We start from the raw sequence: 110,188 nt of genomic DNA, 5'->3' as shown, positions 1-110,188 counted from the left end.
ATATCTGAAGTTTAATGTATGAACAAAGCAGGTAAACATCTCGTCTGTGGAAAATTCCACAAAAAAACTATTACCTGGGCAAAGACAGCAGGATTCAAACAAATAAAACTATATACTTACCCAAGGGTCAATGAGTAATCCTGTTCATGTCTAGTGGGAATTCATATGAAATCTCAAAATGAGGGAGCTATTAAATTATAAGTGACTGTCCTCGATGGCTGTGGTAGTGAAATAGATTTTGAGGTTGTGATTGATTCCAAGATGTTGTGCCCAGATCTAGAAGCTGAAAACAGAACAGTTGATGGTAGACCTGATAATACAGCCAAGTCTGCAGTCCCACAGTACAGCATTGATGACTGACCAGCCAGTCCAACTCCCCAATTAAACCAGAAAGGCTAATACGGTTACCAAGGGCTGGGATTTTTCCCATTTGACTTCACATAGGCTGGTTAGAATGGTTTTGGATGCAGAATCAAAAGTTTTACCAGTGCAAATTAAATTTGCAATTTGGGTGGCACAGTGGTTAACACTGCTGCGTCGAGCGCCAGGGACCCAGGTTCAATTCCAGCCTTGGGTCACTGTCTGTGAGGAATTTGCACGTTCTCCCTGTATCTGCGTGGGTTTCCTCTGGGTGCTCTGGTTTCCTCACACAGTCCAAACTTGTATAAGTTAGATGGATTGGCCACGGTCAATTGCCCCTTAGTGTCAGTGGGACTAGCTAGGATAAATGCATGGGGATAGGGCCTGGATGGGATTGTGGTCGGTGCAGACTCGATGGGCCAAATAGCCTCCCTCTGCACTGCAGGATTCTGTGATTCTAAACCAACGTGATTTTAGCTGATTAAACACACACTTGGGAATACACAAGCCAGAACAGTCAGCCTGTGTCTTGAGCTCTTTTGTCCTTAGTGTGCCCTATTGGGAGAAAGTTTACATTCTTTTTGGCAAACAGAAATCCTACAGATCCCACAGCACTATTCAAAACAGAAGGAGTTTTGACAAACACCTACACCTCAAATATCATCACAGAACCAGAACTAGTCATTTTTCATTTACTGTCTGTGGGACTCAAGTCAATGATGACTACACTTTGAAAGTAATCCATTTTCTGTGTAGCACTTTGGGACAGTCTGAAGAAAGGCACTACACTAATTCAGTCGTTTTCAAACAAAAAAAACTGAGTGATGGGTTTAACATGCATGACAAAGCACTCGAATGGTGGCAGAAAACAAAGTGGAACTCTGGAAATGAAGATCCAACAAACATTTGAATACATTTTTACATTTTGTACAGTTTATTTGAGAGGTGACAAATCATTGAGAACACTTTCCTAATGCGAGTGTACACAATATTCAAAATGTCTGATAATCTCAGGCAAATACCAAACTCAACTATAAAACAAAATCAGCAAAAAAACTGTCAGAAAGGTTTTTCAGATTTACTTCATTTAGGACTGTAGGCAAAATAAAATGTCTGAACCGTACTCCCAATGAGGGACCAGAATAACCCAGCGAGAGCTTTTCTTCCCCCTTACTGCAGATAGCAACAGAGTTTAGATGTGTCCTGCCCCTCACCCCTAACAATGGAGGAGACAGTTTGGATACAGGTTAATTAACATGCGGCAAAAAGTACCTATCTCACTATAGTGGATTATGCACCAATCAGGAAGCAAGCGGTTTGCACCAATCACGAATCAGCCTTTAAGCGGTTCTCCAGACCAACTTTCTTTAGAGATCTCAAACTTGCAGGTTTGCGAACTTCAGGAAAAGTAGAGGTTGGAAACATGATGGGAAAGCGGTGTCTCACACTAGTGTATGCATGCGGAATTCTCCCCTTTATACGTGGAGGTGTGTACTCCTACATAAATCAGCCCATGATGTGGAGATGCCGGCGTTGGACTGGGATGGGCACAATAAGAAGTCTCACACAGCACCAGGTTAAAGTCCAACAGGTTTATTTGGTAGCACAAGCTTTCAGAACGCTGCCCCTTCATCAGGTGAGCGCTGCTCCTTCATCAGACTCACCTGATGAAGGAGTGGCGCTCCGAAAGCTCGTGCTACCAAATAAACCTGTTGGACTTTAACCTGGTGCTGTGAGACTTCTTATTAAATGAGCCGTCACTGATTCTGTAAACATCCAGCTCCAGCTGCCGAGGTTGGATGCCCCTATACTGTGAACACTTTTCAGCAGTATGACGAGAAAAATTGCAAACCCTTCAAAATCTATTTTAATCGGAAATCTTTTAACTGTGAGAGAGAGCAGAATACGCACCGTCGCGCCATGCTTCCAGGCTTTTAAAAACTTCAATTCAAATTATAAAATGGATAACTGTCCTTTATAATAAAATAAATATTTTGAACACTTGAAACACAGTTTGCAGAGGTCACTTGGCTCAAGTATCAAGTTACGCGCCAGAACACAAAACAGCCAGCCAGGTTTACACTTCATTCGAGCAATCCTCACTCAAGCCACTAGATGGAGCATCATCAGAAGAGAAATGTCCTCCAGATGAGAAATGGGACATGAATCCACTCCCCAAAGTCTTCTGTTAGCTGATGACACAGTTCAACCAGCGCAGTGCCACCATCCTCGCTGAAAGGCAAGATATTCGGGTACAGAATGTCCTACATAGAAGGAGGACAAAGCAAATAAGTAAACAGCCTATCTTGGAACTTATTTTTCAAAAATAAATATAGATAAATAGAAGTTTTGGTTGGCAGGGCAGAGCTTGAATATTGCTAAAAAGAGACAGATTGCTGAAGCTTTCCATCAGGACAAATGCAAGAACGCCAAATTTCAAACAATTACACTTTATACCATAGGAGAAAAAGGATGCTGATTGGTTGGCAAATCAGCTTTGATTAGTCAAGGTGTTATCAATTTAATATAATCAGTCAAGCTCGTAATGTGTCTCATTTACACCTCATAGAATAGAATCCCAACAGTGCAGAAGGAGGTCATTCAGCCCATCGAGCCAACACCCACCACAATCCTCACTCCCGTAACCCCACATATTTACCCTGCTAATCCTCCTAACACTAGGATCAATTTAGCTTGGCCAATCAACCTAACCCGCACATCTTTGGACTGTGGGAGGAAACCGGAGCACCCGGAGGAAACCCACGCAGACACGGGGAGAATGTGCAAACTCCACACAGACAGTGACCTGATGCCGGAATCGAACAGGGGTCCCTGGCGCCGTGAGGCAACAGTGCTAACCACTGTGCTACTCGCTAGAAGTGATGTTCATTCATACACAGGACTGCTCCGAAAACAAAAGGCACATGTTCAGTGCTTGCACCTTTTCTTGAAATGCGGAGGCGCTTGGGAAGCTAACTGTTCCCCGTTTCCCCTTGGGAACGCCTCAGCCAGAGTGAACTTGCCAACCAATCAGCATCCTTTTCTCCTGTACTTCAAACTCGTTTGAGATTTGGCAGTCTTGTGTTTGGCCTGTCAAACATCTTGTGTATTTCTGTGAGGCATTTTTTATTCTGCCTTGTATGTGTGGATGAAATGGATCCAGTTATGGTGTGAACCAACTTGCAGCACTTCAGACCAGTTGGTAGGAACATGGAGTGCAGAGGATATTGGGACAAAGGGAGAAGAATTCTGACCAAAGGCATTGACAGCTGAGGCTTATATGAAACTTTAAAAAAGACTGAGGAAAGAAACGCACACAAACACCTCACAGGGGCAGTGGCTCTCCACCAGAACCCTGTCTATAGAAAATGACAGTAAGAGTTTTAACAACACATCAGAAAATGGCCTCTCGGGGATATCTGAATGGCTTCCTTCCAGCCTTTACCAAGATACAATAATCACATCCATTGCTGGTGGGTAGCTGGGGAAACCTCCCGCTGAGAACAGGAAATACAGTAACCAGGTACAGGTTGTCTTTGCATGGTCAGGTTAGGATTGATGACCCAAACAGATGACTCGATTTAAGATATTACCTTATACACGGAGAGAAGGGGTAATGAAGCCACAGCCCTCAAGGGTATCACTGCTGCAGCCAGGAAGGGTGACTTGGTCAGTCACTCAAAGTTGCACAGGAGAATTTGTTCAGCGGACTGACTACCTGGGAACGAATTTCCACACGAGTCTTACTGAGCAACTGGTTTTGTATACCATTGTTTAGTGGGTTCATAAAGATTCTGCCAATGAAGTGGAAATTATATCCAAAGTAATTTCATGTCATTGATATTTATTACAGGTTCCGGATCTTTGAGGGAAGTGAACCCACCTGTTTAAGAGTCTTACAGTCCTGATGAGTGCAAGACAAAAAGCTTCAGTAGCATGTTTCCTTTTTCAGCAATATAAATATAAGTTTAGAATCTCCTAGAAATTCTCACTACATTCATCCCGAGATATTTTATATCGCATTCTAAGCTGTTGTATGAAGATAGCAGTTTGCGTAATACCTTGATTCATTTGTTAAACTCGATTAAGTTTGGTGGCAATCAGAACTCGGACTGTTTGGTCAAATGCAGTGCAGACACAAAGACCCTGCTTATCCGGACTCCAGTCAAGGCTGCCTATAGGCTGGGTGGAGACGGTCACGTTTTGGAGCAGTATGACTGTGCCTGCGACTCCCATGTCTGTGTTCTCAGAGTCCTTCTTCGAGCGCTGGGCAGGATATTCGCTGGGAAACACACAAGGAGAGCAATGCATCAATTCAGCAGATATTCAGTTTCAACCACATCATTCAGCTTCTGTCTAAGAAACAAAGGAATCATGAGATGATACAGCATAGAAGGCCATTCAGCCCATTGTGCTGGTGCCAGCTCTTTAAAGGAATTTTCCAATTGTCCAACTCCACTGCCTTTCAGCTGAATATTCTTTCAAAATGTAGCATTTCAATAAATGGTGCTTTGTAAAACTTCTTTCTTTCACACCTTGGAGTGATTCTCATTTATGAGTTCGATGGGTTCTTTTTGTTAACAATCCTTTTGAGCAACTGTTCAAAAAGTTAAAAACCTTCCAAACAGAACTCAATGGGAAAGACAGAGACAACAATAAATAAGGTTAAATTCTCTGCATCGCTCATATAAATAATAATTACCAAGGTATCTGCTAGGAAATTCCAATGCAAATTTAGCTTAAATATAAAAGCAAAAACCAACGTCAACCCATCCCACAAATTGTGCTCAAACTCTTTCCTCAGAAACTTCTGGAAATCCGATTATACAAAATAAGAAACTAGAAATTGTTCTAAGATATCAACATGTATCAGAGCTCAGCTTTGTTCTTGCCACTTAGGCTATTGTTGCACCCGTTAAACATAAAATGACCATCGAACATATTACAGGTTCGTAGAATCATAGAATCCCTACATTGCAGAAGGAGGCCATATGGCCCAACCAGTCTGTGTCAACTCTCTGATAGAACATTTACCCAGGCCCTTTCCTTTCCCTCACCCTATCCCCATAGCCCCACCCAGGCCAAAGCTGGCCCACTAGCCTATTTAAGTTATTTGAATCCAGAAATTCAGCCGAGTTCAAATATGTTGAACACTAAGGGGTTTTGAAGACATGGGACCCCCGCCTGTACTGACACGGAGAGGTTTGCTGGCGGGGGGAGATGTGGAAATCAGCATCGCGGTCTGACAAACATTCAAAAATACAAAATAATAAAATTCTTTTTGACAACTTGCTTTTATTCTCTTCCATTCATCTGAAGGCTCCATAATATACATTATTATCCAGTTCCCTGGCCTCTTGCGTTAACAGAAGCCAGGAACAAAGTGCCTCAGGTTTGAGCTCAAAGTTACCTACAATTCACACGCATTTAAGCACCTTACTGTGTGTAGAAGGTTACTCACTATTTCCAAAGGTGCAGATTACCAGACCCTCCCGCTGTCATGAAGATGTCTCTGTTTTGTGGTAAGTGACGAACCTGCCAGATGGTTGACTTATACACCTGGGAAAAGCAGCAGACACACAAATGCACTATGTTTATATAAAAAAAACCTCAGGAGAGTGAGAGAGACAGAGTAACACCACCTGCCCTGCCTATCAACAGCAACAACCAGAGATCTGACTCACACACTTCATTGAAAGTAATTAACAGCTCTCTAAATGCTATCTTTGCGACAGTCCACAAGCCTTGCATTTCACCACAGCAGTGGACAGCTGACACCAGCATCACATACTGGCCACAGGCTGAGCTACTGTGGCAAATTCACGGGACTATTTTAACTGGGAGCGGATGATTGACAGGTGGGTGAGCAAGAGTGAAAGTTGCCCAAGGCCATCATTATGAGCCCCACTCAATGTTAACTCACAGGTCTCATGTGCGTCAGGTTGGCACGCTGCCCGATTTTGGAGCAGGGATTCTCGAGGGACTTTAGAAGCTTACAGAAAACATAAATAAAGCTCTTGAAGGGGAGGCGGGGGAGCTGCGATCACTGATCAGCTTCTGCAGCACAGAAGAAGTCTACTGGCCGATTGTTTTTGTACAGGTTTTTTGAAAGGCTCAAATTTGTCCCCCCTCTCTCTGCTCTGATGAAAATATTCTCCTTTCCAAGTATTTATCCAATTCCCTTTTGAAAGTTAGTATTAAAACTGCTTCTGCCATCCTTTCAAACAATGCATTCCAGATCGCAGCAGCTGGGTAAAAAACAAACTCGTCTAATATTTCCCCAACACGCAATAAATAAGAATGTGGCATCAAGACTGAGTGCCGGAGAGTGGGAGAAAGTGACCACCCTGACATCTCGTGTACCTGTCCTGGTCAGAAGTCTTTGGATGGGTGATTGACACAGAGTAAACTACGAGCCCTTAGAAATAAAGTCGGGCAGCCGCCTTCTTCAGACTGGAGGTGGATGAGTGAAGATGGAGGAAGATCGAGGGAAGAGTTCATGAACACTTCGACTAGAGACCAGAAGTGTTGCCACCACAGACTGAGATCAACACGCACTCGACCATCGGTTCATCCTCTGGGATAAGTGTTCCGCTCCCAGCTGTCACAAGTTGCACACTTTTCCTGTATATCTAACGAATGCATCAGGCCTAAACTTCTGCTTTGTAATAAACTACCTTAAAATTACTTACGAGTGCTCGATTGCCTATCTTAGGTACCTGTGGCTCCTGAATCTTACAATCTGGCCAAACCGACCCTGCTACAAAGAGGAACTGAGCCACAAGCTGCTCACAGCTTCACAGTTTCTAGTGGAAACAGTGGGATCAAGGGAAGCACGAGATGCTTCCATGACTTGAGTAGAGCAGTCAGAGTGAACGCAGTTCTTCCTTTCACAATAATAGCTAAAGGCTCTTCTCACCATTGCCAGAACCCTGAACATGCTCATATCCTTCTCCATTAGTCACAACTGGACACTGTAATAACCGCCCGCCTAAACACACACACACCTCTTGCTGGTTATGCTCACAGCTGCCTGTAACCGCATCTTGTTTCCACATGGTAGCAAGAGCTGCACAGGGAATACCACTGATAACATCTTCCATATCATAAACCCCAGCCACATTCTCTCCATTGAAGAGCTCCCCATTTTCCTGGCAATTGGTTTCTTCTAACTCTCAGTACCTACACAGACAGCTGCTGGTGAAAACCTCCGCCATGCCTCTGATAACCCCCCCAGACTCAAGTACTCCAACATTCTCCTGGCCAGCCTTCTACCTTGCCTACCCTCTGAAAATTTCAACTTATCCAAACCTCGAGTCCTCCCTCACACTATTCACCCATTAGCATCTTATCGAATGTAACCACACAAAAAGAACTTTCCCTCATGAGCATTTAGCCCTCTGCAGTCAAAGGAACAACTGCTTGAGGTCCCAAATATATCTGGGGCTCGTCTCCTCCCTCTGTGACTGGACCCTGAACTTCCTAACTCACAGACCTCAATCAGTAAGGATAGGCAACAACACCTCCTCCACAATCATCCTCAACACCGGTGCCCCACAAGGCTGTGTCCTCAGCCCCCTACTATACCCCTTATACACCTATGACTGTGCAGCCAAATTCCCCTCCAACCAGATTTTCAAGTTTGCTGATGACACCACCGTAGTGGGTCAGATCTCAAACAATGACGAGACAGAGTACAGGAATGAGATAGAGAATCTGGTGAACTGGTGCAGCAACAATAATCTCTCCCTCAATGTCAACAAAACGAAGGAGATAGTCATCGACTTTAGGAAACATAAAGGAGAACATGCCCCGTCTACATCAACAGGGACGAAGTAGAAATGGTTGAGAGCTTCAGATTTCTAGGTGTCCAGATCACCAACAACCTGTCCTGGTCCCCCCATGCCAACACTGTAGTTAAGAAAGCCCACCAACGCCTCTACTTTCTCAGGAGGCTAAGGAAATTTGGCATGTCCACTATGACTCTCACCAACTTTTCCAAATGCACCATAGAAAGCATTTTTTCTGGTTGTATCACAGCTTGGTATGGCTCCTGTTCTGCCCATGACCGCAAGGAACTACAAAGGGTCATGAATGAAGCCCTGTCCATCGCACAAACCAGCCTCCCATCCATTGACTCTGTCTACGCTTCTTGCTGCCTCAGGAAAAGCAGTCAGCATAATCAAGAACCCCACGAACCCCGGACATTCTCTCTTCCACCTTCTTCCATCAGGAAAAAGATATAAAGGTCTGAGGTCACGTACCAACCGACTCAAGAACAGCTTCTTCCCTGCTGCTGTCAGACTTTTGAATGGACCTACCTCATATTAGGTTGATCTTTCTCTACACCCTATCTATCAGTGTAACACTACATTCTGCACCATCTTCTTTCCTTTTCTATGAACGGTTTGTCTGTATAGCGCGCAAGAAACAATCATTTTCACTGTGTACGAATATGTGTGTCATTAAATAAATCAAAATCAAGTCAAATATCTGGTTATTCGGCTGGGAGTGAGGCGGAAGATGCTCACCGCATAAGACTCTGCATTGTAAATTTTCCAGAACTGAATCATCTGCTTTCAGCTCACGTTGCTCATTCCTGCAACCTTTCCAAATCTGTGCCATTTCACTTTGCTTTAAAAACTTGAGAGTCCTACAAATTCCAAATCCTCTCCGTGAAGGAAAAAAACCAATAATGATTTCACACTATGCACGAGTCACCGGCTGACAGGGCAGCAGCAAGAATGCTGCACTGGGAATGATTGCTGTTTGAAACATTATTTTAATTTTTTGATTAGTGAAGCTGTGCTATGATTTAGTTGCACTCAGCCCAGAATTTCCCCAGAGCATTGATGTTGAGGACCATTTAGGAAAGATTACATCCTTCCATTAACTCAGATTTGTCTGGCACTGAGTATTTGAGATAATGCTTACTGTTCGGCTGCTGTGAATCAACTGGAATGTTATGATATTTTCTGTTAGTCAGTAATGGTAAGTGGACATCTGATATACTATTTGGACAGTTTAAATGGCTGCGCTGAAGGGGCAATTTTACACAATGATACTTGTGGTAAGGAGTAGATTTCAGGTTAGTTCCTTCAATAAGTGCTACTTGTGATGTGGCTGGAGTCTGAATGCACTGCCTGACAGAGCGGTGGAGGCAGGTTCAATCGCAGCTTTCGAAAACGTATTAGATAATTCCCGAAGAGAAAAGAAATTGCCAGGCTAGAGGGAAAAAGGCAGGAGAGTGGAACAACCTTTTGGGGCTAATGGGATCAAGGGATTGGGGGGGGGGGGGGGGGGGGGAAGAGAGAGAGAGAGAGAGAGAGAGAAGGTGGAACCAGGATATTGAATTTGATGATCAGCCATGATCAAAATGAATGATGGAGCAGGCAGAAAGGGCCGAATGGCCTCCTCTTGCTTCTAGTTTCTATGCTCAAAGGCCAGCATTAACATGACTGACTGAACGGCCTCCTCCTATGCTGGAACCATTGTATGATTCTATATTTGATTAGTCTGTTATGTGGCAACCTGTGACATTTGGTTATGAAAGAGTCAAATCAAACCCGGCTCGGTGGCACAGTGGTTAGCACTGCTGCCTCACAGCATCAGGGACCCAGGTTCGATTCCCAGCTTGGGTGACTGTCTGGGTGGAGTCTGCCCGTTCTCCCCGTGTCTGCTTGGGTTTCCTCCGGGTGCTCCGGTTTCCTCCCACTGGTTAGGTACATTGGCCATGCTAAATTCTCCCTCAGAGTACCTGAACAGGTGCCGGAGTGTGAAGACTAGGGGATTTTCACAGTAACTTCATTGCAGTGTTAATGTGACTAATAAATAAACTTTAAAATATATATATATATAAAAAGGTAAGAGTGCAGCCTCTATACAGGTGGGACACCACAACTGCTGCAGTGTGGAGGGCTATGGACAAAACATTCAGGTGGGATTGGGCTGGTTGGTTCGTTTTGCAATTGGCACGAACACAATAGGCCACGTGGCCTCATTCTGCACCGTAAACTTTCTATGAGGCATCATTCTGTATCAATCCTTATAAACCAAGGGAACTCTGCCTCCTCAGAATTAAATACCTTTTCACTGACTGAAGCAAAACCCTTTGTCGGGTGCTGGGTCCTCATGTCAAACACGTGAAACTTTCCCTCCAAGGAGGTGGCCACCAGTTTATTCATGTTGATATCCTTTCTGTCAAACTCAACACAACAAACCTGCAAAAACAAGAACGGTCCCACAAATACAACATGTTTAGCTGTCAATGCCGAGAACGTTTCATTTCTTGAAAGAAAGGAAATGTTATTATAAAAAGAAACCCAAGAAATATTTTGGTTCAATACATTGGATGTGTGGAAAATGTAAATGTAGAATTCATGAAAAATGTTACTTTTTTTTCTTGATCAAACTGTTTTTTGTTATTTAATACCAAGTAATTGTAAGAATGTAAAACAATGGCAGGACAGGCTGGCATTGTTGTTTAAAGCCAAAGGCACAACCCCTTCAAAGCTGACAGCCATCCACACTCATGGCCCATCTTCCTGCCTTCACTCAAGAGTGGCTTAAAACAAGTGTCATTCTGGACAAATTTGAACGAAAACCAGGTGTTCCGTGATTTTCAAATCAGCACACACTGGCTGGAACTTTCCGGCTGTTCCTGCAGGGAGGATCTTCCCCATCGTGTGTGTGTGTGTGTGTGTGTGTGTGTCCCCTCGTCTCTCTCCCCCTCCACCCCCCCCCCCCCGGAAAACTCAGTGACAGCAGTGTGACCGGATGATCGGCCAATGGTGGGCTTCCTCCACCGCCATAAAACACAGCGCGGGGAGTTGGAAAGTCCCACCCCACACTGCACACTGCAATGAAGTTACTGTGAGAGATCAGAGGAAGGGTGCATGAGGTGGATTTTACAAGGGAGTTGGTTGGCGCCACATCAAGGTGAAATCTGGCTGCCCTGAGCAATAATACTCCATAGAATTATAGAATCCTACAGTGCAGAAGGAGGCCATTCGGCCCATCAAGTCTGCACCAAACACAACCGCACCCAGGCCCTATCCCCATAACCCCATTTACCCTAGCCAGTCCCCCTGACACTAAGGGGCAATTTTAGCATGGCCAATCCACTTAACCTGCACATCTTTGGAGCGTGGGAGGAAACCGGAGCACCCGGAGGAAACCCACGCAGACATGGGGAGAACATGCAGACTCCACACAGACAGTGACCCAAGTTGGGAATTGAACCCGGGTCCCTGGCGCTGTGAGGCAGCAGTGCTAACCACTGTGCCGCCTCTATGAGCGGTCTTAATTACTGCAGTGTGGGACTGCTGCCCTTCAAAACAGCAGAGCCCGCCCTGGCAACTCTAGAGTCCCATCGGCACCTGAAGAGAGTTGTGGTCAAAACTGGGACGACAAGCATCTCTCATGAAGAAGTGAAATGTCCCCCAGACTCAGGTAAGTCTCTGGGGGTGGTGGGGGGGGGGGGGGGGGGGGGGGGGGGCTGTTAGGAGACTCCAGTGAGGGCTTGGGGAGGGGGAGAGTTAAAGGGGCTGGCAGGGGAGGGAGGGGGAGTTAAAGGGGCCAGGGGTAAGGAGAGGTGGGACTCACCCGGCTGAATGGTCAGCAGCCCCATAGGGAGAGGTGAGGAAGATGGAGATGGCTTCACATTGGAGGCACTGTCAAAAATCTTTGGAGGGCTGAATAAAAATGAAGACCTGAAGCAGTAAGGGCTGTCAGTGTGAAGGGGGGAAAACCCTGCCCAATAATGTACAAAAGCCTGTGTTCTGAAAAAGGGTAATTTTTGTTAACTCCTTCTCTCTCCACAGACGCTGTTAGACCTGCTGAATTTTCCCAATGGCCCTCTGACGTCCCACCATGAGGCCATCATCATTGCGATTCTGGGCTCCTGACACAACCTTTCTGCAGGATTCTCACTGAGCACAATTAAGAGCTAATTGCCCCGTTAAATGCCATGATTGGCTCTCTAGAGTCAGATGGGCAGGCAGCTGCTGCCCTCAGGGAGTTCACCTCCTCGAAAACCTCCAGACATCAGGGAACAGCCCCAACACACCTTGGTTCAGGCCCCCACACCTCCTCCAAATCTCCATGGGACCAGAAGGATTCTACCTAGTTTGCAGCATGTCATGAAGTTAGGGGTTATTGCGACACTTTCTCCTAAAACCACTTTCTGAATATTCACAGCAGAAACGGCCCTCCAGCAATAAATACAGTCTCTCCAATTTTTCTGCCCTTCAACTTGTTAATAGGTAAGTAAGGAAAGGGACTCAGGAAGAAAAACTAATTTTCTGTATCTCCCAGAGTACTATTTACATCCAAGGAGAAAGTGGAGGCACTAATGGATTTCCTTGTGGTTAGTGAGCAGTGGCCCTAATAGAAACTGACACATCACTGCAAGACAAGAGAAAGAATTGCAAGGCAGAGAGGCTGAAAAAACAGAAAACACAAAGAGGGAAAAAAGTTTATTTTAAAAAGCAGTTACTATAAAATAGCGAACTGCAGATCCTTTGATGCAACACTGTTCGCTATTGTGTCATGATTTTTACATTCTGCCATGCAATTATCTTGTCACAACCAGCAGGGGGGCTTCTGGGTTTTGCACCCGGGTTAAAATCTGCTTTATTCCTTACCCCATTCCTGATGTTTTTTTCCCAGCGAAGCGACATAGTTCTCAGATCAAATAGTTTGATATCACCATTATCATATCCAGCGCACACACAGCGCTCCTGACAGCTGTACGCATGACCTATCCATGAAGGCATCACCGAAGGAGAGAATTCAGGAAAAAGAACAAAGTCAACTGAAGCCAGGAGTTCAGAACAAGAGAAATCTGAAATAATATCGATGTTCTAGAGCTTTGTTGCATATTGAGTCAAGTTAAACACACGATTAGTCAAGCTGTAGAAAATTTATGGAGAAAAACTCTCTTGTTCTATGTGCCCAAACATCGCCTACAAACAACATCTATTATTAAAAGTCAGGAAAAAAAAACTATAGTCAAATTCTGAAACTGAAGGCCATCTGATATATCAAAACATCTTCAGTTCAAATAATCTTATGCTTATTATGTCCATTATGGTCAAATTTGACCCACTCGCAGGGCAATATGTATTTTAAAATAAAGAATAATGTTGTAAAACATCAATGCACATTCAACTCCTCCCCAAGTTCTCTTGCGAAGTTATTAATCATTACGGATTATTTCAATATAGAATTATATTTAAGACATACCAAATGTTACAGACCAACAATCCCGCCTTGTATCTCCATCTGCGGGCTGCATGTTTGCCACTGGAGTGTCTTTTTGCCTTGGGTCCCAGACTTTTACCATTCCTTTCAAAAGCACAAAACACAATCTACATTCACTAATTTGCATGAGGTAATGCTCACACACAGAGGGAATTTTCCCCTCTGGCTCGCCACAGGAATCGCAGCAGGCAGGGGGCCAGGCCATGTAAAGGTCTATTGGCCTCAGGCGGGATTTTCCGGTTTTGGGGTGAGCGCAGCGGAAAATCCCGCCCAAAGAGAGTCAATTTCATTTACAGTGAGTAATTGGCACATAAAGCAAACCTTGACATTGTCAGCAACTTTCAACAAGACAAATCCAAGCAATCAAGTTTAATCCACCCCTCATTGACATCGGCATCTGATTTTGTTCTACAAAATGTAACATCAGCAAATTATCCTGAAAAAGCACAATTTATTATTTTGTTTCAAGTGGGTTCTTTAAGAATAGATCTACAATGTTAGCAAGTTGCTGAGAAGTCTACTTTAAAGGTGTATATCACGCCAGGCTTCTTACATGGCCCATTCATGCAACTAAAAAGCAGAGAGAATCTAACGCTAAAGGCTCCAGTAAGAAAGCTACACCCTGTGTCATGAGCAGTGCCACCAATTTGAAAAGGCAAAACCACTTGAGTATTTTCTGTGGCCCCAAAAATGGTACTTTTTTTTTTAAGTGGGCATTTCTTTTCTGAGGAAAGAGATGCTTCTCTACCTCCTTTTCTCTCTCTGTCAAGACTCTCTGGCCTCCCCGCAGGTTCTCTCTCAGGCGGGAGGCAGCGGCCCACTATTGTCGCTATCGATGGGATGTCCCACTGACTTCACCCCACGCTGCCGGGGAACCCGTGACAGGGCTGAGCTGTCGGAGAAACCAGAAGATCCCACCAGCTTGAACAGAGAGAGAATTCCAGCCTTTGTACCTGAATAAACCGGGGTATGATTCCACAGATACTCAGTGTGATGCTAGATGTTAGTCGGTATGGACTTGATGGGCAGAATGGCCTCCTTCTGCACTGGAGTGATTGTATAGACCCCGGATGTTAGCAATTTATTCAAGCATGGAGAACACCATGCCTAATTTGTTCTGACACCAATCCAACATTTGCACTTTTCAGCAAGGATTATGGATGATATTTAAAAACAGAAACCTAGGTTATTCTTACTTTTGCAGCCCAAGAACATGGAAGACCAAACTGTGACCACACAATTAACACCTGGACAGGAGAACAACATCTAGAACCTTCTGGTCAGTCACTGAGCACTGCACCTGGCTGTATCTTTATCCATTAGGAAAAACAGGGTGGTCACCAAGCTTCACTGATGTAATCACACTTGAACTGAATGGCTTGCCGGGTCATATCAGAGAGCAGTGAAGAATCACAGAATCCCCACAGTGCAGCAGGAGGCCATTTGGCCCATCGCGTCTGCACTGACCACAATCCCACCCAGGCCCTATTCCCATAACCCATAATTGACTAGGTCAATTTAGCATGGCCAATCAACCTAACCCATACATCTTTGGACTGTGGGAGGAAACCGAAGCACCCGGAGGAAACCCACGCAGACACGGGGAGAACGTGCAAACTCCACACAGACAGTGATCCGAGGCCAGAATTGAACCTGACCCTGGCGCTGGGAGGCAGCAGTGCTAACCACTGTGCCACCATGCCGCCACACATTGTCACCCACATTGCTGTGGGTCTCTAGTCACGCATTGTCCAGACTAAGGATATTATTAAACTAGAAAGAGTGCAGAAGAGATTTACTAGGATGCTACCGGGACTTGATGGTTTGAGTTATAAGGAGAGTCTGGATGGACTGGGACTTTTTCCCCTGGAACGTAGGAGGCTGAGGAGTGATCTTATAGAGGTCTTTAAAATAATGAGGGGTATAGATCAGCTAGATAGTCAATATCTTTTCCCAAAGGTAGGGGAGTCTAAAACTAGAGGGCATAGGTTTAAGGTGAGAGGGGAGAGATACAAAAGGATCCAGAGGGGCAATTTTTTCACACAGAGGGTGGTGAGTGTTTGGAACAAGCTGCCAGAGGTAGTAGTAGAGGCGGGTACAATTTTGTCTTTTAAAAACGCTTAAGACAGTTACATGGGTAAGATGGGTATTGAGGGATATGGGCCAAATGCAGGCAATTGGGACTAACTTAGTGGTTAAAAAAAGGGGCGGAATGGACAAGTTGGGCCAAGGGGCCTGTTTCCATGCACTAAACCTCTATGACTCTATGACCAGGTAAGAACATATTTCCTTGCTGAAAGGAGATTAGTGAGCCAGAGTGGGTTTGTGTGATAATTTCATGGACTAGTTTGCAGCTCCAGATTTTAATAATTGAGTTTAAATTCCACCAGATGCTGTGAGCCCATGTTTCCAGAACATCAGCCTAGCCCTCTGGATTACTAGTCCAGTCATGATGTGGAGATGCCGGCGTTGGACTGGGGTAAACACAGTAAGAGTTTTAACAACACCAGGTTAAAGTCCAACAGGTTTATTTGGTAGCAAATACCATTAGCTTTCGGAGCGCTGCTCCTTCGTCACCAGCTCTGCCGCCAGCTCTCTCCAGATAGTTCTGTAACCATTGGCACCTTTTCCTTTCTTTTACTTTAAAATTTACTTTATTAGTGTCACAAGTAGCCTTACATTAACACTGCAATGAAGTCACTGTGAAAATCTGCTCTACAACTGAAAATATTCTCTCCACAAACGATACACATTGAGAAAGCTCAAGTAAATCATGATTTACTGAAATCCTAGTGATACTTTAAGGGGAAAAATATGCAGAGCTATGGGGAATTTGGATCACCTGTATGTGTGGAGTTTGCACATTCCCCCCATGTCTGTATGGGTTTCCTCCAGGTGCTCTGGTTTCCACCCACAGTCCAAAGATGTGCGGGTTAGGTTGATTGGCCATGCTAAATTGCCCCTTAGGGTCAGGGGGACTAACAGTGTAAATATGTGGGGTGACAGGTATAGGGCCTGGGTGGGATTGTGGTCAGCGCAGACTCGATGGGCCGAGTGGGCTCCTTCTGCACTGTAGGAATTCTATAAGTGGCACTGACGTGAACAGTTCCTTTAAAGAGCTGGCAAAGACGCAATAGGCCGAATAACCTCCTTCTGTAATGTATCATTCTGTGATTTCAAGATAATAATTAAGAAATTTCTAAATGTTCAGACACCACTGGAGGAAAGCTCCAGGGTTTAGCAGTGAACACACACATATCAGTATATTTCATCATTGCAGCATTTAAACAGACTCTAGAGAACAGGTTAAGGGTCACAAGAGAGGAATAATTTGAATGAAATTTACCATCTCTGCTGCCAGTAACCACTTCTGGGGCTCCTTCCCCAATGCCCAGGCCTCCGACACCATCAATGCTGTTTATGATCTCCTTGTGTGCTTTCACTGAATACACTGGCACCTCCGGTGCCTCCAGATTCCTGGGTAAAGGAAATGAGAAAGGTGAGGAAAACTCGAAAAAACCCCAGAACAAACCTGGCAGAGAATGCAAGTGACTGTGAAACTACTCGTAACATCACGAAAATAGGAGGGGCCATTTCACAAAAATTTGTTGGTGTTTCTTTTTAAAATGCACTGTCAGGGGCAATTTCAGATAGGCTGGCATAGGAAGGTAGGACATTGGTTCAGATTGAAAAGGTAAGTTTTCATCACAGTCCTGGTACATGATGGTGGAAAATTGCTGTTGTGCCCACTTCTTTGCAGCTGACTCTGAGCAGGTTTATTTTATTCATTCATGGGACATGGGCATCACTGGCTGGCCAGCATTTATTGCCCATCCCTAAGTTACCCTTCTTCAGAGGGCAGTTGAAAGTCAATCACATTGTTGCTGCTCTGGAGTCACATGTAGAACCACAGAATCTCTACAGTGCAGAAGGGGGCCATTCGGCCCATCGGGTCTACACCAATAGCAGCCAACCAAGGACCTATCCCCACAATCCCACACATTTACCCTGCTAGTCCCGCTGACACTAAGGTGCAATTTAGCATGGCCAATCAACCTAACCTGCACACCTGGAGGAAACCCACACAGACATGGGGAAAACGTGCAGACTCCACACAGACAGTGACTCAAGCCGGGAATTGAACCCAGGTCCCTGGCATTGTGAGGCAACAGTGCTAACCACTGTGCTGCCCTAGGCCAGACCAGGTAAGGACAACAGATTTCCTTCCCTAAAGCACATTAGTGAACCAGTTGCAACAATCGACAATGGTTTCATGGTCATCAGTAGATTCTTAATTCAGGATATTTTTTATTGAATTCAAATTCCACCATCTGCCGTGGCGAGATTTGAACCCGGGTCCCCAGAACATTAGCTGTGTTTCTGGATTAATAGTCCAGCAATAATACCACCAGACCATCGCTTCCCCCTATAAGTCGATAGCCTCCGCTGTTTAACCTGCTGTGGCTTGCAGAAAACAAAGAGGGGAAGACAAGTGAAAAATATTATCTTAAGCCCGCCACATTTCCTGCTCTTACAGGCTCCCTAAAATACCGTCCTATCTGTATCATTTCCTGCAGCCTCACGACTCTTTGACAATTGTGTTTTTTCAACTCTGGTCTCTTGCTTATCTCACATATCCGTCTTTTTAATTTTTACTCCATTCTTAAAGTTACAAAGCCAATGCTCAGAGTGGACCGGGCAAATCCAAATCCATCTCCTTGCTTGCTCCAAAAACTAATTTCAAATGGAATCCGATTCAAGATTCCCACAAGAGAGACAAACAAGATCTAAGCTGACAAGATAACGCATTGCACCCCATCTTGGGCTTGATCTGATGTTTGACCTTGGCCATAAGAACAGATAGTACACTTGATCTTAGCCAAAAGGCCATTCCTTCAGCCGGTGCACCTTAGGGTCTGACCTCGGCAAACCTCGCCCTCTCCTCCTTACAAACACTCTTGAAAAAAAATCTTTATCTTTGGCCAGACCTTCAATCTCCTCTCCAACTATTTAATTTTTTGACTAGTGTCAATTAAGTGCTCCTGTGAAGCACAGAGAGGTTTCGCGGTGTTAAAATGTGAGAACAATTGCATGTACATAATATCTTTAATACAGCAAAATGACTCAAAGAGCCTGTCATTTCTCTACCCCGTCTAATCCTTAAACACCATGATCAATTACCCCTGAACTTTCTAATTTCAGGGGAAATACAAGACAGTTTTATGTAACCTGCCCTCATTGTTTAACCCACTAATCCTTGGTATTGTTCAGGCAAATATTTTCAAACTGTAAAGGCCTCAGAATCGTACATAACAGGAGAGTAGTGGGGATGGAGGGGAAGAAAACACAATTTTTGGAACAAAAAATTCAATTTTTGTTTAAACTTTGAGGATCATCATAGCCTAATGCTAAATATTGATCAGTCTATCCAACACCTTCATGTTCCATGCCCTATGAGGGTGGGTGTGACCATGGACATCCACAATTATGTTTGCCAAAGTATTGCAGTAATAATAACAGAAAGTGCTGGAAAAACTCAGCAGGTCCGGCACCATCTGTGGAGAGAGAAACAGAGTTAGCGTTTAGAGTCCAATATGACTCTTCAGAGCCGGTTTCAAAGGCGGGACTCAAAACGTTAACTCAGTTTCTCTGTCCACAGATTCTGCCCAGACCTGCTGGCTGTTCCAGCACTTTCTGCTTCTATTTCAGATCTCCAGTATCCACAGTAGTTTGCTTTTATTTTAAAGTACTGCCATGGCTTGCCATTGTGCTTCCGATCAGCCCATATGTAACTGAAATCAGTTGCCAGATAAAAATTAACACCCGTGTGTGGAATTTTGTGCTATCATTACAAAATTCCACCGAGCACAACCCTCTCCACCAAAGTAACATTGCATGAGGTATTAGAAAATATTATGGCCTGTGGTAATAAAATGTATACTAGGCCATCCATAATTTATTAAACAGGAATTGTCAGCTTAATTCACCAAGAACTGTGACAGTTGCAGAAAACCAAAACTTACAAAAGTTTTTTATTTCGGTGTGTTGAAGTCATTGGCTAGGCCAGCATTTATTGCCCATTCCTAATTGCCCTCGAGAAGGTGGTTGTGAGCCACCTTCTTGAACCACTGCAGTCCATGTGGTGAAGGTACGCTCACAGAGCCATTAGGGGGACTTCCAAGACATACAATTTGCCTGTTTACGCCTGGAATGATTACAGTGAAAGGATTTTCTTCCTCGATTGACTACAAAAGCTGAAAAAATTCCACCCTTTGGCAATATGTTCAGCAATCACCTTTAATCAGAAAATTTAGATGCCACATAAATGCTGCCAAAGTGACCTGAGAGATTGCCATAGCAGGTTTCAAAATGACCATCCTTCTCAAGGTGTTATTTACTCAACAATCTTTCATTCTCGTCACAGCTCCAAATGTACAACAGTGGCTTCGCGAGGTTTTGAATACGTACCAAATGTGCAGATTTCCATCAAAGTCACCAGTTGATAGATACCGCTGTTGCAAAGAGGTGGCTCCAAAGGTGCCGCATTTAAAAGGTTTCGATTTTTCAATCTGAAAAGATTTATTTTTCAAGTTTTGAAAATGAGGATTAAGTGGCTCAGCAAGCAGTACATTCAATTCTGAATTCTAATGCAGGTCATCGTGAGAGCAGAATAAAGTTGTTGAAGAGACTTTGATTATATTTAGTCTCCCAGCACATTATCAATGAGTAAGGCAGACAGCAAGGTAAATTTGCTGTCACCTTACCACTGTGAGCAAAGAAACAAACTCTTACAAGGAAAGCTTTGCCTAACTCAGCCATAGACACCTCTTGGTATAATACCAACAATGTTCAAGCAGTTAGCTGGCTACACACCAGATGTCCTGCAGCAGTACAGGTGGTAACCTTTGTGTTTTGGCAACCTTCAACGCAGCAGCACTTTGCCAATTCTGCTCCACGTCCCTACACTGCCACTCACACATCCAGAAGGGGAGGTTGGTGACCCTCTCCTAGGTCTTGGACGCCATCATAAGCAGAAGGATTTGTCTTTCAGCTCCTGCCTACCTCTCGTTGGAACCTCTGTGATTGACCAAACAATGACACTGACCAGCAGACATCAGTTCGCATCCTACCACCTTCTGACAAATTATACTGATGCTTTAACATGTTTCTCCTATTTACACAGAGCTGTGCTGTATCCAATCACAATGTAATATGGCCAAATTATGCTGTTCCATCACAGATTCAATTTCTGGTCTGAGAATAGAATCATTGACACTGAAACACCCATGTTATGATTTGAAATACATATTAAAGTAATATTAATTACTTCCACTTGTGAGGGAGTCTAAAACAAGAGGGCGATAAATATATGATCACCAGTCAATCCAATTGGGGAATTCAGGAGAAACCTCTTTATCCCCAGAGTGATGGGAATGTGGAACTCGTTACCGCAGGGAGTGGCTGAAGTGAATAGCGTAGTTGCATTCAAGGAGAAGCACACGAAAAGAAAAAAGAAGTGACCACCAGAAGTGCTTTAAAGTTACTGAAGCGCTGTTCTGAATTGTAGTGACTGTTGTAATGTAGGAAACACAGCAGCCAATTTATACTCAACAAACCCCTGCTCGTCCTCAGAATATTGCCATGGAATTTTTTACACCCACCCAAGCAGCCTTGATTTAATATTGCATCAGAAAGACTGCACATTCAATAGTGCAGCGCTCTCTCAGTACTGCATAGGAAGATCAGCTTTGATTTCTGTGCTCAAGCCCGAGAGTGGGTATTAAACCCCAGCACCTTGTGATTCAGAGGGGAGTGTGCGACCAACTGAGCCACATGAGGGAGAACGTAAATGGAAGGATGTTGATGGGTGAGACAATATAGGATGGGAGGACTATTTAAGATTATCAATTGGGCTCGCCTTGTGGTACTGGAAGCTACATGTATTAATGCACAGAGCCTGGTCTGTGCAGAAAGAATATGTACACACTTTAGTTGAAACAGGTGCAAACAAAATAAGCCAAAATAATTGGTTCATTCCTTATTGCAACTGAGTAGCTCTTTCGGGTACCAACATAATAAACGAACTCAAACTAACTTAGGGACAAAGTAAAAGGGACAGCTCCCCAAAAGGAAGGGGGGAACAGCCCGAACCAAAAACAAAGTCGAAAGGAAACTTAAAACGTCAAACCAAAAGGTGATTATCGGGGTCGATAATACACCCCAGCCCCTGCGGTGCCCAGCGGTCGCGGAAGGCGTCAACCGCGCCCGTGGACACCGCATGCTCCCTCTCCAGAGACACCAGGCTGCGAATGTAGCCGCGGTAGAGGGGCAGACAATCGGGATGGACGGCCCCGTCGATCGCCCGCTGCCTGGACCTATTGATGGCAAGTCTCGCTAGGCCCAGGAGCAGGTTCACGAGGAGGTCGGCATCCCGACCCTCTCCGCACCAGGTGCCCGTAGATCAGGAGCGTGGGACTGAAGTGCAAACAAAACATCAATAAGAGGTGTTTGAGGAAACCAAAAAGGGTGTGCAGCCTAAAACACAGAACGTAGACATGATCCACGGACTCCACGTGGCCACAGAAAGGGCAGTGCAACTGAGTAGCTCTTTCGGCACCAATCAAGTAAACGAACTCAAATTAACTTAGGGACAAAGTAAAAGGGGCGGCTCCCCAAAAGGAAGGGGGGAACAGCCCGAACCAAAATCAAAGTCGAAAGGAAACTTAAAACGTCAAACCAAAAGGTGATTATCGGGGTCGATAATACACCCCAGCCCCTGCGGCGCCCAGCGGTCGCGGAAGGTGTCAACCGCGCCCGTGGACACCGCATGCTCCCTCTCCAGAGACACCTGGCCGCGAATGTAGCCGCGGTAGAGGGGCAGACAGTCGGGATGGACGGCCCCGTCGATCGCCCGCTGCCTGGACCTATTGATGGCGCGTCTCGCCAGGCCCAGGAGCAGGTTCACGAGGAGGTCGGCATCCCGACCCGCCCCTCTCCGCACCAGGTGCCCGTAGATCAGGAGCGTGGGACTGAAGTGCAAACAAAACATCAATAAGAGGTGTTTGAGGAAACCAAAAAGGGTGTGCAGCCTAAAACACAGAACGTAGACATGATCCACGGACTCCACGAGGCCACAGAAAGGGCAGTGCAACTGAGTACAGATGCCTGGTTTAAATTTTCAAACAATGCTTGGCAGTTAACTGTTAGTCACCATTAACTATGGTAATGCATCCACCAATCAGAGTCCACTTGCTGACCAATCAGCAAACCACTTCTCAGTATAAAGTTGTTGTTTCCCGAGATTGGTAATCTTGATGTGGAGATGTCAGCGTTGGACTGGGGTGGGAACAGTAAGAAGTCTCACAATACCAAGTCCAACAGGCTTATTTGTAATCACAAGCTTTCGGAGAGCTGTTCCTTCACCTGGTGCTGTGAGACTTTGTATTGGTATTCTTGTGATTGTCCTGGTGAGTGCAATATGAAAAGTTTCAACAAAATGTCTTAATTTCAGCAACAATCAAATTCTGTATTACCAAAAGACTTCTTGTGGTCCATGTGCGAGGCCACCCAGATCCCTCTATACCACCAAGTGCTGCAATCTCTCTCTTCATTTAAATGTTTGGGTTGGGCTGAATGGCCTGTTTCTGTACTTTGAATGCAATCTAATGAAAAATACTTGTTCCTGTAATGCAACAGAACAGGGCATTCAGCCCATCATGACTGTGCCAGCTCCTTTGCTAAAACAAGAACAATCCAACTAGAATCGTTGGAGCACAGAAGGAGGCCAGTCAGCCCATCATGTACGTGCTGGCTCCTTGCAAGTACAGCTTACCTAGTCCCACAACACTACAAATTTATTTTCAGGTAATTATCCAATTCCTCTTTGAGAGCCACAATTGAAGCTGCCCCTGCCACACTCAGGCTGTGCATTGCAGATCCTAACCACTCACTAATCCCCTACTCTAAGTGATTTGTACTGCCCACTTTTTCAGATAAGCAGCAGCTGGGTGAACATGTAAACATTAAAAAATAACTCAAAGAGAAATGTATCTGCTCTTATTTGTTGTGAAAAGCGGCCGGAAAGAAAGTTTGTCCCAAGTTAGCCCCGGTCGCTATGGCAACCCCGGGGCCTAGGCCTGGGCCTCTCCTGGCCGATCACCGACCTCCTTGATCAGCGTCAGCTCGCCGTGCGACACCTCGTAGATCTGCAGCACGCCGGTGCCGCGGGCGAAGTTGCCCATGCAGACGAACTTGGCACTGCACGGGATCCATTTGCAGTCGAACAAGGTGTAGTTGAGGGATTTCTGGATGTGGCTGATGATCTGCGGCTTCTCCAGCGCCGAACTCATAGTGTCCCCTCCCCCACCGCCCCGACAGCCCTGCGCATGTGCGGCCGGCCCGGCCCTCGCCAGCTCGGCCCTGGCCAGCTCTGCCGCATGTGCAGCCAGCCCGGCCCTGACCAGCTCTGCGCATGTGCAGCCAGCCCTGCCCTGGTCAGCTCTGCGCATGTGCATTCTGCACGGCCCCTGACAGCTCTGCGCATGTGCCCCCAGCCCGATTCCGACCAGCGCGACTTGCTCAGACAGCTGTGCGCATGTGCGGCCAAACTGGCAAGTTGTGCCACACCACGTGGCGAAGACCATTCAGCCCAGCTGCTCCATACTGTCACCACACCAGCCACCTCCCAGCAGATGGGTTTTTAACAACAATCCATCCTCATCTTCACGACCATCATTTTCATTATCACTTTTCAATAGGTCTGGCCCTTTATTCCAAATTTATTCGTTAAATGTATTTAAGTGTCTGCAGCTGTCATTCATAGAAATCATAGAAAACCTACAGTGCAGAAGGAGGCCATTCGGCCCATCGAGTCTGCACCGACCACAATCCCACCCAGGCCCTACCCCCACATATTTACCCGCTAATCCCTCTAATCTACACATCCCAGGACTCTAAGGGGCATTTTTTAACCTGGCCAATCAACCTAACCCGCACATCTTTGGACTGTGGGAGGAAACCGGAGCACCCGGAGGAAACCCACGCAGACACGAGGAGAATGTGCAAACTCCACACAGACAGTGACCCGAGCCGGGAATCGAACCTGGGACCCTGGAGCTGTGAAGCAGCAGTGCTAACCACTGTGCTACCGTGCCACCCAATCGTTGCTGAGAGGAAGCTTTTCACCCGAGTTGTCTCAGGCAGGTTCGAACCAAGGGCCCTCGATTTTACTGGCACGCCCATCCCGAGACTCGCAGGACGGCGTTCTCCGTTGGCCTTCAGGATGGCATGGTGGCGCAGTGCCTCACAGCATTCGATTCCCGGCTCGGGTCACTGTATGCAGAATTTGCACATTCTCCGTGTGTCTGCGTGGGTTTCTTCCGGGCGCTCCGGTTTCCTCCCACAGTCCAAAAGATATAGAAATATAGACACCCTGCAGTGTAGAAGGAAGCCATTCGGCCTATCGAGTCTGCACCAACAACAATTGCACCCATAATCCCACATGTTTGCCCCATTAATCCCTCAAGCCAAAGCATCCCAGGACACTAAGGGGTATTCTGTACAGGTTAGGTGCCAATGCACCAAACCTGTACATCTTTGGACTATGGGAAGAAACTGGAGCACCCGGAGGAAACCCATGTTGACACGGGGAGAACGTGCAAACTCCACACAGATGGTGACCCAAGCCAGGAATCGAACCCAGGTCCCTGGTGCTATGAGGCAGCAGTGCCTCATAGCACCAGGAGGAGGATGACCTCACGGGGCCTGGAGGTCTGGAGTGCATCTACTTCAATGCAAGGAGCGTAGCAGGTAAGACAGACGAACTTAGGGCCTTAATGCTTACGAGGAATTTGGATGTGGTTGCGGTGACAGAGACTTGGTTGAAAGAGGGACAGGACTGGCAACTGAATATTCTGGCGTACAAGTGTTTTAGGCGAGACAGAGGAGGGGCCAAAAGAGGTGGGGGAGTAGCAGTATTAGTTGGAGAGCATATTACAGCGGTGCAGAGGGAGAACAATTCAGAGGGGTCGTGTAACGAGTCACTGTGGGTGGAGCTCAGAAACAGGAAGGGCGCAGTCACTATGTTGGGGGTATACTACAGGCCCCCCAACAGCCCAAGGGAAATGGAAGAATGGATATGTCAGGAGATAATGGATAGGTGCAGGAAAAATAGGGTTGTTGTAGTGGGAGACTTCAATTTCCCTGGTATAGACTGGAAATCGCGTAGGGCTGGGAGTCTGAATGGGGAGGAATTTGTAAAATGCGTACAGGAAGGTTCTTTGGAACAATATGTAGATAGCCCAACTAGAGAGGGGGCTACACTGGACCTAGTACTGGGGAATGAGCCCAGTCAGGTCTTCAAAGTTTCGGTAGGGGAACATGTGGCAAATAGTGACCAAAATTCTGTTAGCTTTAGGATAGTGATGGAAAGGATGAGTGGTGTCCCAAGGGTAAGGTGTTGGATTGGGGGAAGGCTGACATTAGTGGGATTAGGAAGAAATTGGCAGCTGTTGATTGGGAGAGGCTGTTTGAGGGTAAATCCACATCTGGCATGTGGGAGTCTTTTAAGGAACAGTTGTTAGGGCTGCAGGATAGGCATGTGCCTGTAAAAAAGAAGGATCGGAAGAGTAGGATTTGAGAACCGTGGATAACCAGGGAAATTGAGGGATTGGTCAAAAAGAAAAGAGAGGCATACGTTAGGTCCAGGCAGCTAAAAACGGAGGGAGCTCTGGAGGAATACAAAGAAAGTAGGAAAGAACTCAAACGAGGAATTAGAAGGGCAAAAAGGGGTCACAAAATGCCCTTGGCAGACAGGATTAAGGAGAATCCCAAGGCATTTTATTCATACGTTAGGAACAAAAGGGTTGTCAGGGAAAAAATTGGACCTGTCAGGGAAAAAAATCGGACCTCTCAGGGACAAAAGTGGGGAATTATGCTTAGAGCCCAAAGAAGTAAGAGAGATCCTAAATGAATACTTTGCGTCGGTATTCACAAAGGAGAGGGATGTGTTGATTGGGAGTGTCTCGGAGGGGAGTATTGACCCGTTAGAGAAAATCTCCATTACAAGGGAGGAAGTGTTAGGTTTTTTAGGGAATATAAAGACTGACAAATCCCCAGGGCCTGATGGAATCTATCCAAGGCTGCTCAGGGAGACGAGAGATGAAATCGCTGGGCCTCTGACGCAAATCTTTGTCTCGTCACTGGACACAGGTGAGGTCCCAGAGGATTGGAGGATAGCTAATGTGGTCCCGTTGTTTAAGAAGGGTAGGAAGGATAACCCAGGAAATTATAGGCCGGTGAGCTTGGCGTCCGTGGTAGGGAAGTTGTTGGAGAGGATTCTTAGAGATAGGATGTATGCGCATTTAGAAAGGAATAAACTCATTAACGACAGTCAGCATGGTTTTGTGAGAGGGAGGTCATGCCTCACTAACCTGGTGGAGTTTTTTGAAGAAGTGACTAGAATGGTTGATGAGGGAAGGGCCGTGGATGTCGTCTATATGGACTTTAGTAAAGCGTTTGACAAAGTCCCTCATGGTAGGTTGGTGCAAAAGGTTGGATCTCATGGGATAAAGGGGGAGGTGGCGAGATGGGTGGAGAACTGGCTTGGTCACAGAAGACAGAGGGTGGTAGTGGAAGGGTCTTTTCCCGGCTGGATGCCTGTGACTAGTGGTGTTCCGCAGGGCTCTGTATTGGGACCTCTGCTGTTTGTGATTTATATAAACGATTTGGAAGAAGGTGTAACTGGAGTGATCAGTAAGTTTGCAGACGACACGAAAATGGCTGGACTTGCAGATAGTGAGGATCATTGTCAGAAGCTGCAGAAGGATATAGATAGGCTGGAAATTTGGGCAAAGAAATGGCAGATGGAGTTCAATCCAGATAAATGCGAAGTGATGCATTTTGGTAGAACTAACGTAGGGGGGAGCTATACGATAAATGGCAGAACCATGAAGGGTGTAGGTACGCAGAGGGACCTGGGTGTGCAAGTCCACAGATCCTTGAAGATGATGTCACAGGTGGAGAAGGTAGTGAATAAGGCATATGGCATGTTTGCCTTTATAGGACGGGACACAGAGTATAAAAGTTGGGGTCTGATGTTGCAGTTGTATAGAACGTTGGTTCGGCCGCATTTGGAATACTGTGCCCAGTTCTGGTCGCCACACTACCAGAAGGACGTGGAGGCTTTAGAGAGAGTGCAGAGGAGGTTTACCAGGATGTTGCCTGGTATGGAAGGGCTTAGTTATGAGGAGAGATTGGGTAAACTGGGGTTGTTCTCACTGGAAAGATGGAGGATGAGGGGTGACCTAATAGAGGTGTATAAAATTATGAAAGGCATAGATAGGGTGAACGGTGGGAAGCTTTTTCCCAGGTCGGTGGTGACGTTCACGAGGGGTCATAGGTTCAAGGTGAGGGGGGGGAGGTTTAACACGGATATCAGAAGGACGTATTTTACACAGAGGGTGGTGGGGGCCTGGAATGCGCTGCCGGGCAAGGTGGTGTAGGCGGACACACTGGGAACGTTTAAGACTTATCTAGATAGCCACATGAACGGAGTGGGAATGGAGGGATACAAAAGAATGGTCTAGTTTGGACCAGGGAGCGGCACGGGCTTGGAGGGCCGAAGGGCCTGTTCCTGTGCTGTATTGTTCTTTGTTCTAACCACTGTGCCATCGCGCTGCACAGACGTGTGGGTTAGGTGCATTGGCCATGCTAATAAAGTTTCCCTCAGTGTACCCGAGTGTGGCGACTCGGGGATTTTCACAGTAACTTCATTGAAGTGTTAATGTAAGCCTACTTGTGACACTAATAAATAAACTCTTTTCTTATTCATTCATAGGATGTGGGTATCGCTGGCTGGACCAGCATTTATTGCCCATCCCTTGAGCATGTGGTGGTGTGGTACCTTGTTGAACTGCTGCAGTTCATGTGGACACCCACAGTGCTGTTTACGAAGGGAGTTCCACAATTTTATCATCATCATATCATAGAATCTCTGCAGGGCAGAAGCAGGTCATTTGGCCCCTCATGTCTGCACTGACTCTGCCAGAGCATCCCACCCAGACCCTATCCCCGTTGTACCCACATATTTACCCCGTTAATCCACCTAAGCTACACATCTTGGGACACTAAGGGGTCATTAGCATAGTTAATTCACCTAACCCGCACATCTTTGGACTGTGGGAGGAAACCGGATCACCCTGAGGAAACCCACGCAGACAAGGGGAGAATGTGCAAACTCCACACAGACAGTCACCTAAGGCCGGAATTGAACCCGGGTCCCTGGCACTGTGTGGCAGCAGTGCTAACCACTGTGCCACCCATCAAGCTTGTTGAGTGTTGTTCGAGCTGTGCTCATCCAGGCAAGTGGAGAATATTCCATCACATTGCTGATTTATGCCTTCTAAGTGGTAAACAGGCTTTGGGGAGTCAGGGAGTAGTTACTCACTGCAGAACTCCCAGCCTCTGACCAGCTCTTGTAGCTACAGTATTCATATGGCTGGTTCAGTTCAGTTTCTGGTCAAATGTAAGCCCCAGAATGTTGGTAGTAGGGGATTCAGTAATGGTAATGCCTTGAATATCAAGGGGAGATGGTTAGATCCTGATTATAACCATGATACCATAGCACCCCTAAAGTGCAGAAGGAGACCATTCAGCCTATCAGGTGTGCTCCGAATCTCCAAAAGAGCATCTTACCCAAGCCCAACAACCCACCTCCCCACCCTATACCCGTAACCCCGTGCATTTGCCAAGGCTAATGCATCTAACCTACATATCTTTGGACATTAAGGGGCAATTTAGCATAGCCAATCCACCTAACCTGTAAATTCCATTGGAGATGTTCATGCCTGGTTTGGAGAGTATTAGTTAGGAGGAGAGATTGGAAAAACTTGGTTTGTTTTCAGTTGAACGTCAGAAGCTGAGCAACAACCTGACAGAAGTTTATAAAATAATGAGAAGCATGGATAGAATAAATAGTCAGAGTCTTTTTTCCAGAGTAGAAATGTCAATTACGAGAGGGCATAGGTTTAAAGTAAAAAGGGGAAAGTGTAAAGGAGGTGTGAAAGGCAGGTTTTTTTATACAGAGGGTGGTAAATGCCTGGAATGCACTGCCAGAGGAAGTGGTAGAAGCAGACATGATAGCAATGATTAAGAGGCATCTTGACAGATACATGAATAGGCAGGGAATAGAGGGATACAGACCACATAGAGGCAAAAGGTCTTTAGTTTAGAAAGGTATCATGTGTCGGCGCAGGCTTGGTGGGCCGAAGGGCCTGTTCCTGTACTGTACTGTTCTTTGTTACTAATGTTACTTGCCACTTATCAGCCCAAGCCTGGATATTGTCCCAGGCATTGCTGCATATGGACATGGACGGCTTCAGTATCTGAGGAATCACGAATGATACTGGACATTGTGCAATCATCAGTAAGTATCCCCACTTCTGAGCTTGTGATGGAAGGAAGGCCATTGATGAAAGAGCTTAAGATGGTTGGACCTCGGACATTACCCTGAGGAACTTCTGAAGCAATGTCCCAGGACTGAGATGATTAACTTCCAACAAAAACAACTACTTTCTTTTCTGCTAGTATGACACCAACCAGCAGTGAGTTTTCTTCTGATTCCCAATGACTTCAGTTCCGCTGGAGATCTGAAATAAACAAGAAAGTGTTGGAAAACCTCAGCAGGGAGGTTATGGGCTAATGGCAGCACGTTGGCACAGTGGTTAGCGCTGCTGCCTGAGAGCGCCAGGGATCCAAATTCAATTCCCGGCTTGGGTCACTGACTGTGTGGAGTTTGCACATTCTCCCCGTGTCTATGTGGGTTTCCTGCCAGTTGCTCCAGTTTCCTCCCACAGTCCAAAATACATGCTGGTTAAGTGCATCGGCCTTGCTAATGGTATTATCACTTGATTATTAATCCAGAAACTCAGTTACTTTTCTGGGCATCTAGGTCCAAATCCTGCTATAGTAGGTGGTGGAATTTGAATTCAATAACAAATATCTGGAATTAAAAATCTACTGATGAAACCATTGTTCATTATTGGAAAAATCCATCTGGTTCACTAATGTCCTTTAGGGAAAGAAATCTGTTGTCCTTATCTGGTCTGGCCTACATATGACTCCAGAGCCACAGCAAAGTGGTTGACTTTCAACTGCCCCTTCAAGGGTAAGTAGGGATGGGCAATAAATGCTGGCCAGCCAGCAACACCCATGTCCCACATATGAATAAAAAAGATCTGGCAGCATCTGTGAAGAAAGAAACATTGTTAATGTTTTGAGTTCAACATAATTCTTCTTCGGAACTAGATCTGCAGAAGAACCATATCGAACACTAAAAGTTAATCCTGTTGGTTGTTACCTTGGTGCTTGTGGGAGCTTGCCATGCCCAAATTTAATGCCACATTCCCTACATTACAACCGTGGCTGCATTTCATAGCGTCATAGAAGTTTACAGCATGGAAACAGGCCCTTTGACCTAACTTGTCCATGCCGCACAGTTTTACCAGTAAAAAGTACTGGTAAAATTTCAAAAAGTACTTCATTGGCTATAACAGACATTGGGAATTCATGGGGATTGAAAGGCAATATATATATATGTTTAATTTTAATTCGTGGGACATGGGCGTCGCTGGCCCGCATTTATTGCCCATCCCTAGTTGCCCTTGGAGGGCAGTTGAGAGTCAACCGCATTGCTGTGGTCTGGAGTCACATGTAGACCAGACCAGGTAAGGATGGCAGTTTTCCTTCCCTAAAGGATGTTAGTGAACCAGACGGATTTTTCCGACAATCGGTAATGGTTTCATGGTCATCAGTATGTTCTTAATTATAGATATTTTTTATATGATATAGCGGCACAGTGGTTAGCACTGCTGCTAACCATAGGAAACAGAGGGTGGTGGTTGATAGTAAATATTCATCATGGAGTGCGGTTACAAGTGGTGTACCTCAAGGATCTGTTTTGGGGCCACTGCTGTTTGTAATATTTATTAATGATCTGGATGAGGGTATAGTTGGGTGGATTAGCAAATTTGCTGATGACACCAAAGTCGGTGGTGTGGTAGACAGTGAGGAAGGGTGTCGTAGTTTGCAGGAAGACTTAGACAGGTTGCAAAGTTGGGCCGAGAGGTGGCGGATGGAGTTTAATGCGGAGAAGTGTGAGGTAATTCACTTTGGTAGGAATAACAGATGTGTTGAGTATAGGGCTAACGGGAGGACTTTGAATAGTGTGGAGGAGCAGAGGGATCTAGGTGTATGTGTGCATAGATCCCTGAAAGTTGGGAATCAAGTAGATAAGGTTGTTAAGAAGGCATATGGTGTCTTGGCGTTTATTGGTAGGGGGATTGAATTTAGGAGTCGTAGCGTTATGTTGCAACTGTACACAACTCTGGTGCGGCCGCACTTGGAGTACTGTGTGCAGTTCTGGTCCCCACATTACAGGAAGGATGTGGAGGCTTTGGAGAGGGTGCAGAGGAGGTTTACCAGGATGTTGCCTGGTATGGAGGGGAGATCCTATGAGGAGAGGCTGAGGGATTTGGGATTGTTTTCGCTGGAAAGGCGGCGGCTAAGAGGGGATCTTATTGAAACATATAAGATGATTAGAGGTTTAGATAGGGTGGATAGTGATAGCCTTTTTCCTCTGATGGAGAAATCCAGCACGAGGGGGCATGGCTTTAAATTGAGGGGGGGTAGTTATAGAACCGATGTCAGGGGTAGGTTCTTTACCCAGAGGGTGGTGAGGGATTGGAATGCCCTGCCAGCATCAGTAGTAAATGCGCCTAGTTTGGGGGCGTTTAAGAGATCCGTAGATAGGTTCATGGACGAAAAGAAATTGGTTTAGGTTGGAGGGTCACAGTTTTTTTTTTAACTGGTCGGTGCAACATCGTGGGCCGAAGGGCCTGTTCTGCGCTGTAATGTTCTATGTTCTATGTTCACAGCGCCAAGGACCCGGGTTCGATTCCCAGCTCAGATCACTATTTGTGTGGAGTCTGCATGTTCTCCCCGTGTCTGCGTGGGTTCCTCCGGGTGTTCCGGTTTCCTCCCACAGTCCGAAAGCTGTGCTGGTTAGGCAAATTGGCCATGCTAAATTCTCCCTCAGTGTACCCGAACAGGTGCCAGAGTGTGGAGACGAGGGGATTTTCACAGTAACTTCATTGCAGTGTTAATGTAAGCCTATTTGTGACTCATAAATAACCTTTACCTTTTTTCCGAGAGCTGAAACTAGGAATTGAAGCTGCTGCAAGGGGCGGTGTGCAGTGCGCATGTCAGCAAGGGTCCTGGCGAGCCCGCCGACGTCGCGGTGAATAGGGTCTATCTCTGGCAATGGGGAGGGAATCAGGCGAGTGGCGCGGGCAGCCCCGCGGGAGGGGAATCAGGCGAGTGGCGCGGGCAGCCCTGTGGGGGGTCTTTTCGGAGTGGCTGTCATGGCGGCGGCGGCGAGGGAGATGGAGACGGGCCCGGAGTCCCAGCCGGAGCCTGAGGTCTTCAGCGTGCCCAAGAAGCGGGCCAAGCGGAAGCTGGAGGCCGGAGCGGGGAGCATGGAGACGGAGCGGCCCCGGAAAAGGCCCGAGTTCCCCGCCGTGTCCGGGCAGCAGCTCCTGGTGAGGGAAACGTGGAGCCGCCCCGACCCCCCATGGCCACAATATACCCCCTTCCCCTCCTCACCACCCACCCCCCCCCCCCCCGGGACCCCCCTTGTCTCCCACCCCCCCTCCGATCAGGTGCTGGGAACTGGGGTCTCCTGTATAAGAAGGGATAGACTGATTGTAGACCGATTAGCCTGAGCTCAGCGTGGGCAAATGATCACTGAATTGTTACAGTACAGAAGGGGGTTGATCAGCTCATTGCATTTGCACCGACTCTCAACGATTTTTCAGTTTATTAGTGTCACAAGCAGGCTTACATTAACACTGCAATGAAGTTATTGTGAAAACCCCCCCAGTCGCCACACTCCGGTGGCTGTTCGGGTAACACTGAGGGAGAATTTAGCACGGCCAATGCATCCAACCAGCACATCTTTTGGACTGTGGGAGGAAACCGGAGCACCCGGAGGAAACCCACGCAGACACAGGGAGAACGTGCAGACTCTGCACAGACAGTGACCCAAGCTGGGAATAGAACCTGCAAAGGCAATGGGCCTTGATGACATTCTGGCAATAGTACTGAAGACTTGTGCTCCAGAACTTTCTGCTCTCCTAGCCAAGCTCTTCCTGTACAGTTACAACACTGGCATCTACCCAACAATGTGGAAAATTGCCCAGGTATGTCCTGTACACACAAAGCAGGACAAATCCAACCCGGCCAATTACTGCCCAGTCTATTCTCGATCAGCAGTAAAGTGATGGGAAGTCTCATCAACAGCACTATCAAGCGGCAGTTACTCAGCAATAACACCCTCACTGATGTTCAGTTTCCGTTTCACCAGGGGTCACTCAGCTCCTGACCTCATTACAGTGACAAAAGAGCTGAAATCCAGAGGTGAGGTGAGAGTGACTGCCCTTGACATCAAGGCAGCATTAGACCAAGTATGACATCAAGGAGCCCTGACAAACATGGACTCAGTGGGAATGAGGGGGAAAACTCTGCTGATTGGAGTCATACCTGGCACAAAGGAAGATGGTTGTGGTGGTTGGAGTTCAATCATCAAGTCAGGAGTGTGATGGAATACTACCCACTTGCCTGGATGGGTGCAGCTCCAACAACACTGAAGAAGCTTGACACAATCCAGGACAAAACAGTCCACAAGCATTCAATCCCTCCACCACTGCTGAACAGTGACAGCAGTGTGTACCATCTATAAGATGCTCTGCAGGAATTCATCAAGGTTCCTTAGGCTGCACCTTCCAAACCCATGACCACTACCACCTAGAAGGACAAGACCAACAGATGCCTGGGAACACCACCTGGAGTTTTCCCTCCAAGCCACTCGCCCTGACATGGAAATATATCGGCCGTTCCTTCACTGTCGCTGGGTCAAAATCCTGGAACTCCCTCCCTAACAGCACTCTTATGTACCTACACCTCAGGGAGTGCAACAGTTCAAGAAGGCAGCTCACCACCACCTTCTGAAGGGTAACTAGGGATGGGCAATAAATGCTGGCCTGGCCAATGACATCCACATCTTGTAAAATGACCAAAACGAAATCAGGAAAAAGATTCTAATACAGACCCCTGGGGAACATCACTACAAACCTTCGTCTAGCCAAAATATATTCATTGACCATTGCTGTCTGCTTTTTACTATTCATCCAATTTTATTACCATGTCCCTTTTATTTCCTGAGATATTGGGAAAAGATTCAGCGAGATGGTACAGATCATCAATTAGTGTGTTCTGGATTAATCAACAACAGTCAGCATGGAACAAAATGTTACCGATACCGAGAATACAAAATAAATATTCCTTCACAGTCGCTGGGTCAAAATCCTGGAATTCCCTCCCTAACAGCATTGTGAGTCAACCCACAGCACGTGGACTGCAGCGATTCAAGAAGGCAGCTCACCACCACCTTCTCAAGGGCAACTGGGGCGGCACAGTGGTTAGCACTGCAGCCTCACAGCGCCAAGGACCCTGGTTCGGTTCCCAGCTTGGGTCACTGTCTGTGCGGAGTCTGCGCGTTCTCCCCGTGTCTGTGTGGGTTTCCTCCGGGTGCTCCGATTTCCACCCACAGTCCGAAAGACGTGCTGGTTAGGTGCATTGGCTGTGCTAAATTCTCCATTGGTGTACCCGAACAGGCACCAGAGTATGGTGTCTAGGGGATTTTCACAGTAACTTCATTGCAGTGTTAATATAAGTCTACTTGAGACACTAATAAATAAACTTTAAACTAAGGATGGGGCAATAAATGCTGGTCTAGCCAGTGACGCCCATGTCCCATGAATGAATTTTTTTAAAAACAAGGCGTTGGAAACATTCAGCAGGTCTGGCAGCACCTGTGGAGAGAGGAGCAGGGTCGACGTTTCAGATTCGCGACTTTTGCAATATTATTTTTGCTCCGATTTCTACTGGCCTTAAAGAGAGATGATGGAAGCAGCAGGTGAGAGAGAGCAAGAAAGCTTCTGAATGGAAAGGCAGGCTGGGAGCAGTTGTTTGTTTTAATCAGTGTAATTCTTCCCCTTTTTCTCCTCATCCCTTCTCGAGGTCATTGTTCGATGTGACATTAATCCTGTGTGGTGTCCATTTTTCCTTTAGGATGGGAAGCATGAATTTCGCATTGTAGCTGTACCCGCACATAGATATACACCACTGAAAGAAAACTGGTTAAAAATCTTTACCCCGATTGTTGAACACTTGCAGCTGCAAGTGAGATTTAACCTGAAAACTAGGAATGTTGAAATCAAGGTAATTATACTCAGCAATGAAGTTACAAAATTAAATAAAACGTATTTAAAGATGTGACCAGCAATATCGGGTGCTGTTTTAGTTCGGGTATCGTTCGTAGGGGAGGAGGGAGAATTGTCACTTTTTTTTCTTCTGTGTGGAACAGGCTACACCACGTTTACAATGGCAGATTATCCAAAAGAGAATCATCAAACTGTTACAGCACTGGGAGTGGGGCAAGGAGAGTCAGAGCCAGCACAGATGTAATTCGGCCCATTACATCAGTGCTGGTTCTCTAAGAGCAGCTCACCTCATCCCACTCCCCCACCTTTTTCCCCTGGGACCCTCTGAATCTTCTCTCCTCAAGTAATTATCCAATTCTCTTGTAGAAGCCACCATTGCACCTCCAGACAGTGCATTCCACATCCCAACAACTCACTGCTTTGCTTTCTAACCCAGAAAACATAATCTTGTATCACAATTTCTCAGTTAATATGGAATTATCTCTATAAATGCACTAGTTCTGTCATATTGCAGTTAATTTTAGCTTTTAAGAACAAAAATGTTCTTAAATCTGTTTTTAATTGATCTTAGACACAATCAAAATCATCTTGTGGTTTAATAAGTCATACAATGCAGCCAGATTTTTGAGTTCACTCTTGTGTTACAGGCTCAAGTCTGATTCGTTGATGTTTTTTGGCCAGAGGTGTATAATAACTTTTTAAGTGGATGTTGAGAGAGACTAAATTTGTACCTTTTACGAAAGAAAAATATTGCAGATGCTGGGAATCTGAAATTAAAATCAGACAAAGCTGGAAATATTCAGCAGGTCAGGCAGCGCCTGTGAAGAGAGACATTTCGGGTCAATGCCAGTTCCGACAAATGAAATTTTAACTCTTTTGTTTTCTCGCCAAATGCTGTTGGACCTACTGAGTATTTTCAACATTTTTTGGTTCTGGTGTAAACGTTGTTCTATAAATGCTGGTGTTTTGGCAGTTTTGTATCATAGAATCCCTACGGTGCAGAAGGAGGCCCATTGAGCTTGCACCAACAACAATCCCACGCAGACCATATCCTTGTAGCCATATATATTTACCCTGCTAATCCCCCTGACACTAACGGGCAAGTTAGCATGGACAATCCACCTAACCCGCACATCTTTGGACTGCAGGAGGAAACCGGAGCAACCGGAGGAAACCCATGCAGACACTGGGAGGATGTGCAAACTCCACACAGAGTGACCCAAGCCAGGAATTGAACCCAGGTCCCTGGCGCTGTGAGGCAGCAGTGCTAACCACTGTGCCACCATGCTACCCCAAGTTGAAATTTGTAGTTTAATGAAAGTTGAGTGCTTGACTCCTGTTGCTGTTTTGTAAAGTATTTCTGCAATTCCTTGCTAGACTTGTAAAGACACACATGATATAAGCTCACTTACAAAGGCTGAAGACTTTGTAAAGGCCTTTGTTCTTGGATTCCAAGTGGAGGTAAGTAAATGCCTTTTAATTCAGAATGGGTATTTGCCAAGTGTCTACTTGCATTGTTTGCATGGTATTTCAACGTGTAGTACAGTTAACTAGTCAATTGGTTAGAATGGGATTGGATGCAAGAACAGCTTCTTCCCTGCTGCCATCAGACTTTTGAATGGACCCACCTCGCATTAAGTTGATCTTTCTCCACACCCTAGCTGTGACTGTAGCACTACATTCTGCACCCTCTCCTTTCCCTCTCTATGTACAGCATGCTTTGTCTGTATAGCGCGCAAGAAACAACACTTTTCACTGTGTGCCAATACATGTGACAATAAATCAACTCAAGTTGTCCGGTCACAACATTGATTCTCAATGGTCATCGCCTTTGACAATATCCAGAGGGAGGCATTTCTGAAACTAGTATCATTGCCAGTGTTCCTCGTTTGCCGGACAAAAGTAACTGTCACTCAAATACTGTTCAAAGGATTCCATCCCATCCCCGCCTTGGGAAAAATGTGCATTCTAAGTGCCAGAGTTACTCGAGGAAAGTAATTTTATCTAACTTATCCAAGGTTGCCAATATGGTTCAGCTTATTTTACCAGCTCATGTGAGTGAGAATCAAACCAAATTTTGTTCTAGCAATTTTCAGAAAATGAACAGCTTTGAATTTAGTTTTTAGTCATTCATGGGACATGGGCGTCACTGGCTGGCCAGCATTTATTGCCATCCCTTGTTGCCCTTGGAGGGTAGTTGAGAGTCAACCACATTGCTGTGGCTCTGGAGTCACATGTAGGCCAGACAAGTAAGGACGGCAGATTTCCTTCCCTAAAGGACATAAGTGAACCAGATGGGTTTTCCAACAATCAACAATGGTTTCATGGTCATCAGTAGATTCTTAATTCCAGATTTTTTTTATTGAATTCAAATTCCACCATCTGCCGTGGCGGGATTCAAGCCCGGGTCCCCTGAATATTAGCTGAGTTTCTGGATTAATAGTCTAGCGATAATACCACTAGGCTCTCACCTCCCCACTATGGTGGAATAATTTCTGAGCTTAGAGCATATTGTACCCCTTGAAGGATCTTTTTTACTGAGATGTGAGAGCGGAAATATTCTGCTACTCGCGGTTTGTGAAATTTGACCTTGGATGCTGAGATGGATTATGATGTGCTCTGCTAATTGATATACTGTAGTATACTGTGTAGACCAACCACAGCAACTCTGGGTTTAGTATTAATAAGTAATGTGTATACGTATTGAAAGCAGAAGGGAACAAAGATTTGTGAAGACCTAAGTATCCAAACGAAGGAGTGCCAAAAATACAGTGTGACCTCTTTATCTGCAAAGTAGAACTCTAATGGGAATGGTGTACAGAATACAAAATGGGTTCATATTTATTCCAGCTCCGGTGTGTGCTATCTGTTGCTATAAAGAAATGTTAACATTAGATATGAGTTGTTAAATGAAAAGTTTGTTGCATTTTACTGCATCTTTGAAGTCCCAAAACATTCCGTATAGACTGAATTACTTTTAAAGTAAATCTGGCCACGTTTTGTAGATCATAAGATCTCTCAAACACACAAGATTTTTTTTGGTGATAGGGTTTTTTGTGAGCATGTTGATTGATTGACACATTGAATCTCTTCCAATAAAGAACAAAGAAAATTACAGCACAGGAACAGGCCCTTCGGCCCTCCAAGCCTGCACCGACCATGCTGCCCGACTTAACTAAAACCCCCTACGCTTCCGGGAACCATATCCCTCTATTCCCATCTCATTCATGTACCTGTCAAGACGCCCCTTAAAAGTCACTACCGTATCCGCTTCCACTACCTCCCCCGGCAACGCGTTCCAGGCACCCACCACTCTCTGTGTAAAAGGTCTGCCTCGTACATCTCTTTTAAACCTTGCCCCTCGCACCTTAAACCTGTGCCCCCCTAGTAATTGACTCCTCCACCCTGGGGACAAAGCTTCTGACTATCCACTCTGTCCATGCCTCTCATAATCTTGTAGATTTCTATCAGGTCTCCCCTCAACCCCCGTCGCTCCAGTGAGAACAAACCAAGTTTCTCCAACCTCTCCTCATAGCTAATGCCCTCCATACCAGGCAACATCCTGGTAAATCTTTCCTGTACCCTCTCCAAAGCCTCCACATCCTTCTGGTAGTGTGGCAACCAGAATTGAACACTATATTCCAAATGCGGCCTCACTAAGGTTCTATAAAGCGTCAACACGACTTGCCAATTTTTAAACTCAATACCCCGGCCGGTGAAGGCAAGCATGCCGTATGCCTTCTTGACTACCTTCTCCACCTGCATTGCCACTTTCAGTGACCTGTGTACCTGTACACCCAGATCTCTTTGCCTATCAATACTCTTGAGGGTTCTGCTATTTACTGTATATTTCCTATCTGTATTAGACCTTCCAAAATGCATTACCTCACATTTGTCCGGATTAAACTCCATCTGCCATCTTTCCGCCCAAGTCTCCAACTGATCTATATCCTGCTGTATCCTCTGATGGTCCTCATCGCTATCCGCAAATCCACCAACCTTTGTGTCGTTCGCAAACTTACTAATCAATCCAGTTACATTTTCCTCCAAATCATTTTTATATATATTACAAACAGCAAACCTTTGGATCGTGCCATGGAATCTTCAACTGTAACTTCATAGAATCCCTACAATACAGAAGGAGGCCATTCAGCCCATTGAGTCTGCACTGACCACGATCCCCTGACACTAAAGGGCAATTTAGCATGGCCAATCAACCTAACCCGCACATCTTTGGACTGTGGGAGGAAACCGGAGCACCCGGAGGAAACCCACGCAGACACGGGGAGAACGTGCAGACTCTGCACAGATAGTGACCCCAGGCTGGAATTGGACCCAGGTCCTTGGCGCTGTGAGGTAGCAGTGCTAACCACTGTGCCACCCCAGCTTGTGCCAGTAGAATAAGCAAATGGTATCTCAGTTTAGTATCTTATCCAAGTGATTCAATCTTAAACATTGCAGGTTTTTTGTCTTTATTGTTCACTGCGTATAATTTGCTGCTTTCTGATCCTCTTTGATTTGATTTTATCTGTTATATAGGATGCCTTAGCATTAATTCGGCTGGATGACCTGTTCCTAGAAACGTTTGACATTACGGATGGTGAGTTGATTGTAAGTGCTTGTTTTGACTGCAATATGGCGGCACAGTGGTTAGCACTGCTGCCTCACAGCGCCAGGGACCCTGGTTCAATTCCCAGCTTGGGTCTGCATGGGTTTCTCCGGTTTCCTCCCACAGTCCGAAAGACGTGCTGGTTAAGGTGCATTAGCCATGCTAAATTCTCCCTCGGTGTACCCGAACAGGCGCCCGAGTGTGGCGACTAGAGGATTTTCACAGTAACTTCATTGCAGTGTTAATGTAAGCCGACTTGTGACACGAATAAATAAACTTTAAAATTGGAGGTGTTGCAAAATGGTGCAGATTAACAAGTGAGTGACTTTTGTTCGAGTTGAAGATGGGAAGCCAGCAACACGAGTCTGGAAGTGACAGAGGGTTTTAGCAGGTGTTCAGCTAGAGAATGGCGATGTTGGAGGTGGACATTCTTCGTGATAGATTAAGATATAGGATTGGGAAGCTCCAGCTCATTGTCAAATAGGAATCGACTATTTTCAATAACATTTTATCTTTCTTTAAAGGTGCTCAGTTTCCACTGGTTATACATTAGATCTGAAAGTGCAAAATGAGAAATGGTAATGCAGACTCCATTCTTTCCTCTAGTGAAACCATTGAAAGGTGATCATCTATCCAGAGCAATAGGAAGAATAGCTGGCAAAGGAGGAAAAACTAAATTCACAATAGAAAACGTAACAAAAACAAGAATAGTTCTCGCCGACTCGTAAGTACATGATGGTTTGTGGGTTCTGTTTTATCTTTCCATTTTCTCCACGCAGAATCAGCATTAAAATCTAAGGTAGCAAATAATCCCACTCCCCTCCTGAAATATCTTTGCTGGTGAAACCTGGGTCCGTGGCGCTGTGAGGCAGCAGTGCTAACCACTGTGCCGCATCCTCGTATCCCAAATCCTCCACAGCCATACATTCCATCCCCGCTCCATTACCTCTAACTTCTAGCGCCAGCACTGTTTCCACCACCCTCCTCCCTTTCCCGCATTCCTTCAATATTTTCCTTCACTCCCCACTGGCAGGGGGTCTTTAGCCATCCGGGAATTGCACCGCCCTCACTCATATCCTGCACCTCTCTCCTTCTTTAAGCCCCTTCACTAACCTACTTCCTTGAGCAAGTTCTCAGTCATGAATATTGACTTGGCTGGAACTCATTCCTCCTGCCTTTTAGATGATGATGATGATCCACTTGTTCAAGATGCGTTACAAGTAATTCCGGGTTTTCACCTCCCTGTCGGAGAGCATCTAAGCTTCGTAATCTGCATTTCCCCTGTCCCTTTAGTCAGGTTAGGCTTACTGGTCAAAATACCAGGATGCAATCGCATCATGATGAAGCTAATTAAATTCCGTCTTGCACCTTGCTGAATATATGAGAATTCTTCAAAAGCTAATACCAACAAAAAGTATCACTTGCTTTGTGAGGTGTTGTGCTGTGATGTGATGTACACAGAGGTCAGTGCCCTAATTTCCTAAATACAGTAAACTTGTTATCCTACATTGTACAAACCAGAATTCTCGAGAATTTCAATCGTCACTTTACCAAACAGAAGCAATTGAACAAAGAACAATACAGCACAGGAACAGGCCCTTCGGCCCTCCAAGCCCGCGCCGCTCCCCGGTCCAGGATTGAATCCTGAATCCAGGATCCCCGCCCAATTTTCCAGCCTATCTACATACCAATATCCTATCCACCGAGCTGTCCCTCACAGCTACGATGCTTTGTTCATTACAACCTATTAACTTACCCCCACCCCCCCATTCCAGACCATGTGATCTCCAGGGAGAGGCGAAAACCCAGAGTGAAAAACCCCAGGGCCAATATGGGGAAAAAAAATCTGGGAAATTCCTCTCCGACCCCCTGAGGCGATCGAAACGAGTCCAGGAGATCACAATGGCCCCGATCGGAAAATGCTTCCCAACCCTAGTCATTTCCACTTCCACGAACACCATATGAATTCCCTGCCCCCGAGACAGGTTCCCAACTATCCGCAGTCTCGCTCTGTACTGGCACCAGCAAGATGATCATAGAATGAAGCCTTGAAACGAGAAACCAGGAACAATTAGCCCGCGCCGCTCCCTGGTCCAAACTAGACCACTCTTTTGTATCCCTCCATTCCCACTCCGTTCATATAGCTGTCTAGATAAGTCTTAAACGTTCCCAATGTGTCCGCCTCCACCACCTTGCCCGGCAACACATTCCAGGCCCCCACGACCCTCTGTGTGAAATATGTCCTTCTGATATCTGTGTTAAACCTCCCCCCCTTCACCTTGAACCTATGACCCCTCGTGAACGTCACCACCGACCCGGGGAAAAGCTTCCCACCGTTCACCCTATCTATGCCTTTCATAATTTTATACACCTCTATTAAGTCTCCCCTCATCCTCCGTCTTTCCAAGGAGAACAACCCCAGTTTCCCCAATCTCTCCTCATAACCAAGCCCCTCCATACCAGGCAACATCCTGGTAAACCTCCTCTGTACTCTCTCCAAAGCCTCCACGTCCTTCTGGTAGTGTGGCGACCAGAACTGGACACAGTATTCCAAATGCGGCCGAACCAACGTTCTATACATCTGCAACATCAGACCCCAACTTTTATACTCTATGCCCCGTCCTATAAAGGCAAGCATGCCATATGCCTTCTTCACCACCTTCTCCACCTGTGACGTCACCTTCAAAGATCTGTGGACTTGCACACCCAGGTCCCTCTGCATCTCTACACCCTTTATGGTTCTTCCATTTATCGTGTAGCTCCTCCCTACATTATTCCCACCAAAATGCATCACTTCGCATTTATCAGGATTGAACTCCATCTGCCATTTCCTTGCCCAAATTTCCAGCCTATCTATATCCTTCTGTAGCCTCTGACAATGTTCCTCACTATCTGCAAGTCCTGCCAGTTTTGTGTCGTCCGCAAACTTACTGATCACCCCAGTTACTCCTTCTTCCAGATCATTTATATAAATCACAAACAGCAGAGGTCCCAATACAGAGCCCTGCGGTACACCACTAGTCACAGGCCTCCAGCCGGAAAAAGACCCTTCCACTACCACCCTCTGTCTTCTATGACCAAGCCAGTTCTCCACCCATCTAGCCACCTCCCCCTTTATCCCATGGGATCCAACCTTTTTCACTAGCCTACCATGAGGGACTTTGTCAAACGCTTTACTAAAGTCCATATAGACAACATCCACGGCCCTTCCTTCGTCAACCATTTTGGTCACTTCTTCAAAAAACACCACCAGGTTCGTGAGGCATGACCTCCCTCTCACAAAACCATGTTGACTATCGTTAATGAGTTTATTCCTTTCTAAATGCGCATACATCCTATCTTTAAGAATCTTCTCCAACAACTTCCCCACCACGGACGTCAAGCTCACCGGCCTATAATTACCCGGGTTATCCTTCCTACCCTTCTTAAATAACGGGACCACATTGGCTATCCTCCAATCCTCTGGGACCTCACCTGTGTCCAGTGACGAGACAAAGATTTGCGTCAGAGGCCCAACGATTTCACCTCTCGTCTCCCTGAGCAGCCTTGGATAGATTCCATCAGGCCCTGGGGATTTGTCAGTCTTTATATTCTCTAACAAACCTAACACTTCCTCCTTTGTAATGGAGATTTTCTCCAACGGTTCAACACTCCCCTCCGAGACACTCCCAGTCAACACATCCCTCTCCTTAGTGAATACCGACGCAAAGTATTCATTTAGGATCTCCCCTACCTCTTTGGGCTCCAAGCATAAGTCCCCACTTTTGTCCCTGAGAGGTCCGATTTTTTCCCTAACAACCCTTTTGTTCCTAATTGCGCAAATATCTAGAATCCATACCTGCATACAATATAATTTATACTTTGTTTTAATGTCCAGTTGAAGATTAGAAGTGAAAAGAGTACTGTTCTTTATGCACTGTGTTCCGCCAGTAAATGGAACTCCATCAACCGGCACCCCAATTCCTTGTGTTTGATGGATGATGAAGGTTTTCCTGTATGGGTTGTAACCTTTTTAAAACCTCCACTTATTCAATGTGCAAAAAGCTAATGTTTCCCAAAGCTACTTTTACTTTGCTGTTTTTCACATTTTTTACAAAATTTGGTTTTACCAAAAATTCAAAGTTTCTCTAAAATTGGACATTGAATATCCAAGTTGGACATAATGAGGAGCAGTATTAACCTGTATTGCATCAATGGGGTGACACGGTGGTTAGCACTGCTGCCTCACAGCGCCAGGGACCCGGGTTCGATTCCGGCCTCTGTTCACTGTCTGTGTGGAGTCTGCACATTCTCCCCGTGTCTGCGTGGGTTTCCTCCCACAGTCCAAAGATGTGTGGTTTAGGTTGATTGGCCATGTTAAATTGACCCTAGTGTCGGGGATTGGCAGGGTAAATATTGGGGTTACGGGAATAGGGCCTGGGTGGGATTGTGGTCAGTGCAGACTTGATGGGCCGAATGGCCTCCTTCTGCACTGTAGGGATCCTATGATATAAAAGCTACAAAGAAATGTAGATGCCCAGTGAAGCTGATTTGAGGCAGTGTCACTGAGAAAGGTGAGCCGAGTTGTTTGTAATATCCACTTGCACAGAATACAGCGGTTTCTTAGATATATACTTGAATAGCTTCTATCTAGTCCTTCAGTAATATTCCACATTTCAATATTCCATATTTCTCCCTGAAGACTCTTTGCACAAGATGTCTATCTTGTACCATATCACAGCAATCATGACCTTTTGTGCAACTTGATGCAGTTTTTCTTTTGAACCTGTTTGACAAGTACTAAATAAGGCTGCATACACTCTTGATGTATTGAACATTAGCTGGCTTCCGAGAAGTACGATGCGGATGCAGAATCGTATGTGCAAGAGTTCAGTATTTGTACAATTTAGTGAATTATCCTTTATTTTAAATAGGAAAATCCACATCCTTGGATCTTTTCAGAACATTAAGATGGCTCGGACAGCAATCTGCAACCTCATTCTAGGTACGATCGTGATTTTGTTGGGACTCTTGTGTGTGTGAACTAACAAAATATTGAATGCAAGGAGTTCCTTTAACCATCCAGATAGGACATGACTGAAATAGAGCTGCTTTAAAACAATTTGAAAAAATTGTTTACTTCCCAATTAATTGTGATGTACCATACACAAGATTTATTTCTAAGTGGCCTGCCTTTTTTTATTTTGCATTAATTGTCTTTTTATTGGGGTGGGGTATGTTAGCTTTTAAGAGGAAGCTCTCTACTGAAGCAGAACAGACCTCTTAGTTACTGGGTAATTGCAATACCGGAAAACTGCTCCTGTTTCTCAGAAGCTTCTGACACCTTTCCAAACCAAGCTGGTTATTTAATAAGGTGAATAAACAATTCTGTTGCCATGGGATTGGCTTGGTGCCTGGAGTGAGTGGATGGTATTTGATGTTGCTTTTCAGTAGTTATGTTTAAACTCTTTAACTAGTGGATATAGAAAAATGAGCAGATATGAACATTATGCATCAGGTTAATTAATGAGCTGAAATTGGGATGGCAAAAACAGCATAATCTTCCATGGTATTTGGAATATTGTTATTTGACTGGCACTGATAGGATCAGCAAATTGTCCTTGGCAATGTCCCATTTTGCTCTCCAGAGAATAGGGACACAGGACTCAGCCATTCAGTCCCTTGAGCCTTTGATATTCATAAGAGCAGGAGGCCATTTAGTCCCTTGAACCTGCCATTGTGATCAGTGACCTAATTCTGCTGTTACCTCACGTACCTCAATACCTTTAAATAACAAAAATCCATCAGTCACAGTTTGAAAAAAAAACAAGATGTGTTCCAACTAATACAATTTTCATAAAGTTTGTGAAGTGTAACAGTACAATCTCAAATGGAAAATAAGTCAGCACTATTAATTCATCAGCCTAAGCTGAACTAGAACTGTGCCCAAAATTTTCAATGAGAAGTGCTGGAAACATGTGAATCTGACCTCCCCCCCTCAAGACTCTGTTGTCTTTCCTGTGTTATTCCAATAAAGCTCTACATGGTTTAAGGTAGAGTGTCCTTTTTCTGCTGGTGATTCTGCACTACTTTGGTTTGAACATGTTTTTGTAACTTATGAAGTTGTGGCCCTTTACAATAGTGCTTGGCTTTTGGGGTGATTGTCACTGGGGAAAAGTGAAGGTTTTTTTTATTGTACTTTAACCTAATTTCCCCACAACCTCCTGGCCTTGTTTATACCCAACGGTTTTGCTATAGAGCGGTACATGGGTATTCACCTGGTTTTTGTAATTGGTGTGCCTGTTAATTCTCCCTCTCTTCCAACCTTGTGGGTCACAATTGATGGCCTTACCCTGGGTTTATTGGCATCAACCGCTCCATAAGCAATCTTTGTCCTACTTTAACGTGTATAAAACTGAAGTTGAACCAGTTTCACTCCTGGCTTTAGTCAGGATTTGATTCAGTTCAATGAAACTTCCTTGCATAATCTAAACACCACCATGCACCAACCCACTTTAATGAGTTAGGTCATTTAGAGCTCCTTTGTTGCCATCCTAAATCAGTGTAGAAGCTCTTCTGAAAACCAGTTTGTCTCTGGGTTGTGATTTTATCACTGCTCAGTGATTAATAGAAATACTGATTTTATCTGAGAAAATGTTGGAGAGAAAAGAACTGACATTTCAAGACCCTTTGTCAAAGCTTTGAGATTTTCCAGTGTTTTCTCTTTTGGTTTCAGATTCCAGCATCCGCAGTAATTTGCTTTTTCCCTGATTTTCTCTAACCTTTCTAATTTCTGTTACAGGGAGCCCTCCATCTAAAGTTTACGGCAATATCCGAGCGGTCGCCAGCAGGGCAGCAGAGCGTTTCTGATTCTGCAGTGAATTCACTGCTTTCAGTTTGCACAATACAAGTAACTATGGCTTGGGAGTATAGACTGGTCTCTGATGGCAGATTAAATTGCCCTAGTGTTTTTAATGTCAGACAAGTTATTTTCTTCAATTAGCCTAATGCACTGGCATTTACAAATGAACAAAATCTATATTAACCATTTCATGAAATATGGGACTGAACCAAAATAAATTATGAAGTGTTCTATATATATCCTGCATGGCTTGTTTTCAGTTACTAGGACTATAACATTTCTGTTGCCTATTTCATATCCAAACTTTCATTTATATAATGCCATCACAAGTTTTTTGGAACAAAATGTGACAACTGAGAGATTAGGGCAAATTGTTCAAGGGGACAGTCATCAGGATCTGATGGACGTGGCTGCAGTGGTAGTGGACCGGTTTATAACTTGCTAAATTCCAGGAGGGTACCAGAAGATTAGCTGCTTTCCAATGTGACTTGTTCAAAAAGGCAGGGAACTATAGGCCAGTTAGTTCAACATTTATTGGCAAGGAAATCATTTAGAAAAGCTGATCAAACTTAGCCAACATAGTTTTATAAAAGGTAAATCACGTTTGACACTTGCTCATTCTTTGAGAATATAACGGAGAGAAGATGTAGTGTACTGCACAAGAGGCTGGTGCATAAAGTAAAGCCTGTGGAATTGGAGGAAGTGTTGGCATAGATTGAAACTGGCTGTCAAATCAAAGGATCCATTTATCCCAATTCTGTTTTCTGAATGGAAAGGTGCAACTCATGGAGTACACAAGGATCAATTTTTGGACCGTAATTATTCACTATTTACATTAATGACCTGGAGGAAGGAACAGAAGATTTCCAAATTTGCTGATTAGAGATAGGTGGATATTTTTTACCCCATTTGTGGGACATGGGCGCTACTGACTGGTTAGCACTTATTGCCAAACCCAAGTTGCTATTAATTCCAGATATTTTATTTAATTCAAATTCCACCACCTGTTGTGGCAGGATTTGAACCTGGGTCCCAGAACATTTGTGGATGAATAGTCCAGTGATAATAACACTATCTTCATCTTAAGGGGAGGTGATGGCCTATTGTGATTCTGCAACAGGATAAATTGGGTGAAAATCTCAGGAGGAGGAACCAAAAGGCTGATTATCCAGATGGAGACAGACCATAGGTGAAAGAGGGTTCTAGACCAGAGAATCCCACCCTAGATCTACTAAAAAGACCAACTGATTTTCCTGAAAGGAAGATATTCAGACAAAGAAGTTTCAAATATTTTATTTTCAATTTACTTACAGTATGAAGGTTCCAATAATCCCACAGCATATGATGCAACATGCAGAGAAGAAAACTCAACATTCAACATTAACTGTTTTCCCCCCTACACAAACTAAAAACATTCCCATGTAGTAAGGAAAAGATGTATGCACTATCTTGGACTGCAGTCAAATTATGCACGAGCAAAGGGAAAAGAGCATTCCCTACATGACTAACAAATACTTATGTACAAATAAATTCACAAAAGACTAGATTCCCCTTGAAACATAGCACATGGCAGTTGACACTGGAGCAGATACTACTGGCTGTAGTTACAAGCCATGCACTGATCCAGAGGAAGAGAGTGTACAGTTAGTGGAGTTCTTTTTCTTCAACATTTACCAACATTTGGCAATTTTTATATGAACATTGCAATTTATGTAAACGAGGAACATTTCAATCTACATGCAAAAAGTTTATCATGCAAGGACACTAAGCACCTGGATCTCTCTCACACAAAGTCAGAGCCCACCAGTGTGCAGCACTTAGCTGAAGGAACAGCAATGGGAGAGAGGTGCTTGAACAATTTGATCTTAGCACATAAAGCAGTCTAGCCTGCCCCCTTTCCCATCTTATTAAATGAAGAGACTGGATTAATTATAGAAACAATTCTTGGTGTAAATTTTCTTTACTTCCTTTATAACCTACCCTACCTCCACTAGAAAGCAAATGGATCACAATATTTTTAAGAGGGAGAGGAATTCTAAATGCAGCTTACTAATTGCTTTGCACATGTACAAAACTGCAACTGGATGAGGAAGAATTATTTCAAACTTTTTTTAAAAATTACAACTCCACATTCTGGATGTAACAAAAAAAAGGATAACCAGGAGGTATAACTAACTTTGAATATAAAGTTTTCTCCTGAACAAAAGACCACATTAACAGATGTGGTTTTCCATTTCCTGTCCAAACAGTGAAATGAACTGCATCTTTTTAAAGATGGTCTGAGTAACTGGAGATTTATGCTGTTCTCAAACAAAGCTGGGTCTCCCTGCAAAGTCCATGTGCAGTTTAATCCAATGTGACTGCAAAAAATCAATGACTTCTGGATAACATTGCCTTTAAATTGGTAATCCCTCACCAAGTTACCATGATAATATACAAAAAGATGTGCCACCTAATCATCCTGCCATTTATACTTGGAAGTTTCTTGGCATCTACATTATGCTGGAGTATTACTGAAAAAGGAACTAGCTGAAGAGACACAGTCCCTAACAAGGAACTCATAAAACATGGAACATTCATTAACACAAAATGTAAATAATTGTGACCAGAAGCAAAAATGTTTACATTAAAATTGTCAACATACCAAAACAAGAACAGTGTCATTAAACCCTGTTCACATGAAAGAACTATTTTTCAACAGTTTTTAATTTATTACCAGACATGAAATACATATAATGGGAAACCAAATAAAAACACATTGATAATTTTATGACAAAAGTATTTTAAAATGGTTTACGTAATCCATGCTTGGCACTTTGTAGACTACTTTTTATTTTTAAATCAAGTCTCTGCATCAAGTTTATTAAAGCCCAACCTACTACTTTTACATTTACAAAGCTATAGATATACTTCCTTGTTATAAAAGATGAGAATGAAATAAATAAGAATCCAGCCCCTTCCCCTTCTCCACCACACTGAGATGCTCCTTTTCAGCTGTCCTTCAGATTTTAAAGTGCTACACTGGGTTATTGAGAGAATTGAAGTTCAATAACACTTAGTTGGCTTCATATAGGCTCATGTTGGAAAAAGTGGCTTCACAGAGAAAATACTTCCATTAAATACACAGAAAGCATTGCTGGACATCTTGAGCAGATCTTCAGAAATGGAGAAGAAAGCAGAAGTGTTGGGTAGGGCCTTGAAAGAGGTCACACATCGACCACCATCTTTTTGTGGATGTCTAGGCCTCCTACAACCTGGATCAGAAAGCACAAGTGGTTAAGTATTTGCCTCCGTCACTGAAATGCACACAGTTGCAACCTTGTAATATATTGAATAACATGGGGAAAGGTTCTTAAAATCATCTATTTTACACACACACAAATAGTTTCAATAAAAAAGTTAAGAATCAGAAAATACAAGCATGAAGATACAAAAGTCGTCCCTTCCAGATTGACATATTTGGCTTAAACATATCTGCACACCTCCAATAGAAATTGTCGATACAGAATCGAAGATCTAGCATTTTCAGATTTTATTTGACGTCAGGCTGGAATAAAGTTCTTTTCTCAGTTTTGAAACTCTAGTCTGTTATTTTACATCCACATAACTTTGAAACAAAAACATGCATCTTATTGCCATCCATCATCTTTTCCTCAACTCCACTGCTTTGCTTGGATTTCCAAGCGAAATGAGCCTCTGCAGTCCCAGCATTGATATTCAAGACAAACACTTAGATTTTATGCAAGCATAAATACCAGCAATCTGAATGCAACAAATCAGGTGGAAGCAACTGTCAGAACACAGCGGTTACCATTAAAAGCACCAGGAACTCCCTGGTGGCTAGTATAGAAAGATGCAGTCCATCTGTGCTGAGCTGGCGAATCACAGCCAAGGCAGCAGTTGGAGCTGTTGGGTCGAGAGGAAATATAGTCACAGTTTTTACTTCCAAAGACACCTGCTGGAACGTGCATATTTTGGAAGGGGGAGAACAGGATTAGACTCCGGTGTAGCCCTTCAAATAACTGATAGCTTCACAAATAAAAGATAGCAAACCTCCTCAGCATCCTTTCATTCTTGGTCTACACATCCACCATAGGATGTGCTACGGGGGAAACCATGACTGACATAAAAACTGCACCAGAATATTGCTTGCAAGTGCTGTCACACATGATCTGCTGTTGTGTCATGAAGAGTGCACCATTACATTTTTTTTACACCAATGCAGAATTAAAAAGGCTACCAATTCTAAAATTTTTGATTTGATTTATTGTCACATGTATTAACATAGTGAAAAGTATTGTTTCTTGCACGCTATACAAAGCATACTGTTCATAGAGAAGGAAACGAGAGTGCATCCATACCCAATAAATAATTCGCCCATTTTCATTCCACAAAAATAGGTGCATACCAGAGAATAAATTTAGTAGGGGGAAGCCACTGTTTCACATCCATAGCACAGCTGCTAACGGTGTAGACCTATTCTACAGTTACATTTGGACAGTAATATTCAATAAATACGTGCAGGCTTCTCCAAATGACAACTACTCGGTCCTCATTTACATATGCTTCAATGCCAATTGATGCAGAGAATACTCTGGTGCTGCACATACTCCATGCCAACAAACTGAAGGACAGAAAAGGTTTCTCAGTGGCAGTCATCCCTGGAGTTCACATCACCCTGAAGAATCTATTTCAGTCAATGAGTAATGCTGGCGGTGTGGTGGGTGCCACACCGGGGAGTTCCTAGACACTAATGAATCTTCAGAAAGATACAAAGAACAGGACAGCACAGGAACAGGCCCTTCGGCCCACCAAGTCTGTCTCGACACAGGTGCCTCTCTAATATTTTCTTGCCTCTACATGATCCCTCTGTTCCCTGCCTATTCATGTATCTTTCCAGATGCCTCTTGAACATTCTTATAGAATCTGCTTCCACCACCTCCTCCGGCAGCGCATTCCAGGCATTCGCTGTGTGAAAAACTTGCCCCTTACATCTCTCTTAAACTTTCCCCCTCTCACTTTCAACCTATGCCAAGTAATTGACCCTTTGACCCTGGGAAAAAGACTTCACTCCATCCAAGCCTGTCATAATCTTGTAAACCTCTTTCCCAGCTGGTTTGATGCTTACCAGGTCTCTTTCCGGATTGGGAGTTAAAACTCTCACCTCACTGTTTATCAGGTCCCCCCCCCCCCCCCCCCCCACATCCTCCGACGCTCCAATGAAAACAATCCAAGTTTGTTCAACCTTTCTTCATAGTCCATATCCTCCAAACCAGGCAACATCCTGGTAAATCTCTTCTGCACCCTTTCCAATGCATCAACATCCTTCTGGGGTAGTGTGGCGACCAGAATTGTACACAATATTCCAAATGCGATCTAACCGAAGTCTTGTACAGTTGCAACATTGAGGTGTAGCTGAATCTTTCTCTTTTATTGTGTGTATATCATGCTTTAACAGTGTAGGCAGAGCACTGTGAACAATAAATGCTCCCAAAGGGAAATGGATTGTCGCACTTTACAGCTGTGCTGGAGAATTAAGCCAAGTGGAAATAAATTTACCAAGAGATAAGCAAAATCTCCCCAGCAAATAGCTATAGAAACATGGAATATAAGAGCAGGAGGCCGCCACTTGGCCCTTTGAGCCTGCTCCGCCATGCATCACCATCATGGCTGATCATCCAACTCAATAGCCTAATCCTACTTTTTCCCCCATAACCTTTGATCCCATTCGCCCCAAGTGCTATATCCAGCCGCCTCTTGAATACATTCAATGTTTTGGCATCAACTGCTTCCTGTGGTAATGAATTCCACAGGCTCACCACTCTTTGGGTGAAGAAATGTCTCCTCACCTCCGTCCTAAATGTTCTACTCCGAATCCTCAGACTGTGACCCCTGGTTCTGGACTCCCACCATCGGGAACAGCCTCCCGGCATCTACCCTGCCTAGTACTATTAGAATTTTATAAGTCTTTCTGAGATTCCCCCCTCTTCGTCTGAACTCCAGCAAAAACAATCCTAACCTTGATACAGCTTGACAGATCACAGTTTGACAGATCAGGCAAACAAATTCAAAATTATAACCAAAGCAACCAATTAGCCAATAAATTTCAATGCTTTCATTCAGAGCAGAAAGTTCAATATTAATAAAGCTCTTTCCTAATATCTGTTTCTCACATTACAAAAAATTCAATAAAAGCATGTCTATTTAATGTTCAATGTTAAAAACTTCAGTTTATAGGAACTTAGGAGCAAGAGTAGGCCCATCAAGCCTGCTACATCAGTCAATTAGATCATGGCTGATCATCTACCCCAACACTGCTATCTCTATACCCTCAATGTCATTAGTCTCTAGAAATCTATTGATTTCAGTGTTTGACATGCTCAATATTTAATTTTCCACAGCCCTCAGAGTGAAGAAATTCCTCCTTATCTCAGTCCTAAATAGCTTGCCCCTTATTCGGAGACCACGTACCCCCTGGTTCCAGACTCACCAGCCAGTGGAAACATCCTTCCTGCATCTACCCTGTCGCATCCTGTAAAAATGTTGTAAGTTTCAATGAGATCACCTCTCATTCTTCTAAACTCTACAGAATACAGACTCACTTTCCTCAATCCCTCTTCATATAACAATCCGATCCCAGAAATTAGTCTGGTGAATCTGCATGGCAAGTATATCCTTCCTTGGATATGGAGACCAAAACTGTGCAGTCTCCCCAAAGCTATACAATTGCAGCAGAACATTTTTTTATTCCTTTTTCTCAGGTCCTCGTGCAAAGGAGGCCAATGTACCATTTGCCTTCCCAATTGCTTGCTGCACCTGTGTGCTGGTTTTTAGTGACTCACGAACATGGACATCCGGGTGCCTTTGGACATCCACAGTTCCAATCATCTCACCATTTAAGAAATAACCTTTGGTTTTTTTTCTACCAAAGTGGATAACTTCACACCTAATCACATATATTCCATCTGCCATGCTCTTGCCCATTCACATAGCCTGTCCAAGTATCCTTGAAGCCTCCTTGTTTCTAGCTCACAACTTATATTACCACAGCAAATTTGGAAATATTACATTTGGTCCCCACATCCAAATCATTGATAGGTTTGAAACAGCTGTGGCCCCAGTACTGATCCTTGCAGTACCCCACTAGTAGCAGCCTGCCATCCTGAGAATGACCCGACTATTCTTCCTCCGTTTTCTGTCCATCAACCAATTCTCAATCTCAATTCTCAAGAAGTATATTACCCCCAATCCTATGCGCTCTAGTTTTACTAACCTCCTGTGTGACATGTTATAAAAGGCCTTCTGAAAATCTAAATGTACCACATCCACTGGTTCTACTTTATCTATGTAACTTTATCTTAGTAACTTCCTCAGAAAACTCCCATCAGGTTTCTCAATTTTCATAAACCAATGTTGGCTCTGCCCAATCATATTATTTGCCAAATATCCAGTTATCACATACTTTATAATAAATTTCATTTTCCCTCAATAATAAATCATATCATTTTCATTTCAAACTAATAGGTGTTTAGTTCTCAGTTCTCTCTCTCCCTTCTTAAATAGTGGGGTTACATCTATTACTTCAAAAACCAAAAGAGAAAATGCTGGAAAATCTCAGCAGGTCTGGTAGCATCTGTAAGGAGAGAAAAGAGCTGACTTTGAGTCCAGGTGAACCTTTGTCAAGCGTCATCTGGACTCGAAACGTCAGCTCTTTTCTCTCCTTACAGATGCTACCAGACCTGCTGAGATTTTCCAGTGTTTTCTCTTTTGGTTTCAGATTCCAGCATCCGCAGCAATTTGCTTTGATCTATTATTTCAATCTGCAGGAACCTTTCCAGAATGAATAGCATTTTGAAAGATAATCACCAATGCATCCACTGTCTCTACAGCCACTTCATCATCCTATAGTTCATCAGGTGCAAGGGATATATCAATCTTCCCTCCAATTAATTTTTTGGGTATTACTTCTTTATTATTAATACTAATTTTTTTCAATTCCTTATTTCCACTAGCCCCACGATTGCTTTGTCTTTCTGTACCTTCCACCATGAAGCCAGACGCAAAGTAATTGCTCAGTTTCGTCTTTTCCTGAATGGTTTACCCAGTTTGTACATAGATTGAAGTCACTCACTGTGACTGTGTTTCCTATGTTACATGCAACTCTAGTTTCCTGACTTACAGTGTGTCCAATGTTATAATGTTATAAGCACAGCTGGTGGGCTTTAAACAACCCCCATCAATGTTAGCTGCCCCTTGCTATTTCGTACCTCCATCCAAACTGATTCTACATCTTGATCCTTCAATTTAAAATCCTCTCTCAGGGTTCTTTTTGCTAAACATGCATGGAAGACAGATTTAAAACTTAGTAATGTTGTGTCCTAGTACAAGGTGTGATGTTAGTGTCTCGTTAAGAATTTTTTTTTAAAAATCATGATCTCTGCAGCTCAGCGCCTTAAGTGATGTCATTGGTGGGAGGAGATAGAAAAAAAACTGGAGCTCAGGTGACAAGGGTCGTTTTTAGTTTTGTTTTGGCTGCAGTGTTAGAAGCATAGCTGAAAGTCTCTCTCTGTTTTTATTTTTAATGTTTTACTAGTTAACTGAAAGCACATCTTGTTTGCCATCCTGCAGTGAAGAATCTATGTTTTGGGGAGCTGGAGACTATAAGCTGCTCTTGGTTTTCAAGATCATTTGAAATCAGCATTTAACCCAGGGAACTGGATTCTAGTGTTAAGTGAGCTATAGCCTGTGCAGTGATAAACCTGAGTTTTGTTTATTGGATTTTGATTTTAATTGGAACACATTAGAGATATTCATTAAGAGTTATACATTATTGCAGTTTTGTTTCTTGTTTTTAATTGATAAAGTTCTTACTAATTTTCTTACTATACATGTTAACTATATTCCTAAATAAACTCTGACAAAAACTCCCTACTGGGTCATTTGAATCACACCTGAAGTGAAACATCTAATGCTTATCCTAGCCAAATTCAAAATGCAAAACTTGAGTCAGGCAGGCTTCATAAAACACTTTGCGTTTTCTGACCTGAACCATAAAGGCAAGAGTCAGAAGTTAAGAAAATTTAACTGCATTTACTTACTGCACAGAACTCTTCAAAGGATATTCTTCCATCTCCATCTTTATCTGCATTAATTATGGTTTTGTCTACAATTTGCTGTAGCTGAGTGTCTTTTAGATTGTTCCCCACCATCATCTTCAACACCTGGAAAAGCTCCCCGTTAGAGATGTACCCATCCTTATCCATGTCATAGATGCGGAAAGCAACTGATTAAAAAAAAGGAAAAGTTTAGACAACTGTTGCAGTCAAAACACCCATAAAACACCGAACAATACTGGTTTCATGCTACTCCAAATACCTTCCTGATGTTTTCAGTGCACAAGTAAAACTAACTTAAAATGATGTTTTGACAGATGTTAATGAATTACTGGTAGGGAAAGTACAGCTTATGACCGATTAATAAGAATGGAAAATTCAGGATGCCTTTAAAAATATTCAGTATTAATCCTGTACTGATTGGAAACATTACATACCGACAACGTAAAAACATATGAAATCGGAGCAGAAGCAGGCCATTCAGCCCATGGAGCCTGCTCCGCTATTCAATAAGATCATGGCTGATCTGCTCGTGTTGAGCTCCACATTCCCCCTCTACCCCTGATAACCTTTGATTCCTTTGTCCAACAAAAATCCATCTACCTCTGCCTTAAAAATATTCAATGACCTCGCTTCCACTGCCTTCGGAGGCAGAGAATTCCAAAGTCGCACAACCCTCAGAAAAAAATTCTCCTAATCTCTGTCCTATGAGGGTGACTTTAATTTTAAACAGTGCCCCCCCCCCCCCCCCCCCCAAGCTCTGGACTCACCCACAAGAGGAAGCATCTTTTCCACATCCACCTTGTCAATACCATTCAGGATCTTATATAATTGTGTCGTCATCTTTCACTCTAAGCTCCAGTAAAAATAAGCCCAGCCTTTCCAACCTATCCTCAAGACAACCTGTTCATTCCAGTTATCAATATATCAAGACTTCCTTGAACCGCCTCCAATGCATTTACACCCTTACTTAAATAAGGAGACCAAAACTACACACAGTAGGGCGGCACAGTGATTAGCACTGCTGCCTCACAGCTCCAGGGACCTGGGTTCAATTCCCGGCTTGGGTCACTGTCTGTGCGGAGTCTGCACGTTCTCCCAGTGTCTTCCGGGTGCTCCGGTTTCCTCCCACAGTCCAAAAGACGTGCTGGTTAGATGCATTGACCATTCTAACTTCTCATTCAGTACCCAAACAGGCGCTGGAATGTGGTGACTAGGGGATTTTCACAGTAAGTTCATTGCAGCGTTAATGTAAACCTTCTTGTGACTAATAAATAAAACTTTTAACTTTAACTTTATTTAGATGAGTTCTCACCAATATCCTGTATAACTGAAGCACAACATCCTTACTTTTATGTTCAATTCCTCTTGTGATAAAGGAGAGCATTAAATTAGCCTTCTTGATTACATGCTGCACCGGTATACTAACTTTGGGATTCAGGCACGAGAACGCCTTAATCCCCCTGCACCCCAGCATTCAGCAGTCACCTTATATTCAACAACAGTGCCTGTAACCCAAGGTGCTTCACTGGAGCATTATCAAACAAACTCTGATAGAGCCATGCAAGGAGATATTAGATCAGATGAACAAAAGCTTTGTCACAGGGGTGGCTTTTAAAAAGCGTCTTAAAGGAGGAAAGCGAGGCAGAGGAGCCTGGGGTAGGAATTCCAAAGCTTGATGCTCAGGTAACTAAAGGTGAACTTGGTCACAACTTTAAAAATAATGTCAATTGATTACGAGGAATGAAAAACTTGCTTTGCTTAAAAACTCAATTATTCTCACTCGTGCAACTCTCACCTGGACCACCAGATCCACAGCTAAACTAACAATCCCAGCCCTACTTCACAAAAGCACATATCAGCCAATCTCATGGAAAGCTGCATTTGTGGAGGAAATGGAGGTCCCATGCTACTAAAGTCTCAAATAATAAACATGGCAGGGGAACATGCATTGTACTAATAATGTAATAAAATGCAGGATGTGTATTAAAGTTTGTATTAGATATTGTTTTAGTTTTTGCCACAGATCAGAAAAGAAAGGACTTGCATTAATATTTCACCTTTCCATACTCTATAAAGTCTCTAACCACAATAAGCTAAAGTATGGAGGCGCTGTTATGGTTCAAGAAACAAAAGCAGCAATGAAAACAATTAGTTGATTGTGTTTTTTAAAGTGATATTGGCTGAGGGACAAATGTTGTCCAGGAGAACTCCTCTGCTCTCTTTCAAATAGTGCCATGGATCCTTTATGTCCACTTGAGGGAGCATCTGAAAGGTGACACCTCCAATAATGCAGCACTCCCTCAGTACTGGACAAGTGCCAGTCTAGACTGCATTTCCACATCTCTGGAGTGGGACCCATGACCTGACTTAGAGGAAAGACACGCCCCACTGAATAAAGATCATTCGACACCAATGGTTCAAAATAAAACTAAATGCAGCAGTTTTCTTCTACGGTTTACAAACTTTCTATAGGTAAGTACACAAATATTCCAGTATTCTCTAATACTAGAACAAGAAAGGAAATGTATTAATCACTGCTAGAAAATTCAAATATACTGAAATTATACTTACATCGCAATTTCTGTTCTTTGTCACCTTTAACGCTAAATTGGGAGACCCCTTCAATAAACTCTGCAAAAAATTATTACATAACAGAGCTGGTTGATGCTGTAAAATAGCCGCTCACTTAAAATGGTTAGATTATTTTATATAAAATATAATGAAATACATAATTCAACAAACTTTTAACAAAAACATTTTTTTTATAAATTCATGGTTATTGCAAAAATATCTAAATGGAGGGAAGACTTCAGAGCAGCATAATATTGTATCAGTTTTAACCCTTCACAATGCCACCAGGTTTAAGAAAAACTTCCTCCTCTCCTGGTGAGGTGCTTGTGTTTACCACTCATACCAGACTGGTTCTGAAAAAGAAACATCTCGTAAAACTACTCAGTGAAAAACAAATGCTGCATTAACCCCAAACTGAGCATGCATGACAAATCCACGCAAAAATACTTCTGCTCAACCATTTATCTGATTTTCCTCACTTGTTCATTTTGACTTTAATTTTACTTTGATTAATGTACTGGGGATTTCAAATGAGTACACTATCACTTACCTTCATCTGTCTTAATTGCTTATTGACCATTTTGCAGGCGGAAGCAAATCTTTTTAAGTTAGGGGATAGAGGGTGGTTTCTCTCCCTTAACTAACTCAACTGGCCGGAACATTGGCAATTAAAACAGCATATATTCTAAAGACTGACCTATTTTAATGTACAAAAACTTGCCCAAACCCAGAAAGATTGCGGTCAATTAAAATATTTATCTGAAGTCCCTACTGCTCTGTCGCTGGAGAATTCTCAGTGCAACCCAGGATTAAAAATAGTAAGTGATAGCCATTCCCTATGTTTGAGTGACCAACCACTACTCTTAAAGTCCTATTATCTTCTCACTGTAACGCACAATTACTTTAAACTAAGCACAGCTCCCAGGTCTTATATGAGAAATTCCATTTAAGGTTCCCTTTGTTTTCACAAACTGTAGGCTGGGTAATGTGCATTCCCAGCCCCTGGTGATTCCTGTGGCCAAGCAGTTCTGTAGCAGTCCTTCGACAGATTTGAACATGCACACCCTGCTGTTCCCAAGCTGTTCCTACCCACGCAGGAACATTCCCAGATATCAAAACTATGCTGCAGTGAAAGTGACTCTCACTTTAGACAGTCTGAGGTTTTATAAAACAATTAATTTTGCTGCTGACAAATAAATCTTTGGCAAGAGAATGATTGCCTTCTACTTGAGTGGGAAAAGCCATTTATTCCTGCTGTCCCGCCCTTAACTACAAAAAAGAAACAATGACTGGTGCAGACAAATGAGACCCAGAAATTATTAGGGTCATTTAATCACACTTTTCACAAAATAGTGCAGACACAAGATTGGAAATGTTTAGAATTCTAACACCTGCACATTCTATGCTGCTTACAGTGTAATATAAAGTCTAATTCACAAGTTAATCATATTAGTTCATTACTACGCATTGTGGTACAGATATTGTGCTGTCCTCAACTCACAATACAACTTCTGGAATAATCTTGCAGATAAACAAGAACTGAATGTGCTGCTCTGTGGAGTCACAATTTAAAAGAACAAGCCACACAAGTATTACTGTTCATAGAATCCCAGTAAGAAGTTTAACAACACCAGGTTAAAGTCCAACAGGTTTATTTGGTAGCAAAAGCCACACAAGCTTTCGAAGCTCTTTCGATAGCCAAGTTCCGCACACACAAGGACGGCCTCAACCGGGATATTGGGTTCATGTCACACTATTTGTAACTCCCACAGTTGCGTGGACCTGCAGAGTTTCACTGGCTGTCTTGTCTGGAGACAATACACATCTTTTTAGCCTGTCTTGATGCTCTCTCCACTCCCATTGTTTTGTTTCTTAAAGACTGGATTAGTTGTAAGTATTCGCATTCCAACCATTATTCATGTAAATTGAGTCTGTGTCTTTATAAGCTCTGTTTGTGAACAGAATTCCCACTCACCTGAAGAAGGGGCTTAGAGCTTCGAAAGCTTGTGTGGCTTTTGCTACCAAATAAACCTGTTGGACTTTAACCTGGTGTTGTTAAATTTCTTACTGTGTTTACCCCAGTCCAACGCCGGCATCTCCACATCATAGAATCCCTACAGTGCAGGAGGCCATTCGGCCCATTGAGCCTGCACCCAGGCCCACCCTCACCCTATCCCCTAACTCCACACATTTACCATGCTAATCCCCTCTAACCTACGCATGTTTATACATTAAGGGACAATTCAGCATGGCAAATTCACCTAGTCTGCACATCTTTGGACTTGGTATATCAAATCATTTTCAAACACTATACGTACATGCTTAATTTTTCTCCAATTAAATCCACTGGGTCTCTTTTTGGAAGAGGCTTTGAAATTTAGGGATCAATTTTATCTAACTCTCAGTCAAGATCCTTAAATGATTCAAAGCATTATCTTTCAGCTTGAATTACTGAAGTAATGTATCACCACCCCAACTAGGAATTTCAGAAAACATGAACGCAACAAAATTTGTGGTATTTTGGTTCCTATACAAAAAAGGAAATGACGGAATTGTTACAGCAGAGGAGCCATTCAGCCCATTGTGCCTGTACCAGCTCTCCAAATTAGCATTTTATCTAGTTCCAATCTCCTGCCTTATCCCTGTATTCCTGCAGATTGTTTCTTCAAATAATTTACTCCCTCTTGTATGCTTTGATTAAATCTGCATCCACCAAACTCCCAGTTATGAACAGCAAGGGTCCCAATACCAGCCCCTGGGGAACTCCATTACAACGTTTCTTCCAGCCTGAAAAATATCCATTAACCATTACTCTGTTTCCTATCACTCAGCCAATTTTGTATCCATGTTGCTACTGCCCCTTTTATTCCATAAGCTATAACCTTTCTTTTGGTAAGTCTGTTGTACAAATGCCTTTTGGAAGGTTATGTATACCACGTCAACAGTATTGTAGTCATCAACCCTCAGTTATCTCTCTGAAAAACTCCAGTAACTTGGTTAGACTTGACGTTCCCTTAAGAAATCCATCCTGGCTCTCCATAATGAACCTGCATTTGTCCATGCGACTATATGTCCTGTCCTGAATTATAGTTTCTAGAGATTTTCCCACCACTGAAGTTAAGCTGACTGGTCTGCAGTTATTGGGCTTATCCTTGCAACAATTTTTGAACAAGGGTATAATGTTTGTAACTCTCCAGTCCTCTGGCACCACCTTTTGAAGTTTAACAACACCAGGTTAAAGTCCAACAGGTTTATTTGGTAGCAAAAGCCACACAAGCTTTCGGAGCTCCAAGCCCCTTCTTCAGGTGAGTGGGAATTCTGTTCACAAACGGGGCATATAAAGACACAGACTCAATTTACATGAATAATAGAACATAGAACATAGAACATTACAGCGCAGAACAGGCCCTTCGGCCCACGATGTTGCACCGACCAGTTAAAAAAAAAACTGTGACCCTCCAACCTAAACCAATTTCTTTTCGTCCATGAACCTATCTACGGATCTCTTAAACGCCCCCAAACTAGGCGCATTTACTACTGATGCTGGCAGGGCATTCCAATCCCTCACCACCCTCTGGGTAAAGAACCTACCCCTGACATCGGTTCTATAACTACCCCCCCTCAATTTAAAGCCATGCCCCCTCGTGCTGGATTTCTCCATCAGAGGAAAAAGGCTATCACTATCCACCCTATCTAAACCTCTAATCATCTTATATGTTTCAATAAGATCCCCTCTTAGCCGCCGCCTTTCCAGCGAAAACAATCCCAAATCCCTCAGCCTCTCCTCATAGGATCTCCCCTCCATACCAGGCAACATCCTGGTAAACCTCCTCTGCACCCTCTCCAAAGCCTCCACATCCTTCCTGTAATGTGGGGACCAGAACTGCACACAGTACTCCAAGTGCGGCCGCACCAGAGTTGTGTACAGTTGCAACATAACGCTACGACTCCTAAATTCAATCCCCCTACCAATAAACGCCAAGACACCATATGCCTTCTTAACAACCTTATCTACTTGATTCCCAACTTTCAGGGATCTATGCACACATACACCTAGATCCCTCTGCTCCTCCACACTATTCAAAGTCCTCCCGTTAGCCCTATACTCAACACATCTGTTATTCCTACCAAAGTGAATTACCTCACACTTCTCAGCCAGTGGGGGTTTGCCTGGACCTGCAGAGTTTCACTGGCTGTCTTGTCTGGAGACAATACACATCTTTTTAGCCTGTCTTGATGCTCTCTCCACTCACGTTGTTTGTTTCTTAAAGACTTGATTAGCTGTAAGTATTCTCATTCCAACCATTATTCATGTAAATTGAGTCTGTGTCTTTATATGCCCTGTTTGTGAACAGAATTCCCACTCACCTGAAGAAGTGGCTTGGAGCTCCAAAAGCTTGTGTGGGTTTTGCTACCAAATAAACCTGTTGGGCTTTAACCTGGTGTTGTTAAACTTCTTACTGTGTTTACCCCAGTCCAACGCTGGCATCTCCACATCATGACTACCACCTTTTGAGTCAAAGGAAGACTGAAAAATAATGACCAGTGCCTTTGCGACTTTCACACTCACTTCCCTCAGTATCCTTGGATACAGCTCAACCAGTCCTGGTGCCTTGTCCACTTTGAATACAGCCAGTCTATCTATGCCTCCTCTTGATCAATTTTAAATCCTTCTTGTGACCGAATTTCCTTCTTTCACCAAGACCTGGATAGGACATTCTTCCTTGATGGAGAGAGGCGCAAGTTTCATTTAATACCTCCGCTTTGCCCTCTGCCTCCATGTATAAATCCCCTTTTAGGTTCCCAATCAGTCCTACTGCTCCTTTTACCTGCCTTTTACTATTTATATGCCTAAGCAATGTGCTGGCATTGCTTGTGGTGTTATTCAATTCTTTCATGTACATACAAGTCGTACTTGTAGAAACCTACGCTACCTGTTATCTGTTGAAATATCTAAGTGAATACAAAGATCAGAAAGCTTGTCGTTTACATAATTCTGGTTCCCTAAACACCATGGCTATTATACACAAAATACTAACTAGGATCCGGGATTCTATAAAATAATCTATTACTATAGTGAACTGTTACCTTTTAGATTAGGGAAAGGAACATATACAGCTCTAAGTAACTGCATAAAGGATAGACACCTCGAACAAATCCTGATGTTTGGTGGAAACACAGCATTTATCAAAGAATGAGTCAGAATATCCCACAGCCAACATATACGAAAGCTCAGCACATGATTAACTACACTAACTGACACACTCATAATGGGCAAACATTGTACATGCTCTTTATGGCTAAAATTCATATCACACAACTAAAATATTTCTTCTCTTGAGCACGTTTAAAACAAGTCTAGAAACTACTTTCTCCCAAACCACTTTTTTCCTGTGCTTACATCTGAGGTTCATGAATACGAAGGAGCAATTAAATTCCCCACCGTTTTTTTATACAGCTGAAACAGGACACTATTTATCAGTTTCAGGCCTCAAAAGCTTAATCATCCGCGGCAGCCAGTCTGCAGAGGCCAATGATTATCTGAAAATGGGTAACAGCCAACTAGTAGACAAATCAAAATATTTAAACAGGTAATACTGGGAAAGTTAAAGTGTAGATTGCAGTGAAAGAAACGGCAATAGAGAATGATGGGGTAAAATATTTAAACATTGACTTGCATAAAATGGTTAGCAGTATTACTTTAATTTTGGTGTTTTAAATAACTGTATTTAGTGAAATTATGTACAAGTTGAAAACAAAAAGAGGTTCAAGCTAAAGAGAATTTGCCTTGAATCCAACTGTCCCAAGGGTCAGATCAGCAGCAGCTGCTTCAAACAAAGCCATCAAGTTTCAAAAAAGACCATCAAGCCGTTATTGCCAACTGCACCCAGGTGATTTTCATCCAGAGCACTATCAACACAACAGGTCCAAACCTGTGGCTGGAGTGCAAGCAGCCTGGAGAGAACTAACCTTCCCTCTTGTGTGTGCTGGATATGTTATTTTGCTTAATTCCTACTGTAGTATGGAACTCAAGAACTTATATCCAACAGCCTCACCTTTCGAAAGACAAACCCTCACCTTTCACTCCCTCAAAAGCATTTATTTCAATGACATTTCATTCATCAAAAATTAGGACTCCCAATGTAATGCCAATTGCATCTAAAATTCCAAAATAAACATTGTCGGATTATATGGTTAATCATTCTAAACTATAGACGGTTTCACGTAAATAAAACGTCGCACTGAAGGCATGCTATCCCTTGTTGTGCGTCAAGCTCTGATTATTGAGAGTTATTTTTATAACAATGAGGTGGAGCTGCACATTACCTTCAACTGAATCCTATTCAAGGTCTCAGGGAATTACAGCAAAAGACTTCATATGACCAGATGGGAGATGAAATCAGCTTAAGGCTGATGCAACCTGGTAGCACTTTCCAGTCTCATCTCAATTTACACAGAAACTAGTTCTCAGAATACAATCAATTCATTAATTTGACATAATTTATTACCGGGAAAAAATGAATTACCCATGGAGTTCAATTTAAGCAAAGGGGCCTGTTTCCCTTAAAAAGTGCGAAATTAAGGACTTCTGAACAAAAGCGCCTACACCTACGCTGAAGTTACATATTAAATCTTATAAAAACAGAAGACATCTTTGCTCCTTTAAATCTAGGAAACCATAGGGAAGGTACAAGATTAGGATCACTGCACATGTTAAATTATTCACACAGTAAGACAAAAAAATTAGTACAGGTCTGCATGCAAGTTTGTCCTATCCGATAATAATGTGAATCAATTTCTGATATGAATAAAACCGTTCTTAGGCAAGTTAGATTGATCTCCAAACTTAACAGCAGATATAGTACAAAGTGCAGGCTGAAATGTAGACTTCTAATTTCATAAATGCTTTCAAAGCTAACTCATCTCACTTCCAATATGATCTACTTTACCCAGATTTGCCTGTTCAAATAAATCTTTAAAGGTTAGGTTAAAAAAAAAATCAGTGCCACTGGTTTATCTGACAAGGGAAAACAGAGATCTGCATGCCTTTTTACATGTACACAATTTAAAATTCATTTTAAAAAAAATGAAAACTGCACTTGAAATAACAATTGCAATGTTTACATTTCACCCATCTGAAGAGAACAAAGTTAACTGAGCATGTTCTCCAACTAAACATTACCATTTTCTTACCCAGAAATTCTATCCCCCAATAATTAAAAAAAGAGAAAATTGGAAATTTCTTTTCAATATATTAAATAGTTCTAATCTTCAGTTATTTAATTTGATTTTTAGAGTATTTAAATGCAGTAACTGTTCATCTCAAAAGATTAATATCACATATCTACAAGTTGAAGCAGTTTAAATTTGTTTTTACATTTTTTAAGCTTTTCTAAACAGTATTTAGTTTTGTGCTTCAGTTTAGAACGAGATGCTAGATTACAAAATGTAGCAAAATGAAAGAATTCAATCAAATTCACATCACAATTCGTAGAGTTCACTTAAAATTTAGCAGTTCAACTGTACAAAACAGATGCACAGACTGCATCTTCACTTTTAAAAGATTTCAGTGCTAAAATTTACTGGCATATTATACAGAGATCTAAAATTCATCTCCTGACTGCATCGGATTTTAAATAATGAAAATCCAAAAAGCCCACCCATCCAGATGTTCTACTTGGTGCAACTGGAATAGGTAATGACATCTTAATATTGTCCCAAATCTATTATTCCTCTAAGAACTAAATTTAAAAATCCATGCGTATCGATCTACGTAACACTTAATAATTAAATGATTTCACTCAAGCTACATAAAGATGGCTTTTGATTTAGTGACACATTTGATGAACTTATCGAAAGTCTACTGAACTCTATGGAGCTATGGGGAACTGCATTAACTATTTACATCCCGAAACTACTTTGAGTTACAACACAATAAAGATAAGCTTGAATACTGGACACAAGATTCAAAACACTGCTTACATCGTGAAGAATTAAACTTGGGGAATAATCATTTCTTATGATTCATTCACGATGCCCCAAAATGGAACACCTTTCTTCAATCGTTTTTGGTGAGTTTAAATTTGAAATTTCTAGTCTTTGAAGGTCCACATCTTATGCATTCCTAACCTGATCTCTAAAATATGAATCATAATATATATTATATATATATATTATATATGATGTTATCTATAAACAAATCTTCATGCAGAAAACTATAAAGACAAAATTGTCTGGCAAAACCTAAGAAATAACATTAAACGGTGTAATAAATGTTTTTTTTTAAACATACATCCAATTTCGTAGGCATAGTTGCAACAATCAATTTCTTTTTAAAAAACCCAGAAAAGCCTACTCCAAGCTATTTATTTTTAATAAAATAGAACAATCTTGATCAAAATTTGCATTCATACTTGATTGCTAAAAGGCACCTTACCTTTAAAGTCAACTTCACCATTTCCATCGGTGTCAAATATATCTATAACTCGTTGCACTAGCGGGTTCTGTTGCAACTCAGGCAGGGACATAAATTCTTCTACACTCAGTGAACCAGAATTGTCCAAATCCAGTTTCTTAAATCGTTTTCCTAGCCGTTTAATTTCATCGGCATCAACTGAAAAAGTAAAATTGGTGAATCAGTGTTTTAGGTTTACACAACATTATCACCTCCATAAGCACTGGGCTAAAGAAAGAAAACTCCAGTAGTTTAGCAAAGCTACAAGATGGACAGAGGTTCATACTCCCGGTGTGGTGTTCCCTCCCCATGCCAACCTCAGAACAATAATTCAAGAGTGCAGCAGCTCTTGAGCAGGGTGCTCACTCACCAAGGATCTTGCCTGTTCTGGCCTTAGCCATCTTGATCAAATCTCTGCTGGTGCAATGCCGACAGCAAACCTAGACAACACATTGGTGACAAACTCTTAAGCTTCAGTGGATTGTCACATGATCCAACTGCCACACAGATTAATCAAATCCCTGTCCTATCCAAGAGTTAGGGAGTCAGGCTTTAGTATATTTGAGCAGACAAACACAAAAAGCCTATTAATCTTTACCCTGCATAACTTCACTTCACAATAGGTGGAGATTAGGACATTTCTTTGTTTAATGATTGAATGGTCTTGGTGATTCCCAAGTAAACACTTAACCAATACAGCTTGATTTTTTACACTCCTATTTCCATGTAATATCACAGAACAGTTTGACATTGCACAGGGCTGTAGATTTGAACTGCATAGTGAATAAAACAACATCCAAAGCTAAATGTGAAAAATGAGACAATGGACCGATCAAATAAAACATTTTGGAATAGCATCAGGCCCTTGGATATTTGGCACCAGTCATAGATAAATCCGTAACCTAAAAACTTTCCTTTTATGGAAAAGGGAAACAGTCTTGTTTGAAAAAGAGGAAGTAAGCAACCAGGGAGATCGCAATCAATACAAGGATGCATACCTTATAAATTAGTTTAACACTTGGGAGATCAAAACAGATTATGCAGTTACCCTCATGTTCCTTTTTTCCTATCCTTTAATGTATTCTCTTGCACTTTTTCATTGAGATATCAAAAAATGATTTCACTAAAATTTCTATAAATAGCTGTTCAAAATGAATGGAAGTAGAAGCAGGGTTAGCAGGACTCAATCCTAATCTCTCCACACTTCACAAATGGCATAGAAGGATTATATTCAGAATTTCTAAGCTCGTTCAATATAAAATTATGTGGAATGGCAAAGCATCTAGTGGACCCAATCATTCAAATGGATACAGCAAGGCTCAGCAGTTAGGCAAATTTGTGCTACATTTATATAAATGACATACCTTGCTTAAGCACCATCAACTTGAATCATAAAAGCATATAAATAGAAGGAATGCAACATGATGGGAAAGCATTTGCAAACCATTCTGGACTTCATTTTAAAATCAAAGAGTGAGATCACTTAATTTATTAGACAATCAATATTAGTCTCAGCACCCACAGATCAAGATGGAGTGCAGACCATACAGAGATGAAATTTACATCAAGTAGGGTTACAATCACGAGGCTGGAAAGAATACACCAAAATATTCTCACTAACGATAAACCATTCTCAAGCAAAAACAAAGGGAGTGGTTGATAAAGTTAGTAAATTTAACTAAACTTGAAAACCAGTCAGTTATCATTCTTGTGAAGAATCAACATCTTTTAACACTGTTCAGAAGAAACTTCCTACAAAAGTAGACGGAATCTCAAAGCCCTTTCAAAAATTAATATTTCAGCACTGGATGGTTAACAAGAGTTAATGACTTCTGGAATGAGATTCTCAAGAGCTCAAAAACTCATTTATACAGGATTAAAATAGGTAACTCTTTACTGATTAACTACCAGTACATAAAACAAAAACAGAATAGGTCTTCCCCAATTTAAAACTAAATTCTGTATTTAATCTGCCGTAAACTTTATAAAATAAAAACTAGCTACAACAGAGGATCCTGAAGGAAGAAACAGGGCCTCACACTAAACTGCCAATTTCGGTATTTGTTCGGTATTAGACAAATTTTAGACATTATGGATGGCAAATATAACATCCCTTTGCGAAAAAGAGAGGATAAAACAGCACTTTACATAGCTAGTCTTCTCTCAGTTGTTTGAATTATCAGTACATAATATGGTATGAAATTCCGATGCATTTGGAGAATCCAGAGTTAGAGCCAGATTTCTAAAAGCCAGCTCGTACTCAACTGACCTTATGGAATCCTTTGAACAAAGAAAATGTTGTAGGAATGGTTTATGTGGATTGTTAGATGCATTTACTAAGAGACTAATGACAACGGTAATGGTACAGGGAATTAATAATATGGTCATGCACAGAAAAAATGTTTAGAGGACAGAGTGAGAAAGGTAGGAATAAATTTCACAGACTAGAACAATATGGTGAGTAATGTTCCACAGAAGTCTATGTTGGAGCTGCTCGTGTTTTTTTGATTTGTAATCGAGGGAACATTGACATTTGCTAATTATATTTAGAAAACAATTTGCTCGCTAATCAACTGCTCCAGGTGCCCATAGATTACAAGTTCCTGCAAAATGTCCATTTTTTGTTTTAGTATTGCATCTCCTAATTAAACTCTGTTGCATTGTTATTTTCCTAGTTTGAGTGATTTTAGTCTGCCAATACCAAAAAGAGCATACTTGCAATGCTACTCTGTGATTAGCCACTTCAAGATGCTCAATATACTTGCCAATATTTCTCTTCAAATTTCCTACTGGGAGGACAAGCCTTCCAAAACATAAAACTGAATCATTTAAATTAAGCTGGAACAGAATTTGCAAAGAAAACTTCACTTCACTATCCTGTGAGCCCAAACACAAATGCTGACAGCTACTTCACCACAGATACTGTTTTCGTCACGTCTGATGTTGACTTGACCCAAGTGAGACGTGCAACACTTTCAGCAAGTCACTGGGTATCCTCCTGACCTGAATTCCCCCCCCCCCACAATCAGAAAGGCTGAGGCCAATTCAAAACCCTCAGAGTCCGAAATACGGAGGAGCAGGAAAGTTTGGACGGGATCTTCCTGATCAGTACGTACTATTTTCCCCACAAACATCAGGGGAGCGCTTGCAAATTTAAATTAAAATTTAATTTCATGCTCATCCAATTAATCCAACCCAGTTAAAATGTTGAAATAAAACACATCACTGATTTCAGTTCCAGGAACTACACATACAAATTACAAGTGAAAATTATAAACAGAGTTGTTGCTGCAACATAAGCAATGCAGCAATTTGCATCTTGTCCTCCCAGGATATCAGTCAATTACAATGAGAAAGGAGACACGGACCCATCTGGAAAATGAACAGCAATTGCATTGTAATTTATGTTAGGAGATTTGCACTTCCCAAAGTGACATCTGCTGCAATAAATTATTGGACAATTGCAACTATTAGTGTTATAAAATGAAGAATTTTAAATACAAAATATTACTGAAGGTCTGGACATTGAAGTGATGAAGCAGTCCTGGTGTCAGGTTAGAAATTTAATAGTAATCCTCACCTCGCACTCTAGGAAAAACCGACATTTTTGACTCAAGTTGTACTAATTTCCTATGCAATATAGATTAATTGAAGTATAACCATTTACTTCATCAGATAAGTCTTGGCTGCAGGCCCAGCAATCAAAGTTCCTTCAACATGTATAAATAAATTGGCATTATAAGGAAAGGCCATTATAGTTTTTTCCACAGATTCCGTACAGTCCCCCACCACTCACAACAGGGAGGCTCAGGTGAAGATGCTCAAGTTTCCTGCTATAATCTGATTCCTACTATAAAGCCTGAAGTTTATTTGTCCTCTCCCTATCTAGGATGACTATAATGAGGCTCCTCCAATTTCCAAACACTTCATTAGGAGCTGTATGTCTGGTATTAATACAAAAATCAATTAAATTTGTTCTATTCAATGTTGTGAAAACCTAGATGCAGAATCCATACTTTTTAGTTTTAAGAACGGGATTTTTTTAGAGAAATGGAAACACTTGGTTAAGAAACGGGTATGCATCTCAAGTGAATGCAAATCAAACTAGCTTGGCTTAATTAGAGTTAAAAGATAACTTGTGTTTATCTTTCAAGATGTGGAGATGTCGGCGTTGGACTGGGGTAAACACAGTAAGAAGTCTAACAACACCAGGTTAAAGTCCAACAGGTTTATTTGGTAGCAAAAGTGGCTTTTGCTACCAAATAAACCTGTTGGACTTTAACCTGGTGTTGTTAGACTTCTTACTTTATCTTACAAGGTCAGAGTTAGAAGTGTGTTATGGGACTTACCTTCTGGTGGAACAGGGGTGGGAACTCGAGTCCTGACAGGCCCTGGGAGTTTTGCATATGCGCCTTTCGGCTAAGATCACGTGCCAGATCATGGAAAAGGTGATTTGATTGAAACATATAAAGATTCTAAGGGAGCCTGGCAGGGTCGTTGCTGAGAGTATGTTACTCCTCATGGGGAATCTAAAACTACAAGGTGCAATGTAAAAACGAGGGGTCTCCATTCAAGATGGAGATGAGGAATTTCTTCCCTCAGTCGTTAATTTTTGGAACACTTCAAATATTCAAGGTGGAATTTGACAGATGTTTTATTTACAAAGGAGTCAGATTTTTGGGGTTGGACAGAAAAAGTACATACCCCCTTTTCTATTTGCTCTGCCACTTTTCATTTGGCTCACATCCAACCCTTGTTGTCCCTTGTGATGCCTTGCTCTTACATTGTGGCTTGTTGTCTTCTTGTCCCCTGGAGCTTTTTTTCATATTATTCATGCGAGTCTTTTCTTGTGCGGAATGGTGGACAGGGAGATTGGGGGGGGGGGGGGGGGGGGGAGGAGGAGATGTGTGTGGGGAGAGAAAAAGGAAAGGCGAGTTCTTTTGTTTGTCAGGTATGGGGGGGAGGTGGTTGGTGTACATGGGGGAGAGGTGGTGGGTAAGGAGGAAAAGTGGAAAGAAAAGGGTGGTGTTGGTCAAGGGCAGGCAGAAAAGTAGATTTAAGACCATAATCAGTTCAGCAGTGACCTTATTGAATGGCGCAGCAGGCTCAAAGGCCAACTCAGGCTCCTATTTCTTTTGATCTTGAGACAACTTGTAAAAGTAGCCTTCCTTGCACTTAAATTGTATGTCCTCCTCATCATTTGGAAAATATGATCAATAGCTACATTTAATTTTATCAATGGAAAAAGATTTAATTCTGCACAATACCACACAAGTCCCAGAATCTTTACTTATGGTAGAATTTGTTCTACTCATGAAGTACCCTGGAATGCACTTCAGTATTCTACCCTTTATATTAGCTTCAGAATGACTGGATTCTACAAAGACTCTAAAAATACCGGTCAGTCAAGATAAGAGCATTTGGATGCATTCAGTGTTCACACTTCCACTGTATTTTTAAAATGCATTTTCCATTTACCCTTAATTCTTACAGCTTCTAATTCAAGTCATTTGACCAGGCTCAACAATAAATATTATTTTTTTCCCAGTTACCATTGGCCTCTGCAAATGTACAAATAACAAATAAAAAAATTAAGACCCAACTGTGGTCCTTGGAAAGAAGGCATATTTTCCAACAATATTCTCAAATCTCCTCCAGCATTTAGGGAAAAACCTTTTCAAAAATTAACGTGACCATCAACTACATTCATTGTGCACCTCCTGTGAAAATTCCCCAGTGGAAGACAATGGAGGGAAACCTTAGCTGGTACTAAGTTTCCTGTCACTAAAGCATATTTGATGATCATATTACCCATCAGTTTTGATTACTTGAAACAAAGCAACAACGCTTTACTTAGTGACGGCATTAATTCTAAACAACATTTTACAAAGGATCATCGATTACTTAGCAATCATGACAATCAATGAAACCTCAGAAATTACACCTCCAGCTGTAAACACTCAGGTATGGGCTCAAGGCAAAATAAAGAGTGAAGGAGATAATCTAGGGTGGTTTTGGTATCATCGTGAGAAAGCAGTGGGTCACGGGGAGTGAGTTGCTGTCTTTTGGATAGAACATTAAAGAAAGGGCATGTCTGGCTGCTCAGGTGAATGTAAAAATCCAACTTGGAGAAGCTGGAGCGCTAGTCAACATTCTTTTTTCAAATAAAAAGCACTAAAAACCGATTATTCATCCAACTCTGGTTCATGGGATCTTTTATGATTTGATTTGTCACATTATTGGGATACAGTGAAAAGTATTGTTTCTTGCACTATACAGACAAAACATACTGTTCATAGAGTACATAGGGGAGAAGGAAAGAATAGAATGCAGAATGTGTTACAATCATAGCTAGGGTGTAGAGAAAGATCAGCTTAATATATGGTAGATCCATTCAAAAGTCTGATGGTAGCAGGGAAGAAGCTGTTCTTGAGTCGATTGGTACGTGATCTCAGACTTTTGTATCTTTTTCCCCAATGGAAGAGAGTATGCCCAGGGTGCATGGGCTTCTTGATTATGCTGACTGTTTTTCCGAGGCAGCGGGGAGTGTAGATGAATCAATAGATGGGAGGCTGGTTTACCTGATGGAATGGGCTACATTCACAACTCTTTGGATCTGGCTATGTATAAATTGGTGGCTTAATTTGTTTACACCAATGGCTACACTTAAAGTATTTCATTGGGTGTGAAGTGCTTTGGAATGTCATGAACATAATGGAAGGTTAGGTGCATTGGCCATGCTGAATTCTCCCTCAGTGTACCCGAACAGGCGCCAGAGTGTGACGACTGGGAGATTTTCACAGTAACTTAATTGCAATGTGAATGTAAGCCTACTGGTGACAAATAAAGTTTAAACCTTTAAACTTTTGTGTGCAACACAAGAACAAATTCTTCATTCTTAATTATGGACATGTTTTAATTCTGACCTCTCAGCCATAGAACCTATATGGAGCATTTCAGAAAAGGGCATTTGTTCTCTCAGATGGAAATCTGAAACTTTGAAATTAGAAAGATGGGTAAAAAAAGAGAACTCCATCCTCATCTGAATTTTTAATTATAAAAGCAGACAGAAGTTTGATTAGGCTGTGATTCAAAATCTCATCTAAAGAACAGCAATGTAGAATTCCCTCAGTATTGCAGAAGGTCAACCCAAATTAGGTGCTATCCACATGGAACTCCTCAGCCATTGAATCACAAAGCCCTCTGTTTCAATCCTTAATTTGTGCCCAGGACATCAAAGGGTTGGGAGAAAGAGAAGAAATGCAACTGGCTTTAATCACCCACGACCTAATGGGAAAATACGCATGGACTCAGTGGCATATGGCACACTGGCAACATTCATGTCAGTAGAACCGAAACACAAAATGAGGGAGGCAAAGAAAACTGAATGGTAGAACTAAGGACGAAGACATTAAAGCCACTTGCCTTCGTAACAAAGATTTGATCAAAAGATGATTAATAGGTATAAAATAAATCATTCCATTAACTATAGAAATCTCACTCATTCAGGATTATACGCAATCTATTCATTTGAATTTCAGTCTCAAAATGGTAGCTTCATGCGTCTAAATGATTTTCAGTAAATCTCATTTTGATCAACTTTACTCCCACCATTTTGCCAATGTCAAAGTTTGATTATATTTTGGCATAAATAGTTTGAGTTTGTTATCAAATAAATACCTAATGAGCAAAACAAATTCAGTACTTGCCATCAGTGTGTTAGCAGGGAAATAAGCTTGATCTCATTTATCTTGGAATCCTTACAGTGCGGGAGATGGCCATTCGGCCCATCAAGCCTACAATGACAACAATCTCACCCAGGCCCTGTCCCCATAAACCCACGTATTAACCCTGCTGATCCTCGGGGGCAACTTAGCATAGCCAATGCACCTAACCTGCACATCTCGGGGGCGGGGCGGGGGGGGGGGGGGGGGCAATGCACCTACGGGCATTGCAGAGATAGGAAAAACTAGTAATATTGGTGTTCATTAGCAATTTTAGGGCCTGATGGCAGATTATCTATAAAATCTCCTCTTCAAAGTCATCCTGGTGTAGTTTCACCAAGTCACGTTTAAATTTCCATATTCTATGTATTTGTTTAATAAGAAGTTTAATTTGCATTAGAAATTATAAAAGAAAACACTTTAGAAAAGATTGCATGTTCATCAGAGCACACACTGACAAAAACTAAAATGCATCTGGTAACCATGCCTGAAATTGAAGCCAGGTCATTAACAACCTCAGAACAGTTCTTTGTTGTGAATGCTTTGCAAAAGTTGCACTACTGCTACCACCTGTCTGACAATGGCTGCAGAGGAGAAAATCAATCCAGAAGGCATCATGTTACAAGGCCTCCTTTCATTCACAAGACATTCATAGCCTGAGCAATTAAGAGTAGACCATGGTGAAGGTGCAGATTCAGTAACATTGTGCAAACACACAAACTGAAGAATTAACCAAAAGCATTGAGTAAAGAAACACTTCAAAAGCACATGCAAGCCAGCTTTGAGGTTGAATGTTTTACTTCATTCTGTATATACAAACGTATAAATAAAACATTGAAACCCAGAACTGCCACACAAGCTATTCTATCAATGGAGTAATTTTTAAATTGAGCATCGGGTTTCCATTTTGAAGTACATCGAGCCACATTTACAACGGCTACATCAAAATACTGCTGTAGGGTACAAACTCATGCATATCATTTACAAGCAAATTAGAAGTACAGGTTATTGAATGTTTAATAAATTGACTTATTTACAATCCATTTACAACGACACTCCAAAACCGTAAACATAATGACCCAACTATGCTGCAGCAGGGCATCTCAGCATGCACAGACATTTTCCTGCACCCTTCAGCTCAAAAATAATTCCCCATAACTTGCTGAATGTACAAGCTAATATAATGCTGAAACTAATGAAGCATTTGGAACATATATGAGCAGAAGGGCCAACCATCTGTCTGCTTAACCAAAGAAATTTAAGAATTGAGAGAGAAGCATGGATTGATAATGTCACCGATATATCCAAACTAAGACTACTCGTTGCCACCTCAAACATCATGTGACTTCGTTCCTGCATAAGCTCATCTGAACTCTCATCTATGCCTGTTACCTCCAGACTTGGTTACTCCAATAAATTCCTAGCTGGCCTCCCACATTCTACCCCTCCATAAACTTGGTTATCCAAAACTCTGTCTATATCCTAACTTACACCAAGTCCCATTCACGCACCAACTCCCGGCTCGCTGATCTAGATGGTGCTCCTGTTAAGCAATGCCTCAATTTTTAAAAACCCTCATTTTTAAATCAGCGTTCCTCTCATTCTGGCCTCTGGAGTATGTTTGACTTTAATCACATCACCATCAGTGCCTTCAGCTGCCTGGGCCCGAAGCCCTGGAATTCTCCCTAAACCTCTCTGCCTCATCGGAGAAAATTTTTGAAATCAATATATTTAACCACACGTTTGATTAGCCAAAACCGGTTTGTGGTTCAGTGGCAAATTATGTTTGATAATCACTCCCATGAGGCACCTTGGAACCTTTTATTCCAAGTGCTATATAAAAACAAATGACTTTTGTTGCAGCACCAAGCAATGCTGTTCAGGGTTAAGCTGGAAGATTCCCTCAATAGCAGATTTATCCTTTAAAATATCTAACTTATTCTAAAACTATCACAAAACACCCTAATTTTCAGGAAGCAAGAATGCAAATACCTTAGACTTTACAGAAAATGGACCATGATGTTTGTATTTTGATGGTTCCTAACACAGATTGAAAGAAACCAGCTTCAAATGAAACCACTGTTCTTGCAGGTTTCTAAATGCCATGTTACTATAATATGTTTAACTGGAAACCAATTAGCCCTTTAAAAAAAATACATCAAATTATGATATACCGGATCACAGTGCCAGCTGCTCATGAATATACCAACTACTCATAACAAAATGTATTCACTAAATGTCATATGAAGGCTTTGAATTTGTTCTTTAATGCTGCAATCAGATCTTTTGAAGAAACAGTCTGTGTGATGGGAATTAAAAGTGTTTCATTACTTCTGGATAAAGGGATAATAATGCTACTGTGAAACTCATTACAAATAATTTATTTGGCATCTTAAATGGGAGCCAAGATGGTCTACAAAATTTACATTCTTCAAGGCTAAATTACAGACAATTCGGCAGTGTCCCATCAACCTATTCATTTATATTGTTGGCACAAAGCAATTAGAACAAGTTCATCACCAGTGGAACTACTGCTAATTTTACAAACTGCGCCAAGTGAACCTGAATCACATGTTCCAGACGTCAGTACTGAAGCTAATAAAAACTATTTTAAAAACTACTACGAGGATATTGAAGGGGGAAAAGGAGGGTGTGTTTAAAATGGGAGTATGTTTTAAAATCAGATGTGGGTCAGCTACTGTTGTATGATTTCTGAATCTATTAAGCCCGAGCAAACAAGAACGGCCACAGGTTGTTGCATTCTCCATTTTACAAGTGACAATTTACTATTACTGAGTCTGGATTGAAAGGCTGTGTCTGTAAACAACATGAATATTTCACTTTCTAGTTGGATATCTAAATTTTCTCTATTGGTGAGATATATACTGTCTTTTTGCTTTCTAATGAAGTCAAAGTCAATTATGGAATATCTGATTTATGATATGGCATTCACGGCCGAGAGAAATAAAACTGTTTCAGTTATTTTACCATCATTCTCAATTGTATAACACAAAACAATTTACATCAAAAAGTCTTCTTGTGTTGAATTAAGAGTTATAACCACCACAGCAAATTCTCAGCAAACCAACTATTTACTCAAAAGTTCTACAACTTCCAAACTTACCTGCCCTATTTCCAATCTGACCAGTTTTACCCAGCATAGCACTACATACATGTATTCACCTCTCACTCTACCCCTCAGCCTTTGACTTTTAGTTCCCTCTTTCCCACAACTTTGAACGCACACAAAACTAAAGCACTCATTGCTCCTCCGGTTGAACCACCCACAGCGGGACCCAAACTTTGCATTTATTCCCTTCCTCAGAGGGATTCTGAGTTCGTTCCAATCCTCTTCCAATGCAGTAGCCAAAGTTTTGAGCAAAAAAGTAGACGATGATGCTAATGCTTCAAATCCCAAGCCTGACCCTCAGTCTAGATCTCATTCATTCCTTAAGACAAGGCACTGACAGAATAAGAGAAAAAGAGATGAAGGAGGATCCAACTATGAGATGCAGCTCAACCTGCCCTGTACATAGCCTCTAACAGAGTAAAAAATAGATTGAGCAGTATCCAGACCAGAAGCTAAACACTGCATCAACCGGTGTAAACTATCCGAGTGAAACCTGTTGATGCAGCCCCTCACTACATTCACTACCACAGATTATAATGTATTGTTAATATACAGAACAGTAATTGCAGAAAATGCATAGGCTATCATCTGTGCTCCAAATGAGACAAATGATTTGAGATACTTTTAATTGGAAATTACATTCTTAAATTATATAATTTAAAACATATGGTCACAAACCCAGCTGATGTTAACTGCAAGGGCATCCCAACTTGGAAATACCGGTTCACGGCGGTGTATAATTTTGTCCACAGAAACGGTGTAAAGGGCCACATGTGATACCATGTGAGAACAGTAACCAGCCCACTTGCAGTATGGCACTTAAAGACTATTTATTACAATACATAAAAGGCACATATATACAAACAGGACTATAATGATCTAAGACAGTTGCAAACAAAAAACCACTAAACACACCCACAGAGTTTAAGTAGGAATTACCCTTCTAATCCAAAGTACATTTACAAGATCTGAACCCTTTCAGGCTTTACCTCTACCCAAACAACATTCAATCCAATAGATCTGTAAGTAAAGTATAGTTACCACAATGTATACGATTGAGTAGTTATTCTGGGGAACATCTCTTCTTGGTTTTGCGAATATATGGTTTTTAACTGCCTCCAACAAGGTACTCTGCACACATGCATCTGGTCTACTAACCAGCATTATCTTATAGGCTGCTATCTGGACACCGTACCTCAAGCTGCTCGATGGATCTTGCCCCTCTGCTTCCACAAAATGGTTGCCAGTTATACCTTTGTTCCCCTTTGAAGATACTCTCTGTGTATCTGGCTGTCTGTCCCCTCAGCTTCAGTTAATTCTGACATTAGCATATGTATGTCTTCCCTGAATGGTACCATCGCCTCCCCAAACTATTTCCTACTGCAGGATAATGTATTTCTTTTTTGGTCTGTCTACACCTGCTAATCTTGTTACTGGGATTCACATCCTGTGAAATACCTTTTGAAATGCTGGTGGATTTGAACCTGCTGGCACACTCATGACAACATCCACTAAAGGAAATATACAGAGCACAAGCTAGATTTAAAATGCAAATTAAAATCTGTAGTTTAAATATTTAAATCTAATACTTATATGGAATCATGGAGTGATACAACAGAAAGTCATTTAATTCATCGTACCCTGTGCAGTTCTTTGAAATAGTTATCCAATTAGTCCCACTCCCCTACTCTTCCTGCACAGCTGAACAAATTTTTCCCTTTCGAGTATTTATTCAATTCACTTTTGAATGTTATTGAATCAGCTATCGCCACTCTCAGCAGTGCACTGCAGATAATTCACTTGTGTAAAATATAGCATGCATTATGTTTACACACGCACCAGTGGCTACAGCTCAAGTGGAAAATCGAAATGTTCTGTATTTTAATCTATTGTGTAGCTTAAACTCTAAATAAAATTTGTATCTGTAGTGATACTCGCTACAGACCCATTTGAGTGATTCAACTGGCTGTGTCCGCTCCCAGACCCTCTAAAATGGGAAGAAATAAAAGGGAAAGAATAAATAGTCTAATGCAGACGTATAGTAAAAAATGGAGAACAATGGGAAGATAGGAAAATAAGTATTTAAGACAAGTTAAATAAAGATAAAAATCTTTGGGCAATATCTGTAAAACAAGATGTGTAGTCAGGAAGCATTTGTTCACGAAAACAGGTCGAGAACCTTCTGCCCCAAAAAGCTATTGAGGCTAGATCAATTGAAAATATCAAAAAGCAAATTGATTATTAGGCACAGTCTGAAAAGAATATGAAACAAAGGCAGATAAATGGAGTTGAAAAACAGATCAGCTACGATCTAATTGAACGTAGAACAGGTTCAAGGGGCTGAGTGCATTAAATAAGAACAAAAGCGGACCAAAGTGATGGCTTTACATTAAAGCCCAACATCGTTCCAATAATAGCTGATTATCTGGTGCATTGGGAATGCCTAACGATGGTTTTAAAATTCTGCTACAAAATAACCCAGACTGTAGATTTTATAAAATTGTCACACAGTAAACTAGAAAATGGAAACTTTCATCGAAATTTTACTCCCCCTTGAATTCAACTTGAGAATATAAATGAAGTTAGTTCCAATTTTCCAAAGTATCCAATCCAAATGTCCACACAATCCAAACCTGAATCTAAAACTTCATTTTTAAGAATGCAGCTTTCACGACAAAGTATAGAGAGATATTTGGCTAACCATTAAAGTAGATAGAGATTCATTAACAGACCAGAAATAAACCACCCATGTAATTTGCCAAGTGTTAAGCAAAACCCATGGGATTGTTTACATAACATTTTGTAACCATGGTTTTAACTCTTGTCCCTCTACTGGTGGGGTAATGAGTAAGTGCATCTCTCCAGACTTGTGCACATTTCAAATCAAAGTTACAGGCAGAATCTGTTATTGTAAAGAAAACTTGTAAACAAACAATTCTGGAACTGCAGAATGTAAGGCAAGCATGTTGGAATTTAACTGTTTTAATCTTCTCTTCATTTGAAAAATAGTTTAGGATCTAATTTCTCCTTCTTGTAAGATCCTTTTTTAGAATATCTGAAGTTGAACAACCTAAATTAGGTAATTCCTCATCTCTCTTCCTTCCCAGTATCTATAATCATGCCTGCAAGGGGTGTTTAAATTATTGCCCATGTACAATATGCACCCCATCCAGTAAATATACATGCCTCATGAACTTACAGCTCACTAGTTTCAGATATTTGAACTTCAGGAGGCCGAAAGGTTGAGAAAGTGCTGCTCTCAGTGCTTTTGTCACATTCGATAAATCCTAAATGGGAACATTGCTAGCATTAGCAGCTTGCGATACTAATGCTCACAGCTAATGGGAATGCTGACACACTTTAAACACAGGCTCCATGGTATACGCCCTAGAGGTCTATGAAGATATAAAGCTTGGAAACCCCTGCACTTCATCCTGGACAGTTTCCTCATGTAATGGGGAGACAAGCATGCCAGGTAAATTCTGGTAAAGACATTATGTTAATTCAACACAATTTAAAGTGCTTTGGTAAAATAGTCCAGTATTCCATTGTTTTTTTTGATCAATTTGGTGCCTGGTACAGCTGAAATTTATGGAAATTCATCACCTTAACAAAAAAGTCTCCAAGCTGAGCTGTTGATAAATCCCACAAAAAGTTATGCCTAATATCAGTTATGATGTGGAGATGCCGGCGTTGGACTGGGGTAAGCACAGTAAGAAGTCTCACAACACCAGGTTAAAGTCCAACAGGTTTATTTGGTAGCAAATACCATAAGCTTTCAGAGCTTGCTGCTCCTTCGTCACAGAGACCACTCCATCTGACGAAGGAGCAGCAAGCTCCGAAAGCTTATGGTATTTGCTACCAAATAAACCTGTTGGACTTTAACCTGGTGTTGTGAGACTTCTTACAATATCAGTTGTACAGTGGACAGATTCTGACCCCTACTCCCCTTGGAAGCATCCATTTAAGGGTCTGAGAGTTTAGCCAGAATTGAGCAATGGTCAAGGTTTAGATACAAGCTGGAATTGAAATCAGCTACAAAAATGCAGCTCATCAGTGGCAGATCACTGATAAACTTCACACTGCTAGTTTCACGAAGCTTCCATACAGAACACCTTCACTCTCTGTAACCCAATTACAGTGGGGACTAAACCTTGGACATGAGGTTTTGCACTTGTACTCAGCCTCCAGGTAACGCTTTTGAGCTGCTGTCCAAGTTGCATGTTAGTTTCCTTATACATATGTAGAATGGGCATTCACTTTCAATAAATTGGAAAGATCTACACAGGACAAATCACACTGTGCCAGCCAGCTTGATGTTCTGGATGTTCAAATCTAATGTCATTTCCCAAGTTCAACTCTTCACCAACTGTCTAATCAGATCCTTGCGTAAGTGACTTGTGGCAAGGTTAACTCTGCCCCAAGGTGTTCAGTGACAGTCAATCATAGAATCCCTACAGGACCCACATAGACCAAAACTGGAATTGAACCTGGGTCTCTGGCGCTGTGAGGCAGCAGTGCTAACCACTGTGCCACTCTGCCGCCCATATAACAGATCATAATTTGTCATCCTTCACAAATTCATCTCCCAGCTCAGTCCTTTGTCCTCACATGGGCAGGGATCAGACTTGCATTTGGAGGAATACTATCTGAAGGACATCCATGGCCAGTTATAATCAAAATTGCACAAGTGATTCCATCCTGGAGGTGTTGGGTTCATATCTAATGGAGCCCACGCCATTACTAGACTATCATCTGCTTGGACAGATAAAACAGATTTAATATGTCAGCGCAACTATTCTTTGAGTGTCATCATGGGTACAAGCATTATCTCATCAGGGCCAATGCTGGTGGTCCTAGTCCATTAGACATCCTTCAGTGTGATTTGGACAAGTTGAGTGACTGGGTGAATGAATGGCAGATGCCGTATAATTTGGATAAGTATGAGATTATCCACTTTGATGGCAAGTACAGGAAGGCAGATTACTATCTGAATGGCCATAAATTAGGAGAGGGGAATGTGTAACGAGACCTGGATGTCCTTGTGCACCAGTCATTGAAGGTAAGCATGCAGGTGCGGCAGGCAGTAAAAAGGCAAATTTTATGTTGGCCTGTATAACGAGAGGATTAGAGTACAGGAGGGGAGATGTCTTGGTGCAATTATACAGAGCTTTTGTGAGGCTACACCTGGAACAATGTGTGCAGTTTTGGTCTCCTTATCGGAGGAAAGATGTTCTTGCTCTAGATGGAGTACAGAGGTGGTTTACCAGATTGATTCCTGGGATGGCAGGACTGATGTATGAGGAGAGATGGAGTTGGTTAGGATTGTATTTTCTGGAGTCCAGGATAGATGTAAGAAGGATGTTCCCAATGATGGGGAGTGTCCAGAACCAGAGGTCACAGACGGAGGATAGAGGGTAGACTGCTTAGGACAGAGATGAGGAGAAATATTTTCACCTGGAGAGTAGTTAGCCGGTAGATTTCACTACCCCAGAAAGTAGTTGAGGCCAAAACATTGTATGTTTTCAAGAAGCAGTTAGATATAGCATGAGGTGAAGGGCATCAAAGGATTTGGGGGGGATGGGGGGTGGTGTGTGTGTGGAATGGGATCAGGCTGTTGAGTTGGATGATCAGCCATGATCATAATGAATGATGGAGATGGCTCCAAGGGCTGAATGGCCTCCTCCTGCTCCTATTTTCTGTTTCTATGCTTCTCAGCATCAACCAGTGTTTGCATGTGATCCAACTACAAGATGTCAAGCATCAGTGGGTATATTAGTTTTACTGTGCTCATTTTTGGATTCCGAGTAACACAGATCACAGTTCTATTAATTCTTTACGGGTGAATTTTGTGCATTCTCAGCATATTTGGCAAGTCACTGCATTGAGTTTGGGCAACAAGAACTTTACCCAGCAATTGTAAATGGACAAATTTATTTGACATGATATTTAAATTTTCTTACAAGCTGACTCAACTACGCTGATGAAAGCAATGCACTTCTTGCGTCACGCACAGCCCTGAGGAAACTCCATTCAGTGTCTATTCCATAATCTAACTTCATACAAGTTAATTCTCCTTTGCCTTGCCTGCTTTCTTTCACCTGGAAGAAATGTTAGCCGATGTTCTGCACCTTAAATTTCTGTACCAACAGCTAGGAATTTCATTTTATTTTCTTTCATTTGTCGGCTTGCCCTGAAGAGGGCAATCTAATCACTTTTTCTGAGATTCATTACTCAACTCAGATTGTTTAGGAACCTCAAACATGAACACAAAAAGTCCAAACCTGTTGGTTTTGATAACTATAAGAGAACTAGATCCTTCTCAAACATCCAAACCCCTCATAACCTGGCACACCTCAATCAAATCAGCCCCTCTGGTCCAAGGAAAAGAACCCAGCCTATCCAATCTTTCCTCACAGTTGCAAGTTTCCAGTCCTGGCAAATCCTTGTAGATCTCTTCTCCAGTGCAATTATATCCTTTTAGTAATGTTGTGACCTGAACTGCACACAGTACTCAAGTTGTGGCCTAACTAATATTTTATATAGCTCCAGCATAACCACCCTGCTCTTATATTCTATGCCTCAGCTAATAAAAAGGAAATTATTCCACATGGTTTCTTAACTACCTTATCTACCTGTCCTGCCACCTTCAGGGCTGTGGTCATTCATTCCAATGCCATTCACTTCCTCTATAAGTCTCAGTATCCTCCCATTTATTGTCTTCCTTTTCCTTGTTTGATCTCCCCAAATGAATCATCTCACATTTCTCTGGGTTGAATTCTATTTGCCACTTTTCTTGCCCACCTGCCCAGTCCCATTGATATTTGCTTAAACTGTACAGTTTCCCTTCTCCGCATCAAACTTCTGTGTGTCAACCATGCCCCTCTACGTTTAGGTCAAAATCATTGATATATACCATCAAAAGCAGGTGGCCTAGCACCGAGCCCTGCAGAAACCCACTGGAAACAGCCTTCCATTAGCAAAACACCCGTCATCAACCATTACGCTTTGTTTCCTGTCACTGTGCCAATTTACCCACGACTGAGGTTAGACTGATTAGCTTGTAATGACTTGGTCTAACCCTCACTCCATTTTTAAATGGAAGGTAGAATGTTAGCAGAAAAGGGGGTTAGGCGACTTTGGGCAAAGGCTGAGCCACTGCAATGGATATCTGAGAGAAGGGAGAGAGGTAATGTTAATTATAAGGTGCATGGAAATATAGGGGAACAGTATTTGAAAAGCATTTTGAAGGAGGAGTGGAAAGGACAAAAAGTGAGCAATGCTGCATAGCATATTCTGAGAACTGATTTGTGCTACCTGTAAGAAGTCTCACAACACCAGGTTATAACCTGGTGTTGTGAGACTTCTTACTGTGCTTGTCCCAGTCCAACGCCGGCATCTCCACATTGTGCTACCTGTGCAGTAATCAATTTCACTGTTTGAGTTATAATAAATGCTGAATTAGCCCCTTATTAAACAATTTTCATTAAGGCTTTCGTGAAGTTCTCATTTATCAAATCAGTGCAATCCACAAAAATTAAAATGCACAGGGGTGCAAAGGATGCCAGAGAAAGATTTGTTGTAATTGAATATATAGGAAGGAGAAAAGACAACCAGCTAACCCATTCAAGAGTATTTACCATACTCCCAAAGTGTCAGCTTACACTCACACCTGGGAGCAAAATAAAGAGAAAAACCTCTGGGTAATTTCCTCACAACACCAGGTTAAAGTCCAACAGGTTTATTTAGTAGCAAAAGCCACTAGCTTTCGGAGCGCTCGCTGCTCCTTCGTCAGGTAAGTGGGAATTCTATTCACAAACAGGGCATATAAAGACAAACTCAATTTACAAAATAATGGTTGGAATGCGAGTCTTTACAGGTAATCAAGTCTCAACGGTACAGACAATGTGAGTGGAGAGAGCGTTAAGCACAGGTTAAAGAGATGTGTATTGTCTCCAGACAGGACAGTTAGTGTGAGATTTCCTCACAGCATTCCAGGATAATCACACAAGCTTCAGGTCATTGTTCATAATGCACCAAGATACACATAAATAAATCATAAACAAACGCATTTACGAATAAACACAAAAATTATATTTTAAATAGATGAGGAGGAACTTACAGTGTGAGCACATTTCCAGGGGATAACTTGCTTCATTTCCCTGAAACAAAAGACAGATCATAATTAATCCCAGAAACAAATAAATACAAACAGCACATTTGTAAAAAGGTTGAGGTTTTGTATAAATTTGCTTATCTGCCATTTTAAGTGCCTTCATAGAAAACACTGCTCATTATGGAAACTTAAGACTTAAAGCATATATTTTTTACATTAACTGCCACACTTGTTTTTCCCTAACACACAACTTCAGATACCTTTAATATCACAAGATAACAATCATCTTTAAGTAAACTATGCCACTGAATTTACAGCATATACTCTTTCCCAATCTCTTCAATTCTTCACATCACTGTTGCGTTTCAGAAAGTTATGCAAATTGCATTTATATTAATGCAGAAAAAATATCTCAAAGTGTTTCACAAATAATTATTTAAAAGACTGAAACTGAACCAAAGAACTAGATATTAGCACAGAAGGAAGTAATTTTATGGAATATCCCGAAGAAAGAAGGGTTGGGGTATTAATGGGTGTGACAGTGATTGGTAAGACCCAGTGACGGAGCAAATTAGGGATAGGCAAGGCAGCAGAACTGAGGGAACCCGGAGATCTTAGAGGGGAGGGGCAAGGTTATAGAGGAATTTAAAATAAAGGCATAGCCAAACCAGGGACAATGCAAGTTGGTGAGCACATGAGGATATGGGAGGGCAACATTTGAAAAGCACTTTGAGGAGAAGTGGTAATGCTACATAGTATATTTTGAGAACTGTTCCAAGGCCTATTAAACAAAGCTTTCTATTTCACTGGCGTAAGCATGTTTATCAGTTCTTAGGTTTCACGAACTTGGTTTGAGTTAGGATTCGGGCAGCCAAGTCTTGGATGAGTTCAGATTGATGGAGAGATGAACATGGGAGGCCAGCCAGTTCAGTATCAGAACAGTCAAGTCTTGAACTAACAAAGGCACCATCGAGGGTTTCAGATGAGCTGAAGCAGAGGAAGAGATGGGCCATCCAGCCCAACAGATCTATGGCAGTGTTTGTGTTCCACTCAAGCCATTGCTACCCCACTTAGGTTCTTATTTTCCTCTTTCTAAAATTTGTATTGAAATAAATGTGCCTTGTGCACACTGATTCTACAAGTTTATTTACAAACAAATGCAATATTAATTACACCCCCAATTTGATGTCCACAAGTTTGACATTGTACTGCCTATGTCGGAGTTAAAATAATCTCTAAATGATGAACAGTAATTTCTACAGTAATGTAGCCTTAGTCATTGCTTATCATATTACTATCCAATTCCCACTACTTAGTCCAAATTCACTGCATTCAATTCTTTAATAATTTTAAAAACTTGTTACATCTTAAATTTCACTGCCTGGCTTTGTAAAAGATCTAGGTTCACTTACCAGTGCTGCAACCAATCTGCAGTAGGGAGCAAAACCGGACAATGCACAATATTTAGACAAACCATATTCTTATCTACAAACAACCTATAGTTAATACTCCTCTACAGAATCCCATTTTGCTTTTCATAATGCTATCTCAGTCTCATGTATAAGATCTGAGCAATACCTTAAACAACAGAAGGTCACACTGAAACTGAACTGCAGCAATGAGCAATTTCACCCGCAAACAGCACCAAGTAACTGCACTTAAAGAACCAGGAGGAAAGATTTTCTATGTGGAGAATAAAATTATTTTGAACAATCAGACTACAGTCAGCACAACACACTTGCAGGTGGAAGGCTGTATTTAACCTTAGCTGTTAGTCAGTGACAGAAGTACAAGTTCATCAACATAAACCATGCAACATGGCTGTTTTTGGAAACTCCAAGGCCCACTAAAGCAAACATTTAATTACAACTCTGAATGTAGTATCATTCACAACTGTTATCAAAAGCACAGTATGCACCATTCGTGCTATGGTAATCCTATGTCCACCAAATGCTCTTACATATAAATAAATACAATATAAATGCAGATAGTTCCTACTGATCAAATATACTTGCGTGGTATACATTTTTCTGGGTGTTTGTAAAAAGTTAGTCTAAAAAAGCATGGAAACATCAAAATAGCTCTGCTATTGCCAAAATAGGACATGACCAATTGCACAGCTATTTATTATTCCATTAAAGTCTATTAAAAGGTCACCGCTAACCAATTGTTGGGATTATAAAATAATACAAGTGATTAAGGTTCCAGTATATATACAGCCGAGATCAGAATACGGCAATGATAAGCAGGAAATTAAAAAGAAAGTTGAATACGTTGAGGCACATGAACAATTGAACCTTAGTCAAAAATGCATGTGACAAAAACGCAAGCTCCCCTCACCGTCGCGACACATTTCTGGAAAGATATAGGGACCACAGAACTACATGCATGAATACTCAAAATTAGAAGAGAACCACAAGACTTGTGATGTTATTTCTAACCCATATGATTGGCTGAAACAGAGGTCTTTCAAGTGGTTGCATTTCCATGGAATTTTGATTAACTGATAATTATGGTGACTCATGTTTAGATTGCCAATTTAGTCATCAAGAAAAACTGACACTTAATCTTTCCTCGCAAATTATTTTATGTAGAATTTGTGAAACCAATAGGATCAATATATCAAATGTAGTCTTAGTTGGCAATGTAAATTAGGGACATAGGAGAATCGCAAATAGGAAGAGAAATACAGAAATAAAAATTCAGCACAGAGAGGTGGGAGTAAACCCAGCAATAGGGGTGTCAAGATGTGTCAAAACACAAGATGTGTCAAAACACTTTATAACCCCAATTTGATCATTTTTGAAGCAGTCACAGTTACATACCCAAACACAACAAAATCCCAACACAAATGAACGAATGACCAGATCATTTGTTTTGATGGTGCTGGCTAAGGTAGGAATGTGGGAAAATAAAGGACAGTAGGAGAATGTGTTGCTCCTCTTCAAATAGCATGGTAGAATGCTTTACATTCATCCAAATATTTGCAACTCCAACAGTGCAGTATTCGCTCAGTACTGCACTGTTGATTTGGAGCAGAGCTTCAAAATGCAGCATTTTGGCCTCGAGATGTATGCCACGACTGAACCAAGTTGACGTGTCCCAAATTGTCCTGTTGTTCCTGGTGACATGGTCTTTTGGCGGGAAAACTGGTAACAGTACAATTTCTAAGCCAGTTAAGTAGAGATGAGTTTTCAGTCTGAATCATGCACCCGTGCCACAGCATGTTTAAGATCACGCAGCTAGCAATTGAGCATTCCAGGTAATTGTTCCAAAGATGTGCAGGTTTGGTTGATTGGCCATGCTAAATTAACCGTAGTGTCAGAGGGATTAGCAGGGTAAACAGGAGGGGTTACGGTAATAGGACCTGGGTGGGATTGTGATCGGTGCAGACTTGATGGGCCGAATGGCCTCCTTCTGCACTGTAGGGATTCTATTCATTCAGCTAAAAGGCCAATAGTTCCCACAGTAACATAGGAAACCTGACATTTAATGTGCTTACTGCTCAATTCATAGGTTTTTCTCAAGACTGAATGCTAATCACCACATCAACATAGCAATGAATGAGAATTTCAACCAGAATGTATAAATGCATGAGGTTATCGTTAGATAAATGAAACATTTTGGCGTTCAACTTAAAAGACACTTACAAGCACAAAGTAAACAGTTATCAAAACTACATCGGGAGTGCGGCAACTTCTGGATTTCCCCATTCTTCTGTACACATGCAGAGTCCTAAAGTTACTGTCAGTTTCAATAGAGTATTGGCAAAAAATTGATAATTTTGTTGATGGTGACTTTTTTTTTACACAGAACTAAGTTCAAAAAGCATACAGATTCCCTTGAAGCTATGCAGCAATTTCACGAATTAGTGAAAAAGTAAATGCAAGAGTTACGAGAATATTGCAGCTATGAAGAAATATTTGATAGGCTAGGGTCGTCTGCCTTGGAACAGTGCAGGCCGAGGGGTGATCTAATTGAGGTGTAGACAGGAAAGAGCTGTTCCAGGGTTCATTACCAGCGGGCATACATTTAGGGCGACTGGTAGAAGGATTAGAGGGGAATGAGAAAAACCTTTTTCACCTAGAGGGTGGTGGGAGTCTGGAACTCTCTGCCCAAATTGGTGGTGGAGGTTGAAATGCTCAACTCATTTATAACTTGGATCTACACCTGAAGTTCTGCAACTTGCAAGGCAATGGACCAAGTGCTGGAAAGTGGGATCAAAATGAGCACCTTTTCTCTCTCTCCCTCTCTCTCTCTAACTTTCCTATGGTTCTAGGGAAAGGTTGAGACAATCATACAAACTTTCCACGTTATTTAAAAAACAAGATTAGGTTTCAAAATTTGGAATAAGTGTTTCCATTTACTTAAAGAAGTGATCTTACACTAATTACATTTTTCATACGATCGAAATGTCCAGAAATATGAAATGAGGCCAAAGCAATTCAAACCAGATTATAAAGTAAACTATGACTAATCCACTGCTTTAATTAAAAAAGCATACAAATAGATGTTTTAGCATTGACAGTTGGAGATAGCACCTGCAGATCAAAGCAAGGAGTAACGCAGCTGTAGGATATAATGTAATTAATTTTAAACAGTTTAAAAGCTGCATTTGAATAGTCACAAATATTTAAATTCCACCACTATAACATAAAAGAAAGTCCAGAAACGGCCCGATTGTTCCAGGTTGCAGCATTTGTCCGAAAAGTTTAATAATGCAACTCAATTGGGATTGCTATTTTGCACACTCCGAATAACTAGGCGCAAAATTGATCGCCATTCTACATTCACTCAATCTCACTTCCATATCAACTCTCCCAGACATGGTTCTGCAACATGAAGCGTTGCCACTTTCAAAGTCTACTTCCCTTCAATCCCTCTGAATTCAGTAGTAACTACCCACACCATCAGCCCTTTGGGAGCAAGTTGCCAATTACTCTCCTTAGCCTGTCATCTGTCACAATAACATGACTGATCTGATTGCCTTTCACAGTGTGAAGTTGCTCAAGTCTCCAACTCTACACATTTCCCCCCCTGCAGATTTAGAACCTCAAGTCTGAGGGTCACACTCAAGCACATCAAATTCTACAGATGAGTAAGGCTGCAAGGCAGGCAATCCCAGGTTCCTGCTTTCTCCAACACCTGGCCCGACACCATTCATTCACATCTTGAACATGAAAACACAGGAGTTTATGGGTGTTCTTAATTTCGGGATCATTAAAAGTAGTTGCCTCAGTCAAATCTTCCCCATTGCTGAACTACCTAACCCTACCCAACAATCTCTCACTTCTCTAATTTAACCTCAAATTGTCCAAAATTAGCTGTTACACAAAGTCCAACTCTCACAATCCACACTGCATCTATCTCACTCCATTTTTTTTAAAACTCCACCAGAATGGTACAATTTCTTCCTCCTTTAAATCCCCTCCTTAAAAATATCACCCTCTGCCTCCATGCCCGAGCTAGTACACAGTCTTTAAGTTACCATAATTTTCTACGGTCCTTGAATGAGATATCATTTCTGATGTACATACCCTTCTCTCCTTCTAAATCACCAAACCACAGTCGTCATTAGCGACGTGTTCTCAAACCTGAGAATAAGGTCATGCTTCACCAGGCAGCAGTGTTATCTGTGTTCCTATATACTACGGAGACTTGGACAACCTGCAGCAAACTCCTCAAAGTACAGCGGATCCTCCAAATCCAGTGGAGAGAGCTGGCCAACAGCAGCATTTTCTCCCAAGTCAACTTGCCCAGCATCGAGGTGTTGATGCTTCAAAAACAGCTCCACTGGACAGGCATGTCATTCATATGCCAGACGCCAGGCTCCCAAAGCAACTGTTCTACCCAGAACAACTAGGAGGCTTTATAGATGTCCTGAAAACAAGAGATCAGACATCTCTGCAGCCCCCTGGAAGTTCCTGGCTTGCGACCAACCAAAATTGAGAAAGCTTATTTAGGGAGGCACCAATCACCAAGAGATTTTGTCAGGAGTACACAGACGCAAAGTAGAGGCATCAGAGAGAGCACACAAACCTCCAATCTCATCTGTCTGACCCTTCAAGCTCCACCTGCCCCACATGTGGCAGAATCTGCAGATCAGGCACTGGGCTTATCAGCCATCTCCGAGCCCATCAAACCAGTGTGGAACAAATGGAAAGGTTTTAATTTGGAGCACATCCAAAATTAAAAGAGTAATCCCACATTCCAAGTAAACCGTGTATATTAACTTGATTGGATATCAGCCAAATAATCACAGTATGCAGGTACAAACATTCTGCTCCAAACTGAAAACAAAAGAATAATACACACAATGCTGATTATGCCCTAATCCCAAATTCAATTAAGATTTAAAATTGCTCAATGCAAAGCTACCTAAACGTTAGTTTTCAAACTCATTAGCCAAGTACAAGTAGAAAAAAATTGAGTTACAAAACCGTATACAAAGAGGCCTGTCAGTGAGTTTGACTAAACCTTCATTTGTCAGTTCACCATTTGTTTCAATTAAATAAAAATTCCATCCAAGTCAAATAAAGTTCAAATGTCCCATTCAAATCTATACTCTGAAAAAAGTATTTTACCAAATTAAATTGCATTTCTTAAAAACTGCAGTTACAGCAGTAGATTGACCAAGCCACATGGGCATGTACCAGGAAACTAAATGCAAAATCGTCCTATCACACAAGTTGAATGCTTTTTAAAACTAACCATTTATAAAATACCCTAATATTTTGCAAAGGCCATTGGTTCCATGTACCTTACTTTAATCATCCCTGAGGGGCAGCACAGTGGTTAGCACTGCTGCCTCACAGCTCCAGGGAGCTGGGTTCGATTCGGGCGACTGTGCAAATTCCACACACTTTCTCTCCATGTCTGCATGGGTTTCCTCCGGGTGCTCTGGTTTCTTCCCACAGTCCAAAAATGTGCAGGTTAGGTGCATTGGCCGTGCTAAATTGCCCCTTAATGTCCCGAGATGCGTAGGTTAGAGGGATTAGTGGGGTAAATACATGGGATTACGGGGATAGGACCCAGGTGGGATTGTTGTCGGTGCAGAATGGGCCAAATGGCTTCCTTCTGCACTGTAGGGTTTGTATGATTCTATCAGAAAAATGTGCAAACTTCATATTAGCTTTAGATTGTGACACCCAGTCCTCAAAAATTCTCCATACCCCAGTAGATCTCATCAAGTCCCCCTCATTTTCACCTGGATAAAACTTCACCTCCCTTTCTTAGACCTATGAATCAATGAGGGCAACTCTTTTGGGGGTGGGGGTGGTGGTGGGGGAGAACAATTTCAGCCCACGCTATGAGCTGTTGGATGTTTAACAAGAACTTGAGAAAGATGTTAATCACACCTCCTTATCTTATGATTGGGCCCAACAACAATGATAAGTACTCCTTGTCAACAGTGCAAAACTGTTAACACAGTTAGTTGAAGCACTGCACTGGACAAATGCCAACTACAAATAGCCATTAACTACAAAATAGCTCTGCCGCTGGGATTTCAGTAAATGGCACTGACACGGGAGTGAAATTTTCAGGTTCTGCCTCTCTGAACTACATGAAGCACCAATAGTATAATTTGTCCTCCTGAACTGGGGTTGTGTTGAAAACAGCATTGTGACCTAGATAGATAGACAAGAATATTCTGAAGATTAAGCTTATACCTTGAGAAAAGGAATTCAGTGAAACAAAGCAGGTCAGCCAGAAAACGAGAGAACGGTTTCAGTGTGTACACTGCAGAGTAAGGACCTTGACAACTGGATCCTAGACTTTCTAAACTTTCTAGGGGGCGGCACGGTAGCACAGTGGTTAGCACTGCTGCTTCACAGCTCCAGGGACCTGGGTTCGATTCCCGGCTTGGGTCACTGTCTGTGTGGAGTTTGCACATTCTCCTCGTGTCTGGGTGGGTTTCCTCCGGGTGCTCTGGTTTCCTCCCACAGTCCAAAGATGTGCAGGTTAGGTTGATTGGCCATGCTAAAATTGCCCCTTAGTGTCCTGAGATGTGAAGGTTAGAGGGATTATTGGGTAAAATATGTAGGGATATGGGGGTAGGGCCTGGGTGGGATTGTGGTCGGTGCAGACTCGATGGGCCGAATGGCCTCTTTCTGCACTGTAGGGTTTCTATGATTTCTATGATTCTATGATAAACCGCAGACCGCAGTCAGTAAGGATAGGCAACACTACCTCCTCCACGATCATCCTCAACATGGGCGCTCCGCAAGGCTGTGTCCTCAGCCCCCTACAGCTTTGACCGTGTGGCCAAATTCCCCATCAAATCGATTTTCAAGTTTGCTGATGACACCACTGTTATGGGTTGGGTCTTAAACAATGACGAGACGGAGTACAGGAAAGAGATAGAGAATCTGATGAGCTGGTGCGACGACAATAATCTCGCCCGCAATGTCAAAAAAATGAAGGAGATAGTTATCGACTTCAGGAAGCGTGGTGGAGAACATGCCCCTGTTTACATCAATGGGGAAGTAGAAGAAATGGTCGAGAGCTTCAAGTTTTTATGTGGCCTGATCACCAGCAACCTGTCATCTCCATGCAAACACTGTAGTTAAGAAAGCCCACCAATGCCTCAACTTTCTCAGAAGACTAAGGAAATTTGGTATGTCTGCTACAACTCTCACCAACTTCTGCAGGTGCACCATAGAAAGCATTCTTTGTTGTTGTATCACAGCTTGGATGATTCCTGTTCTGTCCAAGACCGCAAAAAACTGCAAAGGATCATTCATGAATGAAGCCCAGTGCATAACTCAAACCAGCCTCCCATTCATTAACGCTGGCTACACTTCCCGCTGCCTTGGAAAAGCAGCCAGCATAATCAAGGACCCACACGCACCCCGGACGTAGGGACGGCACGGTGGTTAGCACAGCTGCCTCACAGCTCCAGGGATCTGGGTTCGATTCCCAGCTTGGGTCACTACCTGTGTGGAGTCTGCACATTCTCCCCATGTCTGCATGGGTTTCTTCTGGGTACTCCAGTTTCCTCCCACAGTCCAAAGATGTACGCGTTAGGTTGATTGGCCATGCTAAATTGCCCCTTAGTATCCCGAGATGCATAGGTTAACGGGATTAGTGGGGTAAATATGTGGGGTTGCGGGGAAAGGGCCTGGGTGGGATTGTTGTCGGTGCAGACTCAATAGGCAAAGTGGCCTCCTCCTGCACTGTAGGAATTCTATGACATGCTTTCTTCCACCTTCTTCCGTCGGGAAAAAGATACAAAAGTCTGAGATCATATACCAACCAACTCAAAAACAGCTTCTTCGCTACTGACATCAGACTTTTGAATGGACCTACCTTGCATTAAGTTGATCTTACTCTACACCCTAGCTTTGACTGGAACACTACATTCTCCACTCCTCCTTTCCTTCTCTATGAACGGTATGCTTTGTCTGTATAACACGCAAGAAACAATACTTTTCACTGTATACTAATGCATGTGACAATAATAAATCAAACTTATCTAACATACATTGCCAAATATACTTTCAGACTAAATGTTAATTACACTCTTCATTCCATGCCAGTTTTTGGCATAATGAGAGAAAGGAAAGTGGTAGGCAACACAGCAACGTGGCTTGCAGCGCAAGAAATAGAGGAAAAGGAATCGTTGAATCAGCAGTCAAATGGCACAAGATTTTTTAATAAGGTTTCATAAAGATCAATATTACATCACTTGAACACTGGCATCACTGCAAAGAGAATTCTCTTCAGCTATAAAGCAGTAAAGGCTGCCTACAAGTCCTCAAAGACATGAAAGGAAAGTTGCAAATGCAAAATAATGTAGACTTAATCACTTCAATTTCCAAATCACTCAGTTTAATGTCAATAGACCAGTAGAATTAACAAAATAAAGTCAACAAACAATCAAATATAATGAGCTGTGCTCCAGGAGATAGGGACAATGAAACTCTGCATGCTTCTTGTTATTCTCTGCATTTAGTAGCCCATCACCACCACGTGCGTGAGCACTTGGGACAGAGAAATCACAAAAACCATATCCAGTTTCACCTATGCTCCTCCCAGCCATTCAATAGCCTGCACATATCTGAAAACAATCACTTGGGCAAGGTAGACCATTGGGCAGCAGGTACCTGCAGAACTGTGTTGCTACCTGTAGAAGCCTACAGGCAATAACGTTCATTCTTGACACGTTTATTTAATGTCACTCCGCAAAAACTTTACCACGGATCAAATAAACAGATTAAGTGATCATACCTCCATTTGTTGCTTGAGGGACCTTTCCATGCACAAAGTTTGCCTATTTTATAACAGTGACGACACTTAAAAGAGCATTTAGAGCATCGTCCAGAAAATCATTGAGCAATCATGCTCAAAACTTTATGCAAGTTATCCCTACCCCTGAAACGGCAATGATTCATCCTTTTCCTTCAAGCCCCTTTCCAAATAATTTAGGTCTTAAATTATCTTCTCATCCAGGTGAAGAAAACTAAAAGCATGGCCTAACTTGCTATCCTACATAGCACACTAGTCATGACTCAATTTTTGTACAGTTGCCAGTCTCTCAGTAAGTTGTTTACACAGTCTTCTACAAATGTACAATCAAGCACATAGTACCTGTTCAACACAAAAAACTAGAGGCACCCAAACAACAATGGTTGCACATTAACATCTACCGCAATTCCTGCCTACATTGAAAAGGAAATCCAGATTTCAATTTATCCGAATGCAATTCCACACTTTAAAACTTTCAAATCTCAGTTGCCAAATTCATGACGTAGGTTTTTTTTTGCAAAGCCCAATGCACACTCAGCAGAAATTATTGCTGAGAAGTGACTGAAGTAGCAACTGGTACTAAGGAAAGCTAAAAACAAATTGAAAAGGGTAGAAATTTAAAATATGACAGAAAATGCTGAAAACAAAGGCCAGTCTGTTAGAACCCAAGGAAAGAACAGACATGCACCTTCTCCATGTCTGTGCGGGTTTCCTCCAAGTACTCCAGTTTCCTCCCACAGTCCAAAGATGTGCAGGTCAAGTGGATTGGCCATGGCAAATTGTCCGTTAATGTCCCAAGAAGTACAGGTTATATGAATTGGCCATGGTAAAGGTGTGGTTATAGGATGGGGGAAGGGGTCTGGGTAAGGTACCCTGTCAGAGAGTAATAAATAATATAGACCCACATTTCACATACTTAGTTTAAATATCAACCTTGCCTGAATCAGATGATTGTGGTTCAAGTTCCACTCCAGGACTTGAGCACGACAGGAACACATACTCGAGAATGATACTCCAGTAAAGAGCCATGGGAATGTTGCACTGCCAGGGTAGTAAAACAATGGTCCCATACACACTCTCTAGGTGGCCCTAAAAGATCTCATAGCACTATTCAAAAAAGGGCACAAGAATTTTTCCATTTCCCTGGTGAACATGTTTCGCTCAACCACTAACCATTAAGATAGATTATCTGGTTGTGTATCAAATTGCTGCTCACTAACCGTTAAGATAGATTATCTGGTTGTGTATCAAATTGCTGCTCAAGGGGCCTTGCCATGTGCAGCGTTTCCCTACAGTACAACAGCGACCATACTTAGTGTGGCCCTGAAAGCATTTTGGGATGGCCCCAAGATCATAACTGAATTAACCTAAAAGCTACAGGAGAATTGCAAAATGGTTCCAGTTATCCTTTCGCCAGGAATGGATGTCAATTTTATAAATTCAACAATAAGTGCTCTCCAGAGAATTCTGCCAAAATCAACGTGTATATCACACAAGTCTATACTATTTTTCAGAAATTCAAGATCACATCAAATTTGGAAACAAAAACAGTTTATGGATTGCAAACAGTTTTTTTCAGAGCCAGAAACCAAGTTGCAAATGAAATCAGTGACAAACTTAGCTTAAGAGTAGAGGGTGAGGTGACAATTGCTTCAGTTTTTAATATTTAAGCTGGAGGAAATATCAGGTCAGTCACAACTGGATGTTAGACTAACAATCTGACAGCACAGCAGCAAAACAGGTAGAAATAGGTTTTGCCAGTGTACATGGGAAGCCTACCCCACGTCTCTGGATGATGTTGCCAATGGCTGTATGTACACGAGGCAAGTGAGGAATAAGACTCCTGTGGCAATGCTATGGGAGCTGAAAGAATTGATGAAGACACCAAACAAGGGAAACGCTCTGAGCTAGAAAAGGAGATATTGTGGTAGACGGCACCACAAGTCATCTCCATGGCTGCAGATTGAGGATGGCAAAAAGGGAAATACACCACGACTAGTTACAAAAGATGTTGTGTGTAACTTTGGTTAGGGCTATTTAATTGCAGTGGTAACAGAAGACTGATGGGAGTCAAACAAGGAGTTGTGGAAAAATGTAACAACATGAGGACTTGTACATATCCAAATACAAAAATTAAAATACATATTACAAGAATAGTTAATTCACTTTCATTTAACTGCTTACTCCAATTCAGGGTCACGGGGAGTCAGAGTCTATCGTGACAGACACTGGACGTTAGGCAGGATACACCAAGGACAGGATGCCAGTCCATTACAGGGCACACACTCAGAAACTGAGGGGCATTTTACTATGGCCCACCCACCAAACCTACTAGAATCATCACAGTTTCAATAGCCTAGCTGGCAAATTTTCTTCTCAGTGCAGTTGAGTCACAGAGAACAGCAAAGTTCCAGGTCCAATTTCCATTATGTGCCCCTCGAGTACCTAATTTCAGTCAAAGTACCATCAGCCTAGCAGTAACTTAACTCAGCACTCTGAAGCTATGGAGGAAAATAAAACTGAAGGGAGTTCAAAGTATTGATTGGCTGTCTCCTGGAGGGAGGGGGTACCTGCGTTCTCAGATAAACCACAAGGGATATAAAGATGAAGATGGGTCAATTGGCTCAGATTTGTTCATCCACAAGAGAAACTTAGGATCTAATTCTCAGTCAGTTCACCCATTAATTCATCAGGCATACTTAAGCAAGAACAAGTCTGGCATGAGTGAATCTCACATCTCATGGGATTCCCCACAGTTTTAAAGAGCGAATGTGGATCCAAGGAGCACCCACTCAACGTAAGTGAAACATTCCCAAAGGTAGCACCCATTTGACTTTCCTCACCAGCTATTTTGTTTTCCATACCGAAACCAGTTTACACGTGCCAATACCTTTCCCCTTCCAGTCTATACACAAAGAATCCCTACAGTGCAGGAGGAGGCCATGCAACCCATCAAATCTGCACCGACTCTCCAAAAGAGCATCTTACCCAGGCACACGTCACCCTATCCCCACAACCCTGTGCATTTACCATGGCTAATCCACCTAACATCTTTGGTGTGTGGGAGGAAATTCTCAGAGACACGGGGAGAACATGCAAACTCCACAGTCACTCAAGCCAGATTTGAACCCAAATCCCTGGTGCTAACCACTGTGCCGCTTTAGAGCCACAACACCGACTTTCTGGAATAGTTAATTATATTTACTGTAACTTTTGCAGCTGCTTGCTTCTGTCAGTTAAATAAACTCCTCTGTACTTCCAAATTAAGAGAATAGCTTGATAGATGTAATTGTGATAAGTTACACTGCTTTTGTCTAGAGTTTCAATCATTTCAGAATACTGGACATGACAAAACACATTTTCAATCAGGAAAGACATCAGGTGTAAAACAGCTAAGGAATGTCAGATCGCAGATTTTCTACAGCATAAAGGTAGGGAAGTTATTCAGGCTATTTTAGCTCAACTTTCTAAAAAGACCCTAGCCATCATAACATCTGATTATTTCAATATAAAATGCATTTTACAACAATTCAATCGTTATTTTTAAAATCACGGAAGAGCAAGCAGTCACATGAACCAGGACTTTTGCTTCTTCTTCCCTAGACACAGAGGAATCGCAAAATCAATACGCGTATGAAAAAAATTGTAGCCTTATCTAAAAATGGTGAGCATATAAGGCAAGTAATACCACACACACACACTTATCTGAAGCTTTATCACAAAGACTAGTTTTTCAATTTCAGAAAACCTTTTGTATAAGAGTTCTGGTCCTGCCTGAAACTTGCCATTTCTTTCCGTTGATGTGGCCTAACCTGCTGAATGTTTTCAGCATTTTCTGTTTTACATTTCCAGTATCTGAATCATTTTTACTTTAATGCAGAACTACTGCAGATACCAATTATCTAGTTTGAACTTGAAATTATTTATACACTTCAATGATCTGTAGATTAAGCCACCACTGAATCCCTACAGGCTAACACTGCTGCCTCTCAGTGCCAGGGACCCAGGTTCAATTCCAGCCTCGTGTCACTGTGTGGAGTTTGCACATTCTCCCGTGTCTGCGTGGGTTTCCTCCGGGTGCTCCGGTTTCCTCCCACAGTCCAAAGATGTGCGGGTTAGGTTGATTGGCCATGCTAAATTGACCCTGGTGTCAGGGGATTATCAGGGTAAATGTGTGGGGTTGTGGAAATAGGGCCTGGGTGGGATTGTGGTTGGTGCAGACTGGATGGGCTGAATGGTCCCCGTCTGCACTGTATGGATTCTATGGAACAGTTTTTTTGAATACTCGCCAAAACCTTCCCCCCCTCCATTTTAAACGTAATCTCAACTCAATGTTGAAAGGCCTACAAGTAAAACTGCTATACATTTAAAAATGCAAAAACAGAACTCCCAAGATTCAACTTATTCAAAAGAGCCAAAAACTCTCTACCCGGATGGCTCTGCGAGCACACACAGGATGAGGTTTACTTACAATTACAAAAAAGGGACAGAAATCAGCATTGGGGGGGGCGGTCTGAATGTTATGGCAAGGGTGGAGGCTTCCTGAACATTGTGGAGAGGTGCAAGAGCTTTCTGAATAATACTGTGAAGAGAAGGCAGGGGATGGCTTCCTGAATGTTATGGTGATGGGGGGGGGACAACACTGAATATTATTTTGGGGGGGGGGGGGGGGGAGACAATCCTGAATATGATTGGTGGGGGGGGGGGGGGGGGAGAGATGGGAAGACAATCCTGAATATGATTTGGGGGGGGGGGGGGGAGAGAGACAATCCTGAATATGATTTTGGGGGAGGGGGGGGGGAGAGACAATCCTGAATTTGAGGGGGGGGGAAGACGACAATCCTGAATGTGATTTGGAGGGAGGGGGGGGTGGGAGACATATTCCTGAATATTATGTGGGGGTGGGGGGGAAGAAGGCATTCCCGAATGGGGGGGACGGTGAGGAGAGGGTGTGAGGAGTTCCTGAACATTAAGGCGAGGTGAGGAGGGGTTTCCCGAATGTTATGGCGAAGCTGTGTGTGTGTGTGAGAGAGAGAGAGTGGGGCGGCTCTGAACAGCTAACGAGATGGGTTTCAAAAAAAACCCTCTCCCCACTTCCAATCTAATTAGGAAACTGAAAAGGCAATGCGTCAAATAATGTTGACATGTAATTAAAAATTGGGCAGGGGAGGAGAGAGAGAGAGAGAGAGAGGGGGGGGAGGGGAGGGGAGGGGAATCAAAGCCCAGCTGCCCCAGCCCTGCAAAGCCTCCAGCTTGTTAAAAAGGCGGGGAGCAGCTGGAAAGGCAAGAGGGGGAGAAGCTGCAGCGTGCAGTGAGAGGAGGGTGAACATAAATGGTGGCGGGACAGAGGGAGGGAGGGCGCCGGCTGCGCCGAAATCGGGCCGGGCCCACACACTGCGGCGGAGCCACTGAGATGGCCGCCCAGCCCCAGCCCGCCCTCTGCAAACACCTCCTCAGCACAATCCCTGTCAATAATAAGCCGTGCACAAACGGCCGCCTCACCATCCTGGCAGCCGAAGGTTAAGCTTCCAGAGATTTCGATCAAACAGCCAGAGGCGCCGAGATCGCCGCTTCGTCCCCGCTCTCCGCCGCCGCCGCCGCTGACTGAATTATTTTTTCCTCAGACGTTGTAGAAGGAAAATTGATTTTTTTTTTGGAAGCTAGTATGACGATTATTCACTCGTGCGAGTCTCTCAAATTAATATTTATATAAAGAAACCCCCCCCCTAATGCACGGCGCGCACACACTCAGCCCCGCTACCGCTCCTCCGGCTCCGCCGTATAAATCCGCAAGAGAAAGAGGGGGGGGGGGGGAATGGTGGGGGAGGGGAGAGGGAGCGCGAGAGAGAGAGAGCGGCCGCACATCCGGGCCATCACGTCTCATTTGCATAATGTACGTAACCTAGCGTGGTCCCCCCCCCCCCCCCCCTCCCGTGAATGTCATCGCGCACGGCCCCTCCCACCCCGCCGGGGCCGCGACGCCGCAGCGTCTACGTCATCGCGCAGAGACCTCCCGCCCCGCCGTCATCGCGCGCACCCAGGGTTGGCGGTTGCTGATTAAATCAAAGCCCCGCCCACTACAACAACAACACCTGCGATTCGAAATGGCGCCCATTTCACCCCCCCCCCCCCCGCTCCTCTCTCTTCGAGGGCACAGGAACGCCCCAAAGTTATTCACAGGCAATTAAGTTATCTATTTTCGTTTCGTCTTCCAGGTGGTTTATTTATAAGGGCAAGTTTGCCAAAATAAATGCCCCAGATAATTTGATTTATTATTGTCATATATATTTAGTGAAAAGTATTGTTTCATGTGTGCTGTACGGGCAAAACATACCGTTCATAGAGTACGCAGGAGGAGAAGGTACAGAATATAGTGTTACAGTCATTAGTTTTAAAGTTTGTTTATTAGTGTCACAGGTAGGCTTACATTAACACTGCAATGGAGTTACTGTGAAAATCCCCCAAGTCACCACACTCAGCACCTATTTGGGGGAATTTAGCATAGCCCAATGCACCTAACCAGCATGTCCTTCAGACTGTGGGAGGAAACCCACGCAGACACGGAGAGAATGTGCAGACTCTGCTCAGACAGTGACCCAAGCCGGGAATCAAACCCGGGCCACTGTGCCACCATGTATGCCTAATGTGGAGATGCCAGCGTTGGACTGGGGTGGGCACAGTAAGAAGTCTCACAACACCAGGTTAAAGTCCAACAGGTTTATAAACCTGTTGGACTTTAACCTGGTGTTGTGAGACTTCTTACTGTGTTCTTGACAGAACAGTAAGAAGTCTCACAACACCAGGCTTCTTGACAGAAGCCAGAGGGTGGTTGTAGAGAGTTATTTTTCAAACTGGAGGCCTGTGACCAGCGGTGTGCCTCAGGGATCAGTGCTGGGCCCACTGTTATTTGTCATTTATATTAATGATTTGGATGAGAATATAGGGGGCATGGTTAGTAAATTTGCAGATGACACCAAGATTGGTGGCATGGTGGACAGTGAGGAAGGTTATCTCCAATTGCAGCGGGATCTTGATCAATTGGGCCAGTAGGCTGACGAATGGCAGATGGAGTTTAATTTAGACAAATGCAAGGTAATGCATTTTGGTAGATTGAACCAGGGCAGGACTTACTCAGTTAATGGTAGGGCGTTGGGGAGAGTTGCAGAACAAAGAGATCTAGGGGTACATGTTCCTAGCTCCTTGAAAGTGGAGTCACAGGTGGACAGAGTGGCGAAGAAGGCATTCGGCATGTACAGAAGTTGTACAAGACATTGGTCAGGCCACACTTTGAATACTGTGTGCAATTCTGGTCACCCTATTATAGAAAGGATATTATTAAACTAGAAAGAGTACAGAAAAGATTTACTAGGATGCTACCAGGACTTGATGGATTGAGTTATAAGGAGAGGCTGAATAGACTGGGACTTTTTTCTTTGGAGTGTAGGAGGCTGAGGGGGTGACCTTATAGAGGTCTATAAAATAATGAGGGGAATAGACAAGGTAGATAGTCAATATGTTTTCCCAAAGGTAGGGGAGTCTAAAACTAGAGGGCTTAGGTTTAAGGGGAGAGATACAAAAGTGTCCAGAGGGGCAATTATTTCACACACAGGGTGGTGAGTGTCTGGAACAAGCTGCCAGAGGTAGTAGTAGAGGCAGGTACAATTTTATCTTTTAAAAGCATTTAGATAGTTACATGGGTACGATGGGTATAGAGGGATATGGGCCAAATGCGGGCAATTGGGATTAGTTTAGGGGTTTTAAAACAAAAGGGTGGCATGGACAAGTTGGGCCGAAGGGCCTGTTTCCATGCTGTAAACCTCTATGACTCTATGGCACCTGGTCTCAGACTGGCGGGAAAGAAGAAAAATCTTCCTCGCTCCCTCCCCGCAAACCTGGGATTTATCAAAATTTCCCAGGCAAATATTAGGGCAAAGAGAGTAATCATTTGATCGGGGGTAGGACCTGGGTGGGACGCTCTGTTGGAGAGTCAGTGCAGACTCGTTGGGCCGAATGGCCTCCTTCTGCACTAGGGATTCTATAAAAAGTTGGTTTCATGGTCAAAGGATTTGGATCTATATAGCACCTTTCACCACCTCAGGAGGTCCCGACATCCTTTCCCGCCAATGTTTCTTTATTTGGAGTGTTGTCATTGTTATCAGTCACACAGAGAGTCAGGCAACCAATTTACACACAGAAGCTCTGTCACAAGCAGGCTCAAATGGGCCAAATATCCTGCTCCTGTGCCTATCTTCTAAGCAGCAATGATCCTGAGTCATGTTGGTTGAGCCACAACAACTTTCATGTACAAGGTGCCTCACGGGAATGGTCACCAAACAACATCCAATACCAAGCCACCTAAGATATTAGGGCAGGTGACCAAAAGTTTGATCAAAGGGCTAGGATTTTAAGGAGCATTTTAAAGAAGGAAAAAGAGGGGTTGAGAGGTTTAGCAAGGGATAACTCCCATCTTCTTTGAAATAATGCTCTGGAATGTTTTACACCCACCTGAGAGAGCAGACTGGGCCTCAGTTTAATGTCTTGTCCAATTAGATTGCACCTCTGACAGTGCAACACTCCCTCAGCACTGCACTGGAAGTTTTAATTTAAATTTTGCATTCACCTAAGGAGCATCCTAAAGGAGACAAGAGAGAGATAGAAAGAAATTACAAGGTTTAGGAGAGGGAATTCCAGAACCTAGGCACAGTCGCCAATTAATAATTTTTAAATCTAAGATCAATAAATTTTAGCAAGTAAAGTGTTTTAAGAGATATTAAAGCCAAAACATGATTGAATGGAGTTGAGAGACTCTATGACCTCAATGAATAATGGAACAGGCTAGAGGGACCAAATGGCCTCCTCTTGCAGAGATTAAAATCAGCGATGTACATGAGGACAGAGAGGAGTGCAGAGATCGCAGAAGATTGTAGGGCTGGAGGAGACTACAGAGTTGGGGGAAGGGTGAAGCCCATGGAGGGATTTGAATTCAAGATTGAGAATTTTAAAATCAATTTTGCCAGAACGGGGGTCAATGTAGGTCAGTGAGCATAGAGAGTGATGTGGGGGTGAGGATACAGGCAGCAGAGTTATAAATGAACTCAAATGCCGGAATTCTTTGGCTCTCTCTGCTGGCAGGATCTTCCGGTCCCGCCATCGGTGAACCCCCATCATGGGTTTCCATGCGGCAGGGGTGGATTCATTGGAAAATCTCATTGACAGCGGTGGGACCAGAGGAACAGTTTCCTAGCTCCCCTTCCATCTCCTCCCTCCATCCAGCTACTGATAATTGAGTTACCATGATGGGCAGCAGGGTGGCACAGTGGTTAGCATTGCTGCCTCACAGCGCCAGGGACCCGGGTTCAATTCTGGCCTCAGGTCACTGTCTGTGTGGAGTTTGCACATTCTCCCCGTGTCTGCGTGGGTTTCCTCCGGGTGCTCCGTCCTCCTACAGTCCAAAGATGTGTGGGTTAGGTGGATTGGCCATGCTAAATTGACCCTACTGTCAGAGGGATTAGCAGGATAAATGTGTTGGGTTACGGGAATAGGACCTGTGTGGGATTGTGGTCGATGCAGACTCAATGGGCCGAATGGCCTGCTTCTGGACTGTAGGGATTCTAGGATTCTTCGTTTGTCCCGGAGTTTCACACAATCAACAGATCAATCTGCAAGTTACAGCTACCAGGATAAAACTCAGGAAAATTCAAACAGGTATTAAATGTTGTGGGGTTTTTTAAAAAAATTTTTTGCTTGCGCTAGGTATGGCTTAATTGGTAGCACTTTCACCTCTGAATTATAAAATGCTGGGTTCAAATCCCACTCCAGGGCTTGAGCACAAAAGGCAACAAAACATTCTAATGCAGTATTGAGGGAATACTACACTCTTGGTGGTATTGTCTTTTGGATGAGATGTTTCAACAGAATTTCCAGCTTCCAACCTGAGTTTCGCACACTAAACTGTCATCCCCACTTCCATCTGATTATTCGGAATAAATATGGCCTTTGGCTAAATTTTGCTGGTTACAACTGGCACTCATATATATGGTAATTGTGGAAGATAATCACAGCTTTCTACATTTTGTTTAAATGGTGGGCGGGATGTTTACAGAGTGAATTCCAGGGCATGCTCCTGAATCAGGGGCAGAGTCAGGAAAATTCTCAGCTCCACAAACCCAATTCAGGAGAAAGTCTTTTTTATTCATTCGTGGGACATGGGCGTCGCTGGCTGGCCAGCATTTATTGCCCATCCCTAGTTGCCTTTGGAGGGCAGTTGAGAGTCAACCACATTGCTGTGGCTCTGGAGTCACATGTAGGCCAGACCAGGTAAGGATGGCAGATTTCCTTCCCTGAAGGACATTAGTGAACCAGATGGGTTTTTCTGACAATTGACAATGGTTTCATGGTCGTCAGTAGATTCTTAATTCCAGATTTTTTTTATTGAATTCAAATTCCACCATCTGCCGTGGCGGGATTCATATCCATGTTCCCAGAACATTAGCTGAGTTTCTGGATTAATAGTCTAGCGATAATACCACTAGGGCATCGCATCCCCAAAGTGCCCCGAATGGTTTAATTTCCGTTCCGTGTGTCAAGGCAGGCTATGCGAAAGGCCAGCTTCGGTGACCTAGGACTTGTTGCAGCTATAAGAAAAACAAAAACTGCCCTCACACTCCCACACACTTCCCAAGCCCCGTCCATGCCAATCCATGCTACCTTATACCACCATCTCGCCATGGCCCCTCATATCCTCCATACTAATCTATACCCTTCTTCAACCTCCATGGCTTTTTATAGCCCCTATGCCAACCTATGATCACCTACCCACCCTATGACTCTTTGTAACCTTCAACGTAGTGCCACCTCATGCCAATCCATTCTACCGTCCCTCCCCTCCCACCACTCTCACACTCCATACCAACCCATCCAGTATGGACAGCCGTAATGACCCATGCTGAAATGAATTATATTGAATCTCTAAGTGTCCATTGTAGACTTAATTTATCCATTCTGGCACAGCGGGTGTACCTCTCTGACCTTACGAAAATTCAGGCCATAAATTCCAAACAGCTGAAGGCACAGCAACCAATGGTGGGACAAAGAAAAGTGGCAGAGGTTTCGAAGAGACAGAAATTTGTTACTGTTTCATTCAGTGACGGACACACCCAGGCAACAGCTAAAAATACTTTTGAAAGTTACACCTTGCGATTTAAATGATTTCCAATCTCCTCCTTGCTGCCCTTTTCTTATTGCTGGGTTTGAATGATATTTTCACCCAACCTGTTGGTAATTTTCATTAATACTTGTCATGTTTATTTTCCTCTAAATGGGCTTTGTTACATCATCTTTTCAACTCATTGACCTTCAGAAAAGTGGCACGTATTCCTTCTCTGCTTTATTTGTTTACAGCACATAAGCCACTCTTGGGGCGGATTCTCCCATTTAGGGACCAGGTCCCATGGCAGGAACTGGAATGTGGAGTGTTTCCCACTGTGGAGACTGGTTGGAAAGAACCCTGACCTAATTAATTATGCAACCGGGTGTTTTATGCAGTTTTCCATGGCAGAACAGGCCTGATGGCACTTAGTCCGCTGTCATGTCCAGGAGCACATTGAAAAGCTGCCCAACATCACTGTCTCATTATTAAAGAAGGAAGATGGACCTCATGAAAATGAAGATGGATCTGCGGGAACATTCTGAGGCTGGAAGATGGACTTTCTCAATGACAATCAATCTGGAAGCTCCATCTGCAACCCCCCCACCCACTGCTGAGGTGTTCCAGAGTCCAGGGTTACTGGCGGTCTCCATTCCGAATTCTGAAGGCAGCCCTAGGCATTGCATAGATGAGACACTCCATCTATACGCGATGCTGTTCCATACTTGTTTTACATCAGCATGTTTTCCTACTGGTGTCACGGAGAATTGGGCATGGGGGAAAGATTCTGGTCAGGCCTTCATCTGCACCCTATTAGTGAAATTCAAGTCAGATTCACGCTGGCATCCAGCAGGTTTCCTGATGCACCATGGTGGACACCAGCGGAAGATCCCACAGGAAATTCACACTGATGGGAAACCAAATTTTGGACCTCCTGCCGAATTCTTCCCCCCCACACCCCACCATTGAATCCGCTGACAGGGGCAGGGGAGAATTCTGCCCTTGGTCACTCTGAATACTGGAATAATAAAACTAACGAAAGGATATTATGTTACTTTCAAAATGGTCTTGTAGCTGCTTAGATATCGGTGGAGGAAGATGAAAGAGATTGTCATTTGAAGGGAGGACACATGATGGACCTTGATGGATCGCATGAAATCTTTCAAATTTGCTGAAGACACTTGACTTGCATATTTTATCCCCTGTATTCATTTTACACATTTGTGTTTGATTGTATTCATTTTATAACACCTTGAATAAAGCCCTACCCAGTTAACTGCCTGGTTAAAATGCTAGTATGTTTGCAGCACAAAAATGGCCTTGCTTACCTTGCTAACTTAGCATCATAATCCTTTATTAACAAAAGCTGAACAAAATTTCTGTGGTTAATTGTAAAAATAAATGACAGAGGTCTCTCATTCCAGCTGCATTCAGAGCTTTGGTAAAGGATAAACCAACGTTTACTCCAAATGTTGAATGAAGTAGATCATTTATTCTAAGGAAATGACTCCATATATAAGATTGTTTAATAAAAGTGTTATATCCATATGTCATAGAATTTCATATGGTATGAAAGAATATCATTGATATGCTGCCAGTTGAATTTAAAAGTATAAGTGGGTCAAATAGCTCACAGTATACATTTTTAACTTCATTTTCCCCTCCTGGGACTTGTCAGCATTTCCCAGTTAAGAAAATCAGAGGAAAAAATATTTGCCAATGGAGAGAAGGAGGGCGTTTGTGTTGGGCATTTGTGAATTTTGCAAAGGTTGCTGGGGCAGTTCCTTACTTCTGCACACAACACAATGCGGAACTACCTGCAATCATCTAGCACTTTCAATGCCAAGTTGCTTCACAGGAGTAATCAGAGACAACAGAAATGACACCAAGCCAGAGAAGGAGACATGTGAGCGGTGAGCAAAACCTGGCCAAAGAGGTGGTTTTAAGGAGCATCTTCAAGGAGGACAAGAGAGGCAGAGACATTTAGGGAGAATTTTATGAAATGAAAACCCACATGATGCATCACACTCCAATACTAACAGCGACAGCAGCACTGGGAAAAGAGAGGGAGATTGTGGCTAATTTTGACTGTCCAGCATGTTTTTAGGAATTTCTGCTTGTTTAACAAACTCATGCTTCAATACTGAATTCTTAATACTGCTCTGCCCAAGACCGCAAGAAACTACAAAAGGTTTGTAGCCCAACCCATCCATTGACTCCGTCTACACTTCCCGCAGCCAGCATAACTAAGGACCCCACGCACCCCAGACAT

At 42.7% G+C, this 110,188-nt stretch overlaps 3 protein-coding genes across 4 annotated transcripts; 1 reads left to right on the top strand and 2 right to left on the bottom strand.

Annotated features, from left to right (window-relative positions):
• Positions 1-1,271: 1,271 nt before the first annotated feature.
• On the bottom strand, positions 1,272-24,090 carry dnaaf10 (dynein axonemal assembly factor 10). Of its 2 annotated transcripts, XR_013499692.1 has the most exons (10): positions 23,787-23,998; positions 20,092-20,192; positions 16,970-17,100; positions 13,606-13,707; positions 13,005-13,120; positions 10,446-10,580; positions 5,822-5,919; positions 4,422-4,642; positions 2,061-2,624; positions 1,272-1,987 (listed from the first exon to the last, which is right to left on the bottom strand). XR_013499692.1 is itself a non-coding variant. In XM_078230394.1 (9 exons), the coding sequence occupies exons 1-8, from the start codon at positions 23,970-23,972 to the stop codon at positions 4,435-4,437; spliced, it is 1,077 nt and encodes a 358-aa protein (XP_078086520.1). In that variant the 5' UTR covers positions 23,973-24,090; the 3' UTR covers positions 1,272-2,624; positions 4,422-4,434. The 2 variants fall into 2 exon arrangements, 1 of the variants encoding a protein (XP_078086520.1); XM_078230394.1 differs by having other exon boundaries at positions 1,272-2,624; positions 23,787-24,090.
• Positions 24,091-32,997: 8,907 nt separating this feature from the next.
• Positions 32,998-47,645, top strand: pno1 (partner of NOB1 homolog). Its single transcript, XM_078230391.1, has 7 exons — positions 32,998-33,218; positions 35,809-35,958; positions 37,338-37,421; positions 40,500-40,560; positions 41,176-41,293; positions 45,483-45,553; positions 47,351-47,645. The coding sequence occupies exons 1-7, from the start codon at positions 33,042-33,044 to the stop codon at positions 47,416-47,418; spliced, it is 729 nt and encodes a 242-aa protein (XP_078086517.1). The 5' UTR covers positions 32,998-33,041; the 3' UTR covers positions 47,419-47,645.
• Positions 47,646-48,687: 1,042 nt separating this feature from the next.
• On the bottom strand, positions 48,688-102,572 carry LOC144504683 (calcineurin subunit B type 1). Its single transcript, XM_078230393.1, has 6 exons — positions 102,273-102,572; positions 86,529-86,568; positions 67,535-67,711; positions 59,098-59,157; positions 56,509-56,693; positions 48,688-50,664 (listed from the first exon to the last, which is right to left on the bottom strand). The coding sequence occupies exons 1-6, from the start codon at positions 102,273-102,275 to the stop codon at positions 50,617-50,619; spliced, it is 513 nt and encodes a 170-aa protein (XP_078086519.1). The 5' UTR covers positions 102,276-102,572; the 3' UTR covers positions 48,688-50,616.
• Positions 102,573-110,188: the final 7,616 nt, after the last annotated feature.

Source organism: Mustelus asterias, chromosome 15 (assembly GCF_964213995.1).
Source record: "Mustelus asterias chromosome 15, sMusAst1.hap1.1, whole genome shotgun sequence".
Taxonomy (NCBI): domain Eukaryota; kingdom Metazoa; phylum Chordata; class Chondrichthyes; order Carcharhiniformes; family Triakidae; genus Mustelus; species Mustelus asterias.
This window is presented reverse-complemented; position numbering and strand designations above follow the sequence as displayed.

Coding starts and splice junctions, on each gene's coding strand:
- dnaaf10 (XM_078230394.1), bottom strand. CDS start 23,972: ATGAGTTCGGCGCTGGAGAAGCCGCAGATCATCAGCCACATCCAGAAA. Junction 13,708..16,969: donor GGTTACTGGCAGCAGAGATG/GTAAATTTCATT, acceptor TGCTTTTGAAAG/GAATGGTAAAAGTCTGGGAC. Junction 13,121..13,605: donor TTGTTGGTCTGTAACATTTG/GTATGTCTTAAA, acceptor CTTCATGGATAG/GTCATGCGTACAGCTGTCAG.
- pno1 (XM_078230391.1), top strand. CDS start 33,042: ATGGCGGCGGCGGCGAGGGAGATGGAGACGGGCCCGGAGTCCCAGCCG. Junction 40,561..41,175: donor AACGTTTGACATTACGGATG/GTGAGTTGATTG, acceptor TCTTTCCTCTAG/TGAAACCATTGAAAGGTGAT. Junction 41,294..45,482: donor AGAATAGTTCTCGCCGACTC/GTAAGTACATGA, acceptor TATTTTAAATAG/GAAAATCCACATCCTTGGAT.
- LOC144504683 (XM_078230393.1), bottom strand. Junction 59,158..67,534: donor TGGTGAAGTTGACTTTAAAG/GTAAGGTGCCTT, acceptor AATTTTTTGCAG/AGTTTATTGAAGGGGTCTCC. Junction 50,665..56,508: donor CCTTTGAAGAGTTCTGTGCA/GTAAGTAAATGC, acceptor TTTCTGATCCAG/GTTGTAGGAGGCCTAGACAT.